Source organism: Bos indicus, chromosome 23 (assembly GCF_029378745.1).
Source record: "Bos indicus isolate NIAB-ARS_2022 breed Sahiwal x Tharparkar chromosome 23, NIAB-ARS_B.indTharparkar_mat_pri_1.0, whole genome shotgun sequence".
Classification (NCBI taxonomy): domain Eukaryota; kingdom Metazoa; phylum Chordata; class Mammalia; order Artiodactyla; family Bovidae; genus Bos; species Bos indicus.
In genome coordinates, this window is record NC_091782.1 from 8,783,404 (window position 1) to 8,920,353 (window position 136,950).

Sequence of the window (136,950 nt, forward strand, 5' to 3'; positions counted from 1 at the left end):
GGTTCCTACCTGATCTACCTCCAGTCCCTCCAAAGCCAATCCATGGTGCATGCTGTTAAGTACATCTTCCTATAAAAGTAACTCTAGCTTCTCCTTTCAAAAAAATTAAGCAGCTCCTCCCTTTCTACAAGATTCAGTCTGAATTACCTGGCCTGGGTTTTCAGATTCCCTGTACTTTGACCTCTATCCCTAGATGACAGAAACGGCTCTCCACTGTCAATGACAATCCCCAATTACCAACCTAATGAGTTTTTCCCCTTTCTTCATGCTCTCACACCCTGTGCAGGATCTTGTCTCCTCGTTCAATCAGAATAGGGGTTCTTGGGAATTCCCTGGCAGACCAGTGGTTAGGCTTGGTGCTTCCCCTACCTGGTTCAATCCCTGGTTAGGGAACTAAGATTCACAAGCTGTACAGCAAAATCCAAAAATAAAGAAAGAAAAGAACAGGGCTTCTTAACCTGCAGTCCACATGCCATAACATTCAGGGGTCTGTGAACCTGGATGGAATAAAAAGAGCCACCTTTATGCCATAACATTCGGGGGTCCATGGACCTGGATGGAATAAAGAGCCACCTTTAATTTTAAGAACATCTAACTAACTGAAACTTAACTTTATCAATGAAAAGAACAAGTCTTTGTAGTATCAACAGTATGTGTAATGTTATCATCAATAGAGATCACCATCAATTAACATTTCATATCACAGTCTCAAAATGGATATCTCTACAATTATGAGTTGTTAGACTTGAAATAAATCATTTAACTTACTGTACTAGCATTCTATTAGTAAGGGAATACATATTACTAAATCATCACGCAGTTCCTTAAATACTTTGATAACTGCATATTTATGCCCTTACAAACATTATCATCAGACAAGGTCCAAAGGCGCCACCAAATCGCCCAAGTCCATAGCGCAGACAAGCTTAAAAAACTCCTGATTAGTCATACATTCAATAAATGTGAGGTCCTCACTGGAGCCCTCTCTTGTTCTGGGTTGCTCATATTACGTTGTTCTGCTTTTGTTTGATGTTCTTCCACTGGTTCCACTTCCTATTCTTGCTGCCTGTGTGAGGATGTAACCCAGATCTCGATGCTTAACCTACAACTAAATTGTCCCATACTTCCTCCCTTACAAATCTCACCTACCTGCATGACAGATTCAAACTATACCTCAAAGGTGACTCCCAAATCTACCTCTACCAATCTTTTTTTCTCAAACCTCAACCTTAGACTTTGAAATACCTGCTTCGCCTAACAACCAGAATAACATACCATTCAGTGGCAGACTTCCTGGGTTCAAATCCCAACTCCAGACACTTATTAAACATGTAACCATGTTTATTTAACATCTCTTGCTTTAGTTGCTTCATTTGAAAAATGGGAGTGATAACAATAGAATCTACTTTATAGGGTTACAAGGATTAGAAGAGTTCATACACATAAAGCACTTTTAGTAGGGTCCGAGACATTTCAACTCAATAAATGTTAGCTACCACCAGCCTCATCTCCTTCTAACACCTGACATTTTTATTTGGTGTTTATTAACAGGTACAGTGATAGCCACCGCAGATATAAAGACAGAATTCCTATTCAATGATATAATTCCGATCAAGCTGTTGCTCAATAACTTTCAGTGGTTCCCTATTAGGTCCAAATTTAACAGCACTGGAATTCATCATGTTGCCTCAAGTAAATGTACCTTCCAGTCTCCTCTGGCTCTACTTCTTGTAACTTATTCTATCTGGCCAGACTGAACTGCAATGCTCTGTGAAAATGACCTGCTCTGTTCTGTCTTTTCTCACACAATCCCAGTGTCTCAAATGTTTATCTGATAACAATAATTTTGTCTCACTACAAGTACTTCTCCCATACTATGCATGGAGCCCCCCAACCACAAACATTACAATCTTACCTAAGTCACATACTTAAACATCAACTTGCTTCAATATTTGCATATTCTGTGAGCACCTCTTATTGGCCAGATCCTGAGCCAGAAGCTGGAAGTTTGCTGCTGTCCTTGTTTTAAAGACTATAGCATGGACCTGTTCTCAGGATCAAAATCAAGTAAGGGAGGGAAACGTGGCTCACAGTGAATGGCTCACATGCCATTCACTGTGAAAGGTGCAATTATAAGAGAAAGAGACACCAAAGGATGAGCAGTCATCTCAATTTGGAAGGCAAGGGTAGGCTGTTTGGATGATGGTATTTGGGCTTACATGGACTGAGAAAAAGCCTATTTCATGTAGTGAGAGCAGTGTGTGTGAAATATAGTGCAAAACAAAATGGCATGTTGGGGAACAGTTCAATATGGCTGGAGTATAGGGCCCATGAACAAGTGGCTAGACATGATGCTGGAGAGGTAGGCAGACCTTTCTGGCCAGCACAGGAATTTGAACTTTATCCCACAGGCAATGTGTGAAGGAAATGGCAACCCACTCCAGTATTCTTGCCTGGAAAATCCCATGGACGGAGAAGCCTGGCAGGCTATAGTCCACGGGGTCACAAACAGTCAGACACGACTGAGTGACTTCACTTTCAGGGCTTCCCTGGTGGCTCAGAGGTTAAAGCGTCTGCCCGCAATGCGGGAGACCTGGGTTCGATCCCTGGGCTGGGGAGCTCCCCTGGAGAAGGAAATGGCAACCCACTCCAGTATTCTTGCTTGGAGAATCCCTTGGAAAGAGGAGCCTAGTAGGCTACAGTCCACGGGGTCACAAAGAGCTGGATACGACTGAGCAACTTCACTTTTCACTAACAGCAGCATATGGCTCCAGTTGTATTTTGGAAAGCTCATTCCTGGCAGTGTTGTGGCAGAGGGAGAGAGGAAAATCTAGAGTAGCAATGTCCCAAAGAACTTTCTTCAGTGATGGAAATGCTCTGTAATTTGTCCTGTCCAATACAACAGCTGCAAGCCACACCGGGCTAATGAGAACTTAAAATGTGGCTAGGGCACCTGAGGAACTAAATTTAAAACAGTATTTAGTGTCAAACAGCCACATATGGCTAGTGGCTACCATAATGAACAGTGCAGCTTTAGAGACAAGCAAATCAGTTAGGAAGCTGTTGATACAGCTCAGGTGATCCGACTAGGGCAGAGGGTGAGTCAATAGCTGTATCAGAGGGACAATGATAAGTCAAGGGGATACAAAACTGTGAGAAAAATAAATCAAGAACGGCCCCCAGATTCTAGGTTTTTTGGCTGAATTACTGCTATCAGCCAGGATAATACACTAATAGAAGGAGCAGGTCTAGGCTGCATATAGTTTACACTGTTTTGAACGTGTTTAAGTGTCAGGGCTATCTAAGTGGTAAAATTAAGTACTGAGTTTTGCTCAGTTGAGTTGACTGAAATAAAGATACAGATTTGAGAGGCTGTGAGCCACTGAGTGAGATTACTTAGGAAAGATAAACACAATTAGAAGCAAACTGAGGCAAAATCTGGGCAAACATCAACACAGGTTAAAGAAGAGTCCACAAAGGACACCAAAGGAACAGCAGGACAAGCAGGAAAAGAAACAAGTGAGAAGTAGTCACAGAAATTAAGGGTGCGGAGAATTTCAGGAAGGAAGCCTGATCAAATGTTAAATACTTCAGTGAGGTCAAATAAGGTGAAAGCTGAAAAGTGCTTCCTGATTTTGCCAATTAGAAGGTCCTTGGTGACATTTGCCAAGACAGTGTCAGTAGTGGAAGAAATGGGCTAAAGAATGGGAAATGAGGCAGAGAGAGGAAAATAACACAATTTCAGGTCTTGACTGGGAAGGGGAGCTGACAAGTACATAAGAGAGTCCACAAGGGGATATGGTATTGATTAAGGTTATTTTCTTTCTTTCCTTATTTTTAGGAGGGGAAAAACCTAGAAGGGAGCAGTTTAAAACGCCAATTGGTAGAAAATGGAAAGCTTCAGAGTAACAGATCGGGTTGACAGGTCGAAAGGAAAATACGTGTCTTTAATCCGAAAAGAGGACTTCTAGTACTGGTAAAATGGTAAAGAGACATACACGGCCCGTTGACAGGTGGGAAACGCAAAGCCAAAGAGTTCTCAGGCAAGTTGGCCTTGCTGCTCCGGTCTGTGGGAGGGGAGTGCGGGTAATGAACTACAGACTGAACCACACTCTGAGGGTCATGGGTGGGGTTACTGCCCAGGAACAAAGCTTTAGGTGCCAACCATCCCTATGTTACCAAATTCGGAAGCCCCTGTGCCTCCTGCACAGTGAGGCTCATCAATCTAAACATCAGAGTTTGGAACAGAGCAAGGTTCATTACAAATTCATACCTGGGTGGCTCATACCCTAAGAATCCCAAAGTTGCTCAAAGCAAAAGGAAGTGATCAGAAGGCTATTAAGTTTTGTAGCATGCAGAGTCCAGACACCCCCCCTCCCCCTCGCCCCGCAGCATTCAATAAAGTAAGGAAGTCTAGGTAGACTCAGGCGAATTGAGAGGTTACGGGCCTAAGACAAAGAGGCCGAACACAATGCCCACGTCAACCGCCCACACCTCCGCTCCCCGCCGCAGGCACGACGAGGGTGGTGCCAACACTCCCGCTGTGGAACCACACTACACCGCGGAGGGACCCCACCCTGCAAACCCTCACAACTCCAGGTCCAGGCCCCATCCTCCTCCACTGACAACAGCTCAGCAGCGCGCGCTCCCGCTGGACTCCGGGCCCGGGCGTCCCAAGCCACCCCTCACACCTGCGGAAAAGGAACCGAGTTGGGCCACCTCAGGACGCCCCGCGAGGCCGCCTGCAGTGGGGGAGGGGCTGCTGAGGCGGGAGGGCGCGCGCCGCGCCCGCTTCCGCCCCACCTACTGCGCGCGCTCCGAGCCCAGCCGCGGGGGCCACGGCTCACGCCTGCGCACTGCCGCCCTCCCCGCGGCCTCCCACTCTCCTTTCCCCTCCCCCAAGCCGGTCGCACCCTTGCGCCTGCGCAGTGCACGTTCCCGGGCTGCGGCAGCCATGCTGAACCCGTACGGCGCTAGTAGTGGGGGGGATAGGGTCGAGGACAGCGGGATAGGCAGCCGAGGATGTGGAGAAGCAGCGGCGTTAGGGTGCTTTGGGTGTGTAGAGAAAGGCCTGGGCCATGCGGCTCCCTTGGCCCCTTGCGCGACCCCCGAGAACCTTCGGAAAAATCGGCCCCCGTGGCGGTGGGGAGGGGGGGTGGCTGGCACGTGACCCGGATCAGCCAATCTGGGTGACGCTGACGTGGCCGCGCGGTCCCGATGCTCTCCCCACCCCCCAGCTCGGCCGGGAAGGGAGGGGCTGGGGGCTACGCCCCCTCCCCCCACTCAACCTCAGTTTCCGGGGGGGGGGTGACACCCCGGATTACATCCTCCCCCCGCACCAAGCCAAGGGGAACAGTGGAGCCCCCCTGGAAGGTTCCGGGATCCAGGTGAGAAGGGGCCCTTGCTGGGCGGGCATGTTGTCAGTCATTTAAATGTCTAACCAATGGTGGGGAGTCCGAGAAGGAGATTCTTGGGGTGCAGAGAAGAACCCTGAGGGTGGGAGCATTTGTCTTTCAAACAGTTTACAGCCAATGGGAGCGGGGAGGGGGCGAGCAGGCGAGGGCCCCTCGGGTGGGGGAGGGGAATGGCCAACCTCTGTCTTCTTACCAGTCGGAGGGCAAAGGGGCCTGGGGGCGGTATGACCCCCCCCCCCGATTCCATTCGTCCCTTGGGGGTACAGGAGCCTGGAGCCAGGTGAGAAGGGATCCTTTTGGCGGCCTGAGGGTGGGGTGATCTAGTGGGCTGAGGAGTGGGAGTGGTGACTATAGTTCCTACTCCTAGAGGGGAATGCTGAGAGTTGGCAGCCCAGGCTGTGAACTGAGATTGTTCCCAGGCGCCCACTCCCTTTCTCCCCAGAGGCTGTAGAAGGAGCATTTCTGTGCTGCTGTTGTGTCAGCGGTAGGAACCTGGCAGTCATCACATGGCATGGTGGAGGTTACGCTTCGAGTGGGTTATCGAATTTGTGTGCATTCACGTGGACCTGGCCTGCGGAGCCTTCTAAATAAACCTTGGTTGCCCCGGCGGGGTCTTAGCTGAGCATGTGTCTATCACCGGCTGGGGAGAGTTTGCAGGCTAGAAGCTTGGGGTCTTCTTTGGATCAGGAACCAGGCCCAACGGGGGTCTCGGGAGAGGTTGAAAATCGTGGCTTGAGACACAGGAGAGTGAGTCTCCGGACCTGGAATGATTTCACAGCTCCCAAAGTTTCAGTTTTCTCCTGGGTGGTGTCTTTTGCCTTCTTCATCCCCTCCCCCACTCCTGAACAGTCTCTCCTTGTGTATTGCGGAGGAGGGAGCGGAAAGGAGGGAAGAGTTACTTTTCCAAATTACTGAGTACAAGTAGCCTCCCGTGTGACTCATTTGGGGGAAGGGACGCTTGGGAGGCAGAGGAGAACAGTGATTTTCCGGAATGCAGGGAAATAAGCCAGAATGTCTGGATGCCCTTCCACTTTCTAATAAGGCCCTGTGGTCTCTCGACCTCTTAACTTTTTCCTCCCAGACCGGCCCTCAGATAGGCCTCTGTGCAAGGCCCCTCGTGGAAGAATGGCAGATTGGGGAGGCTGGGCCACTAGGGGGAGGGGGAGGGGAGAAGGCCTCTGCGAAAGTTGCTGTGTCATTGCTCTCCTTGCTGCAGCCACCCGGGCGGGCCCGCTTGTACTTTTGAGGCCGAGGCCTGATCGGAGGGGGGGAGGAGAGGAGAGACTGCCGTCCCTGTGCGTGCTTCCCCCCCACCCCCGCAGGGTTTGCCCGAGTCTGGTGGTCGAGAAGACGAAAGGTTGACGGCCATTTTAGACGCAGTAACCGAGGTTAAGGCTCCAGGGCTGCTACGAAGGAAAGAGGGTAACAGTTCGAGGACTTATGCCCTCACGAAGCCCTGCGGTTGGGGGGGGGGGGGGGGGGCGGATCTTATATTCTTTGACTTTTATGATTAATTTCCTTATTCAGATACGCATAGACTGTCTTCTTGGTAGCCAGAAAAGGGGACAAGGAGGAGGGGGGGAGGGCCCCCAACTAAAGGCTGGGCGGGGGAAATTCTTTCCCTCTCTTTGAAGGGGACCGGGGAAGTCCAAGCGATGGCTTTAGCGATCCTAACCTTGCGCTGCGACTCTATTCACACGTAGTCTGTAACCTTATTCGGGTTACTAGGTGGTGGGAAAGATTGAGTGGGCTGGGGGGGAGGGGGCGAAATTGAGCTCCCAAAATGGCTCCTGCCCCTCCTCGGAGGCGGACGGCCCGGGGGGAGGGGGGAGGGGAGAGGAGGAGGGGGAGGGCTAGTCGGAGCCGCAGCCGCCTCCTCCTCCGCTCGCCCTCCTCCCTGGCGCTGACCGATAGACCAGCCGCTCCGTGGGGAGGACTCCGGACCCTCGTGGGGGGGATGGGGGAGCCCTTCCGCCCCCCCGACGCCAGGACCCTAAGAGAGGGTGCGGGCCCGCCTTCGGAGAGGGGGGAAGGGCGGGCAGCGTGGGGAGAGGTCTGAGCTCGCCAGGAGGGGGAGGGTGCGCACCCTGATTCGCCCCTCGAAGGCCTTGTTTTTTCCGCTCTGAGCCAGACACCGGAGAGAAGTTTGGGGAGGAGGTGGGTTTCATTTTACAGGGTATACGGGTGCTTTTGTTGGAGATTTTGCTCCCACTAAAGGGTTGCCGAGGTTTTGTCGACCAGGTAGATATTTGTATTGGTAACTGAAGGTATCAGAGGGAGGGATTGAAAAGGTGCTTGGGGTGCAAGTATTTAGAACGTGGTCTCTGTTTAGTTGCCTTGGAGAGAAGCCTTTGAGTTCACAGAGGGTAGATTCTGGGGCGCGTTTTTTATTTCGACTGCTTGGCCTGGGGAAGGAAGAGGATTTGAAGGCTCTGGTTAATTCTGCACTTTTGATTGCGAAGCACAGGAACGTTAGGTGCCTTCCTCGCTGTGTTTGGGAGCCCTCGGCCGTTTGCCAGAGTGGCAGGCCGCGGCTTCTAAGATGGCGTCTTCTTCCTCATTTCAGGTTCTTCACTGCGGCGGCCGCCTCATTCCCGAGAACAACCACCGCCGGCGTCCTGTGGCCACACCCCGGCGGGCCGATCCTGGCTACGCCCACGCGGCCCCCTCCAATCCTGCCGGCCTGGCCAATGGAGGAACTACGAATGGCACGACCTGCCCAAGCTTGGCAGTCGCCAGTCGCACTGGGCTTGGACGGCTGGAAAGACTTTGTTGGAAGGGGAGGCAGGGAGAGGGTGCTGCACCCCTGCCAACCTCCCTTTTTCCCTGGAGTTGCCGAACCACAGCGCAGCCAATTGGCTCAGAGATGTGGCGGGTTGCCGCTTCCCTGGGGGTCTATGCGGCACTCTTCTGCCTGGTGACTGACGCTTTGGAAATGAGGTTTATGACGTCATCGCTTCCGCCGACCAATAGAAAACGCTCCCGCGGAGAGGTGTTCCTCCCCCTTCGACTCTGCTTCTTCACGCGCGTGAGCGAGCGAGCGCGCGCGAAGGGGGTGGGGGAAATCGCGAGCACGGTGGCGCGCATGAGCGGCGAGGCTCCTCCCCCTTGCCTATATATAAAGGGCTGGCGCGGGGCTCGGAGGCGCCATTTCGCGCTGGAGTGGAGCAGCCTCTAGAACGAGCTGGAGGATTCTGCGTATCTACACAGAGCCTTCGAGTCGTCTGGGGCCGCCATTACAATCCACGTCCATCCGCTTGGAAATGGCCTTCGTCTCGGCCTATGACCGGCCCCGGCGGACAGTACAGACCCCATAGAAGCCCCCGAAGCTCCCCTTTTTCGGGCCCCGCCCAGTTCTCGGAGTCTGTCCACCCCCTCTACTCCGCCCTCAAGAGGATTTCAAAGATGGAGGCGGCGGCTCCCTAAACCATTTTTCGTGTTCATCCGCCTCCATCCGAGATCGAAACGGGACGTCGTCCGCCCCGGACGGTCCTGGCAGGAAGAGGGGATCCTTGCAGACCAACGGCGGGCAGTATTGGCGACGGTGTCTGGGATCGGGGGCCGTCCTGGGGTTTGAAGAGCCCGTCCCCTTTCGCTCGCCCGCCTCAGCTGAGGCCGCCGCCATTTTCTCGCTGTCCGCCTCCTGCGGAGCGCGCCAAGCTGCTGGGAGTTCTCCGAGGGACAGCGGAGGAGATTGCTTTCGTGCCAGCCCGGCGGGGTGGGTTGTCGCCTGGAGGGCCGAGGGCAGCGGCCCCCGCCCTCCCCCCACTTCCCGGGTTATGCTGGACCGGGAGGTAAGGGGAACCGAGGCCACCCGGACTTTCCGCGGCTGAGGGCAGCGCCGGTTCCCCGTGGTCAAGATGCTGCAAAACGTGACTCCCCACAACAAGTACGTCCCTGCGAGCCGCGTGTGGGAAGGGGGCGTTGGGGGGCCGCGGCGCGCGCGGGTGAGGTGCCGAGTTCGGAGGGAGTGCGGAACCGACTCGGGCGCGTTGCTGTTTCGTGGCGCAACTGTTGGCTGTCGAGGCTCGCGGAGGGGGGTGAGCGGCGGTTTGGGGACTGTGGTAGCGGCCGCAGATCCTACGTATGGAGGGAGCGCAGGTAATTTACACGTTACTTTTCCGCTGTGGTCAGATTTTGGCTGAGTCGGGCAGAGCGAGGTGGCGGCGGAATATGCAACGGGGGAGGACTTGGATGGGGCAGCAGGTCCTGAGGGTAGTGGGTCTGGTGTCTAAGCGACCGTTTGTCCGGCCTTCAGTGGCTGGGGTTCGTGGCCACATCTTGTGCTTTACAGGGTTGCCATGGTGATAGAGCTTTGGGGACTGAAAACGGGGATTCCCTGAGTAGGGTACAAGGCCCACTCTTACTCTGGGTTCCTAATGTCGGGGATAGGTCCCTTTTCCGTGAGTGGTTTGGTTTTGTGTTGAGTGTGTTGTGTTGCAGAAGATTGGATTTCTTGTCGTTTGTGTGTGTGTATATGAGAGGTACCATCGAGAGTTTCCTTCAGGGTAGAAAGGTGGAGCTAAGCTCTGGGATGTAAACAATGAGATCTTGGGCCTTGGGTAAACCTGGTCCTGAGGAGCCCCAGAGAGAACGTAAACTTGATGCATTGTTGGCCTTTGATCTCTAGAGGTGATGCTACAGTGGAGCCTGTTAATGGCATCGCAGCTTTTGGCAGAGGTTGGGTAGGGGGAGGTCTGTATCACTTTTATGGGGGAATTTGCTGACCTTGACTGTTCAGACAGCTCTGTTTTTTTGAGTCCTTTCGACGGAGGAGACTGAATTTGCGAATAGTTAATTCCTGGAGGCTGGTAGCTTGAGGTATTCCAGGCTGTGAAGTCTGACAAATACTCGCTTGTCTGGTTCCTTTTTTTTCTTGGTATGGATCCGTTAGATTGCTGGCCCGTTGTTTGGAGTTAACTATTCCGAGCTTTGTGGAGAGTGCTGATCCCTTCTGTACAGGTGGATTCTTAGGTGTCTGTCTCATCAGCGATTTATGAAATTTTCTGTTTTGTTTCTTTAGATCCGTTCCCCTCAGGCTCAACCACCATGGCAACCACCAAGCCCCTAGTGAGGAGGAAGCTTGGGGCTTGAGTTTCTTGGCTCCACCCATTTTGCTTAAGTTCTGTCCTCCTAAGGCTGTGATTCTTAAATGGCTGGGCCCTATGAGAAGCTACTTGGGCTTTTTCACTTTAAAACAGGTGAAGAAGCCTATCAGATTTTAAGAACTCAGAAGATAGGGCTTCTGTGGGTGTAGAAAAGGCGATAAGAGGTACAAGAACAAAAGCTCCACGGATTGTTTGGATACTGGATTCGTTTTCATAATCTTTACCACCGTTTTCACTTGATTCCAAGCCTAGATGTGCTGAGTGCAAATCTGTGAATTGTGGAATTCTACTAAATTCCACCAGATTACCACATCTGATTTTGTTTCCTATCTTCACAGGCTCCCTGGGGAGGGGAATGCAGGGTTACTGGGCCTGGGCCCAGAAGCAGCAGCGCCTGGGAAAAGGATTCGAAAGCCGTCTCTATTGTATGAGGGATTCGAGAGTCCCACAATGGCTTCAGTGCCGGCTTTGCAACTAACCCCTGCCAACCCACCACCTCCTGAGGTGTCCAATCCCAAAAAGCCAGGACGGGTTACCAACCAGTTGCAATATCTGCACAAGGTGGTGATGAAGGCTCTATGGAAACATCAGTTTGCATGGCCTTTCCGGCAACCTGTGGATGCCGTCAAACTGGGTTTGCCGGTGAGTGGAGAGGTTGGAGTGGGGAGGTATGGAAATGAAGAAGAATGCGTGTGCATGGAGGTGGGCTGCCTAGTGTAGGTAGGTGCTGCGGCCCCTAGGGAGTTCCCATTTCTACCCTGTAGGGCAGATAGCCACCAGATTTCTAGATTTTTGGTCCTTTGTGATTGATCCAACCGCTTGCTATCTAGGGTCTCTCATTGTGCCCTCCATGTGTCCTTCCTTAACTTTTGTGCCCTGGCTCCATTTTACAGATTCCCACCCCAGGTTGGGAGAGGACCACGGTGGCCAAAATTCTTAGCTTCTTCCTTTCCCTCATGCAGCCCATGGATAGCCAGCCCCAGAGGTAATGTCACAGGATGGGAAACTTTTCCAGAGTGGGTGGGAGATGGGTGGTTAGAGCAAGGCAATAGGGGTCTCCTTATGGGTGATCAGAGTTCTGTTCCCATTTTTTATCCCTATCCCATAGTTTTAATTGGGGCCGCAGTTGAGACTATGTACTCCCCTGACAGACTTGGGCGGGTGTGTGTATGTGTGTGTGTTGGGGTTGGTAGTTTGCCTGAGAACAGGCATTTTTCTTTCTTTGGTCTGACCTACCACTTTTTTCTTTAGGATTATCACAAAATTATAAAGCAGCCTATGGATATGGGTACTATCAAGAGGAGACTTGAAAACAACTACTATTGGGCTGCCTCAGAGTGTATGCAGGATTTCAACACCATGTTCACCAACTGCTACATCTACAACAAGGTGAGTTTTTGTCTGTTATTAGTTAGGGAGAGCGGAAAAGGCAATGACACCCCACTCCAGTACTCTTGCCTGGAAAATCCCATGAATGGAGGAGCCTGGTGGGCTGCAGTCCATGGGGTCGCCGAGGGTCGGACACGACTGAGTGACTTCACTTTCACTTTTCACTTTCATGCATTGGAGGAGGAAATGGCAACCCACTCCAGTGTTCTTGCCTGGAGAATCCCAAGGACGGGGGAGCCTAGTGGGCTGCCGTCTATGGGGTCGCACAGAGTCGGACATGACTGAAGTGACTTAGCAGCAGCAGTTGGGGAGAGAGTGCATTTCTTAACACTACTTTATCATTGTAAAGTTTAAATCTTTTACTGAAGGTGTTCTCAGTAGTTTGGTATCTAGAAAGTCTGTTTGCAAAGGTACCACTGCAAACAGTGATGTGGCTTCAGAGATCCAGGATTAAGAGATGTTGAAATACAGCACTGCTGACGGTCTTGTGAATAGTGGCCTTATTTCTCAGAAATCTCAGGAGACTTGCGTAGAAGAGAAACTGATCAACTCTGAATCTCTCACTTTTTATCTTTGTTGCATATTGAGGGGCAAAGTTGGAAGAGATAAAGGGAAATGAGTGGCCCACTGTAGGTAATTTTTAGCACTTTGATGGAGTTGTGTAAGGGAGTAGTGATGATGCCTGGGGCTAGGTATTTCCCAGAGAAAATGGTTTTACCTCTCTCCTTAGCATTTGAACTTTTTGTTTGTGTTTCCTGTAGCCCACTGATGATATTGTCCTGATGGCACAAACGCTGGAAAAGATCTTTCTGCAGAAAGTGGCATCAATGCCACAAGAAGAACAAGAACTTGTGGTTACTATCCCTAAGAACAGCCACAAGAAAGGGGCCAAATTGGCAGGTAGGAAGAGAAGGAGTTTTGCTAATAGAGACCAAAAGATGGGAATGAAAATCAGACTAAACTCTCTTTCTGCCCTCCAGCGCTCCAGGGTAGTATCACCAGTGCCCACCAGGTGCCTGCCGTCTCTTCTGTGTCTCACACTGCCCTGTATACGCCACCACCTGAGATACCTACCACTGTCCTCAACATTCCCCACCCGTCGGTCATCTCTTCTCCCCTTCTCAAGTCCTTGCACTCCGCTGGACCCCCACTCCTTGCTGTCTCTGCAGCTCCCCCAGCACAGCCCCTTGCCAAGGTATACATCTATGGATATCTTTGGGGTAATGAGGAGGAAAAGGTCTTAAATGGGGTGGATCCAGAGTAAAAGGCACCTGTCTTTTCTCCACAGAAAAAGGGGGTAAAGCGGAAAGCAGATACTACCACCCCTACACCTACAGCTATCCTGGCTCCTGGGTCCCCAGCTAGCCCTCCAGGGGGTCTGGAGCCTAAGGCAGCACGGCTCCCCCCTGTGCGTAGAGAAAGTGGCCGCCCTATCAAGCCCCCACGCAAAGACTTGCCTGACTCTCAGCAACAACACCAGAGCTCCAAGAAAGGAAAGCTGTCGGAACAGTTAAAACATTGCAATGGCATTTTGAAGGAATTACTGTCTAAGAAGCATGCTGCCTATGCCTGGCCTTTCTATAAACCAGTGGACGCTTCTGCTCTTGGCCTGCATGACTACCATGACATCATTAAGCACCCCATGGACCTCAGCACTGTCAAGGTACCCACTGCATGGGGCAGATGGGATACTCAGGCAGTGATTGGAACCTAAGGATCAATAAAACAGTCACTTTTTATGGGCGTGCAGCTATCTTGGTGTTTTACTTTTACAAAATAGTGAGGCAGAAGGTCACATACTCTAATGAGTCCATATTTTCTGGAATTGGAAACAATGTGGTGGGTTTTACGTTCAGAGCATCACTCCTTGTCCTCAGGTCCTATCTACTGGAAGTGTTGGGTTAGGGTAGGTGAGTAAAGGGGTAGCCCAATAGTTGGAGGCCACACACACCTCCACTTTTCGCTTAGAAATAATGGGTTTTTCCCCTTAGACATAGATATTTATTCAGCCCACCCAAATTCCTTTGACTTCAAACTTGAGCCCCAGGGTATAGGTCCTTCCTGTCATGTACATCCCACCCCCCACTGTGCTGTCTAGAGGGCTGTTCTTGGCAGTGTCTGGGCCTGGCAGGGAAAGGTGAGTCTCCCTGCCTGTGCAGCTTCTGATGCTGCCTCCTTCTGCAGCGGAAGATGGAGAATCGCGATTACCGGGACGCACAGGAGTTTGCTGCTGACGTGCGGCTTATGTTCTCCAACTGCTATAAGTATAATCCTCCAGACCATGATGTTGTGGCCATGGCGCGAAAGTTACAGGTGAGTGTCAAGGTCGGAGTTTGAAGAATAAATGAAGCTGGGGGAAGGGATTTTGCCATCTGTGCTGCATAGCCTGAACATGAGGTTCCCCAATCTATGCAGTTGTATGTTGGAGCTGCCAAATGGCTGGGTATGATCAGGGCATATCTACTAGCCTGGTTTTGAGTCTGCTGTCTCTTTCTAGGATGTATTTGAGTTCCGTTATGCCAAAATGCCAGATGAACCACTGGAACCAGGGCCTTTACCAGTCTCTACTGCCTTGCCCCCTGGCTTGGCCAAGTCATCTTCAGAGTCCTCCAGCGAGGAAAGTAGCAGTGAGAGTTCTTCTGAGGAAGAGGAGGAGGAAGATGAGGACGAGGAGGAGGAGGAAGAAGAAAGTGAGAGCTCTGACTCCGAGGAAGAAAGGGCTCATCGCTTGGCTGAACTACAGGAACAGGTACTTTGTTACTGTTGAGTTTACTGGGTGAGGTTCATGCTGTCTTTGGCTTGATTTTTTTTTTTTCCCCATTGCTTTATCTATGTATTTTTTTCAATTTGTTTCTGTTTTCTCTCAAGCTTAGAGCAGTACATGAACAACTGGCTGCCTTGTCCCAAGGCCCAATATCCAAGCCCAAGCGAAAGAGAGAGAAAAAAGAGAAAAAGAAGAAACGGAAGGCAGAGAAGCATCGAGGCCGAGCTGGGGCTGATGAAGATGACAAAGGCCCTCGAGCACCCCGCCCGTCTCAGCCCAAGAAGTCCAAGAAGGCGGGTGGCGGTGGGAGCAGTGGCGCTGCTACTCTGGGTCCCCCTGGCTTTGGGCCTTCTGGAGGAGGGGCCACCAAGTGAGTTCTCACAGGGACGGAGGCAGAGATTTCTCCCAGCGCTTGCAGTTTTCTCTAGTGATTTTTTTTTTTTTTTTTCTGGCAAGTGTCCAGATGATTAAATAGACCTTGAAGAATATAGGGTCTTTTGAAGCTGCTACCTACCCCTCTCTAAGCCAGAGTCTGTACTTTTTTGTATATTCTTTTTTTCTGTATTCGGGGATGGGTTAGTGCTTTAGGTACAAAAAAAAACAATAGACCTGTGCTGACGTACTTGTATTTATTTTTCAAAGCCCAACTGAGATTAATATAAAATATCTGTTGTGTAAAGAAGCTCTGCTCCCCTGAGGAGCACACATGTGTCCTGTAGCCCATCTCTGACTCACTCATTTGCCTTAATGGAAACAGTTGTTCAGGCAAGAAATCCAGATCACTGGATTAAGTAGAATGTGTTGAGGTAATGCGTTCCCCCAAGTGATAATTTTCTTTTGCTCAGACTCCCCAAAAAGGCCACAAAGACAGCCCCACCTGCCCTGCCTGCTGGCTACGACTCAGAGGAGGAGGAAGAAAGCAGGCCCATGAGTTACGATGAGAAGCGGCAGTTGAGCCTGGACATCAACAAGTTGCCCGGGGAGAAACTGGGTCGCGTTGTGCACATAATCCAAGCCAGGGAGCCCTCTTTACGTGACTCAAACCCAGAAGAAATTGAGATAGATTTTGAAACACTCAAGCCGTCCACACTTAGAGAGCTTGAACGTTACGTTCTTTCCTGCCTGCGAAAGAAACCTCGGAAGCCGTATAGTGAGTATGAAATGAGATTCCCAAGTTGCCTTAGCGAATTCTTGTGCGGTTCTGAGGACAATTTAGAGAAGGAGGTGGGGGGGTATGCTTGATGCACTTGGAATCATCAGTTCCTGGGATGATGGGTTGCATTAGTTGCTTCCTTAAGTTCAAGAAAGGCATTTGGCAACAACAGGGGACAGGGAAACCGGAGTGCTCCTGGCTATGTTAGTCCTGGTTTCTTTTCTTCTCTAGCTATTAAAAAGCCTGTGGGAAAGACAAAGGAGGAACTGGCTTTGGAGAAGAAGCGGGAACTAGAAAAGCGGTTACAAGATGTTAGTGGGCAGCTCAATTCTACCAAAAAGCCCCCCAAGAAAGGTGAGTGTCCCATAAGCCACTGTGAGTTCATTACATCTTGCCCTCTTGGTTCTTCAAAAGTGGAATGTAGGTTTACACATTTTTAAACTTCACCTCTGTTCTTCAGCGAGTGAGAAAACAGAGACATCCTCAGCACAGCAGGTAGCGGTGTCCCGCCTCAGCGCTTCCAGCTCCAGCTCGGATTCCAGCTCCTCTTCTTCATCTTCCTCCTCTTCAGACACCAGTGATTCAGACTCAGGCTAAAGGGCCAGGCCAGATGGGGCAGGAGGCTCCGCAGGACCGGACCCCTAGACCGCCCTGCCCCGCCCGCTCCCTCCCTGTGCTGTGACACTTCTCATCTCACCCCCTCCCCCCTCTGTGAGAGAGCTGGCTCTGCAGGGGGGAGGGATGCAGGGACAAGACTAAAGGAGGGACAGAAAAATGGACAAAAGAGGACTGAGCTCCCAGCCCCGTGGAGAGTGCCCCCATAGGCATAGAGCCCCCATTCAAAATGGCTGGGGCAGGCAGGGGTATCGGGTGGGAATGGGCAGAGGCCCTGATACAGGCTTACTGAGGTCACAGCTGCCCTGTTCACTTAGAAGGGCCCTGTTTTGAGATTGTTTGTTCTAATTTATTTTAAGCTAGGTAAGGCTGAAGAGGGGTGGGGCCATGGTCCCTCAGCTTCCATGGGGAGGGAGGAAGGGGGAGCTCTTTTTTTACGTTGACTTTTTTTTTCTACTCAGTTTTCCCTTTTCCTTCTGCTCCATTTGGGGACCCTGGGGGTTTCAGTCATCTCCCCAATTGGTCCCCTGGATTGTCTTTTCTTTTGTCTGTTGATTCTAACTTGTAAATAAAGAAATATTATTCATGTTCTGAGTTCATTACCTTAATGATGGTGGTTTTTTGTAGTTGCTTCAGAACAAATGGAATACACTTAATTTTGAGGAATATTGGGGGTGGGTGGGAAGAAGGATCATCCTGTTTTAAATAAATCAGTAGGCTGTTGCTGTGATAAAAGTGCATCTGCCCTTTGTAAAGTGAATCCTCCAGGATAACTTAAGTTTCACAATCTGCTCTGATTCAGATGAAGCCAACACCTGGCTCATTTGGCCAAGAGTTTCAAACTCAGGACTTTAAACAGGCTCAGATTTTTCGCTGGTCCTGGATGTGTAGAGTGTCCCCTGAACACTGCAGTTACCAACTAGATGTGAAAGGGATGAGAGCAGCCAGCAATGGGTACTACCTTGCACTGGGCATCTGCCTTAAGGGGAGGTGTGCCTATTTTTATAATTTGCTGGTTTGGCTTCAAATTGCATGTTTGCAGAGCTTTGCAAAGTTGCCTAATACAAATGCCACATTTACAGGATTCCAGCAGTCTACCAAATGGAAATCACAAAAACTCCTTTGCACAAATCTAGCCCTTTCTCTTGCTAAAGACAGAAGGGCTCTATAGTTAAGAACGATGAAACATTTGGGTTCCATCCAGAATTTGGGGCCTTAAACCATACAAAAGCAAGAGCTTTCAGTATAACAGGTATGGTAGAAAATCTTCATCATTTTTTAAGTGAAGACTGGCTTATTCTGTATGTTATCAGAAACACGTATGGTAGAAATGGTAGTGGTGATTTTGGAAATAGCAGAAGGTTGGGTTCTAGCAGATTCTCAACTCTTGAATCTTTGCTCTCCAGAGCTGCTAAAAGCTAGTAACATGGAATTATATCTGAAAATTGTTTTGGCCACACCCTGTGGTTTGTGTGATCTTAATTCCCTGGCCAGGGATTGAAACCATGCTGGCAGTGAAAGTACTGAGTCCTAACTGCTGGACCCCCATGGAATTACCTAAAGTCTTAAACTGAGGCCTGGGCAACAGCTCAAAGAGTAACACACAGGTAGGGTTGAGATGGCTTGTTTGTTACAATTTTGCAAGGACCTTAGTTTTTTAAATGAGACCTATGAAAGGGCTTTGAGCCAACTTGTGAGGCTCAGTGAGTGAACTCCAACTGCATTTAAACTCTTGTCCTGAAAGTTCAGAAGTACTTAATTGGAGTGGGATAGAATTTAAATCTAGAAGGATAAGTGATTTCAATTAGATGTGTGTCTGTTTGCTTAGCACTATGTCACATTTAAAAGGGAATTGAAGGTTTGAGTTTGGCAAGGAGACCAGTTAGAATCGTAACGTCTGTGGCTGTATCCCCTTCAGGTATTTTTAAATTGTGGTTTGGGAATATAAAGATTTCAACTGTCAAGAGGTAAGTGACTTTACGTGTTCAGTTGCTAAGTTGTGTCTGACTCTGTGACCCAATGGACTGCAGCACGCCAGGCTTCCTTGCCCTTCACCATCTCCTGCAGTTTGCTCCAACTCCTGTCCATTGAGGACATCCAACGATCCCATCCTCTGTCACCCACTTCTGCCCTCAGTCTTTCCCAGCATAAGGGTCTTTTCCAATGAGTCAGCTCTTTGCATCAGGTGGCCAAAGTATTAGAGCTTCAGCATCAGTCCTTCCAGTGAATATTCAGGATTGATTTCCTTGCAGTCCAAGGGACTCAGTCTTCTCCAACAGCAGTTCAAAAGCATCAGTTCTCTGGCACTCAGGCTTCTTTATGGTCCAACTCTCACAGCCGTACACGACTGTTGGAAAAACCGTAGCTTTGACTACAGATTTGGTAGCAAAGTGCTGTCTCTGCTTTTTAATACGCTAAGTTGGTCATAGCTTTTCTTCCAAGGGGCAAGCATCTTGTTTATTTCATGGCTGCAGTCAACTGCGGTGATTTTGGAGCCCAAGAAAATCTGCCACTGTTTCTTTTTTTTCCTATTTGCCATGGCTTCCCTGGTGGCACAGATAGTAAAGAATCTGCCTGCAATGCAGAAGACCCAGGTTCGATCCCTAGAGAGGATTCCTAGGAAGATCCCCTAGAGAAGGAAATGGGAACCCACTCCAGAATTTGCCTGGAAAATCTGATGGGCATAGGAGCCTGGTGGGCTACAGTCCATGGGATCACAAAGAGTCGAACACAGCTGAGTGACTAACATTTGCCTTGAAGTGATGGGACTGGGATGCCATGCTCTTAAGTTTTTTGAATGTTGAGTTTTAAGCCAGCTTTTTCACTTCCCTCTTTCACCTTCATCAAGAAGCTCTGTAGTTCCTCTTCACTTCCTGCCATTAGAATGGTAGCATCTGCATATCTGATTTTTCTCCCGGCAATCACGATTCCAGCTTGTGCCTCAGCCAGCCAGGCATTTCGCGTGATGTACTCTGCATAGAAGTTAAGTGAGCAGGGTGACAATATACAGCCTTGACGTACTCCTTCCCCGATTTTGAACCAGTCAGTTGTTTGATGTCTTGCTCTAGCTTGCCTCTTGACCTACATAAAGGTTTCTCTGGCGGCAGGTAAGGTCATCTGGTATTCCCATCCCTTTAAGAATTTTCTGCAGTTTCCACGGTTGTGATCCACACAGTCAAAGGCTTTAGCGTAGTCAGTGAAGCAGAGGTAGGTTTTTTCCTGGTCTTCTCTTGCTTTTTCTATGATCCAACAGATGTTGGCAATTTGATACCTGGTAAGAGAAAGCAGCCTGGCTTATCCCCTTGACTGCAAAACAGGCTGAGACTGGGCGAGAGTGCCTCTGGACCTGGTTTACACCTCCTCCCTTGCCACCTTAAGTAGGTAGTTTACCAGTGTTTGTGGATTTCCTGAGCATAAGTCTGTTGGTAGAGTCCTTGTCTTGGTCCCTGACCTTTGAGGTTGCCATATGGCCCTTCGACTTACTTTTTCCCTTAATCAAATTACTGGTCCAAACCTTAGCTCTACCCCACATCCTGTCTGCTTGAGGCATTGTAATGGTTTCAGGAGTCTGATCCCCATCTGGATTGAAATTACTGCCTTCCAAAGTAACAAGCCACTTCCCTGGTGGCTCAGACAGTAAAGCGTCTGCCTACAATGTGGGAGACCTGGGTTCAATCCCTGGGTTGGGAAGATCTCCTGGAAAAGGAAATGGCAACCCACTGCAGTATTCTTGTCTGGAGAATCCCATGGACAGAAGTGCCTAAGAGTTGGACACGACTGAGCGACTTCACTTTCGCTTTAAAGTAACAAGCACAGTCTCCAGCTCACCCGGGGGAAAAACAACTGTGGGGTCCTAGTGTGGGCAGTGTTCCCGCCCGTGCTCTTAATTTCCAGCTCCTGCTATAAGCATCAGTTCCACTGCTGCTTTTATTTTTCCCTGTTTCATGCCATTTACTCTTTAATGCTTCCATTTATTCAATCAACACATTTTACTGAGTTCCTTTGATTGTCTTTATTTTTCAACAAACAGCATTACAGCATTACGCATAGATGTTGCCTAACTGTTAAGTCAGGAGGCGTGCGAGTGAGGATACAAGGCCCTTACCTTGTCTTTGAAGCTTTATCATACAGTTAACTTTCATGGTGCAGTTATTGGACTGATCTGCTTCAAGATGAAGGCGTGACTTATTCTTGCAGATGATTCCTTCTAATTGAATCCCAGTATGTACACCAGTCCAAGCCCTGCCTGCTTTACTCTTACATTCTCTCAGGACTATCCTGACTAAAAAGCCTCACTTCCCTGAGGGGCTCCTAGGATAAGCACCAAAGCTGGTTGGAGTTACTCACTGACACTTGCCAAGAATAAGGCAGGGGAGGACTCCCTGAGCAATGAGAAAGGAACTCAGAGAGCTGGGAAGGCTGAGCACTAAAGAATTGATGCTCTCGAATTGTTCTGGAGAAGACTCTTGAGGCTTCCCTGGTGGCTTAGATGGTAGAGAATCTGCCTGCAGTGCAGGAGACCCGAGTCCAATCCCTGGGTCAGGAAGATCCCCTGGAGAAGGGAATGGCACCCCACTCCAGTGTTCTTGCCTGGAGAATTCCGTGGGCAGAGGAGCCTGGTGGGCTACGGTCCATGGGGTCGCAAAGAGTCGAACACAGCTGAGTGACTAATATTTGCCTTGAAGTGATGGGACTAGATGCCATGCTCTTAAGTTTTTTGAATGTTGAGTTTTAAGCCAGCTTTTTCACTTCCCTCTTTCACCTTCATCAAGAAGCTCTGTAGTTCCTCTTCACTTTCTGCCATTAGAATGGTAGACACGACTGAAGTGCCAGCACAAAAGACTGTTTTGAGGAGTCCCTTGGACAGCAAAGAGATCAAACCAGTCAATCCTAAAGGAAATCCACCCTGAATATTCATTGGAAAAACTGAAGTTTGAAGCTCCAATACTTTGACCACCTGATGCTGGGCAAGATTGAGGGCAGAAGGAGAAGGGGGCAACGGAGAATGAGATGGTGGGATGGTGTCACCAACTCAATGGACACGAGTCTGAGAAAGCATTAGGAGATGGTGAAGGATGGGGCGGCCTGGCATGCTGCAGTCCATGGGGTGGCACAGAGAGAGACGCAGCTAATGGACTGAACAACTGCAACAGAGAGTTGGGAAGGGGGCCGGAAAGGGTGGGCGAAGCTGACCTGATGATGCGGTGACCGCCGGCCTCGCCTCTTCCCCTTCCGTGGATCATCACCCTAGTGCCATATCGGCAGAATCCCACTAGCAAGACAGCTGGTCCTTCTGTCCCCATATTTCACATGCTGTGAATAGGGACAGGGGTGATATTAGACAACCAGTCCCAGTTTTTAATAAAAATTGTAAGTTGTAGTAGCACCATAGGCAAAGATCTGCAAAGAATGTAGAAGAGAGGGTTCTGATCTGAGAGACTTCCGAGAACTGTTCAGACAGATCTGGAAACTGTCAGGGAGGATGGGAGTGAGTGGTGCCAGCGAAGGAAACAGTGATGGGAGTTTCCTGGGTTCCAGAGGTTAGGACTCCACGCTTTCACTGCAGTGGCCTGGGTTCAGTCCCTAGCGGGGGAACTGAAGTCCTGCAAGCCAAAAGAAAAGCAAGAAAAGAAACCACGATGAGAAGTGCCTGAGAACAGGCCGTGCTGAGGCAGCAGGAGAGGGTGTGGGCTTCCAGATAAGGTCAGAAAGTCGGGCAGAGCTGGATCAAAGGCTGCCGTCAAAGTTTGAATGTTTACCCTGAAGGTTTTCGTAACAACTCTCATTTATCAAGCAATTACGGTGTACCAAGCACCGTGCTAGAAGCAAACTGTAAGCTCACTTGGCCTTCATTCTAGTCCTGTGAGGTAAGCATTACTTACCTGTACACAGCCAGTGAGTTGGAGGGGGGGATTTGAAGCCAGCCCGACTGAGTGACGAACATCTTTCACTTTCACAACCTGGCTAGGAACCGCTACACTGGAATCCCAATGTAGGGGAGCTGGGAGACGCACCTCCTCGGAAGAAATTGCGGTGAGGAGTCACATGGGGTTGGCAGGGCAGTGAGAATGGAGGCAGGTCGACATTTAGAAAGCCGTGGCAGAGGTGGGCCCCCGCCTGAGGACAGCGGTTTGGAAGAGAAATGAGCACGAAGAGGCGCAGGTGGGTTAGAAAACTACGCAGGAGTTTTATAGCCGGGACTATTTTCCGAAGGTTCTTATTTGATCTCCACATGCCAAAGGAAGAGTGTGTGTACCCGAACCCCTCAGAGCTCTCCAGCAGTGGAAGCCTGATGGTTCCTTACTGAAAGAAGGCCTCCGGCTGAATGTCAGGTTTGAATGCAAGTCCGGGAGGCTCGCCTAAGGAGCAGCAATGCTATTCTGCAGTCGTGTCTGACTCTTTGCAACCCCGTGGACGCCAGACTTACCTGTCCTTCACCGTCTCCCGGAGTTTGCTCAAACCCATGTCCATTGAGTCGGTGATGCCATCCAACCATCTCATCCTCTGTCATCCCCTTCTCCTCCTGCCTTCAATCTTTCCCATCAGGGTCTTTTCCAGTGAGTCGGCTCGTCCCATCAGGTGGCCAAAGTATTGGAGCTTCAGCTTCAGCATCAGTCCTTCCAATGACTATTTAGGCTTCCCTGGTGGCTCAGATGGAAGAGAATCCACCCGCAGTGCAGGAGACCAGAGTTCAATCCGTGGGTTGGGAAGAGTCATGGCTACCCACTCTAAGTGAATGGCTATCCACTCCAGTATTCTTGCCTAGAGAATTCCACGGACAGAAGAGCCCGGCGGGCTGCAGTCCATGGGGTCACAAAGAGTTGGACATGCCTGAGCAACTAACACATCTGGAAAGGATGCTTCAGTTCAGTTCAGTTCAGTCACTCAGTCGTGTCCAACTCTTTGCGACCCCATGAATCACAGCACGCCAGGCCTCCCTGTCAATCACCAACTCCCGGAGTTCACTCAAACTCATGTCCATTGAGTCGGGGATACCATCCAGCCATCTCATCCTCTGTCGTCCCCTTCTCCTCCTGCCCCCAATCCCTCCCAGCATCAGGGTCTTTTCCAATGAGTCAACTCTACCCATGAGGTGGCCAAAGTGCTGGAGTTTCAGCTTTAGCATCATTCCTTCCAAAGAACACCCAGGGCTGATCTCCTTCAGAATGGACTGGTTGGATCTCCTTGCAGTCCATGGGACTCTCAAGAGTCTTCTCCAACACCACAGTTCAAAAGCATCAATTCTTCGGCACTCAGCCTTCTTCACAGTCCAACTCTCATATCCATACATGACCACTGGAAAAACCACAGCCTTGACTAGACGGACCTGTGTTGGCAAAGTAGTGTCTCTGCTTTTGAATATGCCATCTAGGTTGGTCATAACTTTTCTTCCAGGGAGCAAGCGTCTTTTAATTTCATGGCTGCAGTCACCATCTGCAGTGATTTTGGAGCCCCCCCAAATAAAGTCTGACACTGTTTCTTAACACGTGTTAATCTCCACGGAGGGTCATTGGCGCCACCTGGTGGGCGTGCTGCCCATGACGTCCTCCTGAACCTCCATGCTCTGTACTTGTGTGTCCACCCTTCCGGCTTCAGGTCTTTCTTTCCTGCTAACCTCCTCTATTTCAGCTCTTGAAACATGAGCCTTCACTTTTCTGACCCAGAGACCCTTGTCTCCCTTTACAAGCTCTCAGCCTCCCTGGTTCTTTGACACCCCAGGTTCTTAGTGCTCATCCTCTGTAGTCAGCCCTTCTTGGTGGTTTTCTCCAGAGTCCCTGCTTCAGCTTCCACATGTTGTTGTCCATCCTGTTACCTCCCTTTCCCTCTTCTCCTTATTGACGCAGTATTTCTAAGCAATTTCCTCCATTCCTCTGGAGGCAACTCCCACTCATAAAGTCTATGTCTGTCTAGACCTTGTTCCAGAGTTCCAAGTCTGTTTTTCAACAGCCTCATAGCAATGTCCCATAGGCTCCTGACACTCAACACACATCCAGAAAAGATCCTGTCTTTTCCCCAAATGTGTCTCTGTGAGTTACCCATTTATGTAACAAGCACTTGGTACAGAAGCCCCTCGTTAATGTGCCAGACACTTAAAATCCCTTTAAAATGAAGTCCTGGGGGGTGGGGGGAAGGGATAGATTGAGAGTTTGGGATTGACAGGTACACATATATTTAAAATAGATAACCGGCCTTCCCTGGTGGTCCAGTGGTTAAGAATCTGTTTTGCAACGCGGGGGACACGGGTTCGATCCCTGGTCCGGAAAGATCCCACATGCTGAGGGGCAACCAGGCCCGTTCCCCACACCGCCGAGCCTGTGCTCCTTAACAAGACAAACCTCCACAATGAGAAGCCTGCTCACTGTCACTAGGGTAGCCCCCAGTGGCGGCAATGAGAGAAAGCCCACGTGCAGCAACGAAGACCCAGCACAGCCAAAAATAAATAAATATTTAAAACCAGATAAAATAGAGAGCCAGAGATAACCAACAAGGACCTACCATATACCACGGGGAACTGCTCAATATTCTGTAATAACCGAAGTGGGAAAATAATCTGAAAAAGAGTAGATACATGTATAAGCAAATCCCTTTGCTGTACACCTCCTGAAAGTAACACCACACTGTAAATCAACTATATACTTCAATAAAAAAAATAAATTTAAAAATAAAAATGAAGTCCTCAACTTTACTCAATGTAAAGACCTATATGGGCGAACAGTCTAGAAAAGAGTGGATGCATGTATATGTGTAACTGATTCACTCTGCTGTACAGCAGAAACTAACACAACAGCTAACATCAACTATAAAAACATTCAGTCTTCAAAAAATACATAAATAAAGTGAAGTCCTCACAATAATCCCACAAATAGATACACATCACCCTTTTACAAATGAGGAAACTGAGGCTCAGAGCCACTGAGTAGCAATCCCGCAGCAGGTCAATAGCCGAGTCAGTGTCAGTAACGCACCGCACCGCCCGGGTCGCTCCAGCCAGACCGAGCCTGGTGAGCGGCCTGCCGCCCCCTGCTCTGCTCAGCCAGCGAGCAGAGCTTCCCTCCGCCCGAGCTTCCCTCTGTCACTTCTCCCCTTTTGGTGCCCGCTCCAGCTGGACTATCACAACTCTCTCTTTCCTAGTTCTTTTTCTTTTTTTTTGGCCCTGTGGTTTGCAGGATCTCAGCTCCCGGACCAGGGATGGAATCCTGGCCCTGGGCAGTGAGAGCGCGAGTTCTGGCCACTGGACCACCAGGGAGTCCCTTCTTTCTAGTCTTCAGTCTCAGCCCTGTTGCCACTGAGTGCACCCCGCGTGGGCCCCCACCCGCCCGCACTGTTGCTGCCAGGGAGATGGCTGAGGAAAGAAATCCGGTCTGTTGCTTATTACCTCTAAGGTTTAAACTCCTTCGCAAGGCCTCGCTCCAGCCCTTGCTACACCCAGAAACTTATGTCCCTCATCCACCCTCCTCTGAATCCTGTGCTCAACTCAGCCAAAGAAAGACCTTCCCAGATTCTCCCCAGCTTTTTCCTGCCACTGGACCTTGGCACATGCTGTTCTCTCTGCCCAGAAGATGCTCTTTCCACCATCAGCAAGTCCTACACAATCTCCAAAAACTGCTCGTCACCTCCACTGTGCAGGTAACGCTGCCTGCCCGTCCCCCATGACACGTCCGCACACACCTTCCAAGGGGCCCCGCTCAGCTTGCAGCCACGCCCAGGCCCCTCCTTCACGCACTTCGCAGACCCCCGCAGCAGCGTCGGGCTCTACGACTGCTCACACAGTGTCTACGTGGTTGCTCTCATCAGCCTTCGAGGGCTCTCCCGGTGAGCAGACGGCCACTTCCTCTTTCACTTCACACCTAGCTTCCTTCCTCCTTAATTCTGCCCCCTTGGACAGGTTTCCCACAGCTCCTTTGTGAAATAGGAACTATGTCTTATTCTTTAGATCTTTAACCTGCCCAGTGCCTGGGGAAAGACTTTAAGCATAAACAAACCGTAGGGAACTTCCTCTGTGGCCCAGTAGCTAAGACTCGGAGCTGCCCATGCAGGGAGCCCGGGTTCGACCCCAGGTCAGGGAGCTGGATCCCACATTCAGCAATGAAGAGTTTGCACTTGGCAGCTAAAGATCCTGCATGCTGCAATTAAGACCCGGCGCAGTCAAACATATAAATGTTAAACAAATAATAACAGTGATGAGACCACCTTGGTATCCCCATCCATCCCCGTGCCCCCACATAGATCCCCAGACAGTCTCACCGGCCCTGCCTAGGGCTGGCAGGCGGGGAGCTGACGTGGGACGGGCTCATCATTAAGGTGGGGTAAAGGTAGGGTAGACAACCCTCCCGGGTTTGCCCAGGGTTGAGGAGTTTTGCTGGACATGGGATTTTTAGCAGTAAAACTGAGAAAGTCCTCCGGGAAAATTGGGATGGGTGATCACGTCATGAGTGGGAGACGTGATCATCACTCGGAAGTGAAGGAGACAGAACTGGTAGACACCAAGCTGTACCACTGTCCAGGTTCTGCGCTCATCCCTTACAGACTCCATCTCATGATGCGCCTCGCATTTGACTCCTGATCGTTAGAGTCTATTATACCCACTTCATAGAAGAGAAAACAGGTTCAGAGAGGCCTATTGACGTGGCCTAAACCACTGGATCCATAGACCATGCCTTTCTGCTGAACATGCTGTCTCCGGGGTCCTTCAACCACCTCCTTCCCTGGTGCCTGCCCCCTCCCCTCCACAACAGTAGCCTCCCCTGGCGGGGTACCGGGCCGGTCACCCCCGAGGGGGCCTCACCTCAACCTCAGATGGCCCAGATAAGACTAGCTTCTTGTCAAAGCAAGAGGAACCCACCGTCCTTGCCAAACTTCCATTATTTGTGTGTCTTTGTATAGCAAGTCAATGTTGATACGCAATAAAATATTTCTCATATGTGTCTGCCAGATGAGGACACTGCTATTCTTGTCCAGTAAGCTAACGTTTGATTAGAAGTTAGAGGAGAAAAGGGATTTATATCTCCAGTAATAAGATTTTTCTGCCAGGTGTTCGTTCGAAAAACCAGTATTACTAAAATGCTATCAGCCGTACTCACAGAATCATTGCTTTTATAATTTCTGAGACTCGGAGAACATAACACTGGCTAGCCACTAATACTTTCTTCTCTTCTGCCTCTGCAATGGGCTTCCCCAGAAAGGCAGGATGTAGAGACACTGAGTTTCTCCCAAAATGATGATTTCCTGTCTTCCTGACTAGACTTTGCTTTTCATCTGTAGTTGCTACAGAAAAAAAGGAGACAGTTTCGTATTTTCTCTCATCCTTTTCTTCTCTCTCTTAAAACCAACCAACCAAACAAAACAATGGTTTTTCAAGCCTGCTTGTATGTTTCTAAGTAACCCCAGGGAAATGAAAGCTGAAAAGTTACTAACAGGATGATAGTTCTAAGTGGTTAGAAAGCCCTGTATCTCCATCCGAGTGAAACTTCCTGCTCTGTGATGGGAAGTGGGGGTGGCTGTTCTGGGTTCGTGGCCACCATGACCTGTCGTTCTACATTCTTGATTTGAGAGAAAACAAGTGCCGTCAAACACGCCCCACCCCAACACACTCACACACTCACACACACACTCACACACACTCACGCACACTCACATACACTCACACTCACACACACTCACGCACACTCACATACACTCACACACACACACTCACACACACTCACACTCACGCACACTCACATACACTCACTCACACACACACGCACACTCACATACACTCACACACACTCACACTCACGCACACTCACATACACTCACACACACACGCACACTCACATACACTCACACACACACTCACGCACACTCACACACACTCACTCACACACACACGCACACACGCACACACGTCTCTCAGTTCCTATACTGGATTCCTTGCTGCACCTTCTGTCTTCCATAAGGAATCCCCCTAACTTGGCCCCTAGTTCCCTGAGGTCTGGTCAGTGACTTGGTGCTGATACTGGCTGTGAACCTTTGCTTATATCTCCACTTAAAATTCTACATCCCATTCTGGATCTGACCCCAACCACAGTGACCCGACCCCCAGACCCCTCAGGCTGGTCCCAGGATTAGGCTCTTCCATCACTGCCTTTGGTCTCACAAATAGACCCTGCCAAGCCCCACCGTGATTTAAGCCACGATTCGGCCAGGAAGAAAAATCGAATGAAATAAAGAATGCTGAGCAACCGAGGCAGCAGCGTGGTGTCGAGAAGCAGGTTCAGAGAGCAGCACTGTGAGTGGGAATAGCGGTTCGGCCTTATTTCAGAGCAAGGTGGAAAACCAAGCAGAAAGGGCCTTATTTCTGCCGAATCGGGCAAGCTGAAAGAGAAGGAGAAAACCAGGAAAAAGGAATTGACGCTTATCTGAGACATTGCTGTCAACCTTATTGTAGTGATCTCTTTAGTCCACAGAACATCCCTATTACATATGTTTTAGAGGAAATACTGACTTGATGTGTGTAAGATCATGGAATTGGTGAGACAGGGAAATGCTGATTTCAAAGTTTATATCTTTTTTTCTATGCCCATTGTTTCTGGTTATATTATAGATATAAGCAAAAAAGGAATTCAGAAGTGAAACTTTGAAAAAAAAATTCAGATATTGTTAACTCCACCAACCAGAATGGAAGAACAAAGCTGGACATACACACACACATCTGTCTGTCTGGCTATCTGTCTATCTGTCTATCTGATACATCTACTGATGTATCAACATTTTTTTAAACGTAGCTCCTGCCCAAGATTCCACCATGCAGTAGAAAATTAATTTTTTTTCACCAAGCCCAACTATACTGAGCTTAGCAGAAGAAGTACTAGGAAGTGTGAAGACATGAGAGAAGTCAAACAACTTGGTTCCAACCGCACAGCTGAGGGAATCCCCAGTGCTGACTTTTGCTGTGTGAAGAGGAGCAGGGCTGAGTGAGAATCACTCACTCTGAGTGCTATTCATCCAGTGATGTCACTGACTAATGTCTGAGTAATGACTGTTCATACCCACCATCCCTCCTAACCATTCCTTCAGGCTTGACTGAGAGACTGGGAGCTTCGTGAAGGAAAAGGGCTCCCAGGGAACAGGCGATAGATGTTAGGGGGTGACGCTGTGTCCAAATGGACAGGGTCCATGAGAGGAAGGTGGGGAGGGGTATAGCTCACCTCCTTTTGACCGTGTAAGAAGTAAAGGGATCACAAAAATATAGACCAGAAAAAGCAAAAACAAACCCCCCCAAACCCCTCCAAAATTTAAAAAACAAAAATAAGTATAGGCCGAGAATAAAGATTACATGAACTTTGTACGATTTTGAAAATTTTGCATAATTTTTCTTCCTGTCTTTATTAATCTTCTCTCTTTTCTGGTTGGGGTTGAAAATAAAAATCTCAAACGTGGATATAACTACAAAATTTCAAACCATCTTGATATTTTCACAGTTGAACGTATTCTTGGTGTTCCTGAGATGCAGTGTGATAGTAACTTTTGACCACAGAGCATTCTTCCAAAGGAGAAAACAAGGAAGCAATTGTAGAGCTCCCATGACAAAACGGAGAGTGTGCTTGGAACCTGAAGGTGAAAAAGTTGCTGGAAGAGACACTGATGTATAGATCAGTGTTATGGACTCTGTGGGAGAGGGAGAGGGTGGGGAGATTCGGGAGAATAGCATTGAAACATGTATAATATCATGTATGAAATGGGTCGCCAGTCCAGGTTCGATACACGATACTGGATGCTTGGGGCTGGTGCACTGGGACGACCCAGAGGGAGGGTATGGGGAGGGAGGAGGGAGGAGGGTTCAGGATGGGGAACAGGTATACCTGTGGTGGATTCATTTAGATATTTGGAAAAACTAATACAATATTGTAAAGTTTAAAAATAAAATAAAAATTAAAAAAAAAAAAGAAAGAAATGGTCAAACTTGATGTATGTATTTAATAGCCAGGTAATGGAACCCCAACAAGGCATTACATCTTCTTTCTTTATTTCAATTTTAAAGAAAAAACAATAGATTAAAATTATTTATATGTATATTACAAAATATCAATTATTATTGTTCAGTCACTAAGTCATGTCCAACTCTTTGCGAGAGGAGTAATTATTCAATAAGTGGCAATATAGTAACTCATGCATTGAGGAATCCAACGATCTCTCCTTTAATTTCCTGATATTTTCAAGAACAGCATGCAAACATATACACACTCACAAACACACACACTTTATGATGCAAATCCCAAATCAGAAAATCCAGAAAAAGTGCAAAGAATACTTGACTACCTGTGCATTGGTTTAACAACTATTAAGATTTTCCCATGTTTATTGCAACTGTGTGTGTGTGTATCTACATCCACTTCAAAATAAAGACATCATGGCATTTTATCTTTAAATGCTTAAAGCTGTCTTGCTACATAACCACAGTAAAGTAATCATGCTGAACAAAGTTGAAAATAATTTCCTAATATCATTGATTATCCAGTCTATTTTTTCATTTATCTCGAAAGTATCTTTATATCTGTTTTCCCCCAAAAGTGTTGCCAAAAATCACCCTCTAAATTTGATTGTAATGCTATGCAGTGTCTCTCAATCCCCCCTCCTCCTTTTTTATATGATTTTTCAAGAGGTCAGGCCAATTGCCTTATAGAATATCTCATATTCTGTGTTCGTATGGTGGTTTTCTTCCTGGCTTCATTTGACTTATTCCTGTATCCAGTGTATTTTCTATAAACTAGAACTTTGAGCAAAAGGCTTTATTAGATTCCGATTAAAGATATTTCACAGTAATTCTCCATAGGCGATGCTGTGTACTTTTCCTCTCATCAAGACGCCTGTGATGACTGTGCTGTTGTCTCGTTATTGGTGAAGTCGTGCTAGACTGGCGAGCCGAGGCAGTGGCTGCCAGATCTCTCCACTATGAAGATACATTTCCATCCTCAGCAAACAAGCCGCAGGCTCGACACTTTGGCGAGATGGGACTCTCCCTTTTCAGGCCTCTGTTTCCTAACATTTAGACACCTTCCCTGAGTCAATTCTCTCATTAGGGTTACAAAATGCTTATTTAATCATTCTATTATTTCCTAGCTGGCCGTCATCTGAAAGGAAGACATTTTCTCATCCAGTGAACTTTATAGTTCTTTCTGAAAAAATCAGGAAATCAGCTAGTTTCCTTTAAGTATCACTTATCTTTGTTAGGAGTAGAATATCACCCCCAGTGGTCATAGAAAAGTTCTGTTGTTGTTGCTTACTTTATCTTTATTTTGATTATTATTAAGGACTTGTGCATTTTTATCCATTCAGTGTGCTTACGTTGGTTACAGAAAAAAAATTTTAAATTGTTGAATTGCCCCAAATTTGGCCAGTTGGAGCTCCTTCAAGCTGGCTGCTCTTTTCTTTCATTTTTTATAAATATACTTTTATTTTTTTAACATATTTATTTTTATTTTGGTTGCACTGGGATTTCATGTGGCGTGCAGCTGAGTTGCCCTGTGGCATGTGGGATCTTAGTTCCCCAACCAGGGACAGAACCTACATCCCCTCTGTTGGAAGGCAGGTTCTTTACCACTGGAACACCAGACAAGTCCCTACTCTTTTCTTTGGATGTGATTCCAGTAGTCTTTGAGTACTTTCTTGCTTTCTGAAACAAGCTTGCTTTGCATATTCCCTAATCCAGGCCTGAAATAAGTCACTTCTCTAAGACGCTCCAGTTCCTTTTATTGGGTGACGATATTAAGAAATCACAATCTGCATTCTAGAAACAACCACCACTCCTGAAGGACCATTGCCTCTAGGTTCTATCAGTTGCTAGAGCTAGAAAATATATATACTTGTAAATCATTAGTTTAAATTGGCCATTTCCAGTTCAAATTTAATATTAGTGTTTTAATTTAGCTACTTTTTTCTTTCCTTTTATACATTAAAAATCATCCTTCCCAAATACATCAGTCATTCCTGCATTGCTTTATCCTATAATATATATAAACAAAGTTTCAAAATAATAATACAATATTATTACTAATGATAAAACTACTGAATGACCTTCAATGTTTTTAGTAGTTCTTTTTGTCCTTGGAATATAGTCCACAGGGAATATACAGTATTGTTTTCTAATAGGAGTTAATTCTTGTCTCTCTGGTTCAGTCGTTTATGTTTGTCTTAAATTTTAGGGGTTTTTGTTTCATGTTTATAAAAATTATAAAGTACTTATATATTTCCAAAGTCAGTATCCAGTTTTATCCCTGTTGCCTCAAATGCATTCCCTCTTTTCTTCCTTCCCCTCCCCATTTTTAACAATTTCTGGTTTATCCTGTCAGTGTGGTTTTTTGCAAACATCTCCCCTCTTTCTTACCCCAAGGGTAGCACATACTGTATGCCTTCTTTTGTATTGATATCTTGCAATTATTCCACTACATACTAGGGATCCCTCCATATCGGCTCAAAGAGACCTTCCCCATTCTTTTTAACAGCTTTGTGTTTCTCCACTGCACGGATGTACCATAACTCTTTCATCCAGGACATTCTCACTGGACGTGTTTCCAGTGTTTTGTTATTAGCAAACATGACATGTCCTTTTTGAAAGGCAGAGTACTATAAACTAACAGCTATGTATCTATGTTTGGCATTTCCTTACCCATATTAAAATATGCTTTAGAAGAAAAAGATTACTTACATTGATTTACGTTATTAACATCCTTCAGAACATTTGAGTTTCATGGAACAATTTGGGACAATACCATGGTAGGTGTGCAGACTCATAGCTCTGACAGATATAAGTGTTTAGACTACTGCTTGGCAAACTGCAAGTGCTCAATACGTGAAAATCTCCCCTGGTGGCTCAGACGGTCGAGAGTCTGCCTGCAATGTGGGAGACATGGGTTTGATCCCTGGGTTGGGAAGATCCTCTGGAAAAGAAAACGAGTACCCACTCCAGTACTCTCATCTGGAGAATCCCCACGGACAGAGGAGTCTGGCAGGCTTCAGTCCATGGGGTTGCAAAGTTGGACATGACAGCGACTAACAATACATAAAACTAATAGTATTCAGAAAAGCAATAGTATTGGTAACAGCAGAAAGTTTTTAAATGTTTTCTTTGGGCATGTCATCAAGGAATCTGAGAGCTGAGTGGGCTACATCTTACTCTTTGGTCAGTTATTTGATGAACATGTGGTGAGTAACTGCTGCGTTCTGGGCAATAGGGTAAGAACTCGTACCTGGAGCCAGAGCATACACTGCCAGCCTGAGGGAAGGAATGAAGGACAACAGGGAGTCAAACCAGGTCTCGGGAGTGGCACTGAGGATCCAGGGGCGAGGCAGCAGAAAGTTGCCAGGGGGCAGAAATGCCAGGGGGTCTTCTCTTGTGAAGAGGAAGTTGACTCAAATTCGGAGCCTCCATTGGAGTTGGAATCAAACCACAAGACACAGTCAAATCACAGAATTAGTGGCAATGGCCAGAGACGAGGGGAGGGGAGGAGAGGGGGGAGGAAGTGGCAGCTCCTGAGTGGCCTGGCCACTCAGAAGAGGAAAGGAAGCCTGAGAGGAGAGGCTGCATGCTAGGAGAAATGTCTGTCCACGGAGAGAAACAAGTCACGTGATCGAGAAGGGGTAAACGGGTGGTTTATTCAGCAAAGCTCATCAGGGAAGACTCTGAATTTTTACCACAGGACTTATGAATGGATGGCAAGTTGGAAGCATTGATGTTAAGGTCACAGGCAGGAGGATTCTAAGGCAAGAGAGTGTGGCTGTAGCGTCATGAAAAAAAAGAGGTGAGGTTGGAGAACCTTAGCCAGGAAGGAATTGAGAGTCTAAGTGAGAAAGAAAGTCTGAACGAGGGGATCTGCATGAATGGTTGGCAGAAGTGACATCTCTGCAGTCATTTCTAAACACGGTCAATCTGCTAGCTGGATGTAAGAAACAGAAAATGCAAGTGTTCGTCGCTCAGTCGTGTCAGACTCTGCGACCTCATAGACTATAGACTGCCAGGCTCCTCTGTCCATGGATTTCTCCAGGCAAGAATACTGGAGTGTAGCCATTTCTTTCTCCAGGGATCTTCAAACCTGGGTCTCCTGCATTGCAGGCAGATTCTTTACAGTCTGAGCCACCAGGGAAGTCAAGGTCCAACCCAAAAGACAAGGATGGTAAATCCCGACAAGGATGGTAAAGGGTGTTCCCCGGATGACAGCTGTCTCACTGAAGACATTAGTTAAGACTGAAGCCAACAGAAGATTCTTGGAGGTGTTTTTTGGGGGGTGGATTTTTGTTTTTCTTTGCCACGCCTTGCAGGATCTTAGTTCTGTGGACAAGGATTGAACCCGGGGCCCTCATCGGCGAAAGCGTGGATCAGGGGCGGTTCTGGAAGTTTTATCTGACAATAAAATGGACGGACAACCTGAAACAGCTGGTTGTATTAGTGAAACTTGTGGTTCACTAATGCTAGGTACCAAGAGAACCAAGCAAAGAGAAAGTAAGGCAATTATTTATCCTAGGGAAAACAAAAAGCTGTATAAGAAAGGACGTTTGGCTGTGAACAGCCTTTACAAATTAATAACATAAACACTGAACACCAACCTGGTGAAAAGTTACAATGTAACTATATTAAAGGAAGAGGTGCATGTGTGTGGTGTGAAGATGAAAAAAAAAAAAAATTAAGTCTTCTTCTTCCATAGCGAGGAGTAAAGAGAAAAGGCCTAAAGCTGAAAAATCAAGATGGAGCTAAACAAACGTGCTATTTACAGACAGAAGGTCAGCACCAACAGAATTAGTTAAAAACATTGGAAAGGACTTCCCAGGTGGTCCAGTGGTTGAGAATCTCCTTTCAGTGTGGGGAACGCAAGTTGGATCCCTGGTTGGGGAACTAATATCCCACATTCCACAAGGCAGTCACTGAGCCCACAGGCCACCACTACTGAGCCTGCACACCACATCTGAGATCCAATGCAGCCAAATAAATAAAGAAGTAAAGAAAAAAAAATTTTAAGTTGAAAGTTTTCAACTCTGGGCTTCCCTCATAGCTCAGTTGGTAAAGAATCCGCCTGCAATGCAGGAGACCCCGGTTTGATTCCTGGGTTGGGAAGATCCGCTGGAGAAGGGATAGGCTACCCACTCCAGTATTCTTGGGCTTCCCTTGTGGCTCAGCTGGTAAAGAATCCACCTGCAATGCGGGAGACCTGGGTTTGATCCCTGGGTTGGGAAGATCCCCTGGAGAAGGGAACGGCTACCCACTCCAGTATTCTGGCCTGGAGAATTCCATGGACTGTGTAGTCCATGGGGTCGAAAAGAGTTGGACACGACTGAGTGACTCTCACTTTCACTAATCAACTCTGGGGGGAAGGACAGGATCGGAAGGGAGTGACTAAAACTTTTTTAAGCAAATCTGGCAGAACTATTGGACTCTCTAAACTATGTGGATAAACTTACTTTGTTAAAAATTAAAATTTTAAGAAAGAAAATCCATCAGAAAAGGAGATGTGGAGGCAGCTGATGTAGAAGTCTCCTTCAGAGAGAGTGGCTGGGAGGAGCTTGCAGGGTGGGCTGGGGGTTACAGGACAGAGAGGAGGCTTCCTGTTCTCAATATATGAAAGCGATGGTATTTTTATTATCTATGGAGGGGAACCCTGGAAAGGGGGTAGAATTTGAAAATACAGAAAAGAAGTTGACTATCTACTCTAAAAGAGACTGAAAGAAGTCAGATCAAAAATGCATAACAATATTTTTTTTTAAGGGACCCGAAGAGAAAGACTGAGACTAGAAGAAAATAATGTGAGTGTGAGGCCAAATACATAAACCTAAAAGATTTGGAATTGCTCCATATTCCTTCCAAATTGCTTCTGGTGACTTCTGGGTAATATAGGCATAGTGAAGAAAAGCACACTTCTGATCAAAAAATGAGGCACAAAAAATTTAAGTACAGTTGATTTACTTTGTATCTTTAACTACTGCTGCACAGCTAAGTGCTTCAGTTACACACACACACACACACATTTTTACATATTCTTTTCCACTATAGTTTGTCACAGGATAGGGACTCTTGAGAATCCCTAGAACAGCAAGGAGATCAAACCAGTCCATCCTAAAGGCAATCAACTCTGAACATTCATTGGAAGGACTGATGCTGAAGCTGAAGCTCCAATACTTTGGCCACATGATGCGAAGAGCTGACTCATTTGAAAAGACCCTGATGCTGGGGAAGATTGAGAGCAGGAGGAAAAGGGGACGACAGAGGATGAGCTGGTTGGATGGCATCACCGACTCAATGGACAAGAGTTTGAGCAAACTCTGGGAGATGGTGATGGATGGGAAAGCCTGGTGTGCTGCAGTCCATGGGGTCGCAAAGAGTCGGACACGACTAAGCGACTGAGCAACAACGAAAATTGAGTATTGCTCCTTGTGCCATATATAAAAGCTTACATCTGCTGACCCGAGTCTCCCATTCCATCCTCCCCCAACCACCTGCCCCCTGTCTGTTCAAAAGAGGACAATTTTAACAACTTTATTAAACATTAGGACAGAGATCAGGGAAACACTTTTCCAAGGATGCATCAAGTTAACTTTTAAGTAAAAGATCAACAGAGATGAGGGCGCGATGGAGCCAGACATCTCTCATGGTGTCTTCCAAGACCCTCTTCTTTCTCTGAGGACAACCCGACTCCTTACCTCAGAGGTGGGCGCCGGCCATCACGTTTGTACCGTGGGATCTGATCCCCGTGGGCCGGGGTGGACACTTTCCCTAAGTTTGGGCAATCGTTTGTTTTTTCAATAACTTTAAATTGTGGCTGAGAGACACGGTCTCCGTGGGTGGCTAGAGCTGAGGTGACACACACACACAAGACCCACGAGATCGGCAGGTCGGCTGAACAGGACAGTCAGTCCACACAGACAGAACACGGCTGACGCGCTCAGGGACCTAGAGAGCAGGGCGTCTGCGGCCCAGAGAGGGCTGGGCGCTGGGCTCTGCTGGCGCTTCAGCTCTGAGTTCTGCTCCCTGTGCGCCTGACTCAAACCCACACTTGGGTTCTGGGTACCACTCCAGCATCTTTATTGTAAACACCGTCTCTTGTGTCTGTGATTATTCTAATAGCGTTTCCGTGACTGACTGGCAAACAAAAATCACGCCTAGGACAGCCCTCCCTCACTCCCACCCAAGTCCTCTTCTGGTCTGTGACTCCCCACCTCACTCTCTCCCGGGAAGCCCACGGAGTGCCCATAATCTCTTGGTTTCTTTCTTTTCCAGGACAAAACGCTCACAATTCCAAACCCTTTCTTGCCCCTACATACCTGTATTATGCTCAGCTTCTTCTTTATTGGGGGCGGGGGCTGTGTCACCTGGCATGTGAGAGCTTAGTTCCCCAACCAGGGATCAAACCCACATTCCCTGTGTTGGAAGGGCAGAGTCTTAACCACGAGACCACCAGGGAAGTCCCTTGCTCAACTTCTACGCCCTAAACGGCCCAGGTTTTCCAGAAAGTCTTCCCAAATCACTCAGACCTCAGGGATCCACTCTTCTGACGACCTCCGATGGCACCAGCCAGTCTCCATCCCCAGACCCCAGCCTGGGGCCAGAACGACTTCATCAGCACCATCTGGAGCGTGTTAAAAATTACAGAGTCCCTGTCACCACTCTCTCCACCCCAGAGATACTCATTCAGTAGATCTGGGAGTAGCCTGTACTCATCAAAAGGCTCCCAAGTGATTCTTCTGTGTATTCAGTTTGAAAACCACCAGTCTGTACCACTCATTTGGTACCTGATATAATAGCTCAGTTGGTAAAGAATCTGCCTGCAATGCAGGAGACCCTGGTTCTATCCCTGGGTTGGGAAGACCCCCTGAAGAAGGGAAAGGCTACCCACTCCAGTATTCTGGCCTGGAGAATTCCATGGATTGTATAGTCCCTGGGGTGGCAAAGAGATGGACACAATGGAGCAACTTTCACTTCACTTCATAAACTACTTTGTAGAGCTGGTTATTGCTTTGGGTGTACTTTAGATTTTGTTCACAGTAAACTAAAACCTTCTGCATGCGTGGTGTCACTTCAGTCATGTCTAACTCTTTGTGACCCTATGGACCGTAGCCTGCCAAGCCCCTCTGTCCATGGGATTCTCCAGGCAAGAACGCTGAAGTGGGTCGCCATGACCTCCTCCAGGGGATCTTCCGGAGCCAGGAACTGAAACTGCGTCTCTTGTGTCTCCTGCGTTAGGCAGGCACATTCTTTATCACTAGCACCACCTGGGAAGCCCTAGGCCACAGATTTAAAGAGGATTCAGAGAGATATCTCCTAGACCTCCCTTCTCACAGATACCTTGAGAAGTAGTAGATCACTACTCTCTACCCTCCTACCTGACGTGATGGACCTCAGACGGAGGATGTGCCCATCCTACCCAAGCCTTGGCCTCTCTTTGTCATGCATGGAATGCTAGCAAATGCAGGAAAAGGAGATGGCATCTAGGTCACAGCTGGATACCATTGGCCTCTTCATGATGGTAAATCTGAGTAAGAGTGAAGTTTCCATGAATGTTCCCTTGCCTGGTGTCCTTCAGAACTGTCATCGGTTGGGGGAGTTGCAATGAACAGAATACTCTGCATCCCTTTGGGGGCAAATCTGAATTCAGATTATAAATTTCATGACGTCTATGTGAAATGGTCCGTTCACAAGTGACACACAAGGGGGCCCACGCTGATGAGTCAAATGAAGCAAGACATAGCTACATTGGCCCATGAATGAATGCCAGTCCCCAGTAGCACGTCACGCTCAATGGCCATCACCAGAAATCCCCTCTTTCAGACCCTAGAGTCCTTTGCATGCATGCTTAGTCCCTTCAGTCATATCCAACTGTTTGGGACCCCACCGACTGTAGCCCACCAGGCTCCTCTGTCCATGGGGTTCTCCAGGCAAGAATACTGAAGTGGGTTGCCATGCCCTTCTCCAGGGGATCTTCCCGATCCAGGGACCAAACCCATATCTCCTGCAGAGCAGGCAGAGTCTTTACCCACTGAGCCACCTGGGAGTTCCCCTAGTGTCCCTTACACCCTTAGAGAACTGGCTAAGGCCTGGGAAGATGGACACTGTGCAAACATTGTTTAAAATTTTACTGCTGCTGGCCAGGGCTTTGGGTAGACCAATAAACTGTGTGTGTGTGTGTGTGTGTGCGCATGTGTGTGTGTTGGGGCTGGGAAAGGGAACGCACTGGTTCCCCACAAGTCCCTGCCATGAGTATGGGGGCCAAAAAGGAGGAGACCTATAGGACAAGGGTTGATCCCATTCAAAGTCAGCATGATGAACTTGGTGGAGTCGCACTGAGCAGGCAAGGGCCGTCAGAAACTTGCCAGGAAGCTGAATGGTGTCTCACACTTGCTTCTCTCAGAAGGGCCATCACCTAAAGTAGCAAAAACCACATGGTCAAGGTTCAAGCTCACAATTCTGGGTCCTTTCTCTGCCCACCTCCCTCCAACCTGACCCCCTCGCCTCCCCTCTGCTTGTCCCTGCTCCCCTCCCGGAATCTCTCGTCCTCCACCCCCATCCTTTGCAGGTCCCCACCTTCCTCCCCCAGACCCCCAGAGCACCTGGGGGTGCTGGACAGGCACGTGCCCGTGATGATGAGGGTGATGCCCCCGAGGAAGCCCCCTAAGCCAAGGACCAGGCCGAGGGCACAGACCAGAGTCCCTGTGGTGTCAGGCAGCGCGGTGGGCACCTGGGGCTCTGGGAGAGAAAGGGAGGGTCAGGGGGTCCTGCAAAGGGGTTCAGGGTGAAGGATGCACAGGTCTGAGGTGGGTAGCGGGGAGGGGGCTCCGTACCCCAGTGCTGAAAGAGCGGCTGGTCCAGGCCCCAGTGCTCCACCTTGCAGTCGTAGAAGTCGTCCGCCAAGGGCACAAAGGTCAGGTAGTGGAACTTCCGGAACAAGTGGTCAGGCTGCGCATAGAAGCTGCTCTGGGTCACGCCCTGGGTGACGGGATGGCCGTTGCGCAGCCAGGTGATGTTGATGACCGGGGGGAAGATTTTGTCCACGATGCAGATGAGGACATTGGGCTCGCCCAGCTGCACGCGAGACTTGGGCAGCACGGCCACTCTGGGGGACACTAGGAAGAAGCAGGCCTTGAATCCCACAGGAGCAGCCTCCAGCTGGGGCCTCGTCAGGGTGGACTGAGGGGTGCTTCCTGGTATCAGCCTTCTGAGAGCAGTGGATGCTCTGGGCTGGTGACACCAGGGCAGAAGCGGGGAACAGAGGGACAAGAGACTGAAGGGACAGGGGGTGCCCAGGAGTTGCCGTATCTGCCAGGCAGGAGGGGTCATTCCTACAGGAAGAGGCTGTTGAAGGAATCTGAGGAGATCTAGAACCTCCTGGGAAAGAAAAGGGTTGAGTACAAGTCTCAGATTTTGAGAGTGGGGCCAGGGAGCCAACAGAGGCCTGAGGGGTGGGGCAGAGGCTTCTCTGGACCTCCTCTGCTTGCTGGGGGCCTGGGGGTGGACAGGGGAAGGGCCTGGTACCGTTGGGGGCTCTGGTGCCGTTGGAGCGCTTCACCAAGTCCTCCAGATGCGCTTTGATCATTGCGATACTGACCAGCCCGCTCTGCGGGTCAAAGTAGGCGAAGTTGCCAAATTCAGGCAGACGCCACACAGCCTCCCTCTTCTTCAGATCCACAGAAAACAGCTGTTCTCCATCAAAATCATACGTGAACTGACCTGCACCATCATAGGACTGGTAGAAGGCTGGTCCATAGGAGCCCATGTGGTCAGCTGTGTTGGGTGAGTTCAGGGTCGGGGGAGAAAAGAAAAGGTATCAGCTCTCATCCATCAGGTGTGATGGGTTGAGTCTCTGAGCTATGCCTCATCCTGGGTTCTGCATGGGGGAAGAGCCCTGTTCTGACACTGAGTTGGTCCCTGGAGAGCAGAGGAGTTGCTGAGGGTTGGAAGGGAGAGGATGGAGGGGCTGGCCAGCACAGAGGCAAGGGTTTGGCCCAGCACACTGCGCTGGAAGAAGAGAGACCACCTAAACTCAGGCTTGTGACCCTAGAGTTAAATCTTGACTCTGATCACCGGTCCAGTGGGGTCCTGTGCGTGAGACGAGAAGAGTAGGGGTGGGACGAGGAGAAACTAACTGAGGTTAAGAGCACCCATGGCATGCAAAGATTCTTCAATATACGCAAATCAATCAGCGTGATGCACCATATTAACAAACTGAAAGATAAAAACCATATGATCATCTCAATAGATGCAGAAAAAGCCTTTGACAAAATTCAGGACCCATTTATGATTAAAAAAAGCTTCAAAAAATGGGCAAGGAAGGAACCTACCTCAACATAGTAAAGGCCGTATATGATAAGCCCACAGCAAACATTACTCTCAATGGTGAAAAACTAAAAGCATTCCCTCTAAGATCAGGAACAATGTGAGGGTGTCCACTCTCACCACTATTATTCAACATAGTTTTGGAAGCCCTAGCTACAGCAATCGGAGAAGAAAAATACATAAAAGGAATCCAGATAGGAAAAGAAGTAAAACTCTCACTGTTTGCAGATGACATGATACTATACATAGAAAACCCAAAAGAAACTATTAGAGCTAATCAGTGAATTCAGCAAAGTCATGGGATACAAGGTCAATACACAGAAATCACTTGCATTTCTATATACTAACAGTGAAAAAATCAGAAAGAGAAATTAAGGAATCAATCCCATTCGCCACTGCAACAAAAAGAACAAAATATCTAGGAATAAACCTACCTAAGGAGACAAAAGAACTGTATATGGAAAATTATAAGACACTGATGAAAGAAATCAAAGATGCCATAAACAGATGGAGAGATACTCCATGTTCCTGGGTAGGAAGAATCAATACTGTGAAAATGACTATACTACCAATTGCAATCTACGGATTAAATCCAATGCCTATCAAATTACCAATGGCATTTTTCACAGAACCAGAACAAAAAGAAATATAAAAATTTGTCTACAGACACAAAAGACCCCAAATAGCCAAAGTACTCTTGAGAAAGAAGAACAGAGTTGGTGGAATCAATCTTTCTGACTTCAGACTATACTACAAAGCTACAGTCATCAAGACAGTGTGGTACTGGCACAAAAACAGAAATATCGACCAATGGAACAAGACAGAAAGCCCAGAAATAAACCCACGGACCTATGGGTACCTTATTTTTGACAAAGCAGGCAAGAATATACAATGGGGCAAAGATAGCCTCTTCAATAAGTGGTGCTGGGAAAACTGGACAGCTATATGCAAAAGAATGAAATTAGAACACTTCCTAATGCCATACACAAAGAGAAACTCAAAATAGATTAAAAGCCTAAATGTAAGACCAGAAGCTATAAAACTCTTAGAGGAAAACATAGGCACAACACTTGATGACATAAATCAAAGCAAGATCTTCTATGACCTACCTCCTAGAGTAATGGAAATAAAAATAAACAAGTGGGACCTAATTAAACATAAAAGCTTTCACACAGCAAAGGAAACTACAAACAAGGCGAAAAGACAACACTCAGATGGGAGAAAATAATAGCAAGGGAAACAACTGACAAAGAATTAATTTCCAAAATACACAAGCAGCTCATACAACTCAATACCAGAAAAACAAACAACCCAATCAAAAAGTGGGAAAAAAGACCTAAACAGACATTTCCCCAAAGACATACAGATGGCTAACAAACACATGAAAAGATGCTCAACATCACTCATTATTGGAGAAATGCAAATCAAAACTACAATGAGATACCACCTCACACCAGTCAGAATGCCCATCCATCAAAAAGTCTACAAACAATAAATGCTGGAGAGGGTGTGGAGAAAAGGGAACGCTCTTGCACTGTTGGTGGGAATGTAAACTGATACAGCCAGTATGGAAGACAGTATGGAGACTCCTTAAAAAGCTAGGAATAAAACCACCATATGACCCAGCAATCCCACTCCTAGGCATATACCCTGAGGAAACCGAAACTGAAAAAGACACATGTATCCCATTGTTCATTGCAGCACTATTTACAATAGCTAGAACGTGGATACGACCTAGATGCCCATTGACAGATGAATGGATAAAGAAGTTGTGGTACATATACACAATGGAATATTACTCAGCCATAAAAAGGGACAGATTTGAGTCAGTTCTAAAGAGGTGGACGAACCTAGAGCCTCTTATACGGAGTGAAGTAAGTCAGAAAGAGAAATATAAATATTGTATATGACACATATATATGGAATCTAAAAAGACGGTACTTGTAACTTTATTTTCAGGGCAGCAATGGAGAAACAGACATAGAGAGCAGACCTATGGACAAAGGGGGAGGGGAGGAGGGAGAGGGTGAGATGCATGGAGAGAGTAACATGGAAACTTACAATTGCATATGTGAAATACACGGCCAGTGGGAATTTGCTGTATGACTCAGGGAACTCAAACAGGGACCCTGTGACAATCTAGAAGGGTGGGGTGGGGAGGGAGATGGGGGGTAGTTTTGGAAGGGAGGGGACATGGGTGTGTACCCATGGCTGATTCTTGTTGATGTATGACAGAAAACCACAAAATTCTGTAAAGCAATTATCCTTCAACTGAGCAACTGAACTGAACTGAATTATCCTTCAATTTTTAAAACAAAGGCAAAAAAAAAAAAGCATCCGTGGGCACAGAAATGCAGTTTAAGTGGGTGTGAAGGAAAACAGGAGATGGCTGTAGGAGTAAGAATTAAGAAGGGTAGAAAAAGGCAGCCCAAGGTATTGCAGAGAGCAATAGAAAAGGAATTCAAAGTTCAAAGTTCATGTCCCATCTCTTCTGCTCAGAGCATTATGATTAAATGTGTCTCTTGACATGAATGAGGCTCAGCTTTCTAGAAATTAGGGTTTAGGTGACGGTGGATAAGATGGCTTGATAATCCTATGAAATTAATTGCAGAGCAGTCATGAGAAATCACCGTGTGGGCAGCACGATACAGGCCCCAGGAATATAGACAAAACAGCTGTGGGCCCTGCAGACAAGGAGCTCCTGAACAGAGCAGGATAAAGACATAAACAACTCTCTATTGACCTGGTAAAAAATATGGTACTAGAGCTGGAGGTGAATGGGCACATTTCAAACCAGGAAGTTCTGCAGAAATCAGGATGCTGGGACTTCCTTGGCAGTCCAGTGGTTAAGACTCCATGCTTCCAATGCAGGGGAGGCGGGTTTGATCCTTGGGCAGGGAACTAAGATCACACATGCTGTGCATCTTGGCCACAAAATTTTAAAATATAAATTAAAAAAAAAGATGGAGTTCCTTGGTTGTACAGTGGATAAAAATCCACCTGCCAATGCAGGGGACACGGGTTTGATCCCTGGTCTGGGGAAATTCCACATGCCATGGAGCAGCTAAGCTGGTGCACTGCAGCTACCGAGCCCTGGCCCCCTCGAGCCTGTGCTCCACAGTAAGGGAAGCCGAGACACTGCAACTAGAGAGCAGCCTGGCTTGCTGCAGCTAGAGAAAGCCTATGCACAGCAGTGAAGACCCAGAGCAGCCACAAGTAGATAAATACATAAAAGTTGTTTTAAAAAATCAGGATGCTGGGCAGCAAGATGGAGGTCTGGGTCTCAGAGAGGGGGGAAGGGGACTTTCTCGGTGGTCCAGTGGTTAAGGCTTCACCTTTCAGTGCAGGGGTTACAAGTTCGATCCCTGGCCAGAGGGTAGCTAAGATCCTACAATGCCGCACGTCCAAAAAACCAAAACATAAAACAGAAGCAATGTTGTAACAAATTCGATGAAGACTCTAAAAATGGTCCACAGTTAAAAAAAAAAATCTAAAAAACGAAAGGAAGAAAGGAGGAACAGGAGGCACCAGAACATGGCTAGTGTGGCCAGGCTGAGCCTGTATTTTAGGTCCAGGACAGACCTGATCGAAGTGAGAGGGATGGGGAGTCTCTTGGCAACGGAAGTTGCCGTAAACCAGCGGAGAGGAACCGCTCACACTCTGTATCATCGCAAGGGTAACCCCACGCCCGTAATCTCCTCTCCTCGCCCAGCGCCCTCAGCACTCACCCTTGATGGCCCCAACTTCCTGGAGGCTCAGGAGGGTCATCAAGGTGTGCAGTCCCAGGACCAGCCTCCCCCTGAGGACCATTGCCCTCTGGTGCTTTAACCAAATAAGTCCCGCTTGGTGTTGGGGGTAAAGGAAGAAGGTGGAGGTAAAGAGGAAGCAAACAGATTCTGGGGTGGGGGTGGGGAGCCCCCTGCTGTGTTCAGCCAATCAGAGAAATTCTCTCAGTTGGGGTAGCTGTTGCTGGGGGAAGATGCGAAGGAAAGCGCCTGGATGAGAAGATGGAAGAGGTCAGTGGGCCCAGGTGCCCCAGGGAGGCTTGTCCACAGGAAAGTCAGGAGGGGTGGGAGGGCCTTAGACCCAGGGTTCCTACATCCTCCAAGGGGGACCCTTTGAAGGCAGAGAAAAGGCCATCGAAGCGCAAATCCTCTTTGATCCGTGGGGTAGGGGCTCCTACTTATCTTGGAAGTCTTTGTGGACCAATTTGGAGTTGAAAAATAGAATAAATATGGGGGTTCTTTGGCGATCCAGTGGTTAGACTCCAAACTCCCACTGTAGGGGACGTGGGTCCGATCCCTGTCAGGGGAACTAAGATCCCACAAAATCTTTTTTTCCAGCACAGCCAAGAAAAAAAATTACATAGAAATTTTAAAAGGGAAACGTTGAATCAGTTCAGGTCAGTTCAGTCGCTGAGTCGTGTCTGACTCTTTTCGACCCCATGAATTGCAGCACACCAGGCCTCCCTGTCCATCACCAACTCCCGGAGTTCACCCAATCCCACGTCCATCGAGTTGGTGATGCCATCCAGCCATCTCATCCTCTGTCGTCCCCTTTTTCTCCTGCCCCCAATCCCTCCCAGCATCAGGGTCTTTTCCAATGAGTCAATTCTTCGCATCAGGTGGCCAGAGTACTGGAGTTTCAGCTTTAGCATCATTCCTTCCACAGAAATCCCAGGGCTGATCTCCTTTAGAATGGACTGGTTGGATCTCCTTGCAGTCCATGGGACTCTCAAGAGTCTTCTCCAACACCACAGTTCAAAAGCATCAATTCTTCGGCACTCAGCTTTCTTCATAGTCCAACTCTCAACATCCATACATGACCACTGGAAAAACCATAGCCTTGACTAGATGGACCTTTGTTGGCAAAGTAATGCCTCTGCTTTTGAATATGCTATCTAGGTTGGTCATAACTTTCCTTCCAAGGAGTAAACATCTTTTAATTTCATGGCTGCAATCACCATCTGCAGTGATTTTGGAGCCCCCAAAAATGAAGTCTGGCACTTGTTGGATACACAGTAGCAAAAAATATTTAGAGGCTTTAAATCATGTTTAAAATTATTACTTTATTTCATTATATGAGGGAAAATGTATCATTGTTAGAGATGTTTAGAGTACAAAAGAACTCCAGCGGGCTGTTCTGAGCAGGGCAGAGAGCACTGGGTGGCCTCCATGAGTTCGTCCAGGTCCCCTGTGCCCCATCTCAGACTGAAGGTTGACCTGTATGGACCAAATCACCCTTATTTTTGGCTTCCAATTGGGCTCAGCCAATGGGAGGCATGGAGTGCCCAGGTGGCACATTGGCAAAGAATCCGCCTGCCAGTGCAGAAGATGCAAGAGACCCGGGTTGGATCCCTGGGTGGGGAAGATCCCCTGGGGAAGGAAATGGCAACACACTCCAGTATCCTTGTCTGGAAAATTCCATGGACAGAGGAGCCTGGCAGGCTACAATCCACGGGGTTGCAAAGAGTCAGACACGACTGATCATACACACACACACACACAATGGGAGGCACTGGCAGAATTTAGTCTAATGTAAAACATATGTAAAGTTAATTCTCTGTCCTGGTAAACAGAAGTCTAACCAAATATCTGAAGGCAATGTGTCAAAAATGATGAAAGAAATAATTTTCAACCTGGAAGGGATCTGAGAAATCATCAGTTTCCAAACCTGACCACACAGAAGAATCAGCCATGGAGTGTGTTAAAAATACGAATTCTTGGGTTCCATCCTGACCTGAGTTAAAGTAGCCTTTCCACAGGTGGGGCCAGGGGACCTGTGTGTCTAGCGTGCTCCCTAGGTGATTCTTGGGCAACAGGTTATGGACTGCTTTCTGGCACAAATGCCCGCTCTGGTGTTCTTTTCTGCACCAAGTGGAGTAGATAGAGACTTCTGACTTCAAACTAACCAGATTATGAGTACTGATGGATTTTGGTGGCACAGTTTATGGGGACCCCTAGCCTTGGTTCTTTTTGTTTCCATTCCCCAGGATCTAGACGAATGCCTAGCGCAGAGTGATGGCCAACAGATATTTTTGTGGGAACAGTGGTCCTGTCCTACCTTTCTCCTTTGAAGAGTTAGAACCTTCAAACGGTGAGAGGATAGACTGCCAAACCCAGGAATGCTTGTGATAAAGAATGCCGCTTCTTTATTTTACAGCAATTGAGTGTTGTGATAAAGAATGCTGCTTCTTTATTTTACAGCAATTGAGTGTTGAATGCTTTTTATTTCTAAATATATGAAAATTGATGAGCATAAGAGTTTTGTTGTTGTTATTTTCTAACTTAATGACTTTATAATCCAAGAATCTTGTCACTCTGATACATCTTAGAAATGCACTGAAACTTGCGTTATGGCTTGCAGTGTAGTTGCTTTTGATCAGCGCTCCACACGCGCTCTACTTGTTGGGTGAAGAATTTTGTAAATGTTATTGGACCAAGAGTATTGATTTTGTTGTTCTAATCTCTCGTATCTTTCCTTATCTGGGGGCTGATCTGTTAATAACTAAGAGTGGTGTATTTAAATCTCTAACTGTGGCTGTAGATTTTTCTATGTGTTTCTATTTGGGGAATCATTTCTGCCCTGTTTATGTTTCGACTATTAAATGCATACTTTTGAGAATTATCGTGTTCTCAGTGAATTGAGCTGTTTCCCAATATGTACTGGCAACCTTTCTGTCTTAAAGTCTTCCCTGTCTGATACTGATACACTACACAGCTTTCTTTTTGTCAGCATTTGTTTGATATATCTCTTTCTATCCTTGAGTTTTTACCCTTTCCGATGTAGCTGTCCTAAATATCGTATAGGTTTTGGGTTTTCCAGTCTGACAGTCTCTGTCTTCTAATTGGTGATTCAATTCATATATTATTAGTCAAAGTGAGCAAACTTACTTTTGCCACAGAAAAGCACAGAAACTTCAGTGGTTTGACAAAATATGGGTTTATTTTTAACCCATGTGCTTGCTGTTCAAGGCAGGCGAGACATTCTGCACCTATGAAATTGAAAATGTAGCCGCTCAGTCGTGTCCAGCTCTTTCCAACCCCATGGACTGTAGCCTGCCAGGCTCCTCTGCCCATGGAATTCTCTGGGCAAGAATACTGGAGTGGATTGCTATTCCCTTCTCCAGGGGATCTTCCAGACCCAGGAATCAAACCTGGGTCTCCCACATTGCAGGCAGATTCTTTACTATCTGAGCCCCAAGGGAAGCCCTCTATACCTATAGCATTTCTTTAAAAGTGCCTCATGTACCCAGACTGGCTTCCTCTTGCATCTCACTGTTGAAAAGCCTTTTGCTTCCAGCTTTGCAGACAGGAGAGGGCCTCAGGAAGGCGCATCTGCTCGTGTGGCTCTGGTCCAGAAACCCCATGCCGTGTCTGCTCACATTCCATTGGCGTGAATTAGACCATGACCCTGCCAGGGTGCGAGGGGCTGGGAAATGCAGTTCAGCCGCGTGTTCAGGAAAATATAATGGTTTGGTGAACACAGGCCACCATTGCCCCATTTCAGCCATACTTATTGTGATTATTGCTGTATTTGGACTTGTTTCTAATACTGTATTTAATTCAATATTCTAGTTTTTCCTTTTTTAGTCTTCATCATCTCTATTTTTAAATTAATTTTATTGAAGTAGAGTTGATTTACAATGTTGCGTTCATTTCTGCTGTAAAGCAAAGTGAATCAGTTACACATGTGCATATATTCGCTCCTTTTAGATTCTTTTCCCATATAGGTGGTTACAGAGTATTGACTAGAGCTCCCTGCGCTATAGACTAGGGCCTTATTAGTTATATATTTTGTGTATAGCCGTGGGTGTATATCAGTCTCAATTTCCCGATTTATCCTCTCTCTCTCTCCCTTGGTATCTGTAAGTTTGTTTTCTACATCTGTGACTTGACTTCTGCTTTATTAATAAGTTCTTTTGTACCATTTTTTTAAGATTCCACATATAAGCAATATCACATGATATTTGTGTTTTTCTAACTTACTTTACTCAGTATGATAATCTCTAGGTCCGTCCATGTTGCAGCAAATGGCATAATTTCATTTTTTATGGCTGAGTATTATTCCATTATGTATACACACACACACACACACACACACACACACACACACACACACACATCACATCTTTATCCATTTACCCGTTGGTGGACATTTAAGTTGCTTCCAGGCCCTTGCTGTTGTAAACAGTGTGACGAGGAGCATTGGGGCACATACATTCCATCTCTTTTTTTAAGTGTTCTCTATACCTCCGCCTTCTTCCCTCTAACCAGGTAAGCACCTTAGCATACTTTCAAATACATTCAAATACTTCTCCTTCACCAAGGTTTCTGATCAGCCTTACTTCCCATACCTTTTTGGCACCTCCTAACATTTTATCTCCAAGAAGGCAATGGCAACCCACTCCAGTACTCTTGCCTGGAAAATCCCATGGACAGAATAGCCTGGTAGGCTGCCGTCTATGGGGTCGCACAGAGTCGGACACGGCTGAAGTGACTTCACTTTCATGCATTGGAGAAGGAAATGGCAACCCATTCCAGTGTTCTTGCCTGCAGAATCCCAGGGATGGGGGAGCCTGGTGGGCTTCCGTCTATGGGGTCGCACAGAGTCGGACACGACTGAAGCAACTTAGCAGCAGCAGCAACAACGTTTTATCTTGTTGGAATACTTCCTCCCAAAGTATTTTAAACATGAATACTTGTGTGGCAAACCTTCTGAAGCTTTGTATGCCTGAGAACATTTTTTATTACACTATCATTTTGAATAACATTTAGCTGATGTATTAAATTCTGTTTGACTTTTTTCTCTTTAATATTTTAAGTAATATTATCCCAATGTCTCTTTTCATCCAGTGTTGATGTTAGGAAATCTGATGTCCGTCTATCTAGAATCTTTTAGAATTTTCTCATTTTTCTGCGACTTTTAAAATACTTTTATTTCTTTATTTTTATTGCTGGCTGTGCTGAGTTTTCATGGGTGCACAGGCTCTTCTCTAGTTGCTGGAAGCGGAGGCTACTCTCTGGTTGCAGTACCTGGTCTCCTCATTGCAGCGGCTTCTCTTGTTGCAGAGCACAGACTCTGGGGCACACAGGCTTCGGTAGCTGAGGCACATGGGCTCCGTAGTTGCAGCTCTCAGGCTCTAGAGCACAGGCTCAATAACTGTGGCGCCTGGGCTGATTCTTGCCTGGAGAATCCCATGGACAGAGGAACCTTGAGGGCTACAGTCCATGGGGTCGCAAGAGTTGGACACGACTGAGTGACTTTCACTATGGGCTGAGTTGCTCCAAGGCATGTGGGATCCTCCCTGACCAGGGATCGAACCTGTATCTCCTGCACTGGCAAGTGGATTCCTTATCACTGAGCAACTGGCGAAGCCCTCACTGTCCGCTATTTTAAAATATCGTTTTATGTATCTAAAATGGGCTTGTCTTTATCTTCCTGTAGGACATTATGGAGCCCCTTTCTCTTTTAATCCTGAGAAGTCGTCTTTTTTCTTTCTGTAACTCTTTTCTCCTCTCTATTTTTATCAATTTTAAAAATATTTATTTATATGGAATTTGTTCATTTACTTAGTTGGTTGTGCCAAGCCTCGGTTGCGGCCCACAGGATCTATCATCTTTATTGGGACCTGTGAGATCCAGTTCCCCGACCAAGGATCCCACTTGGGCCCGCTACCCTGGGAGCTCAGAGTCTCAGCCCCTGGACTACCAGGGAAGTCCCTCAGTCTTTATTTTTATGAAATTCTGTTATCCATACTGGGCACTTGTCGCATTTCGCCTTTAGGAGAGTTCTTTAGTCCTCCAGCTTACTAATTGGTTTTCAGTTGCATCTCCCACTAGTTATTCTTGCTAACGTGGTTTTCCATTGGACCATTGTATTTTTTACACCTAGAACTTCATATAGTTTCCTCACATCCCCTAGGTTTTTGTTTTCATGTAGTAACTTCTCTTGCTTTTGTAAACGCATTGCTTATGCTCATTTTAAGTGGTTAGTCTATATTTACTAATACTTCTTTTAAGGACACCACGGGCCTGTTTGCTCCCTTGGAGGGAGGGGGTTGCTATTCTGGCCCGTGGACCAGGGCAGGCCAGAGAAGACGTGGGAAACAGGACATGGCCTCCCGCTCCGGGCGCCCGGACCCATAACGTGATGTTCTGACTTTCAGGTTCCTGTATCAAATCCTCATAATACCTCCTAGTTTCTGGTTCCAACTCACCACCAAGACCATGAGTAAGAGAACAGTGAACTAGTTTATGTGAAAATTCCCCCAACTGAGACAGATACTCATTCATATCCCCACATCTTGCTCTGGACCCTGTGGGAGAGATACGCCCTTGACCCACAACTGTGATTCAGACATGCGTAAACCAGTTAACATACTGGGGTCTCCAGATGCCCCTGAAAGAAGTGGGGAGAATAAAGTCAAGCCTGGGGGAGTGGGCGGGGCGGCCAGAGGAGTAGCGACTCCCGTACAAGGTGGCATCAAAATGACACTGAATCTGAGGGCTTAACAACATTTCTATGGGAAACGCCTGTGAAATAGTAGGTCTACTGCAGAGAAAGATAAATATCCCATGATATCGCTTATGTGTGGGATCTAAAGAAAAGACACAAATGAATTTAGAGACTCATGCTGCCGCTGCTAAGTCGCTTCTGTCATGTCCGACTCTGTGCGACCCCATAGACGGCAGCCCACCAGGCTCCCCTGTCCCTGGGATTCTCCAGGCAAGAACACTGGAGTGGGTTGCCATTTCCTTCTCCAATGCATGAAAGGGAAAAGTGAAAGTGAAGTCGCTCAGTCGTGTCTGACCCTCAGCTACCCCATGGACTGCAGCCTTCCAGGCTCCTCCGTCCATGGGATTTTCCAGGCAAGAGTACTGGAGTGGGATAACATTGCCTTCTCCTAGAGACTCGTAGACATAGAAAATTGGAGAAGGCAATGGCACCTCACTCCAGTACTCCTGCCTGGAAAAATCCCATGGACAGAGGAGCCTGGAAGGCTGCAGTCCATGGGGTCACTGAGGGTCGGACACGACTGAGCGACTTCACTTTCACTTTTCCCTTTCATGCATTGGAGAAGGAAATGGCAACCCACTCCAGTGTTCTTGCCTGGAGAATCCCAGGGACGGGGCATCCTGGTGGGCTGCCGTCTATGGGGTCGCACAGAGCCGGACACGACTGAAGCGACTTAGCATAGCATAGCATATATGTATAACTGAAAAAAAAAAAAAACATAATGGAAAAGAATTTGAAAAAGGATGTATATGTATAATTAAGTCACTTTTCTATGCAGCAGAAATTATCACATTATGGCAACCCACTCCAGTGTTCTTGCCTGGAGAATCCCAGGGACGGGGGAGCCTGGTGGGCTGCCGTCTATGGGGTCACACAGAGTCAGTCGGTCACGACTGAAGCGACTTAGCAGCAGTAGCAGCATACTTACATAAAATCTTTAAAAATATTTTTTTAAAAAAGAAAAACTGCCCAAAAGTGGAATATCCAGAGTGAGTTCCTGGGACTGAGACAGGGCAGCGTGCACCCCATGCACAGACCCTTGGACAAGGGCCCCACCCTGCAGTGCAGAGCTGAGAGGAAGGGCGGGGGAGGGGAGCCCCTGGGAGGCGTGGGCTCTGGCGTCACAGAAGGGGCGGGCTCTCGGCCCCATCGCCACGCCCCAGTAGGGCCCAGGCTGAGCAGCCTGAACCCAGAAGGCGTCCCAGGGCGGTGGGGGAGACCAGCAGGAGAAAGAGCCAGACTTCCTGCTCATTAAACACAGAAGGAACACCGCGTTCCTGACTCTTGCTACAGTCTTTTGTTGTTGTTTTGGAGTTGCGGGAGGAAACTAGGAAACACACTGAAAGAATGAATCAAGCTACTTCTCTTCTTCTCTTTTTCTAATGAGGATATCAGACTGAGAGATCAAAAGAAGGCTGTTGGCTGATAATATTCTAATGCCAAGATCGTATTTGGCAGGATGATACATCCTTTTGAGCAAAATGGGGAAATGTCAATTTAGGTAGCTTCATAACAGGTTCAAGATTTCTGTTCAAAGAATATTACTTACCAGCTTAGACGTTTCTGGCAAAAGTGTTATAGAGTGTTAGAGGGTGCCAGCTTTGACCCTCTCCTGTTCCTCTCTGCTCTCTATTATGTCTGACAAGGTCTTTCTTGGGAAATTTGAATGTTTTGTTCTGTTTTTCCAACTCTTTCCCCCATCTTCTGCCTTCAAGTAGCTCATTGGCTGATATATTTATCTTTCGCATCTAAATGTCAATTTGGCTTAAAAATAGTGAGTCACTGTAATGTACACCTGTAACTTATATAATCATGTGCATCAACTATACTTCAACTTAATTTTTTTTTTTAGGTAAAAGTCAGTTTGGCAAGAAAATCACTTAACATGTGCTTTATCTGTCTCCTCTGTCATGACAAGATTCTTTCCCACACTCCTAGTCCAAGCTAAAGTGAATGTCGCCCCTCCAAGCTGGAGACCCTGCGGGAACACAGTCTGCTCGTCTAACACGTGACCGATTTCTATCCGGGCCACGTTCAAGCCCACTGGTCCCTGAATGGTCAGCAGGAAACAGCTGGGATTGTGTCCACCCGCCTGATCCATCACGGGGCCTGGGCCGCCCAGCTCCTAGTGATGCTGAAAATGGCCCATCAGCGGGGAGGTGTCTATACTTGCCAGTGGAGCACCCCAACCTGGACAGACTGTCACCTTGGGGTGCAGTGAGTTACTCCCTGACGACCCTGTGGACTCCAAGCTCTGGGGTCCACTCACCATGTGTTGAGGACACACCATGCAGTGTATCCTCTCCTCAACCCCCTGACTGTGGTCTGGGCTGGCAGATTCATGCTGGATCTGGAGATTCTAGCATGCATTTATCCCTGCCCTGAGAGAGACTAGAGACTCTGTCCTTGTTAGAAAACCTCAGAAAAGTATGCCCTTCATGCCAGGCCCTCAGCCATGGGGATCGGCCTCTGCCCTCAGTCTCCCTTCAGCCCCTGAAGCTGGGACCTAACTGCCTGGCATTGCTTCCTGTGAAGTCTCCACTCCGAGATTCAGAACTTTGGGGTGATTGCCACATTTTAAAGTTAATTTTATTGGACTGTAGTTGATTTACAATGTTGTGTTCATCTCTGCTGTACAGCAAAGTGAATCATTCGAACACATACATATATCCACTCTTTTTTAGATTATTTTCCCATATAGGTAGGTCATGACAGAATATTGAGAAGAATTCCTTGTGCTATACGGTAGCTCCTTAACCTAGTTTAGTTCAGTTCAGTTCATTTGCTCAGTCGTGTCCAACTCTTTGCGACCCCATGAACCATAGAACGCCAGGCCTCCCTGTCCATCACCAGCTCCCGGAGTCCACCCAAACCCATGTCCATTGAGTCGATGATGCCCTCCAACCATCTCATCCTCTGTCGTCCCCTTCTCCTCCTGCCCTCAATCTTTCCCAGCATCAGGGTCTTTTCAAATGAGTCAGCTCTTCACATCAGGTGGCCAAAGTACTGCAGTTTCAGGTTCAACATCAGTCCCTCCAATGAACACCCAGGACTGATCTCCTTTAGGATGGACTGGTTGGAACTCCTTGCAGTCCAAGGGACTCTCAAGAGTCTTCTCCAACACCACAGTCCAAAAACATCAATTCTTCGGCACTCAGCTTTCTTTATAGTCCAACTCTCACATCCATACATGACTACTGGAAAAACCATAGCCTTGACTAGACAGACCTTTGTTGGCAAAGTAATGTCCCTGCTTTTTAATATACTGTCTAGGTTGGTCATAACTTTCCTTCCAAGGAGCAAGCGTCTTTTAATCTCATGGCTGCAATCACCATCTGCAGTGATTTTGGACCCCAAGAAAATAAAGTCTGCCACTATTTCCACTGTTCCCCCATCTATTTCCCATGAAGTGATGAGACCAAATGCCATGATCTTAGTTTTCTGAATGTTGAGCTTTAAGCCAACTTTTTCACTCTCCTCTTTCACTTGCATCAAGAGGCTCTTTAGTTCTTCTTTGCTTTCTGCCATAAGGTGGTGTCATCTGCATATCTGAGGTTATTGATATTTCTCCAGGCAATCTTGATTCCAGCTTGTGCTTCCTCCAGCCCAGCGTTTCTCATGATGTACTCCGCATATGAGTTAAATAAGCAGGGTGACAATATACAGCCTTGACATACTCCTTTTCCTATTTGGAACCAGGCTGTTATTCCTTGTCCTCCTGACCTGTATACAGGTTTCTCAAGAGGCAGGTCATGTGGTCTGGTATTCCTATCTCTTGAAGAATGTTCCACAGTTTATTGTGATCCACACAGTCAAAGGCTTTGGCATGGTCAATAAAGCAGAAATAGATGTTTTTCTGGAACTCTCTTGCTTTCTCAATGATCCAGGGGATGTTCTCAGAGATCCAGCGGATCTCTGCTTCCTCTGCCTTTTCTAAAACCAGCTTGAACATCTGGAAGTTCACAGTTCACGTATTGCTGAAGCCTGGCTTGGAGAATTTTGAGCATTACTTTACTAGCTTGTGAGATGAGTGCAATTGTGTGGTAGTTTGAGCATTCTTTGGCATTACCTCTCTTTGGGATTGGAATGAAAACTGACCTTTTCCAGTCCTGTGGCCATTGCTGAGTTTTCCAAATTTGCTGACATATTTAGTGCAGCACTTTCACAGCATCATCTTTTAGGATTTGAAATAGCTCAACTGGAATTCCATCACCTCCACTAGCTTTGTTTATAGTGATGCTTCCTAAGGCCCACTTGACTTCACATTCCGGGATGTCTGGCTCTAGGTCAGTGATCACACCATTGTGATTATCTGGGTTTTGAAGATCTTTTTTGTACAGTTCTGTGTATTCTTGCCACCTCTTCTTAATATCTTCTGCTTCTGTTAGGTCCATATCATTTCTGTCCTTTATTGAGCCCATCTTTGCATGAAATGTTCCCTTGGTATCTCTAATTTTCTTGAAGAAATTTCTAGTCTTTCCCATTTTATTGTTTTCCTCTATTTCTTTGCATTCATCGCTGAGGAAGGCTTTCTTATCTCTCCTTGCTATTCTTTGGAACTCTGCATTCAAATGGGTGTATCTTTCCTTTTCTCCTTTGCTTTTCACTTTTCTTTTCACAGCTATTTGTAAGGCCTCCTCAGACAACCATTTTGCTTTTTTGCATTTCTTTTTCTTGGGGATGGTCTTGCTCCCTGTCTCCTGTACAATGTCATGAACCTCCGTCCATAGTTCATCAGGCACTCTGTCTATCAGATCTAGTCCCTTAAATCTATTTCTCACTTCCACTGTATAGTCATAAAGGATTTGATTTAGGTCATAGCTGAATGGTCTAATGGTTTTCCCCACTTTCTTCAATTTAAGTCTGAATTTGGCAATAAGGAGTTCATGATCTGAGCCACAGTCTGCTCGTGGTCTTGTTTTTGCTGACTGTATAGAGCTTCTCCATCTTTGGCTGCAAAGGATATAGTCAATCTGATTTCGGTGTTGACCATCTGGTGATGTCCATATGTAGAGTCTTCTCTTAACCTAGACAGCATATTAAAAAGCAGACATTACTTTGCAGACAAAGGTCTGTCTAGTCAAAGCTATGGTTTTTCCATGTCATGTATGGATGTAAGAGATAGACCATAAAGAAGGCTGAGCACTGAAGAATTGATGCTTTTGAACTTTGATGTTGAAGAAGACTCTTGAGAGTCCCTCGGACTGCAAGGAGATCAAACCAGTCAATCCTAGAGGAAATCAACACTGAATATTCATTGGGAGGACTGATGCTGAAGCTTCAATATTTTGGCCACGTGATGCGAAGTGCCAACTCAAAAAAGACCCTGATGCTGGGAAAGATTGAAGGCAGGAGGAGAAGGGGACGACAGAGGATGAGATGGTTAGGTGGCATCACTGACTCAGTGGACATGGGTTTGAGTAAACTCCGGGAGATAGTGAAGGACAGGGAAGCCTGGTGAGCTGCAGTCCTTGGGATCACAGAGAGTCGGACACGACTGAGCGACTGAACAACAACAGTGTGTTTATGTCAATTCCAGTCTTCCAACTTAGCCCTCCTCCTGTCCTTTCCCTCTTGGTAACCACAAGTTTGTTCTCTATATCTGTGACTTTATAACTACTTCGTAATCGTATTTTTTAATCTTAGTTTGAAAATCATTCTGGGTGTTGCCTTAGAGTCCTGAACATTCCACCCTCTGCTTATGTTGCTGTTGTTCAGTCGCTCAGTCGTGTCTTTGCGACCCCATGGACTGCAGCACACCAGGCCTCCCTCCCTGTTCATCACCAACTCCTGAAGCGTGCTCAAACTCATGTCCATTGAGTCAGTGATGCCATCCAACCATCTCATCCTCTGTCATCCCCTTCTCCTCCTGCCTTCAATCTTTCCCAGCATTATGGTCTTTTCCAATGAGTCAGGTCTTCTCATCAGGAGGCCAAAGGATTGGAGCTCAGCTTCAGCATCAGTCCTTCTAATGAATATTCAGGGTTGATTTCCTTTAGGATTGACTGGTTTGATCTCCTTGCTCTCCAAGGGACTCTCAAGAGTCTTCTCTAGCACCACAGTTCAAAAGCATCAATTCTTCAGCATTCTGACTTTCTGTTTGACCAAGAATTCCTTCTAATGTGCTATCATCAGAGCACAGTCATAAAGTTGTGAGTCAACTCAGGATTTTAAGCATCGAATCAGGTTTGAAATTTGCCCTCTTGGGGGTAGAAAATTATCACAAGGAAACATAGAAGATAAATTATTAAATGCTTCTTTTCCTTTCCCTTTTTTATTGGGCAACTATAGGAAATTAAACCTGTGGATGAGGGAAGGAAAGATTGGGAATTTGGGATTTGCAGATGTAAAGTATTACATACAGGATGGATAAAAAGCAAAGTCCTACCTTACAGCACAAAGGAACTACATTCAACATCCTATGATACAGCATGATGGAAAAGATAGTTTAAAAAAGAATGTCTCAAAAAAAAAAAAAAAGAATGTCTCTATGTGTATAATTAAGTCACTCTGCTGTATAGCAGAAATTGACACAATATTGTAAATCAAGTATACTGCAATTAAAATAAAATTTTAAACATAAATGAACATAAAACTTAAAAAAAGACAACACTGTGGGATACTTGTAATTTTTATAAGAAATAGTCTAAGATTTTTGAGAGAAAAGGCAAAATTATCCATTGCCAAGAATCTGATTTTACATGGTCTTTAGAGAATATTCAGTAGGCTACCATCGCCCCCTAGTGGCCAATGGTGGAATTTAAACTTGGAACAAGAAACCAAGGGATTTGTGCACAATTTGTTGGAGTAATCCTCCATTCACAATGGAAAGGTTAGACGTATAAAAGTTAGAATAAATGTAACCAAATGTAGAGGCTTTGGCAGCACCAGCACTTCTGTGGTTTGGCTGTGCCTTTGACAGCCCCCATGGAAATATGCTAATCATTGCTCTTTCCAATATTTATACTTTTTTAATCTTTTTTTTTTTTTTTTTGGCAGCATGATATGTGGGAATCTTAGTTTCCTGACCAGGGATTGAACCTGCACTCCCTGCATTTGGAAGCATGGAGTCTTAACCACTAGATCGCCAGGGAAGTCTCTATTTATATTTTTAAATAATTGCATATAAAGAAACATACCAACAGAAGCCAACCCTTCAAAATCAACTTTGGAAAGAAGAAGGTCTATGTAAGCAGAGTCCTCGTATCCATAAAGCGAGTGGAATCGTCAGCAGCACTGCCCAGTAGAGCTTTCCTGATGGGAGTGTTTGCATCTGAGCTGCCCGGCAGGGTCCTGCCAGCCACTACTCCTGAGTACTGAAAATGCCAGTGGCTGGTGCGACAAGTGGGTTCAATTTTTCATTTAATTCTAAATTAGTCAAATTTAATTATTATAGCCACATGTGACTAGTGACTACCATATTGGACGGGCAGAGTTGAGTTTACAATCATTCTCTAAAAAAAACATAGGCCCTCTTGGAATTCCATGGTGGTCCAGTGGTTAGGACTTGGCACTTTCACTGCTGAGGCTGTGTCTTCAACCCCCAGTCAGGGAACTAAGATCCCACACAGCACAGCCAAAAAATATAAATAAAACAAACAAATAAATGAGGGCCTTCTCTTGTAGCCTTTAATGGAAGCAGGACGATCTGTAAGATAAGTTGCTAGAAAACTGAAAAATGAAAAAGCATTTGAGTAAGCCAGGGAAGGTAGAGATAAAGTCTTCTCTGGTCACTGGATCATTAGATATGGGGAGAGCAAAATCTCAAAAACCGAAGAGGCCCACTAGCAACTTCATATGTTTACAAAAGAGATGAAGGAACAGTCCAGTTCTGGCAGATACAGAAGCTACAGCCATAGAAGGAATCTTGGCAAACCCTCATGTAGTTGGAAAATGCTGGGAATGAAGCCAAAGGGAATTACCAAGACAAAAAGCTCACCAACTTTGAGAACACAGCACATACGGGAAGGGAGCATCTCCACACACCTCCTCGGAGTCACCTTCTGAGTCTAAAAAACTTCGCCCTGAAGATCAAGCCAGACCCTCTCCCAGAATGCACAAATGACTCCGATGTCATTCCCTCCGGATCTGTGTGTAACAGGGTTAGTTCTGTCTGGAAGCACTGCTGCTGCTGCTGCTGCTAAGTCACTTCAGTCGTGTCCGACTCTGTGTGACCCCACAGACGGAGCCCACCAGGCTCCCCCGTCCCTGGGATTCTCCAGGCAAGAACACTGGAGTGGGTTGCTATTTCCTTCTCCAAAGCATGAAAGTGAAAAGTGAAAGTGAAGTTGCTCAGTTGTCTCCAACTCCTAGCAACCCGATGGACTGCAGCCTACCAGGCTCCTCCGTCCATGGGATTTTCCAGGCAAGAGTACTGGAGTGGGTTGCCATTGCATTCTCCGCTGGAAACACTACACTCTATTAATAAACGTTGGGAAAAGGACAATATTGCAAAATTCTAGGAACTTTTAGATACACGATCAACAGCAACTTTTAATTAGGAAACCTAATCTAATAAGAGGGCTATTTTGATGGTTGGGGCGTCTGAAGGAGAAAGAATCTAAAGGGATATAATAAGAGGGCTATTTTGATGGTTGGGGCGTCTGAAGGAGAAAGAATCTAAAGGGATAGGTTGTGATGACATCCAATGGGGTTACAGAGAGACCAAATGTTTCTATGGTGATTTCACCTGTCCCTGCGTATGTTCTTTGAATATATTACTGCAATTTTGGGAAATAGAAAAGCTTCCACTTTGAACCCTTGGAATTCTACGTTCCCACAAAAACATGTCAATAAGAAATAGGGCCAGGTCTCTAGAAGAGTATGCAAAAAACAATTATGACAAAATAGTTGGAGAAACTTGAAGTAATCCATCCCACCAACACACTCTCTCTTTTTTTTTTTTTTTTTTTTTGCCGTACCTTAAGATCCCCCCTCCCCGCTCCCGGCATGTGGGATCTTAATTCTTCATTCCCTGATGAGGGATCAAACCACGCCCCCTGCACTGGAATGTGGAGTCTTAACCACTGAACTCCCAGGAAAGTCCCAAACAGAACTCTTAAACATCTCATTTTGTTCAGTCAAAATACACGTGAATCTTGGAAGTTAATTGTGAATTCTAGCAATATTAAGAATAACAGTTAATTCTTTTAAAAATTTTTATTGAAATACAGTTGATGTACAACGTTGTGTTAGTTTCATGGGGTTTCCCTGATAGCTCAGTTGGTAAAGAATCTGCCCGAAATGCAGGAGACCGAAGTTCGATTCCTGGGTCCGGAAGATGCCCTGGAGAAGGGATAGGCTACCGTCTCCAGTATTTTCGGGCTTCCCTTGTGGCTCAGCTGGTAAAGAATCTGCCTGCAATGCAGGAGACCCGGGTTCGATCCCTGGGTTGGGAAGATCCCCTGGGAGAAGGGAAAGGCTACCCACTCTAGTATTCTGGCCTGGAGAATTCCATGGACTGTATCATCTATGGGGTTGCTAAGACTTAGTTTCAGGTTTACAATGAAGTGAGTGAATATATCCATTCTTTTCTCTTTTTAGATTCTTTTCCCATGCAGCCTATTTCAGAGTCTTGAGTAAAAGTTCCCTGTACTATTCAATACGTTCTTATTAGTCGTCTATTTTATTACAGTAGTGTGTATATGTCAATCCCAATCACCCAATTTATCCTTCTCCAGCAATCAGTTCAGTTCAGTCCTGTCCGACTCTTTGCGACCCCATGGACTGCAGCACGCCAGGCCTCCCTGTCCATCACCAGCTCCCGGAGTCCACCCAAACCCATGTCCATTGAGTTGGTGATGCCATCTAACCATCTCATCCTCTGTCGTCCCCTTCTCCTCCCACCTTCAATCTTTCCCATCATCAGGGTCCTTTCAAATGAGTCAGTTCTTCGCATCAGGTGGCCAAAGTATTGGAGTTTCAGCTTCAACATCAGTCCCTCCAATGAATATTCAGGACTGATTTCCTTTAGAATGGACTGGTTGGATCTCCTTGCAGTCCAAGAGACTCTCAAGAGTCTTCTTCAACACCACAGTTCAAAAGCATCAATTCGGCACTCAGCTTTCTTTATAGTCCAACTCTCACATCCATACATGACTACTGGAAAAACCATAGCCTTGACTAGACAGACCTTTGTTGGCAAAGCAATGTCTCTGCTTTTTAATATGCTGTCTAGGTTGGTCATAACTTTTCTTCCAAGGAATAAACGTCTTTCAATTTCATGGCTGCAGTCACCATCTGCAGTGATTTTGGAGCCCAAGACAATAAAGTCTGCCACTCTTTCCACTGTTTCCCCATCTATTGCCCATAAAGTGATGGGACCAAATGCCATGATCTTAGTTTTCTGAATGTTGAGCTTTAAGCCAACTTTTTCACTCTCCTCTTTCACTTTCATCAAGAGGCTCTTTAGTTCTTTGCTTTCTGCCATAAGGTGATGTCATCTGCATATCTGAGGTTATTGATATTTCTCTAGGCAATCTTGATTTCAGCTTGTGCTTCCTCCAGCCCAGCGTTTCTCATGATGTACTCTGCATATGAGTTAAGTAAGCAGGGTGACAATATACAGCCTTGACATACTCCTTTTCCTATTTGGAACCAGGCTATTGTTCCATGTCCAGTTCTAACTGTTGCTTCCTGACCTGCAAACAGATTTCTCAAGAGGCAAGTCAGGTGGTCTGGTACCAGGACCCAGGGACCCCACAGAGACTGAGACAGAACTGTGTCTGAGCATCTCCTGAGGAGGTCCGGATCAGCAGTGGACTGCCGCAGGGGCAGGGGCTCTGGGAGCAGCAGACCTGGGTATGGCATAAGCCCTCTTGGAGGAGGTCACCATTAACTCCACCATAGAGCTGCCAGAATTTACACAGGACTGAGAAATAGACTCTTGGAGGGTACAAACAGCAACTTGTGTGCACCAGGACCCAGGAGAAAGGAGCAGTGACCCTACAGGATACTGACCTAGACTTTTCTGTGAGTGTCTCCAGCAATAGCTAATTCTTAATATTGTTGTTGAGTTGCTAAGTCGTGTCTGACTCTTTTGTGACCCCCATGGACTGTAGCCGGCTAGGCTCTTCTGTCCATGGGATTCTCCAGGCAAGAATACTGGAGTGGATTGCCACGCCCTCCTCCAGGGGATCTTCCCTTCCCAGGAATCTTCTGCACTGGCAGGCAGATTCTTTACCATTGAGCCACCTGGGAACCCCAATTATTAATATTACTCAGTGATAAGAAAAAAAAGAATGAATTGTTGGACAACAAGGTCCTACTTTATAGCACATGGAACTACATTTAATATCCTGGAATAAACTATAATGGAAGAGAATATAAAAATAATATATATATATATAATAACTGAGTCACTGTGCTGTACTGTAGAAATTAACACAACACTGTAAACCAACTATACTTCAATTTTAAATGCTTAGAAAGTAAAATAAGTTTTTAATTAAACAATAAAAAAAGAATGAAATATTGCCATTTGCAGCAACGTGGACGGACTTAGAGAATATTATACCTAGTGATGTCAGAGAAAGACACATACTATATGATAACACTTCTATGTGGAATCCAAAAATAATATAGATGAATCTATATGCAAAACAGACCCACAGACATAAAAACAAATCTATGGTTCCCAAAGGGGAGCGGGGAGGGAGGGACAAATTAGGAGAAGGGAATTAACAGATACAAACTACTATTCATAAAGTAGATAAGCAAGAAGGATTTACTGTATAGCTCATGGAGTTATATTCAATATCTTGTAATAATCTATAATACAATTTAACCTGAAAAATATATATAACGGAATCCCTTTGTTGTACACTCGAAACAAATACAATATTACAAATCAACTATCGCATTTTTTAAAAGAATAATAGCAAATTCTCTTTTTTAAATAGGTAATTCTTAAATCATGCTTACTAGACGCCAGGGACTGTTCTAAGTACTTTTTAAAACGTATTTATTTTATTCATTTATTTGGCTCTGCCAGGTCTTAGTTGCAGCGTGCATGCTCGGTTGCTCTGTTGTGTCCGACTCTTTCGGATCCCATGGACTATACACAGCCTGCCAGGCTCCTCTGTCCATGGGATTTTCCAGCAAGAATACTGGAGTGGGTTGCCATTTCCTCTTCCAAGGGATCTTCCCAATAGCATGCAGGATCTTCAGCTGTAGCATATGGGGTCTAGTTCCCTGACTAGGGCTTGAACTCAGGCCCCAGTTATTGGGAATTTGAAATCTTAGCCTGGACCACCAGGGAAGTCCCTAAGTACTTTTCATATATTTCACTCATCTAATTATTTAAAAGTAAAATGTGGTTAGCACTGTACCTGGTGTTATTTCCTTAGTGAAAGATCTCTCTCAATCAACCCTTGACTAGCATGTAGGCACTCATCTGGCTGATACTCTTCTCGAAACCAATGAACTATGCCCAGCACCAGCTTGTTTTCCCTCAACTGCCCCAGCAAATCACATTCGAGATAGGACCGCAGGAGATATTTTCACCCTGAGGCTCAATCCAATAAGCAGAAGTTAAAGAGATGACCTAAACCCAGTGCAAGGATTAAAAGTGTTCATTAAATTTATGACCCATTAGCCAGGGGTGACTTGAGAACAATTATGTCTGTGAGGACCTTTATGGGGTGGTAGACATAGCCTTTATTTTGATAGAGGTGACGATTACACAATGAATATGCTTGTCAAAACTTACAGGACAGGATAGTTAAAAAGCATGAAATGGTTATATGTAAATGATATCTCAGTAAACCTGTTTTTTTTTTAACTGCACCCCAAAACTCTGTCTTCCCCTATTGATTTTATTATGAAAAGAGAATGCACCATAAAACCACAAAATCTTCAGTAAATTTTGGGGGAAGAAAATTTTGCCTAAGATCAGGCCCTTGAAATTCCCTACCCCCAAAAAGAAGAGCAGAAATTAATTGGCCTGTTTGAATTCTGAAATCTGAATCTCCCACATCTGTATTAAACTGGGATCTCTTCATCATATTACTAAAAATGCATCCAAATTCATGTGGATTTTTAAAATTTTATTTATTTATTTGAATTGGAGGCTAATTACAATATTGTAGTGGTTTTTGCCAAGCACTGACATGAATCATCCACGGGTCTACATGTGCCCCCCATCCCGAAACCCCCTCCCACGTCCCTCCCCATCCCACCCCTCTGGGTTATCCCAGAGCACTGGCTTTGAGTGCCCTGCTTCATGCATCGAACTTGCACTGGTCATCCGTTTCACATATGGTAATAGACATGTTTCAGTGCTGATACGGATCTGTAAACAGTAAGATGCCTTAGGGCTATGCTGTCTGATATGGTAGCCTCTAGCTACATGCGGCCATTGAGATTAATTAAAATTTCATAAAACTAAAAATAAAATTCTTTAGGTGCACTAACCTGTTCTTTCAAGTGCTTGATAGCCACATGCGGCTAGTGGCCACCGTACTGGATTGCAGAGATGTAGAATATATCTGTCATCACAGAAGGATCTACTGGACAGCACTGCTCTAGCAGCCAAACAGGTATGTAGACCACTGGAGTTTACAGACGGGTACTGAACACATAACTGTATAGCACGGGTCTCTGAAAATTCGCTGACATTTCTGATTAAAATCATCTTGAGGACTTCCCTGGTAGTACGTTGTCAGCCTACCAATGCAGGGGACACGGGTTCCATCCCTACTCCAGGAAGATCTCGCATGCCACAGGGCAACTAAGCCCATGCACCACAACTACTGAGCCTGTGCTGCAAAGCAACGAAGGCCCAGCACAGCCAGAAATAAACAGAAATAAATTAAAAATAAAATAAAATCATCTTGAGATGATACATACTATAGCTATTCCACTGGTACTCCAACAAAGTCAGTGACCTTCTCGGACACTCAGAGGCAAGCACACCAGTAGAGTTAACTCATGGCAGAGTCTGTGACATGCTGTAGGTGCCTATAACAGGCTGCAGAACTGTAAGCAATCCCTAGAGGGAGGTTTGCCAGCAAAACAGGATTCCTGAACAGCCTATTTATATTTAAATTTCTGCTTAATGCATTGCTTAAAGCTGCTGGTTTTTAGGCCACCACTCATGGTAGGTTACATTGGAACCCCCTCCCATGGAGGCAAAAATAAACTATTAAACAGTTGATTTTTAAGGAAGTTGCGGGACCGCTTTTTTAAAATTCTTTTTTTTTTAACTAGATTTTATGAGCGTATAGTTGTTTTACAATGTTGTGCTAGTCTCTACAAAGTGAAACAGCTATACGTATACATATAACACCTATTTTTGGATTTCCTTCCCCTTTAGGTCACCACAGAGCACTGAGGAGAGTTCCCTGTGATCCACAGGAGGTTCTCAATACTTCCCTATTTTATCCATAGTATTAATAGTATACTTATGTCCATCCCAGTCTCCCAGTTTGTCCCACCCCTCCCTTTTCCCCTTAATGTCCATATGTTTGTTCTCTCTGTCTGTGTCTCTATTTCTCTTTTGCAAAGAAGATCATCTATACCATTTTTCTAGATTCTACATAGATGTGTTAACTGTGGGACTGCTTCATTGGTAAAAGTAGCCACCGCACAGTCCTCCCTTTCTAGATTTTCTCAAGAAATTATTTAGAGACAGGGCATGCAGAGAATTGTCCCCCCATATCTTTAAACCCACAATTCCCTGATAGAAATTTCCATGTTATTTGGACTCATAGACTTGGAGAATGAGTCCTAGTTTTCCATCCTCCTTCCCATTACCTGTGGCCACGTGTGAGTTCTGGCCAGTGCATTGTAAGCAGAACTGCTGTGTGCAGCTTCTAGAAGGTGGTCTTGGATCCTTCTTTCTGCTTCCTCTTTCCTGCTGATGGAAGGCAAACATGAAAGCTGGAACTCCAGCAGTCAGATTGGACCTGAGAGGTAAGAACAACGTTGAGGCTACTGCAACAAGATGGGAAAAGTCTGAATCTCTGACACAGTTAAACACCATATCAGCTCCAGGCTTCAACGCAAGAGAGAAATGAAAGTTTGTCTTAGTGAAATCACAATTGTTCTCAGGGTTTTCTGCTTCTCACAGCTCAGTCAATCCGAACCAATATATACAGCATCTCTGGTTCACAATGAAAACAGAACAAGAGTAACTCATGGAAATATAAAACGGAGCTCTGGATGTATATATCACCCTCAGTCATCAGATACAGTCCCAAGGCAGAACCCTGACGAATGTCTCTCTCGGCAGTTTATCTGCGCGGTAATCACACCTCACTTGGTGCCTTGTCAGCAAGACACCCTCCACAGTGCTTGTCAGTAAAGAGCAAGGGAGGGTCTGTGAGCCCTGAAACTGCGGCTGACGGGATGGAGAATGAATCTCAGATGCTGCTGTGTGGGTCTGTGTGCATCTATTGAGCTTGGTGCCATCTCAAAGGATTTGAGAAAGGACCCGGTGTAGATTTCTTTGTGGTAATTAATCAATAAGACCATTCAGCAACTGTTATGCTTTCCAGTATTCCATGTTGCATCCTCATCTGCCAGGTAGGAGACTTAGTATCTTCAAAGTATTTGCAATAGCCATAAAATCAATCTTTAAAAACATAACAGGTGGAACTGGTTATTTCCACCACTAAGTGGTGTCAGGCTTTCTAAGGCAGCTTTTCTTTCATTCAGCTGTTTGTTTTGGCAGTGGGGGGTCTTTGTTGCTGCCCATGGGCTTCCTCTCGTGCGGTGCAGGGTCTTTTCTTGTGGAGCACCAGCTCTCGGTGCAGGGCTTCAGTAGCTGCACACTGGGCTCAGTAGTTGTGGGGCATGGGCTTAGCTGCTCCACAGCATGTGGGATCTTCCTGGGCCAGAGATCCAACTGGTGTCCCTTGCATTGGAAGGCAGATTCTTAACTCTGGACCACCAGGGAAGCGCTAATGCAGCTTTTCTTTTTCGCCCAACGTCATGTTTGACGGTGATATTAACAAAAGCACGACAGCTATAACCAAAACATGTGTTATACTCTAGCCAAAGAAATTCACCCAGTGATGCCATCTCTCGCTGACTTGATGACCAAGCAGAAGCAGAGTTAGGGAGTCCACAACCTTCTGGGATATGTAGTGCTCCCAAGTACAGTTATCTAAGTGGTCCAAATTTTACAGATTGTTCTTTTACCATAAGCCCCTGGTAGCTCAGTTAGTAAAGAGTCTGCCTGCAATGCAGGAGACCCCAGTTCAATTCCTGGGTCAGGAAGATCCCCTGGAGAAGGGATAGGCTACCCACTCTAGTGTTCTTGGGCTTCCCTGTGGATCAGCTGGTAGTAAAGAATCTGCCTGCAATGTGCAAGACCTGGGTTCGATCCCTGGGTTGGGAAGATCCCCTGGAGAAGGGAAAGGCTGCCCACTCCAGTATTCTGGCCTGGAGAATTCCATGGACTGTATAGTCCATGGGGTCACAGAGTTGGACATGACTGAGCGACTTTCACTTTCACAGATGCCACAAATATCAGCTTAAGGCTAAGAAGCAGTCCAAAGTGTGGCAGACTAGAGGACCCATCCCCAGCATTCATACTATATAGTCTTACTGACTTCCCTACTCCAAGTCCCCCCTTCCTAAGCCTGCCAACCTGCTGTTGGCTGTGTGCCTGTGTCTGGAACCCTCACACCCTCCTCCAACCTGGGGGATGAGGGGAGTTGCCTGCAGACAACTCCATCAAAGCACGTACAGTTCCAAATGCCATCAGTAACTCCCTCTTCCTTATTAGGTTCAAGTTAAACCCTTTTGAGAGGCAGCCAAGACATTTCAGAACCCAGGCCCTCCTACAAGAATTTAGGTTCTGACTCAACCAAACCCAAATTCACTCCCCAGGTTTCTGTTTCCCCGTATATATCTCCTCATCACCCCATCTAGAAGCCTCCACCGCCCACAAGCCACTGAAGGTGCCGCCAGCACCCACGTGTCCAGATGCCGGAACACTTGCCCCACCCATGCCCAGCCCCACCCATGCCCAGCCCCACCCCGAAACTTCCACCTCTGAGCCCTGCCCTTGAACTCCCCTCATCCTTTCTTAGAGCCAGGCCCCAGCTTGCTGCAGGGGAACGAGAATCCCCACCGCAAGCAGAGAACTGTGGTCCTGGCGTCCTCGCCTGCAGCTTGGCACGGAATCGCTCATAAAACTGTTATACGGGGTTGCTTGGCATACTAGTTAAAATAGGCTTTTGTGGATTGGCCTGGGGACCTAACCGCCGTGTATAAATGTTATTGGAGTAAATACATGGCTTTGTTTCCTCGGAGAAAAGCCCTCTGAGCTCAGAGCATCTGACCAAAAGTGACCTTTGGGGACACTCCCCTTTGTGCTCCGAGGGCGACCTCTGCGGTTTGGCTCCAGCTGCAGAGAAAGCTCTGGAGAAACCTCGGCTCTGGCCCCGGCTTGGCTGGGAGTGGGTGCGGGCGGGCAGCGTGGGGAGTGTCTATTTAGGTCTAATCGTCTCTTCAGCCGAGGCCTGGGGTTCGGGGGGGCGGGGAGAGAAGGACGTCTGAAGCCGTTGAGATGGAGACGAGAGCGTGGGTGATCCCAGAAACCACATCCATCGCCTGACCCCAAACAGACGGCGTTCAAGGGCTTCCGCCCTTGTGCTGTGGGAGTGAGAGCTCTGCTGGTGACTCCGGAGGGGCGGCGGGCAGGGGTGTTTTGGGGGCTCGGAATCGCTGCGCTTGCGCGCGGGGGCGCCCTGGGCGCTGGCACCAGGGGGCAGCAGAAGCAGAGACGCGCGCCTCCCGGGCGCCCGCGCCGAAAGGGGTCTACACCTGAGCCCGGTTTTCCCGCGCGCCCGCCGCCGCGGCGAGGCTGGGCTTCTGCATGGCGGGGCGCCCTGGGGCTGAGACCGAGCCAGCTCCGGCACTGCAGGGTTTCAGGGATCCGGGCTCTGTCCTCGGGGGCGGGGACGCGGTCCAGGCGGCGTCGTCGGGGATCCCCGGGAGGAGGAGCGAGGGCGCTGCCTCCCGGAACTCCGGCTCGGGGGTGCAAGGCAGCCCCTCTACCGCCGGCTCCCTGGGGTCTGCGGACTGGAAGCCAAGACGCGCGCACACGTGCAGAGGCTCGTACACGCGTGCCCCTCCCGCGCCTGCAGCCGGACATCGGGCGAGGAAAGTGGCCTCGCGACCCGGAGGTCCCGGAAGCGTTCGTCTCCTGCCCAGACGGGCGGGAGGCGGGATGCGCAGCCCGGGAGCCGCCAGGGATGCTCAGCGATGCGGCCAGCCCTGAGCAGAGGGGACACCTGGCCCGGAAGGCTCGGAGCTGCTGAACAAGCCTCGGGATGGTGGGGGTAGGGCGCCGGCGCTGGGGGGCGGCCCGGAGTCGGAGGAGACTCCAGCCGAGCCCTGTGCGTCTTGCCATGGCAGGAAGCCTGGAGGAACGTGAACGCTGATACCCACGAGCCTGGGGAGCCCCGGCCGCAGCCCTGGCTATTAATGACGGGGCAGGCAAGCCTGCACCAAAGGCAGGGGCAGTAAACGCCATCGTGAAAGTCAGCCTCGGTCTCCTCATTCGCAAGGAGCTCAGACCAGGCATCTAAGGCCCCTTCCAGCCTCGAGGGTCCTAAAGGTCTGGAAGGGGTGTCCGTTAAAACCAGGGAGGGTCAGGCGCCCTCACTCTGAACCGCTCAGGCACCAGGGTCACACAGAACCCTGGGCTCCCACCTGATGTCGCTAGGTGGTCTGTTATCAACTCTCTCTGCATCCTAGCACCTCAACAGGACAAGTCCTCCAGGAAACGGATTAAGCCATCCATTTCTGATAACAGCTCAGCCAGGAGTAAGGGGCGTGGTGGGAGGGGGGTCCGGTGAGGATTGAAATAACAACACAAGCAGCAGGCACATACACCCCAGGAGGAGACAATCACATTTTTTAACCACCAGTCAGAGTGGACGCAGATCATAGTGCTGGACGAGGTCCTGGGAGTCCCTTCCATCCAGATCGCATGATAACTGAAGGATCAGGAAGGGTGGGGGTATCCAGGGCAAGGATGGGGCTGGCCAGGATGTTGGTGGGATGCTCAAGGGACTCAGGGCCACCGTGGTTTCCCAACTAATGTGGAAGAATCTCAATATTTCAAGCATCTGCTGACCACTGGCCCTGCACACACCCCTCACTATTCCACGTCTCCCCTGGGGGAGTAGCCGGGTCCCCAAGTAACAGGCGTTCCTGCAAGACCCCAGACTGAGAGAAAGACAGCAGGCAGGCAGGTCAGGGAGCCAGACACCCAGTAGGTAGAGATGAGCGAGCCCCACCTGGGCAGAGAGAGGCAGAGCCCTGAGACAAAGGAGACCGTGTATTCCAGCGTTCACAGTGGGTGCTGCAGGTGGGTGTGAGGGAGGCGGGGGTCGGCCCCCAGCCCCCCACAGTCACTGAGGAAAGCCCTGAGGCAAGGAGGAGGGTGCTGGGGCTCGCCCCTGGAGAGCCCCGTCTCCAAAGTCCGCTGATTTTTGTTGGCATTTCTCTCTTTATCTTTTTTGTCATTTTGTTTTCCACGCTTTAAATAATTAATATAATTACTTTTAAATACAAAATACACAGTGTCCTTTCTCTTCTCTTCCACGTGTTTGGGGTGACTGGGAGGTAAATTTTAAATAAGGGTCTCGGCTGTCGAGCAGGGCCCAGGCTCCAGGGGGGAGGGCCGCGAGGCCCGGGGCGCCCCTCCCCTGCTTTGCCCCTGATGGGGGACTCTCAGTGCCCTGGCTGGAGGCCCCCAGATGGTGAGAAGCCCTCCTTCGAGGTGGCACAGTCCCACGCTGTGGGACTCCAGGTGGGCCTGGTGTCGGCGGACAGGGTCAGATGGAGGAGAAGGTCCTAGCCCATGAAGCAGACAGGCCCCAGCAGCACCCCGCCCCGCCTCGGAGGGGCCCCCAGTTCTGAGAAGGAGGCGTCCAGCACCGGCAGCTGCTCCAGTACAGGCGTGCGAACCTCCAGCACCGTCCGGCCTTGCTGGGTCTTGAGGAGGGGGAGAGACACAAGAGCAAGAGGAGTGAGCGTGGGAAAGGCAAGCGGGAGCCTGGGCCACCCAACCGCAGGCCCAGGCCCCTGCTCCTTTGAGCGCCGCCATGATCCCCTCATCTGCGTCACGAGTTCAAACTGTGCTACATTTCCTTTCTAAAGTTTCTTCCAGAGAGTCAGGACTGGGAAAGCTGGGAAAGTTGTGTGTGTGTGTGTGTGTGTGTGTGTGTGTGTGTGTGTACACACATGTGCGTGCGCTCTTGAGCCAATCTGGACAGCTGTGGGTTTGTTTTTGAGATTATCCGTCTGTAGTGGTTTGTGCGAGCTCGTGTGACTCCACAGGGATGTGTGTACCTGTGTTTGCGGCTGTGTGTGATGACAGCCAACATGATTCCGCACGTGTGTGTACCTGTGTGACCCTCTCCAGGCAACTCTGGAGACGCGTGTACAGATTGGGGGTGTCCTCCCTGGGGAGTGAGCAGTGTTAACAGCCCCATGTGTGCAAAGGGGAAAACATGTAAATATGCTTACGAGCCTGCATGCCGGGCTTTGAGTGAATCCGTCCTCCACTGCCCAGCCTTCCTGCCCTTCCCGACACCAGAAGCAGGCTTCCTCCTGCTCAGCCCAGCGCCCCTGCCCCTCCAGCCTGAGTCCGGGCCCACCCCCATCCAGCTCTCCCTGGTGCCCACCTGGCAGCCGTCCCGGATCTCCTTGATGTAGGGGCTGGTCTCCGGGCTCAGCTCGTCCTCGTTGGCCCCCCGGAGCTTCAGGGGGCTGTCCTGGGCCTCCCCAGAGCACGGGTAGGAGATGTTCTGGCGGGCTGAGACGCTGAGCAGGCGCAGGAAGGTGAGCTGCACCACGCCCACTGGGGCGCCCTCGGAGTCCACGTAGGAGAACTGGGGGAGAGGGGGGCTGCGGTCACAGGCAGGGCCGGGGCCAGGGTCACGAGAGCGGAGTGAATGGGGAAGGGCCGGGGGAGAAATAGGGGGCAGGGGTCAAACAGAGGGCAAAGTTTTGCTGCAGGTGGTCAGGGGCAGGAGACGAAGTTAGCAGCAGGAGACTGCCGAGAAGGAACAGAAGCGTCAGCCGGCTCCACGGGGTCAAAGGCCAGGGGACGTCAGAAATCCAGGAGCCTCTAGACCCAGAGGGGGACTGCACAGGGTCAGGGCGGCCAGGGGCCAGCTCTCACCTGAGTGACATCGTCCCTGGGCGTCACACAGGTTTCCCCTCCAGCCGTAAAGTTGCAGAAAACCCGGAAGGCATCCCGAGCACATCCTTGGTTGGGGTCGACCCAGTACTCTCCTGTCAAGTGAGGGGGGACGGTCAGGGCGCCTCGGCCTTGTACGCAAGAGGCTCTCTGCCCCACACGTCCATCTGCGGCTCCCACCGGCCGCCCCCACCCGCCCTGTCCCCCAGGCATAGCCCGCCTCACTTCAGTCTCCCTCGTCACTTTATGCCCCTTCCCGCAGCTGCCACCCCTCCCCCGGGCAGCACCCCAGGCTGGCAGCTGGAGTTGGTAGGAGCGCTGACACCCCCACCCTGGTACAATGTGTGGTCACAGGCTTGCACACGTGTCTGTGTGTGTGAATGCCAGCATGTTGTCCACGGGTGTATGTTTATCTGTTCCTGTAGACACTGGGCAGACGGTGAGCTGACGACCCTGGGAGGACCGTGTGTGTGCGTGTGTGCGTGTGTGCGCGCGCGCGCGTGTATGTGTGCGTGTGTGTGTGCGCGTGTGCGTGCGCGTGTGTGTATGTGTGCATGTGTGTGCGCGCACACGTGCGCACTCAGTCGTGTCTGACTCTGTGCTACCCCGTGGACTGTAGCCTACCAGGTTCCTCTGTCTGTGGAATTTTCCAGGCGAGAATACTGGAGTGGGCTACCATTTCCCACTACAAGGGATCCTCCCAACCCAGGAACTGAACCTGCATCTGTTGCGTCTCCTGAATTGGCAGGCAGATTCTCTATCACTACCGCCTGGGCAGCTCTTTAAAAACCCTTTCTAACAGTAGCCCACGACCGAATGAGCTATTTTGCGTGTCTGTGATCAGTCACTCAGTCCTGTCCTGCTCTTTCCCTTCCTTGGACTGCAGCCTGCCAGGCTCCTCTGTCCGTGGGATTCTTCAGGCAAGAATACTGGAGTGGGCTGCCGTTTCTTCCTCCAGGGGATCTTCCTGACCCAGGGATCAAACCTGTGTCTCCTGTATCTCCTGCCTTGCAGGCAGATTCTTTACCCACTGAGCCATCACACCAGTTGCTAAATATTGAAATGCTTCTTATCTGGTTGGTAAGAGCTGCCGCCCCAAGCTGGCCCCCCACCTCATCCCCACCCCGACAGCTTCCCCAGGCCTCCCCGACAGCTTCCCCAGGCCTCCCCGACAGCTTCCCCAGGCCTCCCCGACAGCTTCTCCAGGCCTCCCCGACATCCATGCTCCTTGTTCACATCGGTGCTGTGGTTCACAAGCCAAGCTCCTGAGGCTAGCACTGACCGTCAGGCAGCTCTGGGTGGCAGAGCTTCAGGTCCTGGCAGGTGCGAGCAGGGCTGTCCTGGGTCCCCATGGGCCGCCTCATTTGCTCGATCTCCTCCCGCAGGGAGTCCAGGGAGCCAAAGATCTCCTCCAGGCCCCCAGGACTACCCGGGGCACCCCCAGTTGGCACAGCTTCATCTTCCTGCATCAGGCGGCTTCCGTCCACTGAGCGCCGCGTCTTCTTGGGCATCTGGATGGGCAGGGGCTGGATCACCTCTCCAGGGGGTCCCTGGGTGAGAGATGAGGTCAAGGTGAGGGAGACGCGGAGAAATACCCAGACAGAGAGGGGCCAACAGAAACGCGGGCCCTGCCTCGTGACTCACCGGGTGTCCCGGAGGGCCCTGGACGCCCTTCTCTCCCTTAGGTCCGGCCGGGCCCTGCCAAAGGAGGCAATGAGGTCATGGAGGGGTCAAGAGGTCAAGTAGGCGATTAATGTTACAGAGGATGAAATCGGTCAAGGGCTGGGGATGAGGGGATGGGTGGGATGTTTGTCCTGGAGAGACAGTGTCAAGTTCAGTGTGGAGGGGGGCGGTCAGAGCTGCTGGGGGTCACTCACTGTGGCTCCTTTGGCTCCTTTGGGGCCAGCAGGTCCCTGTGAAATGAGGCACGAGAAAGAGGCGGTCACCTCAGGGGAGGGTCAGGACATGGAGAACTGCAGAGGCGAGGTCACGAGTCCACAGGACCCTGAGGCCACCCAGGAGGGGCAGGCGGGGGAGACAAGGGGACACCCAGGAGGCTCTGGAAGGACAGGTTGGAAACTCTGCAGGTGCAGGAACATATGGGGGACACGGGGGCCTCTGCGTGTTAGGCTGGCGGTTGCCGTGGAAACCAGGGGGATTATGGGGGCCTCGGGGTTTAGAGGATTGAGGGGAGGAACAGATGGGATACTCACAGGGAGGCCGGGGGGCCCTCCAGGACCAATGGGGCCAGATGCTCCCGGAATGCCCTAGAAGGGGGGGCCTGGTTCAAGTGCGTCCTCCTCCCCGCCCCGCTGCCCACCCCCACCCCGCCCGCAGCACGCCCCCTGAATCCCCACCCTTCATCTGCCCAGACCTCCCAGCACCACGCCCTGCACTCACCGTCTCTCCCTTTTGCCCGGTGGAGCCCTGAGGACCAGGAAGCCCGCGATCACCCTTCTCCCCCTGCTCCCCAGGGGGGCCGATGAGTCCGATGAGACCTGGGTGACCCTGGAAAAGCGGACAGGTGGTAAGGGGGAGGCACAGAAGACCCATGATGGGGAGAAGGAGGACCACAGGGGTTGGAGTCCAGAGGGCAGGAGGGACTCAGGTGGGGCTGCAGGAAGCCTGGGGCTGCCACAGCCCTGACTGAGGAGGGGCCCCCCGAGAACATGGGGTCCCCGGAGGCTTCAGGGAGGAGGCTGAGACCCCTGGCTGCACATGGTCACTCACCTTCTCGCCCTTGGCCCCAGTGTCGCCCCGGAGGCCAGGCAGCCCTGGGGGTCCCTGTGAGGAGACAGGAAGTCACTCTCTCCTGTGGGGACCACCACTCCAACTTCCTCCAAGGCTTGGACGTCCAGCCCCGGGGGCCCCACCCCATCCCACCCCATCCACAGTCACTCACCACAGGGCCTGGAGGCCCAGCCTGGCCTGTGGCCCCGGGACGGCCTTGCTGACCCTGCAGATTTGAAGGGACCGCAGGCATCAGGAGACGTGTCCCCAGCACCACACCCCTCCCAGCCCGGCCAAACCTCTGCATCATGACATACCACTGAGCCAGGGAGACCTCTCAGGCCATCAGGACCAGGCTTTCCTGCTGGGCCTGCAGGACCCACAGGGCCTGTCTTCCCTGGGGCGCCCACAGCACCAGGATCCCCCTGAAACACACCAAAGGGTGAGGACGAAAGGCAGAGGATGGTATGGTAGGGGCAGCAGATCCAAGGTGGGTGGGGAGAGACAGAGGGGAGGGGCCTAGCCCCCGAGACCCCTGGGGTAGGGAGGACAGGGAACCCCGCCTGGAGGATGGGGCATGGGAGAGGCGTCTAGGGGCTGGAGGGTGAGGACTGGGAGGCGCGGGGCGGTGCAGTGGGCGTCCCAGCATCCAGGAGGCTCTCCCCACCTTGGCGCCCTTCTCTCCTTGTCGCCCTTCAGGACCAGGCGTCCCTGCAGGCCCCTGCAGGTGGAGGAGGGGAGGGGGTGCAGGCGGCCGTGAGCAGCCAGGCTCACCTCCCACCCGAGCATCCTCCTGGTACACACACACACCCCTGTGCGCACACACACCTGCACGCACACACACACACAATCACAGAGGCTGACTCATCTCCCTCCCCAAAGCAGTCCTCCTGGTACACACACAGACACCTGCGCACACACAGACACAATCACAGAGGCTCACTCACAGGTGTGAGAGCTGCTACAACGGTACCAGCTATCAAAATACTGAGAAGTCCTGTGCATTGGGAGAAGAGCCTCCTGCCCACACACCACCAGTAAACAAAGGGTTCATCCCCTGCCAGCCCTTTTCCTCCTAGCCCCCAGACCAAGGATTAAATTTGTGCCCACTGTCCCCCCCGCAGTGGGATCAAAGAGCCGCAACCACTGGACCACCAGGAAATCTGCCCCCACGTCTATTCTGATTGGTTGCTACACACACCACCACCCCTGGCAAGATCAGACAGGACATACAGGAGCAAAGATACCCAAATCTGCACAGCACACTCGCAAACACATGTGATCACACACACACACACCTCCCCCAAGGACGGCTGGGACACCAGGCCTCTCCCCATCCTGCCCCCCCTCACCCCAGCGGCCATCCAGCCTCCCCCAGGACTGCCCGCAAGGTCTGCCTCGCTTACCCTCTTTCCAAGCGGTCCAGGAGGTCCATTCTCCCCCGTAGGACCGGGGGACCCCTGTGGAGGGAGGGAGAGTGGTGGTGAGGGAGCCCTCAGGTGTGGGCACAGCAGAGGGGATTGGGCCTGCGGGTGGGGGGTCACGGGTACTCACAGGCTGTCCTGGCTCCCCGTCCTCTCCACGGTCACCCTTGGCACCATCCTGGCCCTGCAGAGACACAGCACTGTCAGAGGGAGCCCCAGGCCTGGCTGACCTCACCCCCAAACCTGCCGAGCTTCCCATTCTTCCGTCTGCCCCCCACACCCCCAGTTCCCACCCGCCACACAGAGTGCCTCCAAAGCAGACCACCCTCTTCACCCATCCCTCCCCCTGGGTAAGACTCACCCGAGGGCCAACTTCTCCAGGAGGGCCAGGGTCACCAGGAAAACCAACAGGACCCTGATCCGGAGGGAATCCAAGGGTCAGGGTCATAGCTCCTCCTAAGCCCACCCAGCGCCAACACGATCCCCATGGGTACAGGGCTCACGCTCCCTCTCTACAGGCAGTGCCCACCCGCACCGCCCTAGGAAGAGGGCCTCCAGTAGCCCTTCTCCCCACCTCATGCACGGCCTGCCCTCCAAGGCTTTCAGGTCATATTTCATTTTCTCTCTGGATCCTAAACTCCATAATCCCTCCCAGGAGACCCCGTTCCCCCCCACAAGTCTCCCACAGTCTTGCCCCCCGACTCCAAGATCCTCACACACATTCCCAGGTCTCCATGCACAGGGCCCTCCTCCAAGCCCCCTTCCCAAACTCACAGGGTTCCCTTTGGGACCGTCGTCGCCAGTGGGGCCCTTAGGCCCCGGTGGTCCTGCCTCTCCCGCCTGCCCAGTCTCTCCTTTCTCCCCGCGCTCCCCACGTGGACCCTGAAGGATGGGCGGAGGTTACAGATGGTCCCAAAGGAGGAGGATGCAGCCCCCACTTCCAAGACGCCTTCAGCCTCGCCCTCATCCCCCTCCGCCAGCTAACATCAGGGTGCACACAGAAGTCGAACCCATGGGGGGAGTCTGGGCCCCTCTTTCTTTTGAGGAAAGAGGGGTGGAGCCCACTCAGATCCAGGGACCAGGCCCCCTGAGAACGGCTGGGAGCTGCAGCTCCAGGAGGTCACAGAAAAGGTGGGGGTGGGAATGAGGGGGTGGAGGGGGGCTTGGGGAGCCAGGCCCCAGAGCAACCACTCACCTTGACCCCTGGCTCGCCCTGGACTCCCGGAGATCCTGACTCTCCTGGCTCCCCCTGCAAGGAGATGGGGGTCAAGAATCTTCATTCCCCGGCCCCCCCCAAAATCCTGATATTCCCAGTCTTTCTCTCTCTTTTTTCAGTCACACTGCACAGTTCCTCAGACGACTGAGCACAGGCCACGGCAGTGAAAGCACTGACTCCAAGCACGGGACCACCGGGGTCCCCCGCCTTATCAGTCTCCTTTGAGGCCCCCACCGAAACTGGCGGAAACTCACCCCCCAAGACCATCCATGTACCCTTTCCCAGTACCTTCTCTCCAGGGGGACCCAAGTTCCCAACACCTCCTGGGGGGCCTTGTGGACCCTGAAAGAGAACCAGAAATAAAGAGGAGGGGGTGCCCCGTGGGCGCAGAGCCTGGACGACTGCCTGAGGTCATCGCCGTGAGACGGCAGGCCCAGCGGCGTCTCGGCATCTGTGATGAGGCCAGAGGTTACAGTCTAGGGGAAGGGAGGCAGGGCACTTGCCACACCGGGGCCAGAGGACTCACATCTGCTCCGTTGGGTCCAGCTGGGCCTCGAGGTCCTGGGGGGCCAGGTGGTCCCTGGAGAGAAGCAGACGCCCAGAGACAGGCCAGGAGGTGAGAGAAGGTGAGCCAAGGATGCCCGGAGTGGCGGGGCCAGGGGAGCGGGCGGGGAGGGAGGCAGTTAGGCCAGGGCGGGGTGGGCACTGGAAGCAGGGGGGACTAGCAGGTGAGGCTAGAGTCAGGAGGGGTTCACCCCGTCAAGGGGGCCGCACTCACCATCGGGCCCACGTCTCCTGTCTCTCCCTTCTCCCCCGAGGGGCCTGGCAAGCCCTGCACAGGTGTACACGACACGGACCCAGGTGACCAACACACCTGGAGCACACCCTCTCCCGGCCCCTCTCCCCAGATCCCAGCCCCTGCCCCCACCCCCCTGCCCTCCTTCCTGAGCAGGGGCTGGCGAGGGTCCGGGGCAGACACCAGCCCCGCTGTGACCCCCACCTCGCAGCCCCTGCCTCCTCTCTCCAGCTCACCTGCAGACCAATGGGTCCCGGGGGCCCATTGAATCCTCTTGTTCCTTCGTCACCTTTGGCTCCGAAGTGTCCCTGGGGACCCCGAGCTCCAGGCTCCCCATCTGCCCCCTGAGGTCGGGGAGGGCAGGGACGAGGACTCAGAGATGGTCCTGGGTCTGGGGTTTTCTAGTCCCGCCCAGAACCGGGCAGCAGGCCTGGAGCCCCCTACCCCCACCCCCACCTCCGAGGGCAGAATCGGGGCACTGGTCACTCACCGCAGCACCAGGCTGCCCCACAGGCCCGATGGGTCCGGGGGGCCCAGGGGGGCCCTGGGGGAGAAAGAAGAGTCAGAGACACCAAGACAAGGGGTGGGGCCAGGAGGGGCTGAGGTTCAGGGGCAGCGGGGAGAAGTCAGAGGGATGAACACTCACGTGCTCCCCCTTGCTGCCTTTGGCGCCCTTCTGGCCAGGGTCTCCCACCTCGCCCTAGGGGAATGTGGGGGGACGTTAGAGGACGCGGCGGGCGGAGGGCAGAAGGAGCCACGGGCCCTGGGGCTGCCCAGCCCAGCGAGCTCACGTGCACAAAGCTCATTCCGGGGCCTGCGGTTCTCTCACCTTGTCTCCATCCTCTCCCGCCACGCCCGGGGGCCCGGCAGGGCCAGGAAGCCCCACGGGACCCTGCACCCCATCGCGGCCGGTCGGACCAATGGGGCCCTTCTCGCCCTGTGGGAGAGGAAGGCAGGCGTCGTGACCCACAGACGCTGTCACCCTGGAGGCCCCTTGAGACCCAGCAGCTTCCAGACCGCCTACAGCGCCTCCCAAGGACCCCGCACTCACCGGGACCCCTTTCTCTCCCGCTGCTCCAGGCGGACCCTGCGGTCCCGGGCGCCCTGGGGGGCCAATGGGTCCCCCAGATCCTGCCGAACCTCGCTCACCAGGGGATCCCTGCAACAGAGGCAAGCGTCAGACCCGCTAAAGGGGAGACCACAGCCCCCGACACCAGAGCATGCCCAGCCACAGTTCCCAGGAGAAAGGCCCGGCATCAGAGGCCTTATTCCCCCAGCCTCCCTCTGCCAGGTCCCGCAGCCCTACCTGAACCCAGATGCTGCCCCGCACCCTTCCTCCCACCGCCCCCCAGGGGCCCCAGACTCACCGCAGGGCCTGGGGGACCAGCCGGGCCTTCATTCCCCTTCAGACCAGGACCGCCCTGTGAGCCAGAGATTGGGGATAACAGACGTGAGACGGAAGAGGGGGACCTCACAGGCCCGGAGCTTAGGAGACACGCGGGGAAGGGTGGGGGCTGGGATGTGGGCGCAGGGTGACGCTGGGGAGCCAGGAGGTGCAGGGCCTCTTCACAGGCATCTGGGTCGGGGTCACACTCACAGCAGTGCCAGGGAGGCCTCTCTCTCCCGGAAAGCCCCTCAGACCAGCGGGACCATCCTTCCCTGGGGCCCCAGGGGGTCCGGGATCGCCCTAAAAGGAAACCAAGGTGATGAACCACTGCCAGCCTCCCCAGTTGAGCAGAGCGACCTCTGCCCCCTCAAACCCCCAATGGGCTGTCCCTTTAGGCACCGAACCCCGTTCTCCCAAGTGCCCCCTCCCGGGCCCTCTGCTGACCTTCGTGCCTTCTTTTCCAGCTGTTCCAGTCAGTCCCTGCTCTCCAGGGGGGCCGGGGGGGCCTGGGTGACCTCTCTCCCCCATGGGCCCGGTTTCCCCTGCGGCTCCCTGGGAAAGAGGCAAACAGACTCCAGTCTCACCCCCGCCCCCGTCTCACTCTGGTCACCTCACGGTACCCCCCAGGACCCCTTCCTGTCTGCCCCAGGGCTCTCCTAGGCCTCCACGCTGGTCTCCCTTCCCCTGTGTGGGGTAGCCACACCACCCAGTGTCCCTGTCGGGGACCTTCCTCCGCTCCAAGACGCAAGAAGAGGAGAACTGGTCCAGGAAACAGATGGAAATCTGAGATCTCTGCTCCAAACCCAGCCCCTACCATGCACCCCAGTCCCGGGGCCCCACAGGCAAAGGAGGGTTGGGGGCCCCGGATCAGGAGAAGAGAGAAGAAAGGCAGACATTCCAACCCCCAAGGTCTAGGATGCTTTGTCTCTGTGGGGAGGGGTGGGGGGGCAAGCATACCTGGGGTCCCACCACTCCTGGGGGGCCAGGGGGGCCGGTCTTCCCTTGGAAGCCCTGAAAGAGAAAGAGAGGAGAGGGGGGTTGGAACACACAGTCTGGCATGGACACGGCATGGACCCCAGGCTCCCGGGTCACCACCGAGTCCTTGGCTGCGGTATGAGCAGCATTAGGATAGGGGCCACTCCGAGGAGACCCTTCCTTGGGGGCCTTCCAGACAGGACGGGGGGCGGGGATGGGGTCTGCAGGCACCAGAGTACCACTCACCACTTCTCCTCTCTGGCCTGGGTGTCCTGGCAGCCCGTCCTTCCCGGGGGGACCCTGGAAGGGGTTCAGAGGTCAGGTGAGCTCTAGACCGGGCAGGGGGTGAGGAGGAGGGACACTCAGAGCCAAGGCAAGTCAGAGGGCAGCTTACCGGAGGTCCTTTGGGGCCAGGAAATCCGTTGGGGCCCTGAGGCCCAGGGAGACCCTAGAGACAGATCTGGTTGAGCCAGGAGAATGGGGAGCAGGCTGGGCAGGGGATCCGCCCCGTGGAGAGGGAGCCGGCGCCACTGGCCCCTGGACAGCGCCGGGGTGCAGGGGACTCGACCACACTCACCCTCTCTCCAGGAGGCCCATGGGGGCCGTCTCCACCTGAGGTTCCCTGTGGGGGAGATGGTCAGAGAGGAAGAGAGGCTGACTTCTAGCCAACCCCAAGGTCAGAGGAGGGGACGCAGCTGGGCGCCGGAGCAGAGGGGAGATGGAGCCCTGCTGAGACCACCAACCTTGGCTCCAGACTTCCCGGTGGCACCTCGAGGTCCCCGCTGACCACGCGGACCCTAGAGAGAGGACAAGGGAGTTGTCAGAAAGACCCCCAAAGCACCCCCTTGGGCTCCTGAGCCGCACGCCTCTTCCGCTGCACTCACCGTGGGGCCGCGCTCTCCTCGAGGCCCTGATTTCCCTGACAGGCCCTGGTGGTGGCAAAGTGAAGACAAGGCATCAGCTCTGAGCCCCCCAGAGCCACCCCTCCCCCCACAGCCCCCCATTCCCCGGCTTACCCGGGCTCCCTTCTCTCCACTGGCTCCAGGAAAACCCGGAAATCCCAGCGACCCCTGGTGAGGATGGAAAAGGGGGAAACCGAGAAGTCGAGAAGAGGGTGGGCTGGGGAAAGGCCAAGGGGGGTCAGGAGAGGTGACAGAGGCAGGGGGTGGAAGACCCAGGCTCTGCCAATAGCTTGGTGGCCTTAGACAAGCCCTGGTGCTTTCTGAGCCTCTGTTTCCCCATCTGTAGAATGGGCGTGAACTAAATTCTGTCTAGGGTCCCCCCCACTGCTCTGTCCGTCTGTGCTTCCTGCAATTAGAGCTCAGGGAAGGAAAAGGAGGAGGGGCGCAGTGGGGCATCGAGTCACCTTGGGGCCCTGGCGTCCGGGGTAGCCAGGCAGACCAGGAACACCCAGCTTGCCCTGTGGACAGACAGAGGGCCATCAGGAACAAGTGGGGCCACGGATCCCACTCCATCCTGGAGACCCAGCCCCCAAACAGCAAACATCTAGCGTGCCCCCAACCCCCACCGCCCTCATCCCCCACCAACCCCACCCCAGGCTGCCTGGCTTTTGTAATCTCTCCTTCCTGAGAGTGGATTTTCCCCAAACTCCAGGGCTGGAATCTCGTCTCCCCTGTATCTTAAAATCAGCAGCTCACGCCCTGCGGGCACTGGGATCCCCTGCCTGCCCAGCACCTCTGCTCCCTCCTCCCCAGCACACACAACCACTCCTCCAAGACCAGCCCCTTTGCAGCCCCCACCCCGCCTTGCTGCAGGCTCAGCTCTGCAGCCCCCATCTCCAGCCCCCCACGCCCTGCCCCCTGAGGCCTCAGGACCTGTCTTGCCAAGGAGTGGATGTGGGGAGCAGGGATCCGGCCGCCTGACTCCTGGGGCTCCAACCCTGGTTCTACCCTGCACTGGCTGTGACGAACAAGCCCCCAAACCTCCTGGTGCTTCAGGACCGTAGAAGTCCCCACCCCGCGGGGCTGACAGGACACCGTTAGCCAGGTTAACCGTGAAGATGTCAGAGCTCACCGCCTCTCCAACTCTTTTCCTTCTCAGAGTACCTACTGGTCTGAGTCTGCACACACTTTCCCTCTGCCTGGCACCCCCAGGAACCCTGTGACAGCCTCTCTGCATGGCCCCACGAATGTGTTGTGAACTCTTTATAACGGGGACTTTCCTAGGCTTCTTGTGTAGCCCCTCTCAACCTGTCAGTGTCTAGGGGGTGCCAGACACAGAGAGGAGCATAATTAATGCACAGTCATCTTTGACTTTCTGACTTCAGCCATTGGCATCCCTGCACCCACTCTGACCCCAGCACCCCAGGCCTCACCCCCTCCACATCCTAGAGCGTGTAGACATTGACCCCCTCCCCCCCCGTCACCTTCTCGCCCATGAGCCCCGGGGGCCCAGGGTCCCCCGTGGGTCCAGTGCGCCCCTTCGGCCCCTCAGGACCATCCTCGCCCCTGGAACCGGGGACTCCGACCTCGCCCTGGGGGAGAGGGTTAGAGAGTGAGAGATCGGGACTCGGGGTGGGAGCTGAGCCCCGAGATGGGGGGCAGGCCCTGGTGAGGCTGGTGGGGTCGGTGGGGGTCCCTGAAGGTCCTGCAAGACGAGGAGCCCCGAGGGGCAGGGAGAGGGCGGTGACCAGCCAGCCGGTGGGTCACAGAGCACAGGGCTGGGTCCTGCTTGGATCAGGCTCCAAAGGGAGGTCAGATCCTCGAGGGAGCCTGGAGATGGGCCATCCAGGGGTGTCAGGGGGAGGCTGGTAATTGGGGCTCAAAGGGGAGGGTCACCAGCGCTCGGAGTTGGGGGCAATGAGGAGGTCTCTACTCACCCTGTCGCCTTTCACACCCATGTCCCCTTTGAAGCCGGGAAAGCCATCCTCGCCCTGAGAAATACGGGGCGAGAGGACATCACGGATGACGGAAGGAGGGGTAGACAGAGGTGGGCAGAAGGGGCGGAGGGTGGTGAGGGCGAGAGGACACCACGGATGATGGAAGGAGGGGAAGACAGAGGTGGGCAGAAGGGGCGGAGGGTGGTGAGGGCGAGAGGACACCACGGATGATGGAAGGAGGGGTAGACAGAGGTGGGCAGGAGAAGGGGCGGAGGGTGGTGAGGGCGAGAGGACATCACAGATGATGGAAGGAGGGGTAGACAGAGGTGGGCCGGAGAAGGGGCGGAGGGTGGTGAGGGCGAGAGGACACCACGGATGATGGAAGGAGGGGTAGACAGAGGTGGGCCGGAGAAGGGGCGGAGGGTGGTGAGGGCGAGAGGACATCACGGATGATGGAAGGAGGGGTAGACAGGTGGGCGGCAGAAGGGGCGGAGGGTGGTGAGGGCGAGAGGACATCACGGATGATGGAAGGAGGGGTAGACAGAGGTGGGCAGGAGAAGGGGCGGAGGGTGGTGAGGGCAGATGGGGCTGAGGGCCATTGCTCACCTTTTCACCCTTGTGACCCTTCAGACCCCGAATTCCATCCACGCCCTGGAATTGGAAGGGGAGAGACGGAGTGGTCAGGAGGGGTGGCGAGGCTGGCAGGACCAAGCTCCGGGGCCCAGCTGGCCGCCCTGACCTCAGCCTTCCTCTCCCAGCTGGCTGGTCTCTTACCTTGATGCCCCGAGGTCCTGGGTACCCCAGAGGACCCTGAGGTCCAGATGGACCCTGCAAGAGGACAGAGAGGTGTCAATAAAGGGTCTCAGGGGGTCACTGAGGACGCCCAGGGGTGGGAGAAAGGGAAGTGACCAATTGGAGTCTGGAGAGGGTTGAAGGGGGTGGACTGTTAGAGCCACGTGAAGATACGAGGAGATCCCAAGGACTTGGGTGCCCAGGTCTGGGTGGCGACCCTGCCAGGGGATGTGAGGGGCCATGGAAGAGCTTACCTGGTTTCCTTTGGTTCCGGGAGGGCCTTCCTTGCCCGGGTGACCCTGGGGGTAGGGGAAGGAGAGCGTGACCACTGGTCCCTGTCACTTCCTGCATCCCTCTCTACACTTCTTGGACCCAAATGCCCCCAGGTCCTAATGAAGCTGACTGACCATTGGCGGCATCACCAGTGACTTCCCAGGACAAGGGACACTCTGTAAGGATACTCACTGAGGTGCCTGCAAGTCACTCCCTGGGGTGGAAGGTCAAGGGGGATTTGCATGACGAGGTGGGGGCACTCACCGGGGGTCCATCTGAGCCGGGCATGCCAGGCAGCCCTGGTTTCCCTCGAGGACCCTGCAGGGAGATGAGGACACTCAGTCACAGCCAGACATTTGGGGGCTCCCTGCAACCCGCCTCAGCACACCCACCATCCCCCAGATCCCTTAGTCACTTACCTTCTCTCCATGAGGGCCAATGGCACCCTGGGGCCCGGGGAGACCCTAGACACCGGAGAGAGACATTACAGGGGCCCCCAGGGGTGGGTCCCGCTTTCTCCCCCAGCCAGCACCCCCAGTTCACAGCACAAGCAGCAAAAACTTGAAACCCTTCATTTCCAGTCCCCATGCAGGGTCTGACCCACTGTGGGAGCCCAGGGGGGGCCCCTCAGGTTGGGGGGGGGGCAGACAGGACCACTCACCTGGGTCCCGGGGGTGCCCTGCTGTCCCGGAGGTCCTGGTTCTCCCTGGGGTCCCTGGAAACAGGCAGCCAGGCAGGGGTCAGAAGGAAATGGTGACAGAACAAACCGGGCAGGGGAGCTGAGTCCCAGGAGGGACAGACGAGGGGGCAAGTGCCGGAAGCAGGAGGGGGTCAGAGGGGCAAAGGGAGGAGACCTTGGCAGAGACGCGAGGGGCGGAGGGGCGGGCGGGGTCTCCACACCCATCACTCACCAAGCTGCCTTTGGGACCGTGGGGGCCATCCATGCCTCGGACTCCCTGAAACATGAGAGGGGCGTGAGTCCGGACGGACCTGTGGTTTCCCACGCCAGGCCATCCCCGCCGGATAGGGCAGGCGCGCGGCAGCCGCCCTCTGAACCTAAGCAAACATGGCCGCCCGGATCCACAGGGCATGGGGCTCTGGTCTGTGGGTTTGTTTTGTTTTGTTTCTCTTGAGGACCTTTTTTTTGCTATGCCCAAAGTGTTTGATGCATTAGAGGATATGGCCCCGCGTGGGCACCTGCGGGTGCGGCTCAAGGGGCAGTGGGGGCGGGGCGGGGAGGCATTCAGGGAAGGTGGAGAGGGCGGGGTCAGAGTCAGGGACAGTCACTCACCGGGGGTCCAGGAATCCCAGGAGGGCCTTTGGGGCCAAGGAGACCTCGAGGTCCCTGCATTCAGGTGAGGGGAAGACAGGACCACGTAGGTGAGAGAGCGCATCCCTTTCACGCCCACGCCCCTCCTCTGGGGTCCGAGCCACACTTCCTGCCCCCCCGACACTCACCGACTCCCCAGGCAGCCCCCGAGGCCCGATCTCTCCGTCGTCTCCCTGGAGGAGGACATGTGAAGCAGCCTCGCCTTCCAGAACCCCCCGCCCCCAGCCCCAGCCCCCACCCCGGACCCCCCCTACCCCCGGCCCCCACCCCACCCGCCCACGCAGGCTGCAACACTTACCCTCTCTCCATCCTCACCAGGGGGCCCAGGAAGGCCCTGGGCACCAGTATCACCCTGAAAAATGGGCCACCAGGTAAGAGGGGTACAGAGCCCCCAACACAGACAGACGCAGACCGTCTTCAGGGTCCAAGGAAGTTCCTCCTCTCAGCTCCTGCTGGGACCGCCAGCCTCCTGCCCTGACCTCGAGATCCCTCCCTCCCTTCCCCTCCAGGGAAGATCCACCCCCATCACAGCACCCTGCGGCCCCCATACTCACTCTGTGTCCCTTCTCCCCAGGCAGCCCCGGGAGGCCATCAAATCCTCGGTCACCCTAAGGAGGAGAGGGGCAGCCCAGGTGAGGTGCCCGCCCCTTTCCCATCACGTCATGAGCGGGGCGGGGCTATCCCCAGGAAACAGATGAGTTCCGGGTGGGCACCACAAAGGGGCCCGAGCCTGTTACCTTCACTCCAGGTTCCCCAGGCATCCCTCGGGCTCCGTCAGCACCAGCTCGGCCCTGGGGGTGCAGGGGAGGTGTCAGAGCAAGCAGGGGCCCAGCCCTCCACCCCCTGCACCCTGTTTCCATCTCCCACCCCAGTCACTCACCCTTCGCCCCGCCTTGCCAGGAGGGCCCATGAGGCCCTGAGGTCCTCTGGGGCCCTAGGAGGGAGAAACAGGGGCAGGGTTAGTGAGCACAGGTCGGGGTGGGGGGGGCAGCACTGAGCTGGGGACCAGGTCGGGGGAGGCTGTCACCTGAGGTCCCAGGTCTCCAGACTCTCCTTTCATGCCAGGGCTCCCGGGTTGTCCCTGTGAGGAGAGAGGGGGGCTTGCTGAAGGACACGCCCATCGGTGGCCACAGAGCCCTCCCTCAATGCAGCAAAATATCTCTCAAATTGGTCCTTTTCCAGGACTGTCCATACCCCCACACATGGATAAAGGATCCCCTATCACAACACCCCACGCACTCACCAGGGGGCCAGGGCGGCCTGTGTATCCCATGGGGCCAGGGGGTCCTCGGAGGGCCATCTAGGGAGGGCAGAGGAGACGGCAGAGCTGAGCACAGGCAGCAGGAGCACCCCAGACTCCGGGTCACCTCCCAGATTTACCCTTCTTCCCTGACCTTCATTCCGCTGCCCTGATCGTCCTCAACCTCCATGTCAGCCCCCAATCCAACCCAGACCTCTCCCTGCCCTACAGTCACACCGACCTACCTTTCCAACCCCTCCTAGTGCCTTCCTCCACCTACCACACCCCTCCCATGCCCCCCCAAGACCCCTAGCCCTACTTACCCGTGCCTGCTGCAGAATCGCCTGGGCCTGGGCCTCCTGGGCTGCCACCACAGGGCCCTTGTCACCCCCACCACTGCCGAACCGGAACTGTGGGGCAAGGAGAAGAAGAAAGTCTAGATTCTTCCAGGAAATCCATGAGACCCCCGAAACCAGAGGGATCATCCAGCACTTGGGCCCCCATGTCCCAGGTTCCAGATACCCTAAGCCCTCCTCCAGTGTCTCCCCCGGGCTCTGGCTTATCACTCAGAGGTTTTCAGAAATTCAGCTCCTGCCTCCCTCCCTCCCTCTCAGCCTCTTCCTCCTAGATTCCCTGAAATCTAGGATTTTCTGCCTGATTCTAGATGCTCCATGTTTGGTTCTAGATCATTAATGAGGCCTTAGACCCTCCACCCCGATGATCACATTCTTTGGGTGGATCGTCCCGAGAGACTCCTCCTAGGTTTTCCTCCCCTTCTGGTTCCCTGCCCTCCCCTCAGCCTGTTCCACAAAGCCCAGAAGACCACTCACGGGGAGCATGAGGGATGTTCCGGGAGGGCCAGGGGCGCCGTCTGATCCAGGGAGCCCTGCTCGGCCCGGGGGACCCTGGAGAAAGACGGAGTGACAGCGTGTTGTTAGGCCCCTGGCATCATCTTGAAGCCCTCCTCAATGGAACAGATGCAGACTTTCCTAGATCTCCCCACACCCAGTGGAGAAACATGTCATGGAGAAAATCGACAGTGAGACACCAGACTGCTCCCCTCTCCAACCACACGCTGCCTTCTTTTCTGGGTGCTGAGGGCACAGCAGCCCCTCCATCAGTAATCAACCAGCTGATGAGAAGTCACCGAGAATGGTACCCCCCTGGATACCAGCGGCTCCTTTGTAGTCCTCCCCGCCCCCACAGGATGCTCTCATACCCTCTCGCCTGGGTCTCCAACTGGGCCTGGGTTGCCTTGGATACCAGGGGGACCAGGAAATCCCTGAAGAACACAAGAAGGGGGGGTCAGATGTGGGCGGTCAGATGGAAGAGGGGTATGTGGCTGGGGGTGGTCTCCGCAGAAGAAATCTGGGGTTCTGGGAAGCTCTGATTGGAAGGATGCTCCAAGTTCTAAGGAGGCCTGGGCCAATGCTGGGAAGGCACAAGTGAGCAGGTAGGAAGCGTTTCTGCAAAAAGAATGGAGGCTGGGGGGTCACAGCTAGAACTCACCGCAGGGCCTTCTGGACCAGGGGGCCCCTCCACTAGCATGCCCTGCGGAGCCAAAGGTTAAAAGTCAGAGGCTATAGGGCTAGCACCCTGCCTCCTTCCCTTCTTCCCACTGCCCTCTGCTCAGTGACCAGAGTGACTTACAGGTTCCAGCACAGCAGGCTCCCCCTTCTCTCCCTTCAGCCCCCGGGGGCCACGGGCAGCCTGAGGGAGACACACATGTAACCCCCAGTGGGGCCTGTGAGCAGCCCCCACCGGGACTGCCCCCACCCTGGTGCAGTCACAGGTCCTCCAGAGATCTCCCTGACCTAACCCCTCGAACTCCCTGGTCCTCCTCCAACACTCCCTCTTCACAGACCTCCCAGGTCTGCCAAGGGATATCTCAGGGTTCCCCACCCCCCAATTCCCTGCCCCACCTCAGCAAACACACCCTCTGCATCTCCCTGAGAACCTCTCTCAGGAAGGTCCCCAGACAGTTCCTGGGACACCAGTCCCCCAGTCTTCCCAGACCCTCTCCTGGAGGACTGCACCTTATCCCCCACACTTCCTTAGGACCTTAAGAAACCATCAACTTCCTCACCTTTAACCCAACTCGCCAAGTAAGATTCTAAGATTTTAGATAGATTTTTACTTGGGTTTGGGGGAGGTCATGCATCCATATGAGAATCTGACGTAATCTATAGTGTCTTTCTCCAGAAAAGAAAAAGGGTATGCCCTTATGCACAGAATTTTACTTAGAGTTTCAAGGGGTTCACAAGTTTAAAACTCCCCAGAGATTAGACATTCATACTCTAAGTATATTTGGAGAGCAGTCCCCACTGATACCTCCAACTTAGAGCTTATAACTGGATTTTGAAAAAATACAATTCGGGCTCAGTTACTCAAGCCCCAGCACGGAGCCCCTCAGCTCCTTCCAGCGCCGCTCCCAGCATGGAAGCTACACCCTTCCTCTAACCCTCATTTAAACTTCAAGCCTACCAGTAGCCTCCCTTCCACACTTCCAGTCAAATGCCCACCCCCAGCTCTGGGGCCACAACCAAGATAGGGACAGGGAGATTGGGGGATATTTATTCAACACGTCCCCTGACTCTCTCAACAAAGATCTTCAAAATGCCCCCCTCTACCTCCATCCTGACCGAACAGTAACGATCATTTTCCAAACTCTCCCATGTCCCAGATCAATCCTAAGTATCCGGCATAAGGGAAAGGCAGCAGAGGGTCAAGGGTGGCAATATTAGAGCACGGAGGGTGGAATGAGGCAGCAGGGTTGGGGAGAGAGCTCTGACCGCAACGCAGGCAAAAGATGAAGTGAGCACAGGAAATACCCCACTGACAGGGAGTGGCTGAAGACACAGGGCACAATTAAGGGAGACAGAACAAAGGGACAAACTCTTGGAAGCAAGAATGATACCAGGGCCAAGAAAAATCAAACACGGCCAAGATGGTTAGAAAATGAACCAGATAAACAGGAAGTGGTGGGACAGACAGGAAGCAGCCAAGGAAAGAGGATCCAGGAAGTGGACCTTCAAAACAATATGGCTGCCACAACCAAGAAAGAAAAGAAATTCACAAAACAGACAGAAAGTGACTCTGGGAAATGGATAATGACAAAGAAAGACAATTCTTCCAGCAAACACACATCTTCCAGAAAACATACACACAGCAAGTGGCCATGATAAATATCTAGACCCACAATGGAAACTTTATGATTTGGATGATTGGAGACACATACGAAGTGGCTTATTATCAAAGGATAAAACAGCATGAAAAACTAGAGCAGAAACACAAAGAATAAGTCCCCTCCAGTCCAGTCTGACACAGTCACCCAAACGGATGTCATGACTGGGAGCAGAGGGGACAGACAGGAAGTGGCCTGTAGCTTAGAAAATGTGACAGAGAAAGTTAGATTGTTTGGCAGCAACATGGATAAGAAATGGTTTGGATCAAGAAGAAATGATGGAGACAGATTGAAAATGGACATACGACAGGGGCTTATGACCCAAAGGCCTATGAAATCCAGCTTGATGGAGATAGGAAGGGACCAAGAAAGACAGGAAGTGGCCATAGGATTGGAAAAAAAAACCAAATGCTTCAGACAGAAGGAACCATAAGGAGTCACAGAGTAAGACATTTGACAAGGGAAGGCAGGGAGTAATCTTTTCAAGCAACAGATACAATCCACGTGAACAAAAAATGGTAAATCACCGGTGGGAAGTAGCTCTCAGAAGACAGACAACAACCAAAGAAAACAGGAAGCGATTCCCGCTGGAGGTCAAGCGTGAAAGAGGAGCTTCTCGGACTTACGGCTTCCGAGCGGGCTGTCTCGGCAGACAGGGCAGGGCCAAGCTCCGTCTCCTCGTGGTAATCGTCCCCATAGGCATAGGTGTAATCGTAGGGCCCTGCTGGGGGCTCTGTGCCACCCTCCCCATACTCCTCTGTCAGGAACCTGTCAGCTGTGGGGGGGACCTGGAGATCTGTCTGCTCCTTCCCGGGGGTGGGGAGGGAGAGGGGTAGACGGGGGCGTTAGGGCTAAGAGGAGGTCTCCCCTGGACCCCAGGGTGTGACGACTTCCAGCCCAAGGGGTACTGAGGGTGATGGGGGCCATTTTCCTCCCAAGAAGAGCAAGGGGAGCCATTGTAGAGAAGGGGGATGGCCATCAAAGGCCCCCAACAAGGAGAGAGGTCCAGAAAGTGGGTGTGGTTGGAAGAAATGAGGGGTAACGAGAAGGGTGGCCGGAGGGCTGGACACAGAGTGGACAGTCCATGGACATAACGATGGAAGAAAGGGCCCAAGGAATGACCAAAGAAATTGGTGGAAAGACAAAAAGTGACAGGGTTGGACAAAAAATGGCTCCTGGGAACAGAAATGTGACAGAAGTACAACCATTAACGTCAACATGGAAGGGGATGACCCTAGAGCCAAAGAATCATGGCAGGAGACATGGACACTGGAGAAAAATGGCTGTCCTGAGAGACAAGCAGACTCAAAGATCTGGAGTAACCAGGAGACAGAGCATCGTGAACAAGGTGACAAAGAACCCTCCGGCCAGAAGAGGGGCTGGTTCATCAAGACGACCTAGGGCAAGGGGAGCAGGTCACAGACGCCCACCACCCCTAGCTGGGGCGAGGGTGGGGATGGAGTTACCTCCTCAGGGGGTGGCAAAGGGCTTGACTCCAGGATTCCTTCCTCTTCACCTGGGGTGGGGTCCTACCCCCAAGGGGAAGCGAGGGGAGAGGAGCAGAGGGCGGGAAGGAGGAAAGAGGTTAGCGGTAAGGGAGGCCAAGCAGCAGCCCGTCCTGGCCCGTCCTGAGGGCAGCATCTGTCTGTGCTGGGGGGTGGGGGCAATCTCAGATCTTGCAGCCCCTTTGGAGGGGGTACAGTTTAGGGAGAGTGAATCTCTGAGGTCAGAGAGGTTCGGGGGCAGAGATCTGGATGCCCCGGCTCTACCTGCCGGTAACCGCTGCCTCTGGTCCTGGGGGGGCCCCGGGCAGTGGGGGGAGCTGCCTGCTGAGCTGGGTGCCGGGAGAGGGGAGGCTGGCCCCGGGCTGGGCTGGAACCTCCACTTCGAGAAGGCCTCTGGCCTGGTGAGGGGGACGCCTGCCGGGCTGCTGACCTCTTGGCAGGAGGGGCAGGCTTTCGGGGAGGGGTCCGACGCCCCCTGGGGGGAGGGGGAGCCCTGTGGTTGGGGCTTGGAGGTCGCTGCAGTGGAGAGACACGGGAGGGCCAGTGAGCACACGCCCTTAATCTAGATACAAGGTGGCTCTCCCCAAAGTGGGAAGGGGAGGACCGTGTCTTAGATGTTTGCAAGGGGTTGGTGGGGAGAACAGGGCAAGGGAAGGGGTCCCTCAAGTTTACCTGATAATCAGGGGTGGTGCCCGTAGTCATCACATCATAATAGGGGGGCTCGTAGTCATAGTAGAGAGACTCAGTGGACTGGGGTTGGGGGAGGGGCAGTGGGAAGGGGTGGGGGGAGGAGGGGGAAGAGGAGGTGGATGGGAGTTGGGGATGATGGAGGGATAGGAGTCAGGAGAGAGATGGGGGTGAGGAGGGGGGTGGGGAGGAGGATGGGAAGGGGAGTGGGGAGGAGGATGGGAAGCAGGGTGGGGAGGAGGATGGGAAGGGGGGTGGGGAGGAGGATGGGAAGGGGGGTGGGGAAGCGGGGTGGGAAGGGGGGTGAGTCCCGAATGTGGGACAGAAGCAGACATGATTAAGAGATTGAGCCTCCAACCTTCAGACCACTGACCCCAGATCACACTTGTCACTCTAGCTGTCAGGACTCCACCCCACTCAGAGCCTCCCTGCCCTTCCCTCCACCCCCACCAACAGCCCCCGATCCTGCCCCTCCTGGGGCAAGCAGGGGCCAGAGACAGGGCCCTGCCCGCTAGCTTGCACAGGCCTCTACCTCCTACTCCTTCTCCACATCTCTTCCTGGGTCTCCTCAGTTCAACTTCTCCTGTCTCTGTCTCTCCCTCCTCAGCTCTCCCAACCTCTGCCCACATCCCCCAATTCTCACCCCCACCCTCCATGGCCTCCCAATCTCTTAATTCAAGGAAGAGATGGAAAACCCAAGGACACAGTTCCAGGAAGACTAGCAGAGGAGGAGACACAAGCAGGGGACACAGTGCCCAGCCACGAATTCTTCATAACGACTTTTTATTTTTAAATGAAAATAAAAAGGTTGATGAATGAGGACTGGGAGGAGGGCAGGGTGATGGCAATAGAGGGGATGGTTGGGGAGGGGGTACTGGGGGGGAGAACAGGAGCCCAACATTGGACGGGGGCTCTGGGCCATTGGGGGAATTCCCCTGGGGCACTGTGGTGGCGGCTTCCCTCCCCGGGGCGTGCTGCAGTTTGGGGTGCACCCAGCTCCCTCACCTGTGCCTGGGGTTCCTGGTTTTGTGGCCTGTGAAGTCTTGGTGGTTGCTGCTTCGGAGATCTCTGCGTTCTGTGAGATGGCTGTCTCTGAGGTCTCTCCCTCCAACCCCCCTCGCACTCCAGCTCCTTCTGGTCACAGGATTCGTAGGCAGCTTGCACTCCCGGGATGATGGAAAGCTCCTGAATATCACCCTGCAAAGAGGAAGGGACAGGAATGGAGGCAGGTGGAGAGGGCTTCAGAGAGACGCAGCATAGAGCCTGGGACATGGGTCAGAGGTTAGACTACATGATGGAGACAGCCAGCACCAGCCCGCCCACATGCATGGTTTCTTTCCAGGTCTCAAAGGACCTTCTCTCATAATCCCATTGAACCTTCACAACAACTAGACAGCTGGACAAGGATCAGAGTCAGCAGGACAAGGATCTTCATGCTCATTTTCCAAGCACAGTGAATTCATAAAAGTTCCAAGGGATGATGACTGGCCCAAGGTCACGCCAAGTGGTAGAATCAGGACTAGACTTCAAGCCTTCCACCCTAAGTTCAGCTCTTGGCCTACACCCTGCTCATGTGATCATGCATGAGCCTGTTTACAGTGGCTTCTGGAGACCTAAGGTTGGAGACCCAACCTTAGTTGCTTTGACCTTCCAATGCAGTGATGATAAGAATTCTCTGGACCTCTAGAAATGGGAGGAAGCCAATTATGATTTCCAATGGCATATACTTGTGCCCACATGTGGTACTGAGCAAACCCTGTTCGGGGGTGGGTTATAGCTTGGGAATACTGTCTCAACTCCAGAGCAGAACTTGGGATGATAGAGATCTGATGATATTCTTCGGCGTTCCCCTTGGCTCTGAGCCAGCAGGTATTCAGAAAACATTGACTGGCTGGGTGGGTGCCTGGACGGATGGATGGGTAGATGGATAGATGGCTGGGTGGGTGAATGGGGGCTCAGACACTTGACTGAATGAGAGGGTGGATGGATGATGAGTGAGTGAATGTATGTATGGGTGGACTGATACAGAGGAAAATGAGAGGCATAGAGTAGATAGAAATGGAAGTAGATGGAAGAAGTGAAGAAATGGCTGGATGGAGAGTCGGGGGTTGAAGAGATGGGTGGGTAAACGGGATGCCTGCATGTGTCCTTCCATGCACATGCAGATAGGGTGGATGAGCAGATGGATGAATGAGTAGATGGATGCATGACTTCGGATGGATGGATGGACGGAAGGACAGATGAATAGATGGGTGGTTTAGAGGAAGGAGTGGCTAAGCAGGGGAAGAACAGGCAGGTGGGAGAATACAAGCCCAAATGCTTGAGTAGGTGGGTGAGTATGTAAATGAACAGATGGGTGGATGGATGGGTGGATGGATCAGTTGAGGGAGTGGATGGATGGGTAGACTAATGAAAACGGCCTGACGGAATAAATGACTATGGACAATCCTGCCATATAAACGGGCACTTAATTCTACAAAAAAAAAAAGTAGTCCTAAAGAGAGGAAGTAGAAATAGACATTTATGAAAGGAAAAGTGAAGGGTCAAGACACAGGAAGATGGAGTACTGAGGTCAGGAGGGGAGTGAACGCAGATACAGGACCAGCGTCCTCTCTCTAGTTGCTGCGGTTACCTCAAAGACTTCCTCATCCAGGATCCGAGCACCGAAGATGATCACGCCCCGGGTGTCCAGTACTGGACGGGCGCTCCGGGGGAGGGGTCGAGTGACTCGCTTCTTACAGTCAATTATGAGGGTGACAGACTGGCCCTTCACAGCCACAGCCACACGGTGCCACCTGGTCATGGGAGTGGGGAGAGGTTCCAGTGACTGACTGACGGGAGGAAAGTCACGAGAGCTGGGGAGCTGCTGATGAAAAGGCTGACAAACCAATGGTAACACAGTAGCAGTCACAGTAGCTACCATTTACTGGGTGCTTACAACACCCCAGGCAGCATGCAATCACTTTCTCATTTGATTTTCATAATTCTACTATCCCTATTTTTCAGACATAGAAACCAAGTCTCAAAAAAGTCAAGCAGATATGTATGGCTGAGTCCCTTTGCTATCTACCGGAAACTATCACAACATTGTTAATTGGCTCTACTCCAATATAAAATCAAAAGTTTTTTTAATAAAAATGAATAAAAGAAAAAAAAAACACTCGAGTAACTTGCCCAAGGTACAAGGTAGTCCTACGCACCAGGATTTAATCTCTGAAGCCCAAACTCTGGGCTAGAAGAGACTTGACTAAAGTTTGGGCAGTGGGTAAGCGAGTGGTGGCCCAAAGGGATTTCCTAGATTAGGGGGCGGAAATTGAAGGCAGGAGGAGAAGTGGGTGACAGAGGATGAGATGGTTGGAGGGCATCACCGACTCAATGGACATGAGTTTGAGCAAGCTCCAGGAGATGGTGAAGGACAGGGAAGCCTGGCATGCTGCAGTCAAGGGGTCACAAAGAGTCAGAAACGACTTAGCTACTGAACAACAAGGATTAGGGGGTGGGCGTTCTGGGAGCAGGAACCAGAGGGGAGCTCCTAAGAGACAGTCCTGACAGGCCAGAGGAGTGCACTGACTTACTTGCCATCCGCCAGGCTGAGGCCTCGGAAGACAGGCTGAGCCGGCGGTTGCGGCCGCCCAGTCTGGTCCTCGTACAGGAAGCGGACAGGTCGGCCGAGCTCCAGGCCCAGCTGCCGGACGCCCTGGGCACTGTAGAGGGTCAGGAGGGGCGCCTGGAGGCCCGGGCGGGCCCGGACCGCAGTCAGCAGAGAGAAATCTTTGGGAAAGCCTCCTGGGACACAGACACACAGCGGGAGGGAGAGGCAAGGTGAGCCATCAACCCCTTCCCCTCTGATCCCACCCCCCGGCCTCGCCCGCAGTTATCCCTGCTTCGGTAGGTCACCCATACCTGGAAAGAGCTGACGGGTGGGTGCACTGAGCTGGGCGGGTCGGGACACTCGGTAGGCCACATCAGCTGGACAGATACCTCTTGCCCTCCGGACACCGTCAGGGAGGGCGGGGAACCTCAGGGCCCGAAGCACGTCCACGGGGGCTGTGCCTGGGAGAGTTTGTGAGGGTCAGGGCAAGGCGCGCACTCCCAGGGGGGCACGCACAGGGGACTTTGGGGGTCTAGAGATCAGGTTCCTGGGGCTCAAACTCCCTGCAGGATGTAAGTCAACCTCGCCCTTCCACGCTTCTGAAAAGAGCATGCATGGATGGGAAACCAAGTCACCTGTACAAAGGCAGCACTGGGCCTGCACTCAGCTCCATGCCCACCACCACCCCTCCTCCCAGCCTCGGCCTTCCTCACGCTCTCCCTGTCTCCATCTCTCAGCCTATGAATCTCTATTCTGTCTTTCTTTTTTTTTTAAAGAAAGCCCGAGTAACTATTTTAATCAGTTTATTATTTACTTTCTGGCTGTGCCGCTTGGCATGTAGGACCCTATTTGCCCAGCGGGGATCAAACCCGTGCCCCCTTAACCACGGGACCACCAGGGAAGTCTCTCTATTCATCTCTCTCCTCCAACTCTCCACCTGCCTCCCCTTCACGTGCTCTGTCGGTCTCCGTATCTGTTGGTCTCTCTCTCTGGTTCTTCCATCTTCCTCTGCTTCCCTCGCCCTCTACCCATCTTTTCCTTTCTCTGGCTCTTCCTTCCTCTCGGTCTCTGGGTCTCTGGCCTCTGTCCAGTGTCTCCAGCATAAACAACATCTGGGCAAGCCATCATCCTGGGCACGGGAGGGGCTGGGGGCCACCAGGGAGGGGGTAGACAGGCAGCTCTATGGAGAGGGGGCGTCAAGCTGCTGCAGGCCCCGTGTTTGGGGGAGGCGGGGGCCACTCCGACCACACAGAGAAAGGAGATACAAGAAGGAGCCAGCCCCGGAGCCTGTGCCCCTGGCTGGGGAGATGGGCTGGGGTGGGGGGGCACACGGGGAGCCTGAAGCTGCCACGCAGAGCCGGAGCAGATCCAGGGCCCAGAGCCACACATCTGCAGATCCCATCAGAGTCCTCTGCCCAAAACCCGGGCAAGCTCCCCACACCTGGATCTTCGACCCTGCCCTACCACCCCCGCCACCCGTGGCCCAAAGATTCTAGAGCCAGGCCACCAGCCCTGTCCACCTAGAACTCGGCTTCCGAGGGCTCAAACTCCCCAGGAGACAGAGGTCACCTCTTTCTCCCTCACTCCCCCAAACACACGCTGCTCACACCATCAGTTCCAGATTGGAAGAAAACCAAAGAAAGTTCCAGCAAAACTTTCAGAGAAGTGTGGGGCAGGGCAGGGGCCAGAGAGATCAGGAGCGCAGAGCTGGGTGGGGTGGGTGAGGTGGGGCGGGCAGGCAGAGAAAAGGCCCTTTGAGTCCAGAAGCCGGGAAACCACGGCCTTGCCCCCTCCCACCTCCCTGCCCTAGCCTGGCCCCCGCGTGTGGCAGCTCCGCAAACATCAACACACAAGGGCCGCTTTGAGAGACGAAGGGTAAGTAAGACAGAGACACAGAGACTCACAGAGACCCCAGGCCAAGGAGACCTCAGGGGCCCCCACCCTCTACCAAACCCCAGGAGAGTCCAGCTCAACCCTATAGACGGCCTAGCCACAGGTCTGCCCACCCGGCTTCCTACTTCATGTCACATAGGGGCCCCCCTGGCTCTGGCCTCAGTCTGCCCCAATCTCCCCACTGGTGACCCCATCACCCCCACCACTCTGCCCAGTTCTGATGAATTCCACACTAACCCACTTCCCTCCAGAGTCCCACCTCTACCCACTCAGCCCCCAAATAAGAGAGAGTCATCTCAGCCACCTCCCTGCCTCCACGTTAAAGGATCCCTTTTCTCTCTAAAAAAAACTCCTAGGGTCTACAGACATCCCGTACTTCAATTTTCTGTCCCTGAGCTCCTCCTGTCTTGAAAGTTCTTCCTTCCGAAATCTAATCTAAATCCTTGATGCTGCTTTTCTGACCAGAAGAAATAAATAGTCAAGTTATATGCCAATCAGTCTCCAGGGTTTGCGGTGGGGGGGCTTACTCCAGCCTGCCTAGTACCCAGGTACTCTCAGCCTCCTCCTCTCCGACGTCAAACCCCCTTTCCCCAGAGCCAGGACTTCTGGATCCCGGGGAAAAGAAGGAAAAGGTTGGGATTGTGGAGGCCAGAGTCCCAGGGGAGCCCGGCTGGGCAGAGGGGGAGGGGCAGGGCAGGAATGCAGAGCGTTGGCTCCCGCCTCAGACACCTGATCCTGGCCTGTCCAGCGGCCGTCCTGTTGGCAGTCAGCCCCACGGCTCCCCAGAGCCAGCCGCGTGGCAGGATCGAGGGCACGGAGGGGGAAGGGGATCCTGTCGGGGGAACCAGTGAGACAAACAGTCCAGGTACCCCTTCTTTCTCTACCTACTGGGCTCTGCTCCTATCCAAGGATGCTCGCCCTCACACCCCACAGATGTGGGCAGGAAGAAGACAGACATGCACCTCCCATCCATCAACACTCGCATCTGCCCCTGACTCCAGCACCTGGCTGGACCACACTGGCCCTGCTGGAGGACCCCAGCATCCAGCCCCACTCAGTGACCCTCCACCATTCAGCCTTACCTGCCCTCCCCTGGTCACTTCAGAGAGGAAAACAAATCTCCATTCTGGCTCCAAGGGACCCAGGTGTCCTGCCCTCCAGCCTGGACCCTTGACCGCCCCAAATCCCATTCTCAGACCCAGAAGCGTCCCCCCTCGTCCCTACATATCCGCTGTCCCCTGTCCCGAGGACATGCGGACCTCCAGCCTGATTCCGACGACCCAGGCGTTGGGACTCCGCTTACCTGCCCAGGCGGGGGCGGCGCTCAGCCACAGCAATAGCAGCACCAGCAGCAGGAGGTGATGGCAGCGGCTGCACCGCTCCATGGCTGGCACCCGGAACGCCCGGTCCCGGGGACCAGGGGACGCCGGTGGCGCTGGGTACCCCGAGGCTGCAAGAGAGCGAGCACGCCGGGCTCCTGGGGAAGTCGGAGGCTGCCGGGTGGCCACGGCTCTCAGGGACCCAGCTCCATTAAGTGGGGCGCCGTCGGGGCTCCGGCGCTGTTCCCTCCTCGGTGGCCGCCGCTCCTGTGTGTCCCCGGCCACCCTAGCGGCCCAGAGCCCCCAGCTCGCTCCCGCCCCCGGCCCAGCCCCCGCCTCCAACCGCCCGCCCACAGCCACCAAGGGAAACCCCACCCCCTATCTCCACCTGGTTGGGGGGGGGGCGCGAACGGGAACCCTCCCTCGCAGCCCTCGGGCTGCTCTCCTCTGCTTCTCGCAGGGACTCAGTGGCCTGTACTTTAGGATGCTCTTTTCGGGGAACCCCAATATCTCTTCCCTAGTCTACTTTGGGGGGACCCAGAGGTCCAGTCACAAGACCCCTCCCCCAATCCTCCCCCTTGGAGACCCAGAGCCCCTTTTCAGCAGAGTCCGGGGCGGGATGTAGTGGGAGGGGAGAGACGGGCCCAGGGGTCGCTACCTCCCCTCACCCCATCTGGTCTCCATAATTATTTCCCCTCTGCCCGGCCCGCCCGCTGTAATTACAGAGCCCGGCCCGGAGCTGGGTATTTATAGACACCGCTATAGATAGCGACTGGGGACCTGCAACCCGACGGCCGCGGGCAGCGTGGGGGGCGGGGGCGTCAAGGCTGGGCGGGGGTGCGCTAGAGGGGAGGCCCGAGACTGGACAGACACACATACAGGCTGATCGGGTCCCAGGGGATGGAGGGGAGGGCACCACGTAAGGGCGTCCTGGAGCCCAGGTGGAGAGGCATCCAGTCGGGGAGGGGGGCGGCGGGGGGCGGCCACACGGGTTGGCAGAGTCCGGGAATCGGGGTCACTCGGGGACGAGGCCGCCTCCAGGCGGGCAACGCCGGAGGAGGCCTCGGCGCTCTACGCCCAGGGCGCCCCCACGGGCGGGCACGGCGCCGGGTCTGCCCGGAGCCCGTGGCGTGGCCGGAGGGCCGCCCGGAGCGAGCCGAGGCGCCGCCGCCCGCTGGCGCTGGGAGGGCGCCGGGGAACAAGGAGCCTTTGAGAGCCGGCCGCCCTCCTCCACGGCCGCCCCGCCCCGGCCGGCGCACCCTCGGCCCCCTCCCTCGCCACAAAGCGCGCCTTGTGTCCCCCCACCCCCGCGCCCGCCTCCCAGCCCCAGGGAACTACGGCGGCGGCCGCAGCGGCGTCCAGGGAGCACGCCCCACCGGATACCCTCCCACCCGCGGCCAGGGGCGGCGTTCCTCCCCACCCCCAAGACAGTCACCTCGGTCCAGAAAACAGCGATTTTAATTTGAAAGCGATTTTATGTGAGTGAAAGACAGGGGAAGAGAACCCCGGAGAGAAGAGCCGCCGGGCAGAAGTCATGCAGCCCCAGCACCCCACCTCCGCAGGCCGGCCATCTCCCCTCAATCAGGCCCTGACACTCAGTGTCCCAGGCTCTGCGGGGTGAGCCCGGGGCTGCAGGGGGAGCTGAAACGGGAAAGGCCTGAGGACAACTCACCACCCCGGCCCTGCCCTCAGCCCAGGCCCCTTCCCCAAGACAGACATAAGAGCCGCAGAGAACCCAGAGCACCCCGGCCCCTGCCTTTCCCAGACACCACCTCCACCACTGGCATCTCTTAGTCAACCTGGGGAAGTACAGTACTTCTTTGAGTCTAACTGCAAGTCTCTGTCCTCGAGGAAATTAAAAATAGCAGATGGGTTCCCACCACCCCTTCACCACCACCACCTTTTTCAGTCTGACTGCTGGAGGTGGGGAAGTGTGAGACAGGACTCTGGCCAGGAGACAGTGACAGGGTCCCTTCCTTCCAGAGAAGCCCCCATCTGCCAGGCTGGGTTAGAGGAAGGCCTGTCAGAGCTTGCCTCCCATGTCCATCAGTTTGGGGGGCCTGCCCCCCAACGTCCATCTCTGCGGGAGTTCTCTTTCCATTCTTCGGATGGGGATGCCGAGTCAGGCAAGACGACAAGAAGCAAGGACCTGGGAGCAAGGCCAGGGCTTTGTGCTGGGGGAGGAGAGGCCACTCCAGGCTGGAGTTCTGAAAGCCCCCCAGACCATGGCAGAGCCAAACTCGGAGACTCGAGGCCGCCGCAGGGAGAGGCCCACCAGGTCTGGGTCCCTCTGACTTGGGACCTCAAGCAAACCCTTGCAGGGTTTAGGGACACCCCCTGGAGGCCTCAGTTCTGCCCTGTGCTCCTCCTTCCCATCAAGATTCTAGGAACACAGTCCCTCCCCACCCGGCCCCAAGGCCCAGAATCCCTCGCCGCTGTGCCCTCCCCCAGCATGAGGAACAGCACGTCTGTGAGTGGGCTCAGGCCAGTTGGTGGGGAGCCTCAAGCATCTCCATGAGGAAGGTGTCGATGGGGGTGTCGCCGATGAGCTTGAAGAAAAACAGATGCTCTAGACACTTAAGGCCTATGGACCTGAGAGCAGGAAGACGCAGCAGCAGCTTGGCAAACCTGAGGGCATGGGAGATGCTGAGTAAGAGCTGGGGCCACGCAGGCCCTGAACACGCCCCGGTGGCACCCCCACCCCAGCGCGGGCCCGGGGCCCCTCAGCGCTATCTCACCGGCCCTGTTGCTCAGGGTACTTCTGTTTGCAGTAGGTCTCCAGGGATGCATATACTTTCTCTCGCAGGACCTCAACCTCGCTGGGGTTGGAGAGGCCCTTGGCATCTGGGATGGCAGGAAGAGAGGAGGAAGAGGAAGGAGGGCCAATCAAACCAGGACAAATGCGGAGACAGGGCCCACACGATGCTCCTTCTGGGCCCCACCTGCACACCTTTCACCAAATGCCTGGCCAGGGGAGCGGGGCACAAAGGGTCTCGGGGATGGGACTGGAAAGGGGATGTTTTTCAACGAATGTGGGTTCCTCTTGGTCAGCTGGGAGATTTCTAGGTTGAGGGGGGCAGCTGGGTAACTGAGGAGTCTCCGAAGAAGAGGCGGCTGCAAGGCTGCCTGGGTCTTGAGGAACAGGGGCAGCCCTCCTCTTACCTGGATTGAACAGAATGATTGCCCGCAGGCAGCCAAGTTCTGTCTTGTCCATCCTCATGTCCCGCATTTTGGACACTAGCTCTGTCAGCACCCTGGAGAGGGACCTGCAGGTCACTCAAAGGTCACAGCTCAGCCAGCCTTGGACACGGACCAGCCTATAGCCCCGCCCCCTCGACCACCAGGCCAGCCCAGCTGAGGGCCACTGACCTATCGAAGATGGCTCCCACGCCTGCGGAATGGGCTGAGTTGCGGTGCACGTGGAGACCTGTGGCGAGGAGGATGCCGTCTCGGACATCGATGGATCGGTGAGAGAAGGAGGCGATGAGCAGCTCGTTCCACCCTGGGGGGGCGGGGGGTGGGGTGCCACAAGGGTCAGGGGCCAGGGACGAGGCCACGGGATGGAGAGCACATTGAGGGAAGGGGAGAAGAGGGGGTGAGGTCAACGAGACTGGCTCCCTGAAAATGCAAGGTAAGGTCTCTGGGGTCCCTGAAGGTCAGGAGGTCCAAGAGGGGTCCAAAGACAAGAGGTCTGAGGGGTCCATGGTCACTGACCTGCCCGTAGCAATATGACCTGGTCATCCAGAGGCAAGGAGGAAAAGTGGGGGATCCTCTTTGCCCACTCAACAAGCGTGAAGAGCTGTTTGTCAGCTGCCTGGCAGATGTTGGTCACAGGGTCATTTGGCTGCAGGGATGAGGGCTCAGAGTTACAGGAGGTTTGAAGCACACTGGGAAACCCCCCACCATAAACCCTTTGGACAGTTCCCTGGTGGCTCAGTTGATAAAGAATCCACCTGCAAAGCAGGAGACCCAGGTTCAGTGCCTGGGTGGGGAAGATCCTCTGGAGAAGGAAATGACAACCCACTCCAGTACTCTTGCTTGGAAAATCCCATGGACAGAGGAGCCCGGGGGGCTACAGTCCATGGGGTCGCAAAGTCGGACACAACTTAGCGACTAAACCAGCACCTTATCTCTTCAAGCCCCTTCTGAACCCACTCCTGCTCTTCTGGCATTCAGGAAGACAACTGTTAATTTGGGACTTGCCTGTGGCTGTTTTGGGAGTGAGAACAGAGAATGCTACCATGCCCACCTCAGATGTGAGAGACCATGTCTGGGGGCACTTCCAGCCCCCGGCAGTGTGAAGTCGTGGTGAGGGGAAGGGATGGGAGCAGGAGACAGCACAGACCTAGCCCGCGGCCCCCCACCCCCAGCAGGAAGGAGCGCACTCACGCTGCTGCCGCTGCCCCCGGTCCCCCCGGGACCCTCCACGCCCTGGTCGCTCTTCTGCTCCACAGCAAGCTCTGCCTCCAGGATCCTGTCCACAGGCATCTCCTCGGGGGCTCCCCCAGCACCCTCCCCATCCCCGTCTTTGTCTTTCCCCCGCTGACGCTCCTCCTGTACAGCTAAGGGGGAGGGGGAAGGAGGAGAGAAAAATGGAGAGTCAGTAGCCAGCCGTGAGGAGATTCCAAAGTGTCCTTAGGGCCATATCGGGGTCTCCTGGCCTAACTCAGAAGATATTTATAGAAATTTGGGAAGTCACTTGAAACCACGGCATATTTGTGGCAGTCTAGACACAGGAGTTATGAAAGAACAGATGACTACTCCAAGAAGTAAAAGAGGTGGACAGAGAAATTAGCAGAAAACTAACATTTAAACAGAAGGCCTTCTACATACTAAAAAACATGCCAAGCGTGCTTTAACATTCATTCCAGTATTTATAACCACCCTGTGAGCTCTTGACCCCGTTTTTAAAGATATTGATTTTGAGGCAGTTCATTAAAACAGTTTGTCCAAGTTCACACAATACATGGCACATCATACATGTAAACCTAAGTGTTCCTAACTGCAAATCTGGTGTTCTTCCGACTCAACCAAGTGGCAGGAGAAGGCGCACTGGGCCTGGGTCTTCAGGGACATGGATTCTGATCCCAGACCTGTCACTCTTTTGTTGCATGACCTTGGGAAAGCCAGGCTTCAAGCTCATCTTCTCTAAAATGAGGCAGGTGACCAACATAAACTCCCTAAAGCATCTCTCTCAGGATTTCAGAATCAGACTAAGATAAAACAGAGAGAAAAAAGAGGAAAGATGTTTTGGGAGTCTTTTAGTAAAGGCTGCAGTTTAAGAGAGCACAGTCCCAGAGTTTGGAGAAGCCAACACAGATACCACGGAGACAGAGGCCAGAGTGGAAGGTGGGTTCAAAGAGAAGAAAAGCTAATCCGGTTAGAGAGGGGGAGCTAGAGAAACCATCCTGGAGAAGTAAAAGTGATCCTAGCACCAGCCTGGGGTGAGGGGGGTGGGTGGTGGTCAGAGGTTCAGGCCAGAGTGGCAGAACCATTAAGAAGGAAACTCAAGGGACCAGATCGGGGTACCAGGGAGGAGAGCGAATGTGCATGGGAGAGATGAGTGAAACAGCGCCCTCTGGAGGAGAGAGAGGGGCCCCGCCTTCCAGAGAGGGCGGACCCGGAAGTGCTCCCTCCCCCTCCTCCCACAGGACACAAGGGGAGGCCTGGGGCAGGCCCTTACCCTCCCTCTTCATGCCAGTAGCCAGGCACTTCTGGTAGCGGCAGTACTGACAGCGGTTCCGCTGGCGCTTGTCCACCGTGCAGTCCTTGTTGTCCCGGCACGAGTAGGTCAGGTCCTTACGGATGGTGCGCTTGAAGAAGCCTTTGCAGCCCTCGCAGCTGTAAACCCCGTAGTGTTTGCCTGTGAGACGACAGGAGGGACAGTGAGACTGCACGCACACCCTGGGCCACTAGGGCTCCTGTCCACCTCCTCCTGCCCACCCTACCCCCAGCAAACTTAGTGAACCAGGATGTGAGGGATGATACAGTTCCATTCTTCTCAGGGTTCAAAAACCCTAGCCCAGTCCCCTTCCCCCTCTGACCAACCCCCACCCCAAATCTAAGCTGGAGGTTCCTCAATTCTCATCACGCCTCTCCCAGTTCACTAGCTCAAACAAAACCTCACGAGCCCCTGGGAATCCCCCAGATGATGGTACGTGGTACACACACTCTCTTCCTTCCTGCTAGTCCTCTGAGCCCCATACCTGAGCTTCGGTCCCCGCAGATTGCACATAGCCGTTTGCCAGCCCCAGGGCCACCTGGAGGGGGTGGACAGTGCAGGCCCCGGACCCCTAAGACTGGTGGCTTCACATCTTCAGGGGGGCCAGACCCACCCCCAGGGAGCGACACTGTTGAGTTAATCTGGGATGGGGGAAATAGGGAAGTCACAGGGAGACTCATTGGGAAGGATAATCTCTCAGAGGGGACGGACATCATTCTCTACCACCTAGGCAGGGCCCTGCACCGCACGTTACAAAGAACACTACACTGCCGTGCCTGGGAAAGGCCACCCCTGGAGCACAACCCCGAAGAGATAAGACATAACGGTCCCCTGAAACTGTGCAACACAGCGGCCCCAAAGGGCTTTTATCTCAGAAGGGCAGATGGGACCAAAAAGGCAAAAAAATCACTGATAGACAAAACGGACATCAAGAATAGTAGGTTCTTTTATAGCACTGGCGAGGAGGCGTGCACTGAAAGCTCAGTGGCACCTCAGGAAGGGCCAGGGGTTTCACAAGGACCACAAGCCTGCCAAGACTAGAAGTTCAGTGCACCAGGGAAGTTCATACAAGGATCTAGGGTCAGGAAGAAAACAAGGAAACGAAAGTGGAGAGGCAGTTAAGTGGTCACGACCTCTCACCTGGGGACTGCTGACAGGCCCGGAGAATCCTGGGGGAGCTGGAGGGGGCAGGCCGGGGGACCCCATGGAAGAGCTGATAACTGGGAAGGGGGAGCCCAGTGGTGGGGGTGGCATCGAGGGTGGTGGTGGAGCCCCAGAACCTCCAAGGGACGCAGCTGCTGAAGGGGGCAAGGGTGGTCCTGGAGGAGAAGGGGGAGCGGCCCCCTGGGGAAGGGGATTTGGGGAGGAACTGTCTGGGCTCCGGGAGTCTGGGGGGCGAGGGAGGGTACACACAGGCACAGACACACAGAGACAGGAGAGACAAAAAGAGAAAATGAGTCTTGGATCACCCAACGGGAGACTTCATTCTCTCTCTCTGATTTCCCCACCGCGCCCCCATCTCACCCCTTCCCAAGTCCAGACAGCCTACTGCCAAACAAGGGCTGAACCCCTAATCGTGGTGGGAGGAGGGGGCTGACAAACGAGAGGAGAGCTGACGAGAGGCAAGCTCCAAGTAGTGAATTTGGCCACCCCAGGCCGGACGCGTCTCGTGTGGGTGGGGCAGCACGTGGGGGGAACCCGCCAGCCTCTGCACTCCCAGCTCGCCGCCCGAACGTGCAGGGGAGAGACCCCGCCGAGGGCGCGGAACTCGCCTCCCAACGTCCAGGGTCCTCAGGCTCGAGGACTGGGGCCCTGCGCCGGGGACCGCGGGGGAGCCGGGCCTCCGGCGGCCGCCACTAGGAGAGCGGAAGCGCCCCCTGGCCGCCCCGCCCCGGGGGCAGGGCACTGCGGCCCCCGGGAGGAGGGGACGCGTGTTTACAAACAAGGGGGCGGGGGCGCCCGGGAGAGCGCCCGGGAGGGGGAAGGGGCCGCCGGCGTCGGGGTCTCGGCGCCCGGGCCCGTCTGCGGGCTCACTCACCCCGCCCGCTGTCGCCCATCCCGTCCCGTCCAGCCTCCCCCGGCTCCGGCTCCGGGGCCTGCTGTCCTCCGGCCGCCGCCGCCGCCGCCGCCGCCGCGGGATCCAGCCAGGGCCGCCGCCGCCGCCACCGGGACGCGACCCCACAATGCATTTCTTTTCGCACCCCCACCGGCCCACACTGCCCTGCGGCATGCCGCTGGGGGAGGAAGGGCGGGCGCGCAGCCCAAGACATGACTCCCGGCAGAGTGTAAGGACGCCGAGCGGCACCAGGGATTCCCGAGGACCGCTCGGGGGGACGAGCCGAGCACGAGGAAGCCCCAGAGAAAACGACTCTGGCTTCAACCAGGTCAAACTAAGCGCTTCGCCCGGCCCTGTACCAAAATGACAGCGCCAATGTGGCAGCCATCTTGGTATAGACGGGAAGTCTTCGCGCTAGTTCCCGCCCCCTCGTCCAGTTGGAAACGGAGGAGGCGGTCTTCTCCCGCCTGTTGCCAGTCTCGCCCGGCATCCCCTCAAATAACCTCCACGTCCGCGCATGCGCGCCAGGGCTGGCCCGCATCCCCGCAGCCCGGAGTGCGGCCATATTGGTAAAGGTACTGGGACCGAGGTAGAACGGGACTTCCCAGTTCTCGCGGGAGCTAGGGGCGGGACTGCCACGTCCGAGCAAACCGGGAGAGGAGAGGATCCCGGAGCCGGTGAGAATTCTCTGCTTTTCTCTACTGTCCTTTCCAGGCCCTTTTCCTCACCTTGCGGGTCATAGAGACGAGAGCCCAGAGAGTCCATAAAGTGGAGGATCAAAGCCTAGAGCGGAGCCCCGGGGGCCCTGTATCAGGGAAGGGGTTCGGGGATAAAGAGAGTCTCGGGAACAATGTGGGTGGGGACAGAACGGAATGGGGGAGCGGCCCATAGAAGTGGACGGTGGGCGCGGACGGAGTAAAGCGGACCCCGCATGGGTGTAGAAGTGAGGGCCAAGTGGAGTCACTCTCTCTGTCCCTCTGGTCAGCGTGATGGCCAGAGGCCTGGGGGCCCCCCGCTGGGTGGCCGTGGGACTGCTGACCTGGGCGGCCTTGGGGCTGCTAGTGGCCGGACACGGGGGTCATGGAGACCTGTACGAAGACCTGCACGAGGACTTCCACGGCCACAGCCACAGGCACTCACATGAGGATTTCCACCACGGACACAGCCATGCCCATGGCCACGGCCACACTCACGAGAGCATCTGGCATGGGCATACCCACGGTCACGACCACGGACATTTACACGAGGATTTGCACCACGGACATAGTCACGGCCACTCCCATGAGAGCCTCCACCACCGAGGACACGGACATGACCATGAGCACAGCCATGGAGGCTCTGGGGAGTCTGGGGCTCCAGGCGTCAAGCAGGACCTGGACACTGTCACTCTCTGGGCCTATGTGAGTCCCCTGGGGATGGGGCAGAGGGAGGCTAATGCTGTATTGTTGGGAAACCCCACACCTCTTAACCCCTGACTCTCCCTCACCAGGCACTGGGGGCCACGGTGCTGATCTCTGCAGCTCCATTTTTTGTCCTCTTTCTTATTCCTGTGGAGTCAAATTCCCCTCGCCACCGCTCTCTGCTCCAGATCTTGCTGAGTTTTGCTTCTGGTGGGCTCTTGGGAGATGCTTTCCTGCACCTCATCCCTCATGCTTTGGGTAAGTGATCTTTCGCTTCTACCTTAAATCTTAATGAATTTTAGTCTTTGGGCAAGACTGTTCTTTCCCCTTTGTGACCCCTGACCTTCCATTGTACCTGCAAATACACACCCCTTGCTTGGTTCCCTCACCTGGCCTTTTCTCTCTTTTCTTCCAGAACCTCATTCTCACCACCCTCCAGAGCAGCCAGGACATGGACATTCCCACAGTGGTGAGGAAGGGGCGGGTAGGGACATGGGTTGGGGTGCTGGAGAAGGTCTCTCTCTCCTGTTCTTCTCCTATGCTTGGGGAGGAAGAGTTTGGCATCCACGTCTCCCTTAATGTCTCAATGCATCTATTCCCAGGCCAGGGCCCCATTCTCTCTGTGGGACTGTGGGTCCTCAGTGGAATTGTCGCCTTTCTTGTGGTGGAGAAATTTGTGAGACATGTAAAAGGAGGACATGGACACAGTCACGGACATGGACATGCTCATGGTCACACACATGGAAGTCATGAACATGGAAGACAGGGTGAGCCCAGGAACAGTCTTTCTGAAAGCCATATTGCCTACCTTTGGATCTCCTCATTTTAAGGTTCTGAAGTGGGAGACTATCCTCGTGAGGATACATTGGCAGATCTTTGTTCTCTGCTTACACCAATTCCTTTCTTCACGTACAGAGCGTTCTTCGAAGGAGAAACAGAGCTCAGAGGAAGAAGAAAAGGAGGCAGGGGCGTTGAGGAAGAGGAGAGGGGGGAGTACAAGGCCCAAAGATGGGCCAGTGAGACCTCAGAATGCTGAAGAGGAGAAAGCAGGGTCAGGTGAGAGCCAGGGTTCCATAGGCTTGGGCAAGAGACATAGTTGTGGATTGCTGGAAATAGTGCTGTGGGTGATGGCAGGTGTCTGGGAAATACTGGAGCTGGATATGAAGTGGTTTCTTGGGGAGATGTGATAATGGCTGATCATGGCTGGGACTAGGGGTGATGAATGCCTCTAACTGTTTCATCTTCCTTTTCTCCTGTAAAAGACCTGCGTGTATCAGGGTACCTGAACTTGGCTGCAGACCTGGCACACAACTTCACAGATGGTCTAGCCATTGGTGCTTCATTTCGAGGGGGCCGGGGGCTGGGGATCCTGACCACAATGACTGTTCTGCTCCATGAGGTGCCCCATGAAGTCGGAGACTTTGCCATCTTGGTCCAGTCTGGCTGCAGCAAAAAGCAGGTTGGTGATGGCGTACACCAAACATGGTTGCCTCAAGCCCTTTACCCTCTCTCACCTAGCCCCAACCCAGACTGCCACTCATGAGTTCCAAAGAAATTGTACTACAGGCATACTTTGTTTTATTGTGTTTCTGTATTGCACTTAGCAGATACTGCATTTTTTACAGATTTGTAGCAACCCTCTGTTGAGCAAGCCTTTTGATACCTTTCTTCCAACACTGTTTGTTTACTTCACATCTGTGTCACAGTTTGGTAGTTCTTGCAACATTTCAAGCATTTTCATTATTGTTTGTTACGTTGATCTGTGATCTTTGATGTTGCTGCTGCTGCCGCTGCTAAGTCACTTCACTCGTGTCAGACTCTGTGCGACCCCATAGATGGCAGCCCACCAGGCTCCCCCGTCCTTGGGATTCTCCAGGCAAGAATACTGGAGTGGGTTGCCATCTCCTTCTCCAATGCATGAAAGTGAAAAGTGAAAGCAAAAAGTGAAAATGAAGTCGCTCAGTCGTGTCCGACTCTTTGCGACCCCATGGACTGCAGCCCATCAGGCTCCTCCGTCCATGGGATTTCCAGGCAAGAGTACTGGAGTGGGGTGCCATTGCCTTGTTCCAACTTGCTGAAGGCTTAGGTGATGGAGAAGGCAATGGCACCCCACTCCAGTACTCTTGCCTGGAAAATCCCATGGAGGGAGGAGCCTGGTGGGCTTCAGTCCATGGGGTGGCTAAGAGTCAGACACGACTGAGCGACTTCACTTTCATTTTTCACTTTCATGCATTGGAGAAGGAAATGGCAGCCCACTCCAGTGTTCTTGCCTGGAGAATCCCAGGGACGGGGGAGCCTGGTGGGCTGCCGTCTGTGGGGTCGCACAGAGTCAGACACGACTGAAGCGACTTAGCAGCAGCAGCAGCCTTTTTTAATCAGTAGAGTATTTTTTAATTAGCTCTTACATTGTAGGTATAATGCTATGCACACTTACAGGATAGTATAAATATATGCACTGGGAAACTAAAAAATTCATGTGACTTGCTTTATTGTGATGGTCTCACAGTATCTCTGAGGTATGCCTGTATTGGTGACAGTGGATTCTCTAGTAGTGAAAAGAAGTTACGTTTGTCTTGCAGTTCAGTAGTTCTTGAACTGTGATGCAGAAACCATTTGAATAGTATAAGGGTCTTTCACACCGTGCCCCCTACCCTGACCTGTTGAGTCAGAAGGTCTGTGGAAAAGGAACTCTTTGTTATAAGATCTTTCAGAAAGTGTCTATTCTAGCCCCCCCTCTTTTTGCTTTACTCTTTAGTTTCCAAGGACATGCACCCAATTCATGTACACCTAGACCATTCCAGCCATGTCTAAACCACTGATAACCTTTAGACGTTGATGAGTGCCTCTCTCTCTTTTCTGCCCACCAGGCGATGCGTCTGCAACTACTGACGGCAGTAGGGGCACTGGCAGGCACAGCCTGTGCCCTTCTAACTGAAGGAGGGGCAGTGGGCAGTGAAGTTGCAGGTGGCGCAGGTCCTGGCTGGATTCTGCCATTCACTGCTGGTGGCTTTATCTATGTAGCAACGGTGTCGGTGTTGCCTGAGCTGTTGAGGGAGGCATCACCATTGCAGTCACTTCTGGAGGTGCTGGGGCTGCTGGGGGGAGTTGTCATGATGGTGTTGATTGCCCACCTCGAGTGAGAGATGGGGTAAACCAGCCGCAAACCTCTAGCCTCTAAGCCCTCCAGGTCAGGGGTCTGTGGAAGCTGGGGGTCCTGGCCTGGGACATCTACCAAAGGAGAGAGTTGTATCCTAGGGAAATGGTGACTTTGGCTTGAGGGCTGTCAAGATCTGGCATACAGGGGCTGCAGGGGTGAGGATGACGCCCAGAGGGACCATAGTGTTGGGCACGTGCTGACCATGTTGTTGGGTTTGAGGACTAAAGCCAGAAGGCTGAGAGAGGAGTCATGGCAGCCTGCCCCACGTCCCCCACCCCACCTGTTCACAGAGGACCAAGCTGCCACACACAGGCTTCTCCAGGGCCCACCTCCCTCTCTCCCGCCTGTTGGTGGAGGCTCCAGGGAAGACCAGAGCCCTCGACAAAGGGAGTAGCAGAAGTCGGGGATAAACGTCAATCGTGTGACCTGATTTGGGAGTGATTGGGGGGTGGGGCGGGGACGGCTAGTTGCTAATCTCACGGCCTAATTTTTTTTTGTTTGTTTCTATTCTTTTATATTACTTTGAATAGAGGAGTGGTGGGGACCGGAAATAAAGCCCTCGGACCTTTCGTTCCACGCGCAGTGTTTGTCTTTTTCGGGGGGTTGGGGGCTCCCTTCCCTCGGCTCCCCAGGTCCCCCAAGCAGCGGCGCCTGGCCACGCCCCCGCGGCGGGGTCCGGCCCCGCCCGTGGCCGCCGGCGGGGATTCGATTGGCTCGGCTTCGCGCTAGCCGCGCCCCCTCTGCGCTCGGAGTGGCCCAGCGTGGAGCCCCGCCTGGCCGCCGGCCGTCATGGCGTCTCCGCTCCGATTGCGCTCCGCGCTGGCCCTGGTTACAGGTGAGGGGCTCCTCTACCGGGCGGGTTGGGGCGCCACAGTGACGTCCGGGGCTTGCCGTCCGGCCGCGCAGTCGCCCTGATCTCCGGCCCGGGTCTTACTACCTCTGCGCCCCACTGACCTCTGACCCCGCGCCCGCTTGTCCTCTCCCGTCCCAGGTGCGGGCGGCGGCATTGGCCGCGCCGTCAGCGTGCGCCTCGCCGCTGAGGGGGCCGCCGTAGCCGCTTGCGACCTGGACGGGGCAGCAGCGCGGGAGACGGTGCAGCTGCTGGGAGGGCCGGGGACCGAGGAGGGGGCGCCCCGCGGAGCCCACGCCGCCTTCCAGGCTGATGTGTCTGAGGCAGGGGCCGCTAGGCGCCTGCTGGAGCAAGTGCAGGTGAAAGCAAGACGCCCTCGCCCTTTTAAAGCCCTATAGCGTTGCCTCCACGGCCCTCGGCTCTACACGGTTTCTCGGTGTGTAACCCCCGACCCCCTCCTCCACAGGCCTGCTTTTCTCGCCCGCCGTCTGTCGTTGTGTCCTGTGCGGGCATCACCAGAGATGAATTTCTACTCCACATGTCTGAGGACAACTGGGACAAAGTCATAGCTGTCAACCTCAAGGTGGTGGTGACCTCTGAACCGGTGACTTCTGGGTCCTCTAGCCTGGGGAAAGAGTTGGAGGACCGTCACCCCAACTGATCCTTCCTGCCTTGTGACTTTCCCTCTCCACCACCAGGGCATCTTTCTAGTCACTCAGGCTGCAGCCCAAGCCCTCGTGTCCAGCGGCTGTCCTGGCTCCATCATCAACATCAGTAGCATCATAGGCAAGGTCAGGCTGAGCTGGGAGGAGGTGAGCCAGTCAAGTGGGCACAGAGAGGAGAGCCCCTCCTTGTGACCCCTGACTCATCCCACATCTCCGGCGCACCCATAGGTGGGGAACATGGGACAGACAAACTATGCAGCATCCAAGGCTGGAGTGATTGGGCTGACCCAGTCTGCAGCCCGGGAACTTGGACGGTTGGTCAGACGCCTGGGGGCATGTGAAAAGTCAGAGGAAGGGGTCAGTGTTCAGTCCTTTCTGGAGTCAGCAGACACTCTCCTTTCCACAGACACGGGATCCGCTGTAACAGTGTCCTCCCAGGATTCATTAGAACACCCATGACCCAGAAAGTGCCACAGAAAGTGCTGGACAAGGTAGGAGACTGTGGGTGGAGGGCAGAACCATTCAGAGACCAGCCTCTCTGGGCTTCAGAGAGAGGATGCTGGGCCCAGTGCAAGGCAAACAGCAGATAGTCAACAACTGCACAGGGAATGAAGACCGCCCCCCGCCCCCCCCAAAAATCACACCTTTTCCTACAGAAAACCCACAAAAGAAACTTTCACTCACACATGAGTGTTTCCTTACAGGTTACTGGAATGATCCCAATGGCACATATGGGGAACCCTGAGGGTGAGCACTGAATGAAGATACCAAAGTCTGTGGTATCTGAGGGGGGGGTCTCACCAAGATTGGTAGTGGGGGGTTAGGGAGGATTCTGGTGGGAGGTGACAGCTACTTTGGGTCTGTGAGTGAGGATTCTGCCCACTCCCCTCCACTCCCATAGATGTGGCAGATGTCGTCGCATTCTTGGCATCTGAAGACAGTGGATACATCACAGGGGCATCAGTGGAAGTCACTGGTATGAGGCCATCGTGGGGAGAAAGAGGGCAGAGAAGTCGAACCCAGACGATAGGAGAAAGCTAAGGAGAGGAGCCTGGCGCCACCGAGGGAAGGGAAGGGCAGGGCAGGAGTTCCCAGAGGCCAGGGACAGAAGTGGGCGCCTCCCCTGCTGCCGGCTTGTCTCCACCTACACATCTGTCCAAATGTTTCTGCCCCTCCCAGGAGGTCTTTTCATGTAACTGCCTCAAGGACCCTGGACTCTGCTCACCCCCCCACTGCTCTGCTGGCCTCCTGCTGATGAGGACTCGGAGTTCCCAGGCTACAAAAGGGGTGGCTGTGTATGGCTCAGGAATGCTGAATATGGGAGGCAGGGGTGCTTGTGACCCTAATAAATTCCAAAACCTCTTCCCTGCCACCTCCGGTTCTTCTTGTGTCCAAGTCCTCAGACCCTTCCCCACCTCCCCCTCCTTTCCCTTTTGCGAAGGATTGTTCCCTTTCACTGCCTGGTCTCCCAGGGCAACCCCCGCCGCCGGGTGTGAGAGGCTAGAGTGTGTGTCCCTGTGTGTGCCTGTGTGTGCGTGACACTCTGGGTCTTTTGGAGGGAGGGGTCTCTGTCCCACCCCTGCCACTGATCCTGTAGCCCTAGTCCCTTCCCCCCAATTCCCTGGGTCCTTACAGTCCCCAAGGGTGATTTGTTCACGGTCCCATCCTGGTGTCCAGTCTAGCCTTGAGAGGGGGTCTTGGAACAGGTGGCCCTCCCCCACCCCTCTCCTTTCTCTGAGTTCCCCCTCCCCTTTCTCTCCACCTTACAATAGCTGCAGCCGGCCAGGGGTCGGATGGGGGGATTAGGGGAGGGGGCCAGGATTAGGGGAGTGGGCCAGCCGATGAAAGGGGCTGGAGGAGAGCAGAAGGAAGGGAGGGGGCTGGGAGGAGGAGGAGGAAGGGGAGGGGGTCCGCGCTAATCGACTCTGGAGCCCACATAAGGACTGGCCACGGACTGAAGGAGAGGACAGGGAAGTAGGGGGAACCGGGGGAGGGGGTGAGGGGACCCACTGCGGCCTTGCCCCAGACACAGGCCACCCCCTGGCAGTTGCAGCCCAAGTCCTGGAACCCCAGTTCAGGCTGGAGGAGACGGGACGCCTATCACGATCTTTTCCCCCCACCCCGCCCCCCGTACCCCTCTCATCCCCTGCCCTCAATGGGGACCGGTCTGCCCCAACCTCTTCTCTTCCTTCCCCGACCCTTCCTTTACTGCGAAGTCCTGGAGGAGGCTTATGCCCGCTTCCCGCTCCAGACATTCGGCCCCTGGCGGGCCCCCCGCCCCCGCCACGACACGCGCACACCCGGTCCCCGAGAGGGGCCCCACCTCGTGCGGGTGCGTGTGTGTCCCTGCTTCCGCGTGGTGCCTCCATCCCCCCGTACCTCCCGGGCGCCTCCCTCCCCCGCCCCGGGCCGCGGCTCCTGATTGTCCAAACGCAATTCTCGAGTCTCTAGCTCTGGCCGAGAGTTGAGTCTGGACGTCCCGAGCCGTCGCCCCCAAACCTCGAGGGGGAGAGCGGGTCGGAGGGTGTAGGGAGAGCCAAGGCGGAGGGCGGCGCAGGTCCCCCGGGTGGGGAGGGGATCCTGGGCAAGTCGGGACTCGGCAGTGTTCACGGGGCCGGAGGACGGCAGCGGCAGAGACTCCTCTGCGGCTTTCCCCGCCTCCGCCTGGGGATCCCGGGCTGGGACTGCGGAGAAGCCGTGCGGGGGAAGCGGGCACGCAGGCCCCCAGAGCCGCCGGGGGGAGGCGGCCCCTCTCCCCACGCCCGCCGTCCCCTCCCAGGGGTTCAGCGACACCGGGCCCCGCCCTGCGGAGCGGAGGCCTCCACGGGGGCTTCGGGGAGGGGACGGCGCCAGCCCGGGGACAGGAGCGCGGTCCCCGCGCGGCGCGGGCCCCGGGGGCGGGGAACCGGCGTCCACGGCGCTGCCACCCGCGCGCGCCTCCGGGTGACGTCCCCGCCGCCGGGCGGGGGGGCGCGGGCGGGCGGAAGTGACGCAGGGCCCAGCGCCCGGACCATGGCGGCGGCGGTGGCGGGGGACCGGCGTCCACGGCGCTGCCACCCGCGCGCGCCTCCGGGTGACGTCCCCGCCGCCGGGGGGGGCGCGGGCGGGCGGAAGTGACGCAGGGCCCAGCGCCCGGGCCATGGCGGCGGCGGCGGCGGCGGCGCCAGCTGCTGTCTGAGTGGCGGCTGGGGACCGGACGGCCTCGGCCGGGGAGCCCGGCCCCGGGAGCGGCGCTGCGGCAGCTGGGGCGCCGACGGCGGGACCTGGGTGAGGGGCCGCGCGGGGGCGCGGTGCGGGGAGCCCTCGAGGGCGGGGTCCGCGCGAGGGCCGGGCCCCCTGACACCCTTCCCCCATCCGCCAGCCCACCTCTCCGGCGCGGCGGCGGGGCAGCCCTGGTGCGGTCACCATGACGACGCCGGCGAACGCCCAGAACGCCAGCAAAACGTGGGAACTGAGCCTGTATGAGCTCCACCGGACCCCGCAGGTGACAGGGGTTCTCCAACTGCAACTTACTGCCTTTCACTAGACCGCTCCATCCGCAGACCCCCTTCTCACAGCCTCTTTCCCACTTTTGGCCCCTTTCTGCCCAGCTTCTCACTCCCTGCCCTGCTTTGGAATCACTTTTCACATTTAGCTCGTTTAATCCTCAAAACTGACGTGCCAGAGAGGTAGAGCCAAGTATTATTGTCTTCGCTTGAAAGATAGTAAACAGGCTGAAATTAACTTACCTAGTCTTCAGTTCCGCATAAGTCAGTGCATTTACTACTCCCCTTGGGAGTTCATTGAAAATGGAATTCTGGGCCGGATCTCACACACACACCGCCCCCCCTCCCCTCGCCACTAACAGTAATGGGATGGGACCCCAGACTCTGCGTTTTTAGCATGCACCATAGGGGATTCTGATATAGGCAGTACCAGGACCGAACTGGAAGAGATTCTGTTGACTTAAGTCTTTCCTAGAAGGAAAATCTGTGCCGTGCCCATCTCCAGGCCTATCGCCAAACCTCAGATGATCCTATTTCAAAGCATCTACTCTTAGGATTTCTCTCTTCCTCAAGTAGCCAAATGGGATACCCAGATTCTGCCATCTCACTGTATTTCTCAAGACAACAGTTTCATGAACCAGTTGTTTCTAAGATCCTTTTTACCTCTTTACACCACCACCTTTCCACTCATTGCCGTCTCCAGGAAGCCATCATGGATGGCACCGAGATTGCGGTTTCCCCCCGGTCACTGCACTCAGAGCTCATGTGCCCCATCTGCCTGGACATGCTGAAGAATACCATGACAACCAAGGAGTGCCTCCACCGGTTCTGCTCTGACTGCATCGTCACGGCACTGCGTAGCGGGTAACAGGAGGGACGTGTTTGAGGTTGGGGGCAGAGGGAGAGAGTGGGGCCTCTGTCCCCTGTGACTAAAGGCTCAGGGCCGCCTTTCTCCCACCCCAGGAATAAGGAGTGCCCTACCTGCCGAAAGAAGCTGGTATCCAAGCGGTCTCTGCGGCCAGACCCCAACTTTGATGCTCTGATCTCTAAGATCTACCCCAGCCGGGAGGAGTACGAGGCCCACCAAGACCGGGTGCTCATCCGCCTCAGCCGCCTGCACAACCAGCAGGCGCTGAGCTCCAGCATCGAGGAGGGGCTGCGCATGCAGGCCATGCACAGGTTTGGGGGCCACAGGGAGGTGGACGCGGGGCGATGGGACGGAGCCACGGGTCAGACACCTGGGGGTCTCTGCTTCTAGGCCTCAGCATCGTGAGCGTCGACCACCATCTAACTGTCATGCCTGGAGGTCGTGGATGTGAACCATAGCTTTTTCGTTGGCAACTAGCACTACTATTGTTTTTTTCTTAATACTTACTTATTTGGCTGCAGAGGGTCTTAGTGATAGCATGTGGAATCTAGTTCCTTGACTAGGGATCAGCCCAGGTCCCCTGCAGTGGGAGTGCAGAGTCTTAGCCGCTGGACCACCAGAGAAGTCCCTGGCACTGTTCTTAATTCCTCACCTTCTAACTTTCTAGAAGTTAGAGCAGTAGAGTGATTTTTGAGCATAAGCTTTGGGTTCACACTGCCGGGAATTAAATCACCTCCTAGGGCAGCATCACTCAGTCTTTAATGTGTATTTGAATTACCTGAGAGTTTTGTTTAAAATGTAAATTCTAATTCGGTAGGTCAGGAGTTGGGCCTGGATTCTGTTTCTCCAAGCCTGTGCTCCTGGGCCTCGAACCACACTTTGAGCGGCAAAGGGACTATGATCTCAGACTAATTATTTAACCTCTCTAAGCCTCAGTTTCGTCAGCCATTAAAAAAATGGTATAACTATCTGTGTCTGTAGGATTTGTATAATTTGGGGCAATCAGTGCAAACACTTGGCAACGTGCTTGGCACATAATTAGTATGGAATAAATATTAGGGATCATCGTTAAGATTGCCCTGGTTTCTTAACTCTCTGAAGTTTAAAGTCTAAAGCCCTTATCCTTGGTGCTTTCTAATTTCGACCACTTGCTCCCACAGGGCCCAGCGTGTGAGGCGGCCGATGCCCGGCTCAGATCAGACCACTACGATGAGTGGGGGCGAAGGAGAGCCCGGGGAGGGAGAGGGGGATGGAGAGGACGTGAGCTCAGACTCGGCCCCGGACTCTGCCCCAGGCCCTGCTCCCAAGCGACCCCGCGGAGGGGGTGCAGGGGGCAGCAGTGTAGGGACAGGGGGGGGTGGCACTGGTGGGGTGGGTGGGGGCGCCGGCTCTGAAGACTCGGGTGACCGGGGAGGAACCCTGGGAGGGGGGACCCTGGGCCCCCCAAGCCCTCCCGGGGCTCCCAGCCCCCCAGAGCCAGGCGGAGAAATCGAGCTCGTGTTCCGGCCGCACCCCCTGCTCGTGGAGAAGGGAGAATACTGCCAGACTAGGTGAGAGCCTCGTCCTCCCCAGACCACTGAGAGACCAAGGGTCATGGTCTCCATCACGAGTGGGCCTCGCCCAGACCCAGAAAGAGTCCCCAGCCCAGAGGCCCTGTGCGCATCTCCCACTTTGCTGCTCCATTTGAGGCGTCTGTGCCCTCAGTCTGCCCCCTTTTCTACCGCAGGTATGTGAAGACCACTGGGAATGCCACAGTGGACCATCTCTCCAAGTACTTGGCCCTGCGCATTGCTCTCGAGCGGAGGCAGCAGCAAGAGGCGGGGGAACCGGGAGGGCCTGGAGGGGGCACCTCTGACCCCACCGCGGGACCTGACGGGGGCGGTGGGGAGGGTGGGGGTGCCGGAGGAGCCGACGGCCCTGAGGAGCCTGCCTTGCCCAGTCTGGAGGGCGTCAGCGAAAAGCAGTACACCATCTACATCGCTCCCGGGGGCGGGGCGTTCACGGTGAGCGCCCCTGAGTGTCGGGGGGCGGGGAGGGGGGCGGGGTGCGCAGCCGCAGACCCGACCCCCTCACCCATCTGCCCTCTTCTCTGCATCCCTGTCTCCTTTCTGTGTCCCTCCTTCCCCATCATCCGGGTCCTCGCTTTACCCCGTTTATTGTTTCTTTGTCTTTCCTCTCCCTTTGGTCCTTTTTGTCTCATCTCACTTTTCTGCTCCCCCTTCCGCCGCCTCTGTAGACACTGAATGGCTCACTGACCCTGGAGCTGGTAAATGAGAAGTTCTGGAAGGTGTCCCGACCACTGGAGCTCTGCTACGCCCCTACCAAGGATCCAAAGTGACCCCACAAGGGACGGCCAGAGAATGGGGGCCAGGGGGTGTCCCAGAGTCCTGGCCCACCCCTTGCCTGGCTTCTTTGTCCCCCAGAGCCCCCCAGCCTGACCAGCCAGCAAGACGACACAAACAGGACAAGTGGCTTTTATACAAAGTATCTATATCAGATTCTTCTATATTGTACAGAGTGGGGCTTGGCCCCCGTCTGCTGCCTTTTCTATTGCCCTCAACCTCCCGTCCACAAGATGCTGGGGAGAGTGAAAAGCCCTCCCCTCTGTGCCCTCCTACCAACAACAACAAATTTGCTTTTTTTCCTCTTTGAAACCTGCGGTTCTGTGTCTCTTTATCAGGGGTGTACTAGAAGGAGATGGAAACAACGATTGGGGAGAGAACCCTAGAAATCATGTAGTCTTGGAAATGGGGAGGAGATGTCAAAGGCTATTCATGGTGTGTAGGGCCCATTTTCCTGAATCTTCAAATCAGCAAATACGTAGGAAAATAGAAACAATCTGTGAAGCTGGAAGAGTGGAGAGGTGTGAAGTCAGTTCCCAAGCTTGCCCCTGTGACCTGAATGCCCAGGCTGGGATCAGGGGTGTCAGTACCACAGGAAAAGTAACTTAAGAGAGGAAGGTATGTCTGTAGACATGGCGGGCCTTGATGTTTGGAAGGGGGATGATTCCTTGACCCTGCCAGAGAAGCTGGTTCTAAATCTGGAGAGAAAATGTGCGGAGGTGGGGAGGGCTGCGACCCTGCCTCCCTACCCAGGATTGTAGTTCCACACCGTCTCAGAGGTGGCTGAGAGCAGAGGGCTGGGGGTGTTCGGTGAAGCGCTCGCTGCCCGCTCACCTCGAGAGCGGGGCTGCATCTGGGCAGTGTGGCGCCGGGCTGCGGAGGGGTCCCTCTCCAGGAGGGACCAAAGCTGCCCCCGGCCGCGCTTCGGCCTCTCTGACCCTCACACTTACTGTTTCTGTCGCCATATGCGCCCCCAGCTCCTGCGGCTGGCTCAGCCTCGGCCCTCCTAGCGGAGGGGTCAGCCTGGGGGTCTGACCTGCTGACCCAAAGGGCACCCCACTGCACGCTTAGCATTTCTCGCTGGCGCCCTCTCGTGCCCACCACCCTCTGTGCGGCGGACACGGGGAGTCCTCTGCAGCCCTGGTGGCCGGGCGCCCACCCCTGAAACCGCTCACCCTGCAGAAATAGACAACACCGGCTTCCTCCTCCCGGGAGGAGCCCCGTCTCCCCTTTCCTGGAGCCTCCATCCTGGCTCCCTTTCTCTCCTACTTCAGGCATCCTGGGGGGAGACGCCCCCGGGATGTGAAGGCGACAGGAAGGTAGGCATCTCTCCCGGGGTTTCGAAGGAGAGAAACCCGATGGGGAGGAGTCGAGGGAGTACCGAGTTGGGAGCCGAAGAAGAAGAATCTGGAATGAAGCCGGCTTGTTTTTGCTTCCAGGGGCTGCCTGCAGCGACCGCCCCCCCCCGCCCCCTCAGCCAGCCCGCCCGCCAGCCTGCTCCCCGCCCTCTTGCTTCGCCCTGGAGCTGCAGCGGCCCCCGGTCCCTTCCCTCCTCGGGCCCCAGGCCCCACCGCCCCACCCTCGCCCTCTGCCTCTCCCGCTCCGCTCGCCCGCCCTGCCCTCCTCCGCCCCCGAGCCGCTCAACTTCACAGGCCTGCCTTCTCTGTGATGACTGCATGTGAGTGCCGGGCAGAGCTGTCGCCCCAGGGACATCTTCCTTGCCCACAACAAAGAAAAAGTGACTCCCAGCCCTGATCCCACGCCTCTCTTCCCCAGTGTGGGTGGAAGAGGGTGCAGGAGGTGCCAGTTCTGTCCCTTCCACCCCCTGGGTTAGTGCCCCAAGTCCTTCAGCCTCTGCCAGTTTGACCCGCACCTGTGGGTGAGGCGGAGTGAGCACCAAGTATACAAAAGGAAGCTTGACTTTTGTTAAACGAGAAGATACAGAGGAAAGGAGGCGAATAACAGATTGTGGTGCAGATCCCTGACGGCTGCTTACAAACCATGCAACCTTGCTTCAGAAAGGGCCTTGTGAGGCGGGACCTGCATGTGTACAAGGCGGGACCCTCCTTGTCCAGTCTGATGTGCACGGGGTGTGTGTTGGGGGATGCAGAACCCCTGTGGTAGATTGCTCTGGTGCTTAGAGGATGAATGACAAGTGGTCCCTGCAGGAGGGGTCCCAGACGTGGTGCAGAGTGATTAAGAAGAGCTGGAAACTTCAGGGTGGTTAAGGAGAGCTTCACAGAGAAGGTGCCTCCAGGGAGGGGACCTGGGGGGAACGGAGGAGCGAGGGGAGCCTCTCTCTCCCCTCTTCTTCCTCTCATTTTATCGTTTCCAGGCTTCTTGGTCCCCAGACCATAGCAGATTATGTATCTACGTGCAGAAGCTGAGCCCCCGAGCCCAGGGCTGCAGGAGACCCCTGCCCAGCTGAGGCCCAACCCTGAGGCCTCTGTTGTTGCCTGGCTGCCGCCCAAACCCTGGCAAACTCCTCACAGGAACCCGGGGCTCCTCGGGACAAGGCAGAAGTCACTGAGGCCCTCGGCCACCCACTTGGCGGGGGGCGGGGCTCAGCCTGCCTGTACCACCTCTGTCCCTCTGCCCACCCCCACAAGCAGCTGCTCTCACCTTCACCCCCCTCCTGGGGGCCCAGGCAGAGGAGGAGGAGGCAGGACAGACACCCGGCCCCCCATCTGCTGTCACCCCCCAGCTAACCCTGCCCCACCACGAGGCCCTGTCCAGCCTGGCCTGCGGACCTCCTCTTCGCTTGCCCCAGCCCTCCCAGCACTGCCTGGCGCATGTGAGTGAGCGGCCCTTTCCCTGCCCCCTCCCACAGGAGACAGGCCCTACCGCTCGCTCAGCCTCCATGCCTCCACGGCTGTGGCTTCGCTCCAAATACCCTTCTGCCTTGGCGACCATCCACGCCCAGTGGGAGGGACAGAGGAGGGCCCTGGGGACAGACCCCCCCAACAGAGTGAGAGCGACTGCCTCCTCGTGGGGGGCATGATGCAGCACGCTCCCCACTGCACCCCATTCTGGCCAGAGCCGCCACATCAGGCAACTGACTTGGAACTGCAGCGGCCCGGTCCACCTCACTTCTAGTTCACAATCTAATCCCCTGGGAAAAGTTTTTCTTAGGAAGGAATCTGTACTTTCAATCTCTTGTCCTCCATCTGAGAAGTTTAACCAGGCTGCCTGGGACCTGCTGTCATCTCGGATGGATTCGATTCCCTGTGATTTTTTTTGAAAGCATAACTTTATAGAGACAACTGAATCCCCAGAGATCTCCATGACAACACCCACCATCAAAATCCTTGTCGCCAAAAAAATCCCAACCAGCCCCATCACTCCCCTCAGAGGCTGCTGGGTGCTTCTTGCCCCCAGAGCTAAAGCTCCACCCAGCACCCCATCGGACGAGGCCATCTTCCTGTGCCCGCTCCTGGCCCCACAGGCCATGTCAGGGTTTTTTCTATGAGCTTCACCACACTTCTTGCTAAGAATAAAGCCCAGACAAAGGCTGCTCTTTCCAGCAGCACCGGGGGCTCAGGCACATATCCAGGGAGGCAGCAGGGAAATGGAAGAGATGGAGACCAGAGGAGGAAGGAGCCAAGGGAGGTTGGAGGACAAAGTGGGAGGTTCTGGATGTGGAAAAAGTAGAACAGGGCTGTGTAGAAGACAGGCAAGAGACCCCTGGCCAACGCAAGCACTTCCTGGCGTTTGTACTTCTTCCACAAGACTACTCGCTTACTGTCTTGTTCATGTGCTAGGAAACTGGTTTTGAACAAGAATCAGCAGGGAGTCCCAGGAGCATCCCTCAAGATGGGCACCCTTGGGCCCAGCCTAGCCCTGCGAAGGGCACCATCATCACTAACTTTTTTTTTTTTTTAAAGATTTATTTATTTATGTTTGGCTGCGCTGGGTCTTCGTTGCTGCGCTTGGGTTTTCTCTAGTTGCGGCAATCTAGGGCTACTCCAGCGGCAGTGCACACTGAGCTGACTTCTCGTTTCCAGGCACAGGCTCTAGGCTCCAGGGCGTCAGTAGCTGTGGCTTCAGTAGTCGAGGCTCTAAAGCACTGGATCAGTAGTTGTGGCACATGGGCTTAGTTACTCCGAGGCATGTGGGATCTTCTTGGACCAGGGATTGAACCTGTGTCCCCTGAATTAGCAGGTGGACTCTTAACCACTCGACCACCCGGGAAGCTGTGTCATCACTGACCCTTGTAAAAGTTTCTGCTGGGGGAGTTACCCCTTGGGCAGCACCTTCAATAAATGTATTCTTACTGTTCATGTTCTAGGATAAGGTAGACCTTCATTCTTGTATTAACTTCCTCTTTACAAAGAATACTCTTTAGAACTTGGCAGATTTCTCCCAGTGATGTATCAGAGAAGCTGGTTATTGCCACACATAAGAAGGGATTACAGCTTCCTGGTGGTCTAGTGGCTAGGATTCTGCGCTTTCACCGCCATGGCCCGGGTTCGATTCCTGGTCAGGGAAAACTTTCTTGGAGAAGGAAATGGCAACCCACTCCAGTACTTTTGCCTGGAAAATCCCATGGACGGAGGAGCCTGGTATGCTACAGTCTATGGGGTCACAAAGAGTCAGACACGACTGAGCGACTTCACGTCACTTCAAGAAGAGATTAAAAAACCTTAGCAGTGAAAGGATCACTTGAGAGGCTGCTGGTCAGTTTCACCATTTCAGGAATTATGTGTTGAGTCCACCACATGTCACAACCTGGGTACCACAGACAGGTGTGTGATGTGGCCCCTGCCTTCAAAGAATTTGATCTCAGGGGTTCATACTGTCTCAGTATTGAATCTAGGATCAAGTCCTATCGGGGGTAGCCATTATAATATCTCTCAAGTCTGTTCACTCTTCTCCATCCCTCCACCTCCCTGATCCATCCGCCACCTGGACAGTCTGGCTCTTCTTTGAATCACGGAGATCGCTGGAGAGGCTGGGAAAGGCCTTCAATAAACAAGCAGAGGGCTGTGTGAGACAGACCTTTCTGAAATGCAAATCTGATGGTTTGGGGCACCTTGCTGAAGCACAGTCAATGGCTTCCCACTGACCTTAGGTTAAAGACCCAAGTCGTTAACCTGGCCGCTAAGGCTCTGGGAGGTCTGCCCCGCTGGCCTCCGCTCAACCCGCCTTCACTCAGCGCTTCACTCTGCCGCGTCCTCCTTTCTCCCGCTGCCTGGACCCTCTGCCTGAAAGTCTCCTTCCATTTCTCTTCTAAGTTAGCTCCTGTTCATTCTTAAGTCTCCGCTCCTTTACCTTTACCATAACCTCAGGGAAGGTACCCAGACCCTCCTTTCGGGTTAAATTCCCCTCTTCAGAGCGCCCAAGCCGAGGCGCGCTCCTCCTCCAAGGCGCTGGGCGAGGTCGCAGGTCTACATTTTGGGGGGATTATTTGACTGGAGTCTGGCTCCCCTGGAACGTAAGCTCCCTGAGGGCAGGAGCCGTGACTGCGCCTGCTCCTTCTCAGCATTCCTGGGACCCGGAACTGGACACTGTGAATACTGAGTTGAAATGCCGGTTGGAAGGGTGCATGCGCGCCTGAATCTGGGGCAGGGGCTTGCGTATTTCAGGATCTTAGAATGGACTGAGGCAGTGATTGTCCAGCAGCTGCAGCCCAGAAGTCTCATTTCCCCAACACCGTTCCTTCCTGCATGTTTCCTGGCATCATCCATCTCCACCCTAGGGTCCCCGTTCCAGCCTTCTCCACCTTGCCCGTGAGATCCCTTCCTCCTTTAACTTAAAAATAATAATAATAATAATTATTGGAGTATGATTGCTTTAGCGTTGTGTTAGTTTCTGCTGTGCAACAAAGTGAATCAGCTGTGTTTGTGTGTGTGTATGCTTACTCAGTCGTAGCCGCTCTGCAATCCCATGGGCTGTATGTATACATATATCCACGCCCTCTTCAGCCTCTCTCCCACCCCACCACCGCTTTGACTTTCTAATGCTCCTTCCTGGTTTTGCCTGGTTGGCTTCAGTATAATGTGGCAACAGGAGAGGATTCAGAACCAGAAATCTGGGTTCAATAACTGGGTAAAAGTATTAGTGATGTGACCTTCAGCTGACTTTTAAACCACTTTGAACCCTAGCTTTCTTATCTGTAAAATGGGAACATCAGAATCAAGCAAGATGGAGAAACTGGAAAATCTGAAAGCACCATCACCTAGAAATACTAGATTAAAAGTAAAAAAAAAAAAAAAAAAATTAAATGTATGTCTGAGTTCTCAAAGGGAAAGTAAAATCCTTGGTCCAAAAACAAAGAGGAAACTCAAAACCAGTGAGCTGCCTGTAGCTAGAGTTCCAAGGAGGGGGCAGGGAAGGAACTGGTTCTGTTAACTAAGGGCTGTTTATCAGCCCCCCAGGGACAGATGAGATCTTGATCCTGAAGAGGTAGGCAAATTAGATAAAAGGCAGCCAAAGTTGACCCAAGAAGAAATAGAAAGCCTAACAGATCTATAAATCCTAATAAATTGAATGGGAAATTTTATGTATGCGTACACACACACACACACACACTACCCAAATGGTTTGTGTAAGTATTATTCTGCTAACTCTTGAAGGAACTGTGTATTTATTTACATAGACTGTCTTAGATAATGGAAAAAGAGGACCAACTGAACTTATAGGAGTGAAAATCCTATAAAATAAATAAAATATTGCTAAATAAAATATTAGCACACCGAGTCCAGCGGAGTTTATGCAAGTACATGTATATATGCATGTGTGTCTATGTGACTAAGCAGTGTTTATTCCAGGAGTACAAGGATGGTCTGCTTAAAAATCTGTTAATGATATTTACAATATTGACTTATTAAAAGGAAAAAATATGGTTATCTCAATAGGTACAGAGAATGCACAGGAAAATGTTTAATACTATTGATTTTAAAAACAAATCTAGCTAACTAGGAATAGAAAATAACTTCCAACATTAATACACAGATCCTAGTTTTTACTGTTCTTACTCAACTTGTGCTGGCGAGATGGGGGGTCTGAACTGACACAATAAGAAAAAAAAAGAAAGCCATCACTGTACACAGATGATTGCCTATTTACAAAGAAAACTTATGAGAACCCTCAAACAAAAACTAGCACATGGCTTTCTGGAGGCAAGATGAATAGTCAAACACCAATATGCCTATACAACAGCAATAAACAGAAGATTGTGTTTTAAGAAAATATCATTAGTAATAGCAATAAAATTTATGATACTTAGGAATAAATATAACAAGATATGTGCATGATCTTTATGAACAAAATTATAAAACTCTTTTGGAGAACATGAAAATAAGACCCCCCAGAAAAGAAAAGTACACCATGCTCATGAAGAGGAAACTTCAATATAAAATTGATCATTTTCCTCAGGTCTGTAAATCTAGTACAGTTCTATTTGTACTAGATAGATATTTTATTTAACAAGCTGTTCTTAAAATTTTTGTAGAAGGGTAAATGGCCAAAAAAGAGTCAAAACAAGTTTGAAGTGGAAGAATACTTGAGTGTTTGCCTCACCGTATATCACAGCTTTAAAACTAGAGTGATTTTTGTTAATATATTTGTTTATTTATCTGACTGCACTGGGTCTTAGCTGTGGGATGCAGGAACTTTCAGTTGTGGGATGTGGGATCTATTTCCTGACCAGGGATCGAACCTGGTTCGATCCTGTGTTGGGTGCATAGTGTCTTAGCCCCTGGATCACTAGGGAAGTCCCATAACTCTGGTGTGATTTAAAGTAGTGTCGTCCTGGCATATGGACAAATTAGACCTTCAAAGATATGAGGACTTAGTACAGACAAAACTGACGTGTGGAAAAGGACGGACTATTTCTTAATTTGTCTGGGGTTAATTGTCTATCCCAATAAAAAACAAAATAGGTTCCTGCATTACAACACATCCAAAAATAAATATCAGATAACTTAACAATATGTGAAAAATAAAACTTGAAATTCTTTGAAGAAAATACAAGAGAATATATTGACAATATCAGCATAGGGCAGGATTTCTTAAATAAGACCAAAATGCAAAGATGGATACATAAGCTACTTTAAAAAAATTTTAAACTTCGATGAGACAAGAAACAGCATAACAAATAAAAAGACAAGCCACAGACTTAGAGACTATTTACAATCTATATGACCAGCGAAGGATGAGTATTCAGGATTTATAAAGAACTCTTGCAGGGAATTCCCTAACAGTCCAGCTGTGAGGAACCTCCACTTTATCTGCCATGGGCTTGGATTCAACCCCTGATTGGGGAACTAAGATCCTTGCAAGCCACACGATGTGGTAAAAAATAAAGCTGAAAGAATTCCTTCATACCAAGCAAAATCAATGAAAGGGGAATTAAAAAGAAAAAGAAAAAACCCTTGTCGATCAACAAGAAAAGAACAAGACAGGGAGAAATGAGCAAAAGCTGTGACTAGGCAGATCACCAAAGAGGAAGACCAGATGGCCAATAAACATCAAAAGACACTCAACATCCTTAACCCAAACTGTCTACTTCACTGTAGCAATAACATTAAAATAACTCTGATAACAACAATTGTTGACAAAAATGTGGGATAATAGGAACTCAGCCATTTTGGATCGAAGCGTGAACAACTATAACAGATTTGAAGGGAGATTTGGCAACACTTCAGGCTGTAAATACACATACCCTAAAACCCAGCGACCTGGCTTCTAGATGTATTCCTTAGGAAAACATTTCTCCATATGCACAAGGAAGCAAGGGCAAGAATGGGCATGGCAGTATCATTTGTTTGTCCAGAAAATGTGGAAACACTCTAATCTATCCTTAAGATAAAGGAATGCATAAATAAAGTACAGTTTATTCTTACAATGCACTGCTACACAACAGTTAAAATAAGTGAATTATAGCTATGTTTACCAATATTTGAGTAAAGGAAAGTTGCAAAAGTGGATGTTACAATTTATTTTATAATAAGGTGGATGCTGTATGATATTTATGAGTTTAAAAATACACAAACAGGGACTTCTCTGTTGGTCCAGCGGCTAAGACTCCATGCTTCCACTGTAGGGGGCCCGGGTTCGATCCCTGGTTAGGGAACTAGGTCCCACATGCTGCAACCAAGCATTCGCATAGCACAGCTAAAGACCCCAAGTGCTGCAGCTAAGGCCCAGCACAGCCAAATAAATAACATATACCAACAATGATACATGTTTTAAAAAGCATATTTTTAATATTTTATTTATTTACTTATCGGTGAGTTCTAAACTTGATTTACTCAGGGGAGATTTTTGAGCTCCCTTCCAGATTCAAAAAAAAAAAAAAATTTTTTTTTACCATTTTAACTTTTTATTTTATTGGAGTATAGCTGTTTAACAATGTGATAGTTTCAGGTGGACAGTGAAGGGACACTGCATATACATGTATCCATTCTCCCCCAAACTTGCAACAAACATATTTGTCAAAGTACAAAATATGCATGGGAATAATTTCTAATGACTTCAGAATGATAATTACCACCCAGGAACAAGAGAAATGGGATGCATTTTGGCTGTAACTATAATGCTTTTAAAAATTATTTTGAAAGAATAAGATAGAGAGGAACAGAGGCAATGGGAAAATGAGGGTTTGCTTAATTGGGTTGCTGATTAAATTCTCCCCACCCTCCAGAAGTGTGTGCTTCGGAATCTAGCAGAGGCTCAACCTCAGCCTTTCACAGGCTTCAATTGTAGTCATCTTTTATTTCCAGGATATAGAGCAAGAGATTGCAGAAGCATTTCCCTGGGGCCAGAAGAGTGTTAATTATGAGCAGATGTTCGGGGTTTCAGGGTGTGCTGTGCCAGAACTGAGGGCTGGATCCCAAGTGACAGAGGTGCCCAGGTTTGTCTCATAAATGCTGTATGTGATAGAGGAGGTCCTCTGAAGTCTGTGGACCAGGGCAGGACATCTGTGGTCCAGATCTGAGGAGACACTGTTTGTGATCATATTCGTATTCACTTCAAATTCACTTTCACATATTCACTTTTGAATATGCTAAGTTTCTGGGACCTTTGAGACATGCACGTAGGGATGTCAGGTAGGAAATCAGATCCACAAGTCTGGAGACCAGAGGAAAGACATACATTTGAGAGTGATCAGCTGATAGCAACTGAAACCAAGGCTCAGTCGTGATGGATCCCCTGGAGGGAGAATGTAGCATGAGAAGAGGAGGGGTCCAGGGCACACGAGCCTTGAGCATCTGGCTCAAGGCTGGCCAGGATGGCCAGACAGAGCAGGATGAGGACACAAAGGTGCAAGGAGCAGCCAGGGGGAGAGGAGAAACACAGGAGAGCCCTCAGTCCTGAACACCAAGGGAAGACCAGACTGTGCTTCAATAAAGAAATGGCCCAAAGTGTTGAATACTGGTGAGAGGTCAAGTAGAAGACAACTGAAAAATGGATTTAATGACATGAGGTTCACAGAAAATGCACTTGCCTGACTTGGGAGGGCAGACACCAGCCAAAGTGTGTTAAGGAAAGAGTGGGCATGAGGCACTAGAGAGAGAATTTCCCCCCAGCTTTTCATTAAAAATTTTAAACATGTTCAGTTCAGTCGCTCAGTCGTGTCTGACTCTGCGACTCCATGGACTGCAGCACGCCAGGCCTCCCTGTCCATCACCAGCTCCCGGAGCTTGCTCAAACTCATGTCCATTGAGTTGGTGATGGATACATGTATATGCAGTGTCCCTTCACTGTCCACCTGAAACTATCACATCGCACCATCTCATCCTCTGCCGTCCCCTTCTCCTGCCTTTAGTCTTTCCTGGCCTCAGAGTCTTTTCCAATTAAACATGTGGAAATGTTGAAACTATAGTACAATGATCAGTTGTGAATTCGCCACTGCACTTAATGTAACAACTGTTATCATTTATACATACATGCCTGTGCGTGCTCATTCGCTTTAGTCGTGTCCGACCCTTTGCAACCCTATGGACTGTAGCCCACCAGGCTCCTCTGTCCATGGGATTCTCCAGGCAAGAATACTGGAGTGGGTTGCCATGCCCTCTTCCAGGGGATCTTCCCGACCCAGGGGCTGAACCTGAGTCTCCGGTGTCTCCTTCAATGTAGGCAGATTCTTTACCGAATATTCTTTACAGAATATGCTTAGAATATACTTAATATTCTTTACAGAATATACTTTAAAGAATATACTAAAAAAAAAACCCAACCCAAATTTATTTTATATATGTCTTTTTCAAGTCAGGATCTGATCAAGGTATACACGCTATAAGTGTGAGGCTGAATGATGTACCAGGAACAGTCAGAGGAGGAGGAGATGAGGTGGAGGAGGCTTTGGCTTTGGGGGTTTTACTTTGGGAGGAAGAGGTTGAAGATTCAGGAGGGGGAGTGGGGTTAATCAGGAAGATGAGAGGCAGTCACAGGGAGAGACCGGCTTTGAGCAAGAGGAGGCCAATGCCTCTGCTCCTGGGATTCTCAAAGTGGGGTCCCCAGCCAGTAGCATTGAGCATCACCTGGAAACTAGTCACAAATGAAAATTCTAGCCCCACCCACCCAACACTGAATAGGAAACGTGGTTTTTTCCCCTTCTTTTTTCTTTTCTAAATTATGAAAGTATGATAACACATTTACAGGAGACTTGGAAAATACAGAACAGAGTTACATATGGTTCCAATATATATTACAATTATTTTTTAGGTAGATAAATTAAGAATTTCTAGTTGGCGTTTCAATATCAAACTCTCAAAAACGAATAGAATGAATAGACAGAGAAGTAGAAGGATACAGTAGACCTGAAAAGCACTATGAACCAATTGAACATACTTAAGATGTATATGATTTTCACACAACAGCAGGATACATATTCTATTCAAGTTTCCATAGACTATAAAACAAGAGACACTGGAACATGTCCAGGGACATAAAATAAGGTGCAAAATTTCGTGATCTAAAGATATTGAAATCATACAGAGTCTGTTCTCTTAACACTGTGGTATTACGTTAGAAATCAATATCAAAAGATATTTGAAAGTAACCCACATATTTTCAAGCGCAGTCCAAGAGAGATCTTTGACATAGCCATCAAAAGACTAAATAAAGTTAAAAGAAAAACACAGACGGTGACTACAGAGAAGAAATCATTTAAATGAAAAATGAATGTCAAAATGAGAAATTAATATCAAAGATACTTTAAACATCCTATATATTTGGAAATTAAATGTTTACTTTTAAGTGATGGATGTATCTAAGAAGCCGTAATGGGGAAAATTAGAAAACATTCATAACAGAATAAAAATGAGAACAGAATTTCACAGAATTTGCTGCATGCTGTTGAAGCTGCTCAGTGCAATTAATACAATATGGAATCTTGACTAGGGCATGAAAACAAATTACGGACACCACTGTAAAATTTTGTGAAATTTGAGCAAAATCTGTACTGTACTTATACTGTATCACACGTTCATTTCCTGTTTGTTTGTTTGTTTTCATTTTAAACAACATCATTGTTGTTGTTCAGTTGCTCAGTCGTGTCTGACTCTTCGTGACCCCATGGACTGCAGCACGCCAGGTTTCCCTGTCCTTCACCATCTCCTGGAGTTTACTCAAATTCATGTCCATTGAATCAGTGATGCTATCTAACCATCACGGCCTCTGCCACCCTCCTCCTTTTGCCTTCAATCTTCCCCAGCATCAGGGTCTTTTCCAATGAGTTGGCTCTTTGCATCAGGTGGCCAAAGTATTGGAGCTTCTCAATTAATCCTTCGAATGAATATTCAGGGTTGATTTCCTTTAGGATTGACTAGTTTGATCTCCTTGCTGTCCAAGGGACTCTCGGGAATCTTCTCCAGCACTACAATTCAAAAGCATCAATTCTTCAGTGCTCAGCCTTCTTTATGGTCCAACTCTCACATCTGTATATGACTACTGGAAAAACCACAGCTTTGACTATATGGACTTCTGTTGGCAAAGAGATGTCTCTGCTTTTTAATATGCTGTCCATGTGTGTCATAGCTTTTTTTCCAAGGAGCAAGCATCCTTTAATTTCACGGTGGCATTCCCATCCACAGTGATTTTGGAGCCCAAGAAAATAAAATCTGTAACTGCTTCCACTTTTTCCACTTCTATTTGCCATGAAGTGATGGGGCCGGATGCCATGATCTTAGTTGTTCCCACATTGAGTTTTAAGTCAGCTTTTTCACTCTCCTCTTTCACTGTCATCTCTTGACTTTTTAGTTCCTCTTCACTTTCTGCCATTACAGTGGTATCATGAGGTTGTTAATATTTCTCTCCCAGCAATCTTGATTCTGGTTTGTGCTTCATCCAGCCAGGCATTTCACATGATGTACTCTGGATATAAGTTAAATAAACAGAGTGACGATATACAGCCTTGTCTTTTTCCTTTCCCAATTTTGAACTAGTCAGTTGTTCCCTGTAAGGTTCTAATTATTGTTTCTTGAACTGCATACAGGTTTTTCAGGAGACATGTAAGGTGATCTGATATTCCCATCTCTTTAAGAATTTTCCATAGTTTGTTGTGATCTACACAGTCAAGGGTTTAGTGTAGTCAGTAAAACAGAAGTAGATGTCTTTCTGGAATTCCCTTGCTTCCTCTCTGATCCAACAAATGTTGACAATTTGATCTCTGGTTCCTTTGCCTTTTCTCAAACCTGCTTGTAAGTTCTCTGTTCATATATTGCTAAAGCCTAGCTTGAAGAATTTTGAGCATAAACTTGCTCGTATGCAAAATGAGTGCAATTGTATGGTAGCTTGAACATTCTTTGGTATTGCCCTTCTTTGGAATTTGAGTGAAAACTGACCTTCTCCAGTCCTGTGGGCACTGCTGAGTTTTCCAAATTTGCTGACATATTTAGTGCAGCACTTTAACAGCATCATCCTTTAGGATTTTAAAAAGCTCAACTGGAATTCCATCACCTTCACTAGCTTTGTTTGTAGTGATGCTTCCTAAGGCCCACTTGACTTCACACTTCAGGATGACTGGCTATAGGTGCGTGATCACACCATCGTGATTATCTTGGTCATGAAGATATTTTTTGTACAGTTCTTCTGTGTATTCTTGCCACCTCTTCTTAATATCGTCTGCTTCTGTTAGGTCCTTACCATTTCTGTCCTTTATTGTGCCCATCTTTGCATGAAATGTTCCCTTGGTATATTTAATTTTTTTGAAGAGATCTCTAGTCTTTCCCATTCTATTGTTTTTCTCTATTTCTATGCATTGTTCATTTAAGAAAGCCTTCTTATCTCTCCTTGCTATTCTTTAGAACTCTGCATTCAAATGGGTATATCTTTCCTTTTCTCCTTTGCTTTTCACTTCTCTTCTTTTCACAGCTATTTGTAAGGCCGCCTCAGACAGCCATTTTGCTTTTTTGCATTTCTTTTCTTGGAGGTGGTCTTGCTCCCTGTCTCCTGTACAATGTCACAAACCTCCGTCCATAGTTCATTAGGCACTCTTGTCTATCAGATCTAGGCCCTTAAATCTATTTCTAACTTCCACTGTATAATCATAAGGGATTTGATTTAGGTCATAGCTGAATGGTCTAGTGGTTTTTAAGTCTGAATTTGGCAATAAGGAGTTCATGATCTGAGCCACAGTCAGCTCCCAGTCTGGTTTTTGCTGACTGTATAGAGCTTCTCCATCTTTGGCTGCAAAGAATATAATCAATCTGATTTTGGTGTTGGCCATCTGGTGATGTCCATGTGTAGAATTTTCTCTTGTGTTGTTGGAAGAGGGTGTTTGCTATGACCAGTGTGTTCTCTTGGCAAAACTCTATTAGCCTTTGCCCTACCTCATTCTGTACTCCCAGGCCAAATTTGGCTGTTACTCCAGGTGTTTCTTGACTTCCTACCTTTGCATTCCAGTCCCCTATAACAAAAAAGACATCTTTTTTGGGTGTTAGTTCTAAAAGGTCTTGTAGGTCTTCATAGAACTGTCCAACTTCAGCTTCTTCAGCGTTACTGGTTGGGGCATAGGCTTGGATTACTGTGGTATTGAATGGTTTGCCTTGGAAACTAACAGAGATCATTCTGTCATTTTTGAGATTGCATCCAAGTACTGCATTTCGGACTCTTTTGTTGACCATGATGGTTACTCCATTTCTTCTAATGGATTCCTGCCCACAGTAGTAGATATAATGATCATCTGAGTTAAATTCAACCATTCCAGTCCATTTTAGTTCGCTGATTCCTAGAATGTCGACATTGACACTTGCCATCCCCTGTTTGACCACTTCCAATTTGCCTTGATTCATGGACCTATCTTTCCAGGTTCCTATGCAATATTGCTCTTTACAGCATCGGATCTTGCTTCTATCACCAGTCACATCCACAACTGGGTGTTGTTTTTGCTTTGGCTCCATCCCTTCATTCTTTCTGGAGTTATTTCTCCACTGATCTCCAGTAGCATATTGGGCACCTACCGACCTGGGGAGTTCATCTTTCAGTATCCTATCTTTTTGCTTTTTCATACTGTTCATGGGGTTCTCAAGGCAAGAATACTGAAGTGGTTTGCCATTCCCGTCTCCAGTGGACCACATTCTGTCAGACCTCTCCACCATGACCCACCCGTCTTGGGTGGCCCCATGGGCATGGCTTAGTTTCATTGAGTTAGACAAGGCTGTGGTCCATGTGGTCCATATTATTACAGTGATAAAAGATGCTGATCAGTTTTCACAATCAATAGCCAGACCAAAAAAAAAAAAAATGATAGTTATAACTATCAGGTTGTAACTTGTAACTATCAAGTTGATAGTTGTAACTAGTTGATATTTATAACTATCAAGTTAATGGGAACATGATTAACCTAACAATATAA

At 51.7% G+C, this 136,950-nt stretch overlaps 7 protein-coding genes across 22 annotated transcripts; 4 read left to right on the forward strand and 3 right to left on the reverse strand.

Moving 5' to 3' along the window:
* The first annotated feature begins 5,196 nt into the window (after positions 1-5,196).
* On the forward strand, positions 5,197-17,037 carry BRD2 (bromodomain containing 2). Of its 7 annotated transcripts, none has more exons than XM_019985212.2 (13): positions 5,197-5,387; positions 7,981-9,303; positions 10,861-11,164; positions 11,774-11,911; positions 12,673-12,811; positions 12,892-13,106; positions 13,200-13,574; positions 14,096-14,224; positions 14,409-14,660; positions 14,780-15,045; positions 15,521-15,825; positions 16,060-16,182; positions 16,289-17,037. In XM_019985212.2, exons 2-13 carry the CDS (start codon positions 9,275-9,277, stop codon positions 16,423-16,425), a joined length of 2,412 nt encoding a protein of 803 aa, XP_019840771.1. In that variant the 5' UTR covers positions 5,197-5,387; positions 7,981-9,274; the 3' UTR covers positions 16,426-17,037. The 7 variants fall into 7 exon arrangements, with proteins under 7 accessions (XP_019840771.1, XP_070633908.1, XP_070633905.1 ...); XM_070777807.1 differs by lacking the exon at positions 10,861-11,164 and adding an exon at positions 11,416-11,507 and having other exon boundaries at positions 5,203-5,387; XM_070777804.1 differs by lacking the exon at positions 5,197-5,387 and adding an exon at positions 6,671-6,836.
* Positions 17,038-39,523: 22,486 nt separating this feature from the next.
* LOC109576596 (HLA class II histocompatibility antigen, DO alpha chain-like) lies at positions 39,524-45,611 on the reverse strand. Of its 3 annotated transcripts, none has more exons than XM_019985239.2 (5): positions 45,466-45,611; positions 40,937-41,185; positions 40,246-40,527; positions 40,015-40,150; positions 39,524-39,827 (listed from the first exon to the last, which is right to left on the reverse strand). In XM_019985239.2, exons 1-5 carry the CDS (start codon positions 45,545-45,547, stop codon positions 39,824-39,826), a joined length of 753 nt encoding a protein of 250 aa, XP_019840798.1. In that variant the 5' UTR covers positions 45,548-45,611; the 3' UTR covers positions 39,524-39,823. The 3 variants fall into 3 exon arrangements, with proteins under 3 accessions (XP_019840798.1, XP_019840797.1, XP_019840799.1); XM_019985238.2 differs by having other exon boundaries at positions 39,989-40,150; XM_019985240.2 differs by lacking the exon at positions 40,015-40,150.
* Positions 45,612-71,099: 25,488 nt separating this feature from the next.
* COL11A2 (collagen type XI alpha 2 chain) lies at positions 71,100-100,883 on the reverse strand. 5 transcript variants are annotated; one of them, XM_070777809.1, is made up of 66 exons: positions 100,588-100,883; positions 97,703-97,852; positions 97,375-97,585; positions 96,432-96,594; positions 94,805-94,996; positions 93,785-93,862; positions 93,074-93,136; positions 92,234-92,413; positions 90,074-90,133; positions 89,933-89,974; positions 89,643-89,705; positions 89,254-89,328; positions 88,747-88,833; positions 88,427-88,483; positions 88,211-88,264; positions 88,064-88,117; positions 87,921-87,974; positions 87,738-87,791; positions 87,482-87,535; positions 87,312-87,356; positions 87,145-87,198; positions 86,765-86,809; positions 86,515-86,568; positions 86,273-86,317; positions 86,118-86,171; positions 85,835-85,879; positions 85,563-85,616; positions 85,395-85,439; positions 84,789-84,842; positions 84,336-84,443; positions 83,316-83,369; positions 82,966-83,019; positions 82,834-82,878; positions 82,693-82,746; positions 82,527-82,571; positions 82,344-82,397; positions 82,196-82,249; positions 81,932-81,985; positions 81,419-81,526; positions 81,185-81,274; positions 80,955-81,008; positions 80,639-80,746; positions 80,417-80,524; positions 80,234-80,287; positions 80,078-80,131; positions 79,824-79,931; positions 79,570-79,623; positions 79,318-79,371; positions 79,080-79,133; positions 78,771-78,824; positions 78,350-78,457; positions 77,937-77,990; positions 77,706-77,759; positions 77,558-77,611; positions 76,819-76,872; positions 76,469-76,576; positions 76,324-76,377; positions 76,152-76,205; positions 75,822-75,929; positions 75,635-75,688; positions 75,299-75,334; positions 75,066-75,119; positions 74,704-74,971; positions 73,404-73,516; positions 72,904-73,110; positions 71,100-72,211 (listed from the first exon to the last, which is right to left on the reverse strand). In XM_070777809.1, the coding sequence occupies exons 1-66, from the start codon at positions 100,667-100,669 to the stop codon at positions 72,071-72,073; spliced, it is 5,211 nt and encodes a 1,736-aa protein (XP_070633910.1). In that variant the 5' UTR covers positions 100,670-100,883; the 3' UTR covers positions 71,100-72,070. The 5 variants fall into 5 exon arrangements, with proteins under 5 accessions (XP_070633910.1, XP_070633911.1, XP_070633913.1 ...); XM_070777810.1 differs by lacking the exon at positions 93,785-93,862; XM_070777812.1 differs by lacking the exons at positions 92,234-92,413; positions 93,785-93,862 and having other exon boundaries at positions 100,588-100,882.
* A 1,160-nt stretch (positions 100,884-102,043) lies between these two features.
* RXRB (retinoid X receptor beta) lies at positions 102,044-108,751 on the reverse strand. Of its 2 annotated transcripts, none has more exons than XM_070777815.1 (10): positions 108,364-108,751; positions 107,466-107,713; positions 106,810-106,966; positions 106,287-106,466; positions 104,993-105,165; positions 104,318-104,447; positions 103,973-104,105; positions 103,766-103,857; positions 103,342-103,447; positions 102,044-103,231 (listed from the first exon to the last, which is right to left on the reverse strand). In XM_070777815.1, the coding sequence occupies exons 1-10, from the start codon at positions 108,593-108,595 to the stop codon at positions 103,084-103,086; spliced, it is 1,599 nt and encodes a 532-aa protein (XP_070633916.1). In that variant the 5' UTR covers positions 108,596-108,751; the 3' UTR covers positions 102,044-103,083. The 2 variants fall into 2 exon arrangements, with proteins under 2 accessions (XP_070633916.1, XP_070633915.1); XM_070777814.1 differs by having other exon boundaries at positions 103,766-103,869.
* Positions 108,752-108,921: 170 nt separating this feature from the next.
* SLC39A7 (solute carrier family 39 member 7) lies at positions 108,922-113,514 on the forward strand. Of its 2 annotated transcripts, XM_019985234.2 has the most exons (8): positions 108,922-109,058; positions 109,367-109,781; positions 109,871-110,039; positions 110,197-110,250; positions 110,384-110,548; positions 110,697-110,837; positions 111,044-111,240; positions 112,649-113,514. In XM_019985234.2, the coding sequence occupies exons 2-8, from the start codon at positions 109,371-109,373 to the stop codon at positions 112,919-112,921; spliced, it is 1,410 nt and encodes a 469-aa protein (XP_019840793.1). In that variant the 5' UTR covers positions 108,922-109,058; positions 109,367-109,370; the 3' UTR covers positions 112,922-113,514. The 2 variants fall into 2 exon arrangements, with proteins under 2 accessions (XP_019840793.1, XP_019840794.1); XM_019985235.2 differs by lacking the exon at positions 108,922-109,058 and having other exon boundaries at positions 109,065-109,781.
* A 110-nt stretch (positions 113,515-113,624) lies between these two features.
* HSD17B8 (hydroxysteroid 17-beta dehydrogenase 8) lies at positions 113,625-115,825 on the forward strand. Of its 2 annotated transcripts, none has more exons than XM_070777818.1 (9): positions 113,625-113,773; positions 113,930-114,147; positions 114,255-114,371; positions 114,487-114,600; positions 114,682-114,767; positions 114,860-114,944; positions 115,158-115,200; positions 115,355-115,429; positions 115,633-115,825. In XM_070777818.1, exons 1-9 carry the CDS (start codon positions 113,728-113,730, stop codon positions 115,647-115,649), a joined length of 801 nt encoding a protein of 266 aa, XP_070633919.1. In that variant the 5' UTR covers positions 113,625-113,727; the 3' UTR covers positions 115,650-115,825. The 2 variants fall into 2 exon arrangements, with proteins under 2 accessions (XP_070633919.1, XP_070633920.1); XM_070777819.1 differs by having other exon boundaries at positions 113,626-113,773; positions 114,487-114,579.
* Positions 115,826-117,520: 1,695 nt separating this feature from the next.
* RING1 (ring finger protein 1) lies at positions 117,521-121,460 on the forward strand. Its single transcript, XM_070777817.1, has 7 exons — positions 117,521-117,720; positions 117,815-117,937; positions 118,642-118,802; positions 118,902-119,117; positions 119,967-120,356; positions 120,533-120,809; positions 121,043-121,460. The coding sequence occupies exons 2-7, from the start codon at positions 117,860-117,862 to the stop codon at positions 121,142-121,144; spliced, it is 1,224 nt and encodes a 407-aa protein (XP_070633918.1). The 5' UTR covers positions 117,521-117,720; positions 117,815-117,859; the 3' UTR covers positions 121,145-121,460.
* Positions 121,461-136,950: the final 15,490 nt, after the last annotated feature.

What these genes read in the sequence shown, in the direction of transcription:
- BRD2 (XM_019985212.2), top strand. Translation starts at nt 9,275, where the DNA reads ATGCTGCAAAACGTGACTCCCCACAACAA. An exon ending in GAAAGGGGCCAAATTGGCAG is followed by an intron (nt 12,812 to 12,891) that starts GTAGGAAGAGAA and finishes TCTGCCCTCCAG; the next exon opens with CGCTCCAGGGTAGTATCACC. An exon ending in CAAAAAGCCCCCCAAGAAAG is followed by an intron (nt 16,183 to 16,288) that starts GTGAGTGTCCCA and finishes TCTGTTCTTCAG; the next exon opens with CGAGTGAGAAAACAGAGACA.
- LOC109576596 (XM_019985238.2), bottom strand. Translation starts at nt 45,547, where the DNA reads ATGGTCCTCAGGGGGAGGCTGGTCCTGGGACTGCACACCTTGATGACC. An exon ending in CGGCACCAGAGCCCCCAACG is followed by an intron (nt 40,528 to 40,936) that starts GTACCAGGCCCT and finishes GCTTCTTCCTAG; the next exon opens with TGTCCCCCAGAGTGGCCGTG. An exon ending in TGGGGGTCTGGGGGAGGAAG is followed by an intron (nt 39,828 to 39,988) that starts GTGGGGACCTGC and finishes TTGCTACTTTAG; the next exon opens with GTGATGGCCCTTCTGAGAGA.
- COL11A2 (XM_070777809.1), bottom strand. Translation starts at nt 100,669, where the DNA reads ATGGAGCGGTGCAGCCGCTGCCATCACCTCCTGCTGCTGGTGCTGCTA. An exon ending in CTGGTGAGGATGGAGAGAGG is followed by an intron (nt 87,357 to 87,481) that starts GTAAGTGTTGCA and finishes GTCCTCCTCCAG; the next exon opens with GGAGACGACGGAGAGATCGG. An exon ending in TTGGCCCTCATGGAGAGAAG is followed by an intron (nt 86,172 to 86,272) that starts GTAAGTGACTAA and finishes ATCTCCCTGCAG; the next exon opens with GGTCCTCGAGGGAAACCAGG.
- RXRB (XM_070777814.1), bottom strand. Translation starts at nt 108,595, where the DNA reads ATGTCTTGGGCTGCGCGCCCGCCCTTCCTCCCCCAGCGGCATGCCGCA. An exon ending in GATGGGCGACAGCGGGCGGG is followed by an intron (nt 107,714 to 108,363) that starts GTGAGTGAGCCC and finishes CTCGCCCCCCAG; the next exon opens with ACTCCCGGAGCCCAGACAGT. An exon ending in TACTGGCATGAAGAGGGAGG is followed by an intron (nt 105,166 to 106,286) that starts GTAAGGGCCTGC and finishes CCTCCCCCTTAG; the next exon opens with CTGTACAGGAGGAGCGTCAG.
- SLC39A7 (XM_019985234.2), top strand. Translation starts at nt 109,371, where the DNA reads ATGGCCAGAGGCCTGGGGGCCCCCCGCTGGGTGGCCGTGGGACTGCTG. An exon ending in CCTCATCCCTCATGCTTTGG is followed by an intron (nt 110,040 to 110,196) that starts GTAAGTGATCTT and finishes CTTTTCTTCCAG; the next exon opens with AACCTCATTCTCACCACCCT. An exon ending in AGAGGAGAAAGCAGGGTCAG is followed by an intron (nt 110,838 to 111,043) that starts GTGAGAGCCAGG and finishes CTCCTGTAAAAG; the next exon opens with ACCTGCGTGTATCAGGGTAC.
- HSD17B8 (XM_070777818.1), top strand. Translation starts at nt 113,728, where the DNA reads ATGGCGTCTCCGCTCCGATTGCGCTCCGCGCTGGCCCTGGTTACAG. An exon ending in GCAGCCCGGGAACTTGGACG is followed by an intron (nt 114,768 to 114,859) that starts GTTGGTCAGACG and finishes TCCTTTCCACAG; the next exon opens with ACACGGGATCCGCTGTAACA. An exon ending in ACATATGGGGAACCCTGAGG is followed by an intron (nt 115,201 to 115,354) that starts GTGAGCACTGAA and finishes CCACTCCCATAG; the next exon opens with ATGTGGCAGATGTCGTCGCA.
- RING1 (XM_070777817.1), top strand. Translation starts at nt 117,860, where the DNA reads ATGACGACGCCGGCGAACGCCCAGAACGCCAGCAAAACGTGGGAACTG. An exon ending in CGCATGCAGGCCATGCACAG is followed by an intron (nt 119,118 to 119,966) that starts GTTTGGGGGCCA and finishes TTGCTCCCACAG; the next exon opens with GGCCCAGCGTGTGAGGCGGC. An exon ending in GGAGAATACTGCCAGACTAG is followed by an intron (nt 120,357 to 120,532) that starts GTGAGAGCCTCG and finishes TTTCTACCGCAG; the next exon opens with GTATGTGAAGACCACTGGGA.